The sequence below is a fragment of the Vespula vulgaris genome, chromosome 5 (assembly GCF_905475345.1).
Source record: "Vespula vulgaris chromosome 5, iyVesVulg1.1, whole genome shotgun sequence".
NCBI lineage: Eukaryota > Metazoa > Arthropoda > Insecta > Hymenoptera > Vespidae > Vespula > Vespula vulgaris.
The window spans coordinates 8,104,412-8,248,590 of record NC_066590.1 but is presented as its reverse complement, the minus strand read 5'-3'; the positions used below and the strand labels follow the sequence as shown (position 1 = coordinate 8,248,590).

The 144,179-nt window shown below is 34.5% G+C and overlaps 11 protein-coding genes and 2 long non-coding RNA genes across 33 annotated transcripts in view; 7 read left to right on the top strand and 6 right to left on the bottom strand.

Annotated features, from left to right (window-relative positions):
• Positions 1–2,821, bottom strand: part of LOC127064104 (janus kinase and microtubule-interacting protein 1-like) — a 38,155-nt gene extending 35,334 nt beyond the window's left edge. For 2 of the 4 annotated variants that reach the window (XR_007781592.1, XR_007781593.1), the window contains exon 1: positions 2,637–2,821. Coding sequence is in view for 1 of the 4 variants with exons in the window: in XM_050994668.1 (XP_050850625.1) it covers positions 2,637–2,661 (25 nt within the window). In the remaining 3 variants the exon portion in view is untranslated. The remainder of the gene's footprint in view (positions 1–2,636) is intronic. The other 2 variants (XR_007781594.1, XM_050994668.1) reach the window with 1 other exon arrangement.
• A 950-nt stretch (positions 2,822–3,771) lies between these two features.
• Positions 3,772–11,452, top strand: LOC127064107 (uncharacterized). 7 transcript variants are annotated; one of them, XM_050994680.1, is made up of 5 exons: positions 3,772–4,218; positions 4,307–4,603; positions 7,472–8,284; positions 8,621–9,085; positions 9,455–11,452. In XM_050994680.1, the coding sequence occupies exons 3-5, from the start codon at positions 7,998–8,000 to the stop codon at positions 9,753–9,755; spliced, it is 1,053 nt and encodes a 350-aa protein (XP_050850637.1). In that variant the 5' UTR covers positions 3,772–4,218; positions 4,307–4,603; positions 7,472–7,997; the 3' UTR covers positions 9,756–11,452. The 7 variants fall into 7 exon arrangements, with proteins under 7 accessions (XP_050850637.1, XP_050850636.1, XP_050850640.1 ...); XM_050994679.1 differs by having other exon boundaries at positions 3,772–4,306; positions 4,474–4,603; XM_050994683.1 differs by lacking the exon at positions 4,307–4,603 and having other exon boundaries at positions 3,772–3,995.
• LOC127064103 (putative U5 small nuclear ribonucleoprotein 200 kDa helicase) lies at positions 11,316–19,481 on the bottom strand. Of its 4 annotated transcripts, none has more exons than XM_050994665.1 (7): positions 19,416–19,481; positions 19,247–19,344; positions 18,855–19,018; positions 18,245–18,764; positions 17,919–18,165; positions 17,499–17,826; positions 11,316–16,605 (listed from the first exon to the last, which is right to left on the bottom strand). In XM_050994665.1, exons 2-7 carry the CDS (start codon positions 19,289–19,291, stop codon positions 11,505–11,507), a joined length of 6,405 nt encoding a protein of 2,134 aa, XP_050850622.1. In that variant the 5' UTR covers positions 19,292–19,344; positions 19,416–19,481; the 3' UTR covers positions 11,316–11,504. The 4 variants fall into 4 exon arrangements, with proteins under 4 accessions (XP_050850622.1, XP_050850621.1, XP_050850620.1 ...); XM_050994664.1 differs by having other exon boundaries at positions 11,316–11,419; positions 11,501–16,605; positions 19,247–19,453; XM_050994663.1 differs by having other exon boundaries at positions 19,247–19,453.
• A 250-nt stretch (positions 19,482–19,731) lies between these two features.
• LOC127064109 (uncharacterized) lies at positions 19,732–30,929 on the top strand. Its single transcript, XR_007781596.1, has 3 exons — positions 19,732–20,135; positions 30,552–30,636; positions 30,704–30,929. It is a non-coding gene; the product is annotated as an uncharacterized LOC127064109 (long non-coding RNA).
• LOC127064108 (uncharacterized) lies at positions 25,719–30,705 on the bottom strand. Its single transcript, XR_007781595.1, has 2 exons — positions 26,564–30,705; positions 25,719–26,138 (listed from the first exon to the last, which is right to left on the bottom strand). It is a non-coding gene; the product is annotated as an uncharacterized LOC127064108 (long non-coding RNA).
• A 23,977-nt stretch (positions 30,930–54,906) lies between the features above and the next one.
• On the top strand, positions 54,907–61,184 carry LOC127064289 (zinc finger protein ZIC 1-like). 2 transcript variants are annotated; one of them, XM_050995143.1, is made up of 4 exons: positions 54,907–55,835; positions 55,944–56,480; positions 59,195–59,338; positions 59,412–61,184. In XM_050995143.1, the coding sequence occupies exons 2-4, from the start codon at positions 56,068–56,070 to the stop codon at positions 60,661–60,663; spliced, it is 1,809 nt and encodes a 602-aa protein (XP_050851100.1). In that variant the 5' UTR covers positions 54,907–55,835; positions 55,944–56,067; the 3' UTR covers positions 60,664–61,184. The 2 variants fall into 2 exon arrangements, with proteins under 2 accessions (XP_050851100.1, XP_050851099.1); XM_050995142.1 differs by having other exon boundaries at positions 54,907–56,480.
• On the bottom strand, positions 61,167–65,262 carry LOC127064288 (nuclear pore complex protein Nup54-like). The gene is made up of 4 exons (XM_050995141.1): positions 65,057–65,262; positions 62,197–63,632; positions 61,871–62,098; positions 61,167–61,778 (listed from the first exon to the last, which is right to left on the bottom strand). The coding sequence occupies exons 1-4, from the start codon at positions 65,154–65,156 to the stop codon at positions 61,656–61,658; spliced, it is 1,887 nt and encodes a 628-aa protein (XP_050851098.1). The 5' UTR covers positions 65,157–65,262; the 3' UTR covers positions 61,167–61,655.
• Positions 64,168–65,132, top strand: LOC127064290 (uncharacterized). The gene is made up of 2 exons (XM_050995145.1): positions 64,168–64,307; positions 64,374–65,132. The coding sequence occupies exons 1-2, from the start codon at positions 64,176–64,178 to the stop codon at positions 64,776–64,778; spliced, it is 537 nt and encodes a 178-aa protein (XP_050851102.1). The 5' UTR covers positions 64,168–64,175; the 3' UTR covers positions 64,779–65,132.
• Positions 65,263–66,838: 1,576 nt separating the features above from the next.
• On the bottom strand, positions 66,839–74,619 carry LOC127064168 (gamma-aminobutyric acid type B receptor subunit 1). 3 transcript variants are annotated; one of them, XM_050994806.1, is made up of 12 exons: positions 73,838–74,619; positions 73,466–73,564; positions 73,255–73,389; positions 73,012–73,182; positions 72,399–72,897; positions 72,013–72,140; positions 71,496–71,788; positions 71,155–71,398; positions 70,009–70,252; positions 69,511–69,905; positions 69,283–69,421; positions 66,839–67,589 (listed from the first exon to the last, which is right to left on the bottom strand). In XM_050994806.1, the coding sequence occupies exons 1-12, from the start codon at positions 73,976–73,978 to the stop codon at positions 67,570–67,572; spliced, it is 2,508 nt and encodes an 835-aa protein (XP_050850763.1). In that variant the 5' UTR covers positions 73,979–74,619; the 3' UTR covers positions 66,839–67,569. The 3 variants fall into 3 exon arrangements, with proteins under 3 accessions (XP_050850763.1, XP_050850761.1, XP_050850762.1); XM_050994804.1 differs by having other exon boundaries at positions 66,839–69,421; XM_050994805.1 differs by having other exon boundaries at positions 66,839–69,421; positions 70,009–70,216.
• On the top strand, positions 74,480–75,447 carry LOC127064171 (mediator of RNA polymerase II transcription subunit 22). Its single transcript, XM_050994814.1, has 3 exons — positions 74,480–74,494; positions 74,609–74,838; positions 74,975–75,447. Exons 2-3 carry the CDS (start codon positions 74,736–74,738, stop codon positions 75,292–75,294), a joined length of 423 nt encoding a protein of 140 aa, XP_050850771.1. The 5' UTR covers positions 74,480–74,494; positions 74,609–74,735; the 3' UTR covers positions 75,295–75,447.
• On the bottom strand, positions 75,443–103,495 carry LOC127064167 (uncharacterized). 2 transcript variants are annotated; one of them, XM_050994801.1, is made up of 4 exons: positions 100,315–103,495; positions 87,121–87,294; positions 78,331–78,511; positions 75,443–77,969 (listed from the first exon to the last, which is right to left on the bottom strand). In XM_050994801.1, exons 1-4 carry the CDS (start codon positions 103,219–103,221, stop codon positions 77,716–77,718), a joined length of 3,516 nt encoding a protein of 1,171 aa, XP_050850758.1. In that variant the 5' UTR covers positions 103,222–103,495; the 3' UTR covers positions 75,443–77,715. The 2 variants fall into 2 exon arrangements, with proteins under 2 accessions (XP_050850758.1, XP_050850759.1); XM_050994802.1 differs by lacking the exons at positions 75,443–77,969; positions 78,331–78,511; positions 87,121–87,294 and adding an exon at positions 98,825–99,294.
• A 371-nt stretch (positions 103,496–103,866) lies between these two features.
• LOC127064170 (uncharacterized) lies at positions 103,867–109,830 on the top strand. Of its 3 annotated transcripts, none has more exons than XM_050994811.1 (6): positions 103,872–104,009; positions 105,519–105,672; positions 107,014–107,283; positions 107,608–109,046; positions 109,615–109,688; positions 109,756–109,830. In XM_050994811.1, the coding sequence occupies exons 3-4, from the start codon at positions 107,256–107,258 to the stop codon at positions 108,462–108,464; spliced, it is 885 nt and encodes a 294-aa protein (XP_050850768.1). In that variant the 5' UTR covers positions 103,872–104,009; positions 105,519–105,672; positions 107,014–107,255; the 3' UTR covers positions 108,465–109,046; positions 109,615–109,688; positions 109,756–109,830. The 3 variants fall into 3 exon arrangements, with proteins under 3 accessions (XP_050850769.1, XP_050850768.1, XP_050850767.1); XM_050994810.1 differs by lacking the exon at positions 103,872–104,009 and adding an exon at positions 104,226–104,804; XM_050994812.1 differs by lacking the exon at positions 105,519–105,672 and having other exon boundaries at positions 103,867–104,009.
• A 15-nt stretch (positions 109,831–109,845) lies between these two features.
• On the top strand, positions 109,846–121,370 carry LOC127064169 (radial spoke head protein 3 homolog). 3 transcript variants are annotated; one of them, XM_050994808.1, is made up of 10 exons: positions 109,846–109,986; positions 112,367–113,337; positions 113,688–113,774; positions 114,694–114,775; positions 114,855–115,022; positions 115,431–115,559; positions 115,678–115,881; positions 115,995–116,157; positions 116,230–116,316; positions 116,691–121,370. In XM_050994808.1, exons 2-10 carry the CDS (start codon positions 112,442–112,444, stop codon positions 116,840–116,842), a joined length of 1,968 nt encoding a protein of 655 aa, XP_050850765.1. In that variant the 5' UTR covers positions 109,846–109,986; positions 112,367–112,441; the 3' UTR covers positions 116,843–121,370. The 3 variants fall into 3 exon arrangements, with proteins under 3 accessions (XP_050850765.1, XP_050850764.1, XP_050850766.1); XM_050994807.1 differs by lacking the exon at positions 109,846–109,986 and having other exon boundaries at positions 110,004–113,337; XM_050994809.1 differs by lacking the exons at positions 109,846–109,986; positions 113,688–113,774 and having other exon boundaries at positions 110,005–113,337.
• Positions 121,371–144,179: the final 22,809 nt, after the last annotated feature.

The following is a 144,179-nucleotide window of genomic DNA, read 5'->3' as shown; positions in this document are numbered from 1 at the left end:
CTCGTATTCGGTATCTAGCTATTGTAAATATCTATAAGAGATATCTCGCAATATGTTAAAAATAAAAAATAAAGAAAAAAAGATTGTTACAGATAGATAAATTTATCGATTTATGTATGCCTAGAACAGATTTCCCATTGAACCGTATCGAGAGGAAATATTTTCGATGGTTTAAATAGCTTAGCTCGATTCGTTTTACCACCTAAATCCTAACCTATTTCTTGGCACGCTTAAAATATACAAATCGGTTCGGAGATCTAATGCTAACTGACGAAAGGAAATAAATGGAAAGAATGAAACGAAGGAAAGTGATAATGCTATTAACAATAATAATAATAACAAAAACAATAATAATAACGAGAGTATTTACGTTGGATACGAGCAAGGAAAATAAACAAAAGACGAAAGATAACAAAACGTTATTGACTTTAAAGCGATAGAATCGCAAATAACAGACCGTCGAATAAATCGAAGTTATTGGTAAATTGAAATTTCCGTCTCTTTCTATCACGAATACGGCAAACTTTTGAAATACCACTTTGTTATCGTGGAGCATCATCGATCCAGTGAGAACAGCAACGATTCCCGGTGCCGTGCGTGGAGCGCACCAACCTCGCTCTTTATTGCACGTTCCGTTCACATCGTGCCTTCAAACTGATACTGTATACGTGTATACGTGTGAAAAGAGAGAGAAAGAGAGATAGAGAGAGAGAGAGAGAGAGAGAGAGAGAGAGAGAGAAAGATCTATGAATAGCACAGTGCTTTGGCCCGCATTGGTCGTGCCCCTTCCGTTCCGAGTCGCTACTTTTTTTCGTCTTTTCCATCAAAATCATCAAGGAAAAACTGCCGTGCTCGTATTTTTCTATTTTCCTTTTGTTTTTCTTTCTTTCTTTATTTCATTTTATTTTTTTATTTATACATTCTCTCGTTTGGAGATTATTTCTACTCTACTTCCATTTTCTTTATGAGAAAAAGATAATAAAATAAAAAGAAAAAAAAAAAAGCGGAAGGAGAATCTTTTCTCTTCGTTTTTACAAATTTACTCACAAAAAATATCTGTTATCTCTTCTAAAGTCAATCTTTTATTCCGAATAGATTTTTTAATGACAGAAGAAGAAATAAAATTCTTTTCAATCGTCTCAACATTTTTCTGACGCTGATATAAGAAATGAAATATATTGAATTCGAAGGAGCTAAAAATACATGACGATTTAGCGTATTTCGTTTTATTCGAAATGAGAGAAACGGCGAAGTATCTAAGGGAAGTTAAGCTTTTGCGAGGGGACACCGGCTCGAAAATAGAGAGAATAGATGGTGAGGGTAACGAGTCTTGGAATTGTGTCTCTCTTGTCTTTCATGTGTGTGCGTGTGCGTGTGTGTCGCATATACGTATGTATGAAACGTACACTTTCGATAGAATTCGCATAGGCGCGGTTTTAAACTCGTTTCGCGCGCAGAGAAAGTAACTTGTGCGGGCGGAAAACTTTCGTTACGGATTGTAATAACGAAATCGAAAAGTACAACGAAGGTGGTCTCGAAATTTCCAACTTCGATGTGTGAATTTAGGTCAAACGTTCGTTACTCTCGATACTCTTCGTTATTATCGATAATTATGAAAACCGATAATGAGACGCAATTAACCGGTAATTATTCTTGCTCACTAACACCTTCGTCATTCTATTTGAACAATTTTCATTATTTTGTTATCTTGCACACTACAACAACTGTAATTTTTCTTTGACGCAAAAAACATCAAACTCATGGGATTTGATGAAGTTAACACGAGTTTCGCCTCGGGTCACGCGATGGATATATATTCTATATTAGATCTCGTTATAACGGAATTCATGGGATCGTGTAGAAACGAATTTGTTGTTTTATATTATTTTGTCTATATAATGAATAAAAAGAAATAAATTTGAAAATACAGTCACGTACAGTCTTGTATAATCACGTTCAAAAGTTTTTTTTTTTTTATAGAATGCTATAATACATTTTATCGTCTAGGAAATTATCGAAGATGTATTGTTTTTGAAAATGAACAATGAAATTTAAGATAAAAATAATGAAAGTATAGTGGTAATTTTAAACGCTACTATTCTTTCTATCTATATATTCTATCGTATGTATTCTATAATATGTACGATTGTTAAAATCAAAAAATGTCGTCTTGAAATTAATAAAACAAATTATAAAATCATGAATCATATGGTACAATTTCACAATATCATAATACAAACTATACAAACTTGAAAGTGTTCAACCTTTCTATAGGAATAAACATCGAAAAAAAGCGAAAGAAGCTCCCATACGTAATTCAAAGATGCGTGCATGGAAAAGGTAGACTCGATTAACTCGTTGCGTCATCGACTCGAAACTCGACCGTCCGTCCATTCTCCTTCGAACAATTTAACTTAAGTCGGCTAATTTTCTAATCGTATCGTTGTTAATGCGAATAATAACGCGTATACATCGTATGAAGGAAAAAGCAATCGCATGAGTTTGCGTAAATTAATTAGAAAATTAAATTTGTATTGTTTTCTAAGCAAAAGAAAAAGAAAAAGAAGAAGAAGAAGAAGAAGAAAAAAGAAAAATTCTGTAAAAACGGTATTTCAAAACGATTTACAAGGACTCACCGTTTTTGTAAGGACGATTTTGCATGATCGACAGGTTCGAGATGTTTCGTTAGAAAATTTTGATTTTCCTGGGAGAGGGTCCTCCGCGTGAGAGACACCGTCACTAACTAAAAGCCTAAACTACACTGGCAGCAAGTACCGAGAGAGTTATATGTAACCGAGCACGACGACCGTTCTCGCTCGGTTTCATCCTCGTCTCTTCGCCTCTATTTAGCCTTCTCTCATCTTTTCCAACCACGATCACCTCTCTTTCTATTTCCCTTTCGTTCGTAAAGCTCGACACCCACGCATTCTCAAGTACGCACGTGTGTATACATATCTACATATGTATATATATGTATATACAGGTCGTTACGTCTACAAACACGTAATATCTCGAATATGTGGTCGACGTGTCATAGAAAACGTCGTCTCTATATATGTGTATGTATCTTCGTCTTTCTCTCTCTCTCTTTCTCTCTCTCTCTCTCTCTCTCTCTCTCTCTCTGTCTGTCTGTCTATCTGTATCTTTCTTTCTCTCATTCTCTACCTACGTGTTCGTAATATATCCTATCATGAAATTACCTAGAGCCAAGTATGCGACGTACGTTGAATAGACAAGCTCAAACTCCTTTTCTCCTCCGATCTGACAAATTTCCTTTGTCTCTCCACTTTAGTGGAATTTTACTTTTCCAATTGTCATTGTTTTTTTTTTTTTCAAATCTTCTTTACGTACGAACGCATTTCTTTCTATTTTATTACACAAACGACAAATTTATTCTAATTCATTTTGATGAATACTAAAAATGTTTTAATTATTCTATTCCACTAATAATTGCATCGACTATTCCGATCAATTAGAATTCGAAGAGAAAGAAGGGGTAAAAAAAGATCCAATGCAATCGTATTTTAGAAAGTAAAGAAAGTTTGGAATTAGTTGGTCGATTAGAGAAAAATAGGATTGGAAGGGCTATAATTTCTAACAGTAGTATCAAGTGGAATGAGGTATAGTACTAGAGGAAAGATAAGAAAAAAAAAAACTAAGAAAGTAAAAGAGAAGGAGGAGAAGGAGGAGGAGGAGAAGGAGGAGGAGGAAAAGAAGGAGAAGGAGGAGATGGCAGGTGGTAGGTAAGAAAGAGAAGAAGACAGAGTAGAAAGGCACTACTATCGGGAGCGCCTAGGGGTTACGAGTCACCAGCACGAGTAGCCGGCGAAGGAGAGTCGCGAATCGTGAGGGTGGCTTTCCGCGTCCCTATCGATCGACGCCTGTGCAGTGAGCAACCCCTCGGTGCCGAGCGTCGACCGTGTAAAGCCCAGGGAGACAATCTCCTCTGGTTCGCGCGTCCTGCTGCGTTCTACGTCTCCTTCTACCTAGTTCGAGTTAGCAACATCTTCTACTTCTTTTTCTACGTCTTTGGATTTGGATTTGTCCTTTTTCTCACGTGTTCTCACGCTTATCTCTCTTTCCTTTTTCCCTCTCTTCCTTTGTACTTACCTTTCAACGAAGAAAAAAGTAGAAAGTAGAATTTTCTCATACTTCGATCTCCTTTCCAAAGGAAAGAAAAAAGAAAAAGAAAATTGCCCAGTGAAATGTATATCCGAGGTGAATATTCGTGTGTGTATATAGAGTGTATTTGAATGGTGGTGGTTAGTGTGTCTTTCTTAATCTATTTCGTTTTCTTCGTTCATAGGTATGTATAATAGGTGATTTTGCTGTTCGTTATTGTTGTCGTTGTTGTTGTTGTGATTGCGAAATTAAAGATAAAAAGTTTTATGCTCTTCGAATGAGATATTGTCCGGGCTTGAAACGTTAGTACAATCGGTTAGTCGACAGTGAAATTGTATATCCGATGTTTAGAGAATCAAAATCCACTTTGCACGTACGATAATTGTTTACGTCGTGACTGCACCGAACGTGGACGAGTAAATTGTTATCAACCAAGGACCATATCGCCGAACAGTTAGCTTTACTCGTGATCACTCTATCGGTAAGCTTTTTAGATTTATATAATAGTTTGTATGGGAGTACTGTATACGTGTATCGAAGAAAAGTGGGAGGAGAATAATGGTGGAAATAACGAGCTAATCGATTTCGAAGAAATGCTATTTTACTAGATTTTATGTAACATCAACTTTGAGTTGTTAATAAATCTAAATCTGTTAAATATATTTATTCAATATTATAGAACTTGTAGAAAGTTCAAAGACAGCAAAGTTATTGTCTTCACTCACTTATGGCTCTCTATTAGATCGGATAATGAAATTATATTCTAGAAATAGCCGCTTCAGACGATGCCCGACTACTTATGTTAGAGGTCGTTTCTCTTTAGAACCATCGAACCTAAGACTCTCGAATACCGACTGTCAGACGTCTTTGACTATTTCCACTTTGCCGCTTGAACGAGAACCATCCACGATTCTACTCCATGATGTATACGAAATTGTCGAGTCATAGGTACGATCGAATAGTACAATAAAATAACCACTGGGACGACTTTGTCGTATGACAAAATAACCTCCAGTCGCTACTCCCCCTCCCGCTCTTTATATTCTCGATATACAAAGCTATTCTTCCGTACCATCGGCTGAATCATTCATGCACCAATGACCATGAAAACTAGACTCTTGGTTCGTCGATCCGGATCGAAGTATCGATTCGAAGAAAAGTTCGTGAACCTTGAAACATCTCTTCGAAATTTAACGACTCGGTGAAAAGGAGATCAGAAATGAAAATGTTGATTATATCAAAATCTAGACACCAGTCTGTTTCTTCTAAATCAAAAGTTTCAATCTAGAGAGAGAGAGAGAGAGAGAGAGAGAGAGAGAGAGAGAGAGAGAGAGAGAGAGAGAGAGAGAGAGAGAGAGAGAGAGAGAGAAAGAGAGAGAGAGAGATCTTTTAGCTATTTTTTGTAAAATATATAGTTTAAATATGATGAAATTTAATTTTGATGTTTGATTTTATTGAAAACGATAAAACTTGAAATATTTTCCTATAGAAACTCACTGTTTTCTTCCACTGTCTTTTTCCAAGCGAAATTTATGAAATTGTCAAGTGATTAATCGATTCCTCTTTTTCACGAGCAGATTTCACGTTTTCTTTGCTCGCCAACGATTTCGATACTTTCTCTCCTGTCTCCGCACGCGAGTCGTCAATTTCTTGATACGATAGTAGCGATTCTATCAGTTTTACTCTTCTTTCTATTTCTTTTTCTTCTTCGACAACCAGTTGGTATGATTAGATCACGGAATCGACGCGATTAGATAATGTTTCATTCGTAGTTAAGAACTCAAACTGGACTCGAAGATGTTAAGACTTGATAACAAGCGAAATACATTTTCTTTTTCTTGGGATTACCGATTCAAGAAACTCTTTCTTCTTTATTTCGTTGAAATACGATGATAAGAACCAGGTACGAATAATCTAATATAAGTGTTAGGTATGAAGAATTGAGTTTGTGTAAGGTGTTTATCAACATTGCTTGACAGTAATTTTTCAAAAATCTACTTTGATTACACATTAATTTAATTTTTTGTGCTGTATTTATTTTCTTAATTTCTTTTTTTTTTTTTTACTTTAGTAGTAACAAATCTTATTTGTGTAATATTTTTAGAATAAAACGAAATGATTTACGATCTATATTCGAGATCATCGAATCGGTTACATTAAATTGTTAGAATACGGATGAACCGTGCAAAGGTTAAAACAAGTCACATTACGCGTTTGTGTCGATTAGCTCCGTCTGTAGTTTCCCTGTTTGCTTAATTTAATTCTACTCGTTTAAACGTTTCGCACGAATCCAGCAACAAAAACGAATCAAGTTCGTAAAGTTTCTTTTATCCGAAAAAAATATGAAAGTATTCAGTGTAATTAAAAAAAAAAAAAAGAGAGAAATACTATAAATTTTATCACAAGAATTATATATTGTTTGTTCCAAGTATTTTTTTTATTTCGTCGACAATGACAAAAATAAGAAAAAGCAAAAACTGATAAAGTAACGAACTATTGATATAACAACTGATAAACTTTTGATAATTCGATTATCTTGCTCTTTAAAAAGATTCAAATTCATTTTAACATTTATGTATCTAATAAAAAATAAAAAATGAAAAGAAAAGTAAAAGAATTGGGATGTCACGAAAATAGTAGATTGTTGTAGCCTAGTAGTACATGACTCGTTGTTTTGCGGTTAGATAATATTTCTCTTGTCTCTCGTTGATGCGCAAAGAGGACTGCGAAGAGGAGAGAAGAAATCTATGAAACGGAAGAATAGGAAAGAGAGAGAAAGAGAGAGAGAGAGAGAGAGAGAGAGAGAGAAAACGCGAAGTCGCGCGCGCGCGCGTACAGAAGGAAACGACGAGACCTTTCTTGCATGCGGTGCATTTCAGTTGCCGCGTTGCGTTCTTCTGTCACGTTGCAAACTATTCATCGTTTTTCATCGATCTTTCTTTAATTTTTTGTTTAATCAATCAATCGATCTTTTTTATCAAGCACGTGAAAGTGTCTTCTCGATGATTATCGTGCATCTTTATAAATAATAATAACGCTAAAACGTAAAGTAATATTACGATCGAACGATTTCGATAAAATAAATAAAAAAATCTATATCATTTTATTGTTTTTATAAAAAGTACAAAGTATTATATATAGAATATTAACTTTTAAACGATAATTTTCATATTCAATGTAAACGTTTGTCACGTTCGTGTGTCAAGCAATTTCCTATTTTGTAAATTTTCGCAAAGTAGAAAAGTATTTCATGTATAAAAGATAAAATGATGCATGCTATGAAGCTCGAGTAAGATAATAATTTGGAAAAAGAAAGGAATTATTCGTGTTCTCATTTTTGTTGTTTCAGAGAAAAAATATAGAAGAAATTGGTGACGATAGAAACGAATGAAAAAACGAGAGTATTTTTCTCAAAGGAAAAAATAAAGAAGCAGCGTTTCGTTGCTTCGATTAGATTCGGTGAGGAGACACGCGATAAATTAACACGGCGAAGATAAGTGGAACGATCGGGACGTGAGTGGAGGAGCAAGGTCACGGATAAACGAGGAGCTCGCAAAGTGTTACTCGAGTGGGAAAGAGCTTGTTTTCTTCGCGTCGATGGACGTTAGCAAGCTTCTTTATTACGAAGACCGTTCACCGTTGGTGTTGCGTTATTAATAATAGACGACGTAGTCGAGTGAATCTTAAAAGGACAGTTTATTCGGCTCGACTTGGCCCAGAAACGATGGTCATCGTAGCAAAAGCGTTCAACTTGATAAGATCCTGCATGATTCACGAGCGAAATTCGAACGGTTGAAGGGGAAAGGATAAAGGAGAACAAAAAGAGAGTGAAATAAAGAAAAAAGAAAAGAAGAAAAGAAAAAGGAAAATAAAGGATGTCGGAAAGCGAGACGAAGCCAGCCTCACCGGTGCCAAACGTTTGCACGCAAGGTTGCAACAGTCTTATCACCGTACAATGTCCAACGCTTCAAGTGACATCACGAATGTTACGTTCACCAAGTCACGAAAGTGTCACCACCGATATTTCCCTCTTCAGTGTATCTTCGATAGCAAGTGAATTACGAGGTGCCAACAGGTTGGTCACCTTCAAATCGTACAGCGATGTGCAGCTAGCTGGACGGGGACCCTCGCCGAAACCCGATCGGCAGATTCAGGGTAACAGGTGGGTGAACATCCATTGACCCATTCATGAGATCTGTCATGTGCAGAGCAGAATAAAAATAATAGACTTGCTCTACGTCGACATACTTTATTCGTCGAAAACCATTTAAACGGGAATCATTAGCGATTTTTAATTACTGGTTTGGATGAATTTACATTTGTCAATATGACGTACGTATTGAATAGATCTACTCATATTCATATACGAGTCCATGTAACTGGAACTATTAAATATATTAAGTTTTATGAAAAAGTCCGAAACGTACGTTATATTAACGATAGTCTATCATTTTATCATATTCTATATAGCTAAGAATCATTTTTATCTGACGTTCAGACCAGCGGATATTCCGGAAATTCTCTGGTTCGAGGAAGAGAACGATCTGATCCGCAGTTGCGGTGTTCTTTCCTCGGCACTGGGTCTTCGTAAAAGCTTCAGTACGAGCGATGTTTCGCAATTACCAAGCCCAGACGCATCTATACCAACTGGACTTCGTTCAGCCGTCTCAGCTTTGGCACTCGATACTCAAAGAAACAATCTACTTTTGGAACATGCGAGGCTCGATCATGCCTCGAGATCTTGTAGCACGTGGGTCGCTGTAGGTGAACCCGTCGCGAGTACGTCTCAACTTCCGAGTCCTCACGGTGGTGCAGCGCAAGAACAGCCGCAACAATCCTCGAGCTCTCATTCCTCTGCACCTCAACCACCACCAGCTCCACCACCACCACCGATACCCTTTACTGGTGCCGATCTCATCAGGTCTGTCAATAAGAAGGTTCGACAGAATTATATACGCCGAAGGTATGTTATCCTATACATAAAACTGACGTTACGTTCAGTCTTTTTTAAATCTGAAAAAAATCGAAATTCTTCGTCTTAACGAAAATTTGTGGAATCGTTAAAGGATAGAAAAGATTTAAATATATCAAGATATTTTTTAGATAAACAAAATTTACAAAAAAAGAGAAAAGGCATAAAGTAAAAACATGTTTTAGGATCTAACTATTTAAGAGAAAAGTATTTTCTATAGAATATCAACGTTGAAAGGAATTTTATGAAGAAACTAAGAAACGTCTAGGACATCTGAATTATTCGGAATAAACTAAAATAAGATGTTTACACATAAAAACCATGTATCCTTGAAACATTAACACGATTTATGCTCCTCAGGTTGCTGACAACTTATCGAGCTCTTGAACGACTATCTCAAAGTGAATTCAACTTGGACCAATTGGAGGCAGCAGCAAGTGCAGCACAAAGTACACCAGGTACGACATTGCTCGTACCTGGTACTACTTCAGCACTTTCTGGTACGTCGATAATCGGTCGAAAGGAACGGAATCATGCGTTGACTGTCAGAGACGTCGAAAGGGAACGTGGTAATCAACTGTCCAAGTACGAGAGGAACATGATGATCTTCAACTGGCTTCACACCCTCGATGATACAGCGATCGTCGACAGTGTCGAATAATCCTAATTGATTGATTGATGATAATCGGCTTATCAAGCACCTATGGCGCTTACCGATCACGGACTAATCGGCATTGACGGATTATTTCTATCTTCTTCTTCTTTTTTTTTTCTTTTTAATATTCGCTGTTCCTTTCTTTACCTTTTTTGACTTCTTTTTTTTAACTTTTTGATCTCGATTTAAGATACGCAAATAATATACATAAATAACATACATAAATAAAATCGAGATGCAATTTCGTAAACGGAAGATCTTTCCATAGAGGAATAAAAGTTGTTACAGTGCAAAGATACGGAAACAAGAAAAAGAAAGAAAGAAAGAAACAGATTGAGAGACGTCCGTCCCCTCTCGTCCAAAGATATATCACATTAAATAGATAAAAGAGAAAATAAAACAAAAAAAAGGGAAAGGAAAGAATTCCGGCGAACATATCCGAACAATCGGTCGATCGGAACGATGTGTACGAAGATAACGATTCACTGATTCACCAAGTGCACGCACCTAGAACCATAGAATGTTGAGACTAAAATGCGACATCACGACCTATCATTTTTATTATACTTATACTTATCGTCGATGCAACGACAGAGTATGTGATATATTTACCATTTTTCTTATTCGACGACAAATTTTCTTGCTTTTCCGTCATTGACAAGATGAAACTGAAAAACAAAAAGGAAAAAAAAAAAACAAAAAATACATAATGCAACATTGATTATTGTCGTTGCATCAGTGATATAGTATAGCGAAACTAGTATAGCGAAACTCTTACCTTTTGTTTTCAGTGTTATATTTTATCCGATAAAATAAAAAACAGAACGCTGATAGCGTCGTTGCTCGACTGCTACTGCATTACAAAATTCAAGTATGTAAGGAAAAAGTTTTATTATTTTCTTTCTTAGAAGCGGAGATTTCGATTAATCGCGTCTCGCCAGGTGTTCAGGATAAGTATTAATTAAGTTACAAGAAATCGTAACGCTAAAATTGAAGAGAGATCGCAACGAGCTTTTGAGAGCTTTCTTATCGGACTTCTATAAATTTATTTTGACACATCTAGACGATTTGTCATTTTACTAACGACGAATTTATACATTTTCTACAGTAAAAGAAAAAGACGAGCACACTTTTGTATTCAGTTTGATACAGCAAGATATTTTTCTATCTATTATGCAAATCAATCCATTGACAATTATTTTGACAGAACATACAGAAAGCTCTCTGCGATTTGCCTTCAGTTTCATAATACGTGTTCCTATCAAAGCCTTAACAGTCAAACATAAATAGTGAAACCAAAAAGAAAGGAGAAAGAAAAAATAAATCCCCAAAAAACTGTAACCTTTGAAATTTACTTTTATACTAATTCTCTCACCGTTAAAAACCGACCGATTAATAGACTTCGCTTATACGCAAATAATTATCAGTATTATGCGTCATAATACACAATAAACACCTACACGTACTAAGGAGAAGAGATATATATATATATAATATGTATATGTACGTATACCTATACATTCCTGGGGTTGTAAATGATGAATGTGTGATTGGAATAACGTACGCTTTCCTTCTTATATTATATATTTAACGTTTCTTCCAAATGTTACATTTGTGAGTCTCGCAGTACATCCTTTACCCGGTGATTTCTCATCGGATGGTATGGAATCCTAATAAAATCGCAGAATCTATTATACATAGAAGAGACTTTATTTAACCTATATTAGAAAGATACAATGAAATTTAGCAACCTCTTTATTCGGATTCGGAACCAGAACTTGCATCCGATTCATATTCACCAACGTTGATTGTAAATTTGTACTCTTGATCGCATCCAAGATACGCATCGCTCATGAAATATAAAGTATACGAATGTTGTCCTGGTGCCGGAGCAACAAAGTCTAACTTTACTTTAGCTTTTTGTTGTAAAGTTAGTCTCTTGATGGAGAGTAGAGAATTGGTCTTGGGGTCTCCGATGACAACCCACCAACCTTCTTCGCGTTTTTGTGGGAAGAATGGTGCAACTACTGGACCAGTCACTTCGTCCTCTCTTTCGAGCTGAACGATAACGTTCACAGTACCGCCACTATGCAATTTATCCTTGTCCTGAACCTCGTAAGACATTTCGATGTTGGGATAACGATTGCAGAATTTGGCAACGTCCGCCATTTGTGCATCAGTCAGCTGTAAAAGTCTGTTTCTATCATCGAACTCTAATTCTATCACGTCGAAAACAGTTTCAACGCTTTTCTCTGTGCATCGTTTGATCGTTTCGGAGGTAAAGTGTGGTAATTGTTTGAGATAAGAATCCTTCGACCACATGGCTTGCGTTACCATCTGTGCTAATTCCATAGCTGCGACGGCAGGTGTCAACCAACCTGAAGAACTAAGGACATCGACGCAAGCTTGTATCAATCTGACCGCTTTGCTCAAAACTAATTCCGTGTCTTTTTGTAACTCCGGACCTAATTGTATCCTGGAGAGATGAGCTTGCAAGAGTAATTGAGCTTTCACGTGAGGATCGGCCATTCTTGTTGCTTGAGGTGCATGAGGAAGACGTACTGCTAAACTTCTCAGCAGATTCTCTTCTCGTTGTCTAACTGGAACTGTTTCGTATTCCGCAGCTGCTGATATAATCTCCAACAGACCACGGATCTTCGTTTTATTGTTCAAAGATAAACTAAACAATTCGATGGTAGCATAATTGATATAATAATAAGCAGCGATCATTCCAAGATTCAACGGCAATGTATCCATTTCGTCCTCGACCGCAACACATTTGGCTTGTTCGAGATCGTTTAATGTAGTTTCGACTAATTCGGATAGGTGATCCGACAAATGTCTGTGCGTGACCCCTTGCAATCCGTAATAATTTGGATTTTGAGTAAGTCTTCTGTATAGGAATGTCCATGTTAAATAATCGACTGCGTCTTGCTTGTTTTCTATCGTCTTTGTAACGATTTCGGCATTAAAGTGATCGTGTAATCTGTGATCCAAGTGGCTCTCTACTGGTAGCGGCTCGTTTAAGAATTTTTTGAAGAAATCCTTCTTAGAACTTTGACAAAGGAGCACGCACTTGGCATCGTCGTCCTCGAGGGGTCGATTAGCTCGTGCTACCATTTGTAAGACGTCTGTTATCGGATAATCCTCGTATGCGTGAGTTTTTCCGTTGTAACATTGAGTGTCCATCACTACTACTAAGTGGGAACTAATGGATAAACTCCAGCACAAATCTCTGGTTGCCACTGCTACTTGGATAGCATCACTGTCGAACAATTGCTCGACTAAACGTCGATCATCCGCAGAAAGTCCTTCGTGCAAATAAGCTATACCTTGAGACAAGGTCTCCTTCAACGTTTTATCCGTCATTCTATCCAAGAAGGGTTTGATATCAGCTTCCTCGGCATGGAAGAATCTCGATGGTGCACCCTCTGCTGCTGTAAACGTTAACAGATCGATGGCTGTTAATCTGGCCTGTCGACGAGTTGGTACAAAGACGATAACAGGTTTGTGAGCGGCGTGTCTCAATATCGCGTTGTACACCGGTTTCGCCATAGCAGCTAATCTGGAGGCATTGTGAGTGATATTAATGCCTTGAACGTGTAATTCCAATGGTACAGGTCTCACCGAAGGATGAAAGTTAAAAGTTGCCGCAGCTGGTGCACCCAACCATTGTGCCGCATCCTTAGCATCGGCCAATGACGCTGACAGAGCTACTATCCTAGTTGGTTTATCCAACTGTGAAGAAATATATCTCGCTCGGGAACAAGCAACTTCCAAAACAGGACCTTCCTCTCCACCGATCAATTGCAATTCGTCCACAATAAATAGCTGAATATTCTGTACGTTTTTTCGTTGTTTCCATCTTCGAGAAAGTACGTCCCATTTATCAGCGGTCGTTATGACTATTTGTCCTTTGGCAAGTAATTTCAGATCCGTTCCAGTTTCTCCAGTCAATAAAACCACTTTCCTGTTCAGTTGTTGACCAAACTTTACTAACCAATCAGCATAAACCAGTTCAGCCAAAGCTTCCTTGCTGACCATGTAGACGCATCTACCTTCTGGATTTTGCGTCAGCAAACGAAGTACTGCGAACTCGGCAATAGTAGTCTTTCCAGATCCGGTTGGTGCCCCGACAAATACGTTGTCGTCGGAATTGTATACCGCGTTGAATACTTGTGTTTGTATCGGATTAAATTGCGGAAATTTGTTGGCATATAAATTTTCAAACTTTGCGTTTCGCAATGCGGTGATCGGTAAAGGCTGAAGATCTAGTAATTCCGTTGGTGGTAAATTCTTTTCTGGTAATATAAGATGTCTAAAACTGACAGGTAATTGAGTCTCAGCCCCGATCCATCTGTCTGATACTACACGTAAGAAATATTGTGGTGGTAAAGGTTCGAAAACTGGAACAAAGAATTTGATCAAATGCTCGTCGGTTGCGTATTTCGCTTTCAAAAGGAAATATTCGTGATGGAGTATGACCTCGGAATCGACGTCCTCCACGAGAATCCAAAATGCTTCGGATGCACCGTGTACTTTCTCGTCCCATTGAAAATCAGGTGTGATCGTTAATTCGACGCGCAAGGTAGATCGTGTAATCGGCTGAATATGCGTCGACAATTCCAATTTTGGAAATTGATGGACGTATTTATGAATGGTTTTGCCCAATTTGGGTGAACGTATCATTTCGCCGGTTTCGTTCGGTCCGAGATCGTACCATCTTTCCCACTGCATGTTTTTCTTCTCTATTTTCTTTACTATTTCCTCTGGCATCTTTCGGAATTGTCTTAAGAGCGACATGGATTGCCACATTCTACGATCTATCATCTTACACAAGGATAAACATTTATCCGCTAATTGCGCCCATCCGCGGAACAGTACAATTTCGAATATGGCTCGCATTAATCGCGTTGCCGATTGCGTAACTAACATCATATCAGACATCAGAGCAAACCCCTCTAACTTTAATTGTGAGATATATGCTTGTAACAATACGTTCACTTTAGCACTAGGCTCTTCTATACTCTCTTTAACCGGTATAGGTACTCTCTCCATTAATTTTTGCAATTCCAATTTCTCTTCTTCTCTGACGTTGATATTTTTGAATTCGCTGGATAAAGAGAATACTCGGAACAATTCGATCTCGCTTAACGTTCGCTTGAGAAGTTGATTATATGTCGACATTGTTTCGTGAGTGCAATAATAATGAGAAGCTATTCTACCTAACTCGGTTGCTTGGAAATTTCCCGATTTACGATCGTATTTAATCAACCCACTTCGGTCTAATGCAACTGCGGCAGAATGGATTAAATCAGCTCGATGTAATTCCAACAAAGGATCTTCTCTCAATTTGTCGTGACTTATTCCATAGAGATTAGGACAACGTGGCATTCTTACATATAAATACGTGTAACCGAGCCAGGTGACGGCATCTCTGATGTTTTGAATGGTGCCTAAAACTATCTCTGCGTTTAACATATCCGGTAGCTTGCTGATCAATTGCGATTCGATTGGCAATTGCTGGTTTAGAAGGGACAAATAGTATTGCAGTTCACTGTGGTTGGTAATTAAAATTCCTTCACCTTTAGTGTCATACTGTGGACGACCGGCTCGACCTAACATTTGTAGAACGTCCAAGGCACCTAGTTCGACCCACCTGCCTTTTTCTGGATTATACACTTGTGTACCTTTGATGATGACCGTATGAGCAGGCAAATTAACACCCCAAGCCAAAGTTGCAGTTGAAACAAGGACTTGTATGTGTCTGTCAGCAAAAAGATCTTCAACTAAAGTACGATCTACTCTAGTCATACCAGCATGATGGATAGCAAATCCATACGGCAATAAATCCTTGAGTTCTTGATTCTTTACTTGCTCCGCTTCGCTTCTTAATACTTCCATAGAAGCCGAACCTTCTCGAAGAAATTGGCCTAAAGTATCTTTTTCTAAACACATATCTCTGATCGCACGTGCAGTTTTTCCAGTCTCTTTGCGAGAATGCACGAAGATTAATACCTGATTCCGACCAGCATGTTCCATTGTTTTTTCATAAACTATTTCATTCATAACTTGAAATCGCTTCAACGCTTTTTTTTCGGTCACACCAATATATTGCTGTTCTAAAGCAACGGGCCTGAAACTATTATCAAAATAGAAAAGACCAGTTTCCATTTTTATACGTAGGAACGTGGCAACGTCTTGATAATTTGGCAATGTAGCTGAAAGACCTACAAGCCGAACATCCTCCTGAGTAGTTTCGATATTTCTGATCGTTCTCGCAACCAACGCTTCCAAAACCGGTCCTCTTTCATCGTGCAACAAATGAATTTCATCGATAATAATTAATCTTACTAACGAAGTGAATGTCTTCTCACCACCTTTACGTGTTATAATATCCCATTTTTCCGGTGTGCAAACAATTACTTGAGTTGCAGCTATTTGTTCTCTGGTTAACTGATGATCTCCAGTTAATTCCGAAACAGTTAAATTATAAGTTGCTAATCGTTTTCCGAAGTTACCAACCATTTCTTGTACAAGAGAACGCATTGGTGCTACATAAATTATTTTGAACTCATCTGCGTTTATTGTGCTATCTGCGTTAATGTGTTTACCGATTTCACGCATCATACAGAGGAGAGCAACGTTTGTTTTTCCAGCGCCAGTGGGAGCACACAGTAATAAATTTTCGTCGCTTTCCAACGCAGTCTGATATAAACGACTTTGAATTCTGTTTAATGTCTTAAAACCCTCGAAAGCAGGTTGGACGTACTTTGGTAAATCTTCGATCGGTAGAAGTTTTTCATTCTCTCCAAATGGTTTAGGTTTCAAAGCAGGTACATGAACTTCTTCATACCTAGAAATATATAAAATAAAAAGAAATTGTAAATTATAAATATAAGTACATGTATACGGTCAAGCTTACAAGTTTAAATAATATACAAGGTGGTATATAGGAACTTGACGATTTCTGAAATGCAATTAGGATCTTAAGTTTTGAATTGAATTTTTTTATTAATTATTTCATGTAAATAGAAAGGTACTATAATACCATTTTATTTAAAAAAAAAAACCAATGTGATATCTTTCTCTGTTTTTTAAATATTGTTTAAGTCTGCCCCGAAGATTCTTTATAACTTTTTTGGATCATTCCTTCGGAAATAACAATTCCATCTTTAAACGGTTCATTTAAACTTTCAATATCGATGGGTCATGGGGTACAGTAAACTTCGCTTTTGAGATAATTCCACAAATAGATCGGGTGAACGAACAAAGTAGGGAAATCGCCGTATTGTGAAACCAAATAATCCGGAAACATGTTACGCAATATAACCATTACTGTACGGGAAATAGATCCATCTCGTTGAAACGATACAGTGTTAAGATCAATCCCAAGTTGTCTTAATGGCGATTTCAAGAAATTAAGCAGCATTTTGGGTCTGATGAGCCCATAACAAAGTAACCTGTGTGTTGTCTTCGACAAAGTAAGGACTACACTGTCAAAAATTCGAAATCCGTAACTTTATGGTGTTACGAAAGGGGGCTGAACCATGACGAGGGAATTTCGAAATATATTATTGTGTTTTAATAACTGATTCATTATTTTTAAAAATCGTTTATCTTCAGTTCACCGTTCCATGGAAATGGCATTAAATAACCTCTTTCACACTCCATAATGTCAGCTAAGACAATCAGCCATATAAAACATTTAAAAATCGTCAAGTTCCTAATGTTCCATGTTACACATACCCTTTTCTTTGTTTCCTAAAACTTCCATCAGGTAGTTGGCAACGTTTGTTTGCCATAAAATGACTTCCTTGTGCAAATATTAAATCCTCTAAGTCTATTAAATTTCTAGTCCCTTGAACTTGACCTCCTGGACCACCAGTATCTTCATTTTCTTCTCTTCTCTTACGCTGTGCTCTGGCTTCCATTGTTTCGTCTGCATCATCGTCACCTTTTCCTGTATCCAACTGTTTTAAAATCTTTGCAAGTACTGGATCATCATTCATTTTATTACGTATTTTTTGTCTCTCTGATTCGGACTGCGAAGCTGCCAACATTGTGCAGTAGGCAACTAAAAAAAAAAAAAAAGGCAATTAGAAGATGATATTATTAAAAATATTATATTAGTCAAAAATAATCATATTTCTTTGCATGTTAACGTACTTGTGTGTCTATATTTTTTTAACTGTTTTATAAAATCAAAACAGTCGTAACCCAAAAGTAAAACTAATTGATTTTCACAATCACGATCATCGCTAGCATCCTTCAAAACTGTTAGTACTTCTGCTGCTCTTGCTTGAGAAACCATTGCATCATCATATATTCTACTTAACCTTCTTTGTAACCAATATGCATCTATATCAAGTGGATGCAATGGCTTTTCCTTTTTCATTTCTTCTGCTCCACCTAACTAAAAAAAATAAATATAATCATTCAAATTAATAATTAAATCGTAGATACATTAATTACAGTATTATTTATCTTCTTACATTCTCAGCATGAATAGCTCTATCATCATTAGCTTCTTCTCCTTCATCGCCTTCATCATCATTCTCTCTAACCTCTCCATAAACATCTTCGTCATCTTCTTCGCTGCTCTCTTCAAATTGTACGTTAATTCCATATGTCTCATCAATATTTTCTTCATTTGTAGTACTTTTTTCATCGCTTCCAAAATCTGTTATTTTCTTTCCAAGATTCACCAATAACGCAAATCTTTCTTCAGCTAGCGAACCAAGCAACAATTCTGTTTCCTTCTTCTTTTCTCTTTCTTTTAATCTGTCATTTTTCAATACTGCCAAAACCTCATCCGCAGCACCACATAGAATGTCACGTGGTTGATCACCTAAAGCTTCTTGAATAAAACTGAGCAATACTTCATAAGTTTGACGGGTTTCTTGAGTTTTGGGTCGATAAACGATACCAACCATTTCATCTACTCCTTCAGAAAGCAAAGTGGCACCTCTCATACGTGCAAAATCATATTGTGCTTCATCGCGCTTCTGACGTCTATAAAATATAAAATTATTTATTTTTATTATAATAAAATCTATAGATGTTTAACATTTAATTAACAATTATATTAAAACGTTTTTATACTTTGCTTTTCTTTCTTCAGCTTTTCCTGGTTTGGTTCGTTGAGCTCTATCTCCCATGCGTGTACCATCAAGCTTCCCAACAAGGGACATAACTTCTCCTGTAGCTTCATCTCTGCTACGCCTTTCTATTAGTCGAACGTCTGCTTGTAAAACTAAATTTGAATTCTAGAAATAGACATAAGTTTTATTAGACTTATAACTTTTTAATATTTAATATCACATTACGAATACATCGTAGATATTGCCTATAAGTAAATTTATGTACGAGACTACTTTAAAATAATACGAGACTATTTTAAATAAATTTCATCCAGAATTACGATAAATAATACTATATACTTGTTTATTTCCTATAATCTTTTTATATTTAAAGAAAGGTTAACTGATACCCACTGCTTTATATTCGTACTGCAACTGCCGCGCTGCAGCGTCCGCCATATTTTCTTACAATAAATTGTGAAATAGAAATCTTAATGAGTTAATCCGCTAATCTATAAAAAGACATAAACTGTACTTCCAAATAATTAATATTCACACACTTTACACTTATATTCTCATTTACGGTTTTTGCATTGGACAGCCATGAATAATATAAAACAAGTATACCCATGAACTATTTATTTTTCTTATAGTAAATGTTGTGTTATGTATTAGGGATATCGATTTTAAATCGATCTCTCGAAGATCGATCTCACTTCACTATTCTCGATATTTTTAATCGATTTTAAATACTAGATTAATACAAAAATTGCTTTATGTATATAGATCGATTATTTATTTAAAGAAACAAAAAAGTTAGTATGACTATATGAGCGTAAGAGAAAAATTTAGAATTTTGTATTACGAATTGTAATGTTGGCTAATCTGTCGTGGAAAGTAGTTGTCTAGTTGATATGTTGGCCTTCGTGTGACGCGAAGTTGGTTAGTTTCTTTCTGTCGTGGACGTTTCAATGTATCACATCACTGTGCGTTTTAAATTTAAAAAATAGTATTCGGAAATTTTATGAACAGTTAATAAAAAAAAAAAAGAAAAATACAAAAGAACAAAAAGGAAACTAGAACGATGATGAATCCATTTCGACAAGATTGATTTTCTTATGAATTGATTATTTGTATGACTATCTGAATTGATGGAAAAAATCTCTATTATGAACTCTGCGAGAAGGGGAAATGATCTTGTCTAGACATTTATAACGCAACAAAAAAAAGTTTTATGATAATGCGTATAAAGTTGCATTAATAAACAACACTGTTTTTTGCTGGAATGAATGGTCCGCTGCACGTAAGTATAATTTAAATTTCTTAGAATAGGTGAATTTTCGATTATTCTTGTTGTTGATAGAGCTCCATCTATTATAATCAACTCCTTGTAACTGTTACAATTTTATAATTTAACAGTAATACAATTAACAAATTATTTTTAAGAAAGAGATAATTATTTGTACGATCTTGAAACTTTAACGATTTATTAATTTTCGATAATTAAAATTAATGAATGTTGATAAACAATGTAAAAATAATAATGTCTGTCATAAAGAAAAATGTTTCTTATATTAAAAAAAGACACTTAATATACCTTAGTGTATTAAAACTTATTTATAATAGTCACCATTATTTTGATAACTATTAAATAATTTTATTTTACTTTTTTTCTACGTAATAATCTTAGTTACGTTCTGTCGGTATAGAAGATACCTTTTATTATCACTTTCTTTCGTTCAGTTTGAACGAATTGTATAGCGAATTGCTTTCATAAAGGCGCGTTTGCGAATTACCTAAATTATACAATAATTACACAACATTTAATTACATACTTTTTAATACAAAGATATAACACTTTAATATTTGTCAAATGATAAACCATCGAAATAATTTATCCCGATATAAAAATCCTTAGCGTTGTTTCTATTTTCAAATGAAGTATTTGTTATCTAATCGCTGTTCTACCTCTCATTAGCCTTCATTAATTTTAATAATCGATACCGCTCAATAAAAATCTCCTCCGCATTTCATACTGAAGGAAGTGAGATAATAAATGTAAACGTTCAAGACGGTCAAACTCATCGAGACCATAAATAAAGAAGAAATTATCTAGCAAGTATGGATGTCAGGCGAGTAAACGTATTTATCAACAGGACCTTTGAACTTTGCAAGATATCTTAGAAAAGTCATTCTCCTTTTTTTCTTTCTCTTTCTCCATTTCTCTTTCTATTTTTCTTTTTCTTACGATAAATGCTACTGATCGTTCCGGTTATTCAGATAGCCGTGACGTCAATTACGTACTCCGCGAACAATGATAGCAACATTTACGAATCACGAACACCTGATAAATTCGTTGATTACATCGAACGAAAATTATGAATCTTTTAAATAAGAAAATTTCATCTCGAATCTAGAGTTGAAAATGTTTTTTCTATTTCTTTCTTTCTTTCTCTCTTTCTTTTTTTTTCATTGAAAAATAAAAGTCGCGAAACGATTTCGTCCTTTCTCTCTTATAATCCGTCATTCATCGATTTTTTTCTTCATCTCATTTTTCTTTTAATAATTTCTATCGCTTGATTGCAGTAATTACCAATACAGTATTGAGTGGATAGAAACGGGTAAATAAGACGTTGCCATATATGCCATTAATTTTGCACACAGCTGTGCTTACGAGCACAGTAAAACTATATAGAGTTTGTTTCTTGTCTTTTAAAAGGAGAAAAAGCTTATCGACTCGAAGAATATTATTCTCTTCTTTTTTTTTTTTTTTATTGATTCTGCATACTGGCGCTTCGCTAAAACGGCGGGAATTCGATAAATTCGAATTATTAATATGATTTCTTTTGAAATGGAAAAGGATTCAAAATTCGAAATATATTCGAACAATCATTTTATCAAATCGACGAAGTCTCAAAGACGAACATGGCCAACAAGATCAACTGTGCTTTTACGTAACAAAGTCATTGCTTTTATCTAAAAAATAAAACGAATGCGAGAAAACAAACCGAATCATCACGTTGGTTGACTCGGATGAGTCGAAAGCATGCGAGAGACTATCGTATCTTTTGGTAAAAAAAAGAGAGAGAGAGAGAGAAAGGATTTTATTAAGCGTTTCAAATACTCTTGTTGGAAGTGTAAACGAAGTAACGAGGAAAATAACAAGTGTATTGTAAATAGTTAAACGTGAAGTCGGAATCATACAACATAAGAAAGTATATATTTATTTAATAAATATTAATGATAATAAGAATAATAATAATAATAATTATAATAATTATAATAATTATAATTATAATTATAAAAACAATAATAAAGATAATACGAGAAAAAAAGAATACGAACAATTATATGACAATCATATTATAAAATTGTACATATAATTATGGATAAGTAAATAAATAAGTTGGCAGAGCGATGTTAATAGTTAAAAGAACGAAATATGTGCTAGCTCACAAGAATAAAAAATAAATTTATCACGCAACGACCAAAGAGAAAAAAGAGAGTAATTAAAAGGAGAGATCGCTGTACGAGGTTAATTAGCCAAAATCACGTGGGAGGGCAGATAACCGATATCTTTGTCTTCTACTTCTTATCGTAACTTTCCCTCTCCTTTACTCAATTTAAGATTCAACTTCGTATTCTTCTCGCCCTTGCTTCGGAAAGAAAAGGAAAGAAAGAAGGGAAGGGGGAAAATCGTATCGCCGAGACGAAAGACTTTTCGTCTGCGTGACTGACGAAGGCGGCTTTAATAAAAGATTAATTTATAAGGTGACTCTTGACCTCGCCTCGAGAAATAGTACACTGTATCGCCGATTAAATACTCCCGAGGAGACTGCGTCTTTCGAAGTAGACAAGAGAGAATTCGCAAACGTATTGATAATTATATTTCAAAAGATAGTTTGTTTCCAATGTATTCGCAAAAAAATTAATAGTAACTGGAATAGAACAGCTTCAAATCACTGTTGCATAGATTATAAAAGAAAATAAAGAGTTTGATAATCATGCAACGATGAATGAAAAACTCTTGAAACTTTTACATTTTTTACAAAAAAAGAAAAAGAAAAAATAATAGACATTTCTCAGTGATCGTGAAAACTTGTCTATTTGTTCAGTTTTTTTTCAAAGTTTCAAGAAATAGCTTTCAGACCTTAACTTTATTCGATATTGATTATCGTCATTTTCGTTTACTTCGTAACTGCAACTCACTGTTAAAATTATGTGCACACATAACTACACGCATGCACGCACAAAACCAAAGAAACACACGTATACGATAGACCTTCCTCCCCGTGAGCAGAGAACTCGCCCAAAGTCATTTCACGCACCGCGAAGCGCGGAAACAGGTCGTTTACTCGAGATTTCGTTCATAAATCAGACTACGATCGCATTTCCCTTAACTCTTCCCCTCCCCACCCTTCGTTCTGGTCACCACGATCCTCCTCACCGTGCCCATTATCGTTCACGGGGGGTTGCTACATCACTGACGAACTTAATCGTCCATCATATTCATTGAGATCCATCGCTGGAAAATCATCGAATCCTGCCGGAAACGGAAGGGTTAGAAAGAGAAAGATATAGACAGCTATTTCCGTTTTCTATGACTAATCCTGTGATTTATAGAAAAATTTATTACAAATTTTTCGATCGAGTTACGACGATGAAATGGAACGAATAACGAATTATCCGAATAAAAATTTTCCACATTTTCCTCGCCGGATGTCGATATTTATCCTTTTTTTTCTTAGGAAGCAAAAAAAAAACAACGCGGAAATATGGTGACCGTGATATTATTTTGATTTGAAGGAAATCAACAGGTGAGCATCGACAGACGGGTAGCGAACTCTTCGAAGTTTAGAATCCACTTTGCCCTCTTTCTCTCCCTCTTTTTCTACCTGTTCAGATCATTTTCGATATTATCCAACGACATATGCCCGACATATAGAGAGGGCAGATGGCAAAAAGTACCTATAAAGTGGTCTTCTATCGTGTCTGATAGACAAGTTGGAATCACGTAACGTTACGAAATTTGAGGTATTTAAGTAATGTAATCATTTGCACAGATATATCATGGTCCAATACGATACTTTTTACATTTATTTTTGTAATAGTTCACGTTATATTTTTCATTCTCATTAATCTATTAATTTAGATTGATTATTAAGTATTATATTTTAGAGATATTTAACTTTTTATGTACATATGTATCTCTTTTACATAAAAGAAAAAAAGAAAATTTATCAATAGTAAGTATTCAGTGCCATATTTAAAAACACCATCTATCTTTCTATTATCTCTCTTATATTTATTATTTTATCAGTATACTTCTTCTTCCTGAATTTATTCTTTTTAAATATAAATATCCGATAAATATTCATACAATTTGAATTAAATTCGATTGTTATAGTTGATATTGTAACTCATGTGTAATTTTTATCTTGAGAAATGAAACAAAGACAACGAACGTTGGAGACACAAATAGAAAGAAAGAGAGAGAGAAAGAGAGAAAGAGCAAGGATGATGATGTGCCTTCCACCTGTAGGTTACCTCTACGCGAACGGGATACGTTAATCCCTATACGTTACAGCTGCCGCAATGTCGTGCGAGTGTGTGTCTCCGATGAAGAGAAAGGGACGTACAGGTGCGCCTGAGTTGAGTCAATTCAGTTATGATAAGTAAAAGTGTGCGTGCATTTCATATTGCTTCTTATTTCGATTAACTACCGGTACGTTTAGTCGAAGATAATTCCTAAAGTTATTACGTTTAATGAATCTATAAACGAGGAATTTCTGAGATCGTGAATATTCGCAAAATACATGGAGATTATAAAAACGGAAAAAAGTAAAAAGAAATAAAAAAAAAAAAGAAAAGGAAACAAATATCGTGTCTTTTACGTTTTACTCTTTAACTATTTGTCGTTACTTACATTGTGATTCCTTCTGCAATCGTCGGTATAAAACTTAAACTCAAGAAAAATATAACATGATCGAATGTAACATGAATCTAACATGATTTAGGATATAAGACAAGGAAAAGAAATTAATTCGAATGAAAAATTCATGTACTTACGTTGGCGATTAGCAAGAGCTAACGGAAAGATGGAAGAAAATCGTACGGTTAAGTATAAAAAGAATTCATGTGTGTGTTATGTGTGTGTGTGTTAAAATATTATATATGTATTTACGTGTACACGTGCGCGCATGCGTGTCCGCCTTCACGTGTTCGTGTGAGACGACAGGCAACGTGTCATTAAATCGAAAAAAGCACTTGTACCGTCTACGCACTTGCCGTCCAGGAAGGAAGAAGAAGAAGAAGAAGGAGAAGAAGCACCTGACGTCGTACGCCTCACGCTGGGGTTGCTTTTCAACGGTCAAAAATTTACCGAGCACTACATAGTGATTCTCCAAGTGTAGCCTTCGAGAGAATCAAAAAAGAAAGGAAGAGAAGGTGAGGGAGAAGGAGAAAAAGAGAGAGAAAGAGAGAGAAAGACCAATCGATGAACGATCGATGGCCGATCGATAATGAGCCGCAGGTGTTTCGTTCTCTGTTTTGTATAACGCGCGCTTTTGTTCGACCGCCATCCTTCACCTCTCACCCACGTTATTATATTCATAACTCACATACTCGTTCGTATTCCAAAAGAAAAATTTTTCTAAAAAATAATTCTTTTTTATCTTTGTTCTCATGGTTACATTAAGTTACTATATAATAATTGAAAGAAGAGATAAGTTATAAAAAAAAAAAATGACAGGTGATAATGATCCAATTAATTTAATGAAATTTTAAAAGATACTTGTTTCAATATTAAGTATTTAAATTCATTAATCATAAATACCGATCGCACAATTATTCCATTATTCCGTGCATTAATCATTGGTATTAATCATTAATTTGACTATAATTTATTTAACGATAAATTATACAATTAGACGACGAATCGATTAAATTTCATCATCATTTTATCACCGAGCATCTCCATTACCGTGTAACGTTCGAATTTGTTTGAGTCATACATGCTTCTTCGTGGGGTGGGTCTGTCGAAGGGTGGTGGTGGCGCTCGAAGACGACGGTTGAAAGTTGCTCGGTTTCTCGCGTGGGACCTTCAGGTGGACGTGAAACTTTTTAGCTCTCTACAACACTCTCCAAGGTGCTGGGGTGTGCACCTGCTATACACCTGTTGGCCGTTGCCGAGCTCGTGAACGAACGATGCCGTTCGCAGTACACAACGACGGGAACGTCTTCTAGTCGTTTCCTCGACTTCTTCGTTCTCGTCTGCCAGACGGAAGATACGTTTCTTTTTCTTTCTCTAGTAATGTGGAAAAGAAAAAAAGGAATGTAAAATTTCCGTTCCTCAAACTTTTAAACGTTTCCTTTCTGTCACACATTCACCGTCTTATTAGCAGCAACGAAGTATTTTTATGTCTCTTTATCCTTGGTATAATCGTTTATTTGTGAAAAACGTATTCAAATTAATATCTTAATAGATTATCTTTATAAATACAAAAAAGAAACTTATTAAAATTCTATAAATTATATAATAATATATTCTACGTATGGTATATCAACATTTTTTTTTCATATACTTCCCTTGATTTCACGCTCTTTATCATATCTTTTAAAAATATAATGATTCCATTTATTCGATTACGAAACATTAAAAACTATGCGATCATATAAAATAGTCAAACATCTATATTTGTAATTATCAAAGTATCGAGCTTGCGAACTTACTATTATCAATTTTGAAAATATTAGGATTATTCAAGACAATATGTCCTGATCAGGACTATGCCGATCTCGCACACGTTTTTGTCAGATCGTTTCCATCAAAGGCAAAAGTCGGTTGAGGGGCAATTACCGTGTAGAAGGGCCACCAGGTATTTCGTGGTGGAGGAGTTAGCGATCGAGGGAGTTCGGAAGAAAGAGAGAGAAGAATCCAAGGAGGCAATTCAAGGAGGAAAGAAGATGAGGAGGAGGGCCTGATACACTTTTAATACGGGACCAAAGGAGCCCCCTGCACAGCAGGTGCACCGCAGGTGATTCTCTTCGTCCTTCTCTCTCGCCATGCAGGTTTTCTCTCACGAGTTCTCTCTCTCTCTCTCTCTCTCTCTCTCTCTGTCTCTTTCTTTCTTTCTCTCTCTGCTTCTCCTTCTCTGAAGAGAAGAGTGTACGAGTTGCCTACACTCTGCGTACGTATGCGATCTCCCACAGTCAGTGGTGGACTCGATTCTTTTCCTTTTTCTTCCTTCTTTTTTCTTTCTCCCCAACCTACTCGTCTCTCCTACAATACTACGAACAGACGTGTAGGGATTCTCCCGTAGAAAAGGAGAGATAACCCTGAAACGATCCTTCCGATCAGCAAAGATTCATCAGAAAGTAGAGGACCAAGAGGATTTTTTCGGTCATCCCATGATTCTTACCCTTGGAACTTAATGATTCTTGACAGAAATCGATCGACTCGCCATGCAGTTGACGTTAGAATTCTTTTAATCGAGTAGGACGTCTTTCTTTTTCTTACTTTCTTTTTGGTATGAGGGGAGACTTTCTTGGAAAGGAAGATGCTTGATCTTCTTAAATAAGTCGAGACTGATGCACGACGGAGATATACAAGGTAGCACAGCGAATTTTTACGGGACATGCACCCTGGGGGTCGAACAGAACGAAAGGGTGGGAGAGGGAGAAAGAGAGAAAGAGAGAGAGAGAGAGAGAGAGAGATCTCTTCCTTCGTTGAGAATCGTCCTTCGCCATATGCTCCAATTCTCCGTGGGCTTTAAAGATTTGGCCGGACGTCCAGCCCGATAAATCCAAAACGAGGGTCCAAGCGTGAATGTTCATCCTCTTCCTCCTCCTACTCTTCTTCATCTTCATCCTTATTCTCCAACGATGCTCAGAGAATCGATATTCTCACTGCTGGTCTCTTGTGGGAAAGAAAAACGGCGCCAGACGAAACCCTTTTCGATTCTTTTAGGGTTGGAAACGTAATTGATACGCTTTAGACTCGAATCCTCTTTGAATTTCATTAAGGCTCTCTGGGAATATCGACACCTTCGGATTTTCTTAAAATTAGCAGATCGATTTCTCATATTCTTTTATATAATTTATTACGTTTATATTTTTATTTACTATTTCTTCTTTATTAATTAATTAATTAATTAATTAATTAATTAATTCAAACTTTACTCCGGTGTTCCCAAGGAAAATATTTTCGTAAGTTATTGTCATAAGTTATATCGTTACTTTCTCTATTATTATTAATTATTTATGAAAACTTTAAGGACGTATTAAAAAAAAATATTTTGAAATTAATGTAGCATTAAAAATATATTTATACACACACACACACACACATACGTATATACATATATACATATGTGTTGTCAAGCCGGTGAATTTTGCTGCAAACGACATGTGCGATTAAATACGTGTTATCTAAATTGCAGAATAAGCGCGTGCGTGTGCCAGTTAAAGGTTGCCTTAAAAGTCGATCGTTTTCTGTCTTTCTCTCTTTCACTCCACGTGGAGTTTGGTGCCTTCACCTGCTGCTTCTCTGCTATGCAAAGAAAAAACGACAAATGCGCTGTATATAACAACGCTATTTTGTTACAATACGAAATGAAAGACGGAAATTGCCACGTTCTACGATCATTCGTTGTATCAAGCACAAATTTTAACTGCCAAATATCTTCGATATTTAATATACGAAAAAACTATAATAAAGAACTATAAAATTCATTCAAACGATCTTTCTCTTTTGTTCTTCTGTTAACAAGTTCATATTATATTACCATATGTACATACGTACACATATATACAGTATGCTGGTTTCTTATGAAAGATAGTGACATACATATGTGTGACGACAACGATTTTATATTTTATTCGATGTATATCCTATAAAATGAAGAACGATAATGACACATGTGGGCCTATCATTTTCTCTCTTTTTTTTTCCTGTCTTCTATATTTTCCTCCTCTCTCTCTTCTTTTTTTTTATAAAAATATAATTATATTTTTAATGAGATTTTTAAATAAGACACCTTTAAAGTAATTTGAAAAATTATCTATGCGTTTGATTATTACTTATCGATTAGAATAGGTTAAATGAAAGGAAGAACGGAGAGAACGAATCGAATTGCATTCCTTTAATGATGAATTATCACACGAGTAACTCTCGCGTTTCTTTCTGCAACGCAATTACACGATCAAGAGAAAGAAAAAGACAAGGTCGAGAAAGTAAGATAACTTTGTAGAAGGAAGTAACGACGACGGAGACTGGCAAGCTGCGTTTGGTGCCGGTGCATGGTACATGGTGCATGGTGCAGGATGGCCAGCATCGGGAGACCCCCATAAAAGATCGTTGCAGCTGGATTTTTTTGGAAAAATTCTTGGACGCCTGGGCGTATGCGTGTGCGGGGGCATGTGGTTGCGAGCACTAAGAGAAAGAAGAAGAAGGAAGAAGAAGATCCTGAACGACGACAACGACTACGACAACGACTACGACGACGACGAAGAAGAAGAAGAAGAAGAAGAAGAAGAAGAAGAAGAAAGAGAATGAAGAGAAGAAGAAGAAGGAGGAAGAAGAGGAGGAGGAGGAGGAGGTGAAGGAGGACAGTGGTGGGTAGCAAGGTGCTGCCAAGGTGGCGGTTAGGGCAGCTGATCTTCGAATAGCAGCAGGTGAATGTGGAGAAGAAGGTAGAAGGTGGAAGCGAGAGAGACAGGAAGAGTAGACGTTGCTCGTGCTGGTGGTTCTGCTTGTACTGATGTTGATAGTGATGGTGATGGTGATGGTGGTGGTGGTGGTGGTGGCGGTGGCTCCTACTGAAGGAGGTAGAATCCACGTGTGCATAAAAGGTGTTTCGTTATTGTTACCAGGCGCATGACGGCGGCTTCGTCGTTTTGGATTTATTAATCTTGTTCTCGCTGCTCTTTCGAAAAGCAGACGCACCCTGTCTATTCGTTTATCGTCTGGAATTTTCAAGAGTCTTCTAAACGTTTCTTCTACTATCTCTCTTTTTCTCATTCTCTCTTTTATGCTACTATGGGCAAAAATCATACTGATGATGGGCATTACTCAAGAGTACATTTTCATGACGAGAAAAAAAGTTATCGGGTAACAGATTACAGGCAACCCTCTGCATTCTTTCCCACAGCAACGAGTATGTTTGCGTACGTCGTTGAAGTGTTAAGTAATAAGACGAAGTCATGTATGCTATAATGATGGAAGGGGTGAGTTACAAATATGAGAAACCGTTCGGGAAGAGTATTTTCTATAAAAGCTCTTTTTATCGAAGAACGAAAATCCAGTCATTTTCACCTAAGCTTTCTCTCTCTCTCTCTCTCTTTCTTCCTCTTAACGAAGAAGAAGAAAAAGGCAAAGGGGCGTATGAGGCACCGTACGCAACTTCCTTGCAAACTCTCGTTCCCATGTCCTCTCTTTATGGGTCTTTCCGTTGTCGCCGCTTCCCATGGACTTCCTAAACATTGACTTCCTTAAAGGAGCTCGGAGGAGTTGAGCAGATGGCCTATTAATTCGATGGCCATGAACGAACCGCCGACTTACAACCACCAACGCACGAACCCTACTAAGGAGACTAAGAAAAGAAGAACACCCTCTTCCTACTTTCTTTTTCTACCCTCCTTCGATTTTCCACCCGTTGCACGCACTTGTCACGCTCACTGTCGACCGTTAAATTCGTCATATTCTTTCCTCTCTTTCTAGCTCGTGCAGTCGTTTCACAAACTCGCGCAAACACGGAAGCTAACGGGGTAGAATGTTTGAGAGAGTGAATTTCTCTGGAGAGTAAGTAAGTATACTTATCGTAAGTACGTATATATGTGTATTTGTACGAAGAAACGATTGTCATTTTGTAGATAAGACAAAAGCCGCTGCGTAGGATGTTTCGTATCTACTGGAACAACGTTAAATCGATCATTCAGATAAAAAAAATCGTAAGTGGTTTCACAGATTTTCATCCTTCTTGTTGTTTATGATGATAATACGATCTGTAATCAAATAAATAAAGTAAATGAAGTTTGAGATAAAAAAAAGAGTTATCTTTGTAATCGTTCTTTTTTTTTCTATTATATAAAATGAATGTTGAGATTATTAATGCAACGACAGAATCTATAGTGGAAAAATATAGAAGATATATAGATATAGTTTTTTAATTAATTATTATAAATTAGTTGTAATATTTTAATTTAATAAGATCGATAACTTTTCTATTAACAATCATATTAAATTCATTGTACAAAGAATCTCTATTAAAATATAAAATACGTTAAACAAATAATATTTCTCAAAGATATCGTAAACGTATAGTACACGAATCGTGTAATATAAGTACGCATATACTCGGACTTGCTATTTATAATTACAAACGTCCGTGTTCGCATAAATTACGTGACACAGGCACATTAACCCTCCTGCTTTTATTTCTGGGCATCGCCTCTGACCTCCGTGCAAGCAAGCTCCAATAAAGTAACCATATATAACTGTATGCAGCGCAGCTTGTCTTAACTTTCTCTGTGGGCAATTAATTAGTATAAATACTAGAATAACTGATACCAAGTCGGAAGCTTGAGATTTCAAACGTTGAATAAACCATTCATTTCGATTTAATGCGGTTACATTTAATCGATGAAGATCTTTAACCAATTTCCTAATTATTTATACATCTTTGAAATCCGTTTTTTTTTCACGACATAATATCACGATTATATATAAAATATCAATTTGTAATGTATTAAATACTATAAACAAATAAAAAATATATTGATAGATTATTTATAATCTAAAAAAAGATATCCCACTTATTTACGATATACTGATCAATGATTATATCTTCTATTTATTAATTTTTTATCTTTTTTCTGCCTCTCTCTCTCTCTCTCTCTGTCTTTTTTTTTCAAAAATGTCTTCTAAGTTATGTCGATACTTTTTAAAATTGCATCTCGAAGATTATGAAGACAGAAACACGGCATCGGTAGAATCGTTTTCTATCTAAGTAAATATCTATGTATCTGTCTATCGATCTTAACATCAAAGGACTTAAGGTCTACAGCTTCTGATAGAACTTAACGAGGTATTCGTTGCTTACGTATTACCATCTCGCTATCATCGTAGAAACCTTAAGAAAAAGAGAGAAAGAGAGAAAGGGAGAATGCTTCTGGTGTACCACGACATTCCTGGCGTTTTTGCCGCGATCAGAAAATGACGCATATACGGTAAAACTTATGCGTGTGCATAAATGATAAAGAAAAAAAAAAATAACGTTGAGAAAGTATTGGCAAGGAAACATGGCGATGAATCGACGAACGATCAACAACTTCTTAAGAATTTCTCTTTTCGATCCTTGTTTCGATCTTCCTAAAGGTTAACTGCAGAAAGAATTGCGTTTATTAGATGACTGGTAATTCGATAAATCGATTGGTGAAATCAAGAAATTGATTGAATTAGGAAAAAGAAATCCCTGATGCAACCTATTACATCGTATTGATTATTATGCAATTAACAAAGTTGCATCTGATCAACGAAGTTTTCTCTCTCTCTCTCTCTCTCTTCTTCTTTCTTTTTTCTTTTCTATTTATTTCTATTAACTGACTTCAAACTAACTTTTCTTTTAAAATATTTCTATGATATAAGTAGATGCCAGAATGTGTGGAATAATTTCTTCATTACAAAATATATTTAATAGTTGATTTTCTAATAAGAAAATGAAATAACGTAATAAGGATGTGACTTTAAAGTTACACAATGTCACAAAGATGTATAGAACTATGATAATGTTTATTAGAATAATTATCATCAAATAAACGCCTACATATCTATCTATATGTATTTCTTTCTCTTTGTTTCTTTTTCTCTTTTAATTCTGACACAAAATTGAAACATTTTCTAGCTAACTTTATCTTTAAAACTAATTTATTATTTTATAAAACTATTTTAATATTTAAAAATGATAAATTTAACGGATTTTAAAGATCTATTAGTTATTATAAAATTCGATATCGATAGAAAGTATGGACCTGTCCGAGAGTGACAGGTAAAGATACTCCTGGCGCCAGAATTTTCACGGTGATTGGAAGGATTCTTTATAGAAAGAAAGAGAGAGAGAGAGAGAGAGAGAGAGAGAGAGAGAGAGAGAGAGAGAGAGAGAGAGAGAGAGAGAGAGAGAGAGAGAACGAAAGAACAAGATTTCTCATCCTTTCTGATGATTCGAAAAGCTGCGAGATCGAAGTGGATAGGCAGAATGAAATAATGCCGGTCAGGATGAGAAAAGACACGATCTGAGTAAGAACCAAAGTAAAAGAGAAAGAGAGAGAGAGAGAGAGAAGTAGGGGGCGGGGAGTACACGATAGGATCTACGACTGCTCCCGTTTTCAGCGTGACTGGTAAAGGGTCCAAGGCTTTGGATATGCCCTTTGACGATTGCCGACAAACGAAGAAGACTTGCTCAAAAAGAAGAAGGATAGAAAAACATTTTTGCGAACATTGTTGCATTGTATAATAGTTGTTTTTTCTTTGAAATTATTTCTGTTACGTCTAAGAAAGAAATTTTTTATGAATCTATTAATTACTTATCGAACATTGTTGCAAACAAGTTGTTACGCACGTATAAATCATACTTACATACATAGGTATATTCGAGCTACGTTATCTGTGCACCTATGTACGTACAAAAGATATCTAAAAAGAAAACATTTATTTATTATTATTTCTAACATTATTGTATATATATGATATTGTAATAATGCTTAAACAGAATAGCTTTTTATTAATATTTTTTATTCTTTTCTTTTTTTTACTACTTATAAAATCTACTTAATAAAACTAATTATTGATTCAAAATTGTTTACTATTAGCATATTTATCTATTCTAATAATTTTAACAATATTATTATATAGATAAACAATATTTTTTCTATTTCGAGAACACGTCATTGCCAATATAAAATTATTAGTAAAAAAGGGGAGCAAAGAAAAATAAAACGTACATGAAAGGAAAGAGGAAAGTATATAGATCACAAACTACCTGCCAGGTATTATTCCTTATTTCTAACGGATGCGGAGAACTCGGCAGCTTTTCAGGGACAAGGCTCGCGTGTGCACGCGTTTATATGCGTTTTTCAGGCCGTTGATGGAAAGAGCGTGAAAAAAAGTCTCGCCAAGAGAAAACTGGTTGGCGTCTTGACAATAGAGGGGAGGGATTACGTAGGCGCCCTTGGGATCCCCTATTCAGGATCAACCTACTTGAATAGAAAGGATACGGGAGAGTGGGCTGCTTACTCTTCTCTCTCTCTTTATCTCTCTCTCTCTCTCTCTCTCCCTCTCTCTCTCTCTCCCTCTCTCTCTCTCCCTTTCTCTTTCCTTTCCACGTATTCGTTTCGGTTACGTACTACGCGTATACGTATTGCGTGCATTCACGCCTTCGTGGAAAACATCGTGAAAAATGAAAGAGATAAGAACGCGATAAGACGTTTCCTCTTTGATATGACTGAGCTTTGGACAATGATCTTTACCTATCGTCACATCTTTGTATATCATTTGTAATATAAAGTAAATTAATGAACAAAATTTCAAAGTAATTTCCTTCTTCGTTAACGCTTTAGGCGTTAGAAAAAAAATTCCATAAGATAAATGCATTTATCTATTTTCAAGATACTTTTATTATTAATTAAAGAAGACTTATATTTAATTAAAGAAGAAAAAAAGTCTATTGGGAAATAATTCTAATTACTACTTAATATATATGTGTATGTGTGTATACATATATATATATATATATGCTTTGTTCTTTCAAAAGAATTCTTAAAAACATTATTCCTTAGGGAAAAGTTAGACAGGTACGAGTTGATACAAATATTATCGTATTATCGTTGAAACGAGTATCCACCTGTTGCCTCCCTCTCGATCCCTCTCACCCTTCTGTCTTACGATAGAAAGAGGATGCGTTTCTTCGAGGGCACGGAGTCCTGCTTCGAGCAGAGGACGATGAAAAACAGAGATATAAAGCGCAAGAAAGAGAGAGAGAAAGAGAGAGAGAAAGAAATTGTCTATGGTGGGGGAAGGGAACGGAGGAGTGTGAAGCAGTTGGAGAAAGAGGAGTAGAGAAGAGAAAAAGATAAAGAAAGATAGAGAAGGATGGAGAAGGATCCAAGGCAAAAGGAAGAAGAACAAAGAAAAAAAAAGATAAGTGAGCCGCCCCCAGCAGAGCACGCAGCATCCGTAGCTCGTCCTGTCCCACGCCGGAATACAGTCCACTCGATACAAGTTCCTTCGCTTCTCTTTCTTTCACATATTTAGAGATTATGAAAATGACCTAAATTATATTTATATACAGTTTTCTTCATTCTTCCACATATTATTACAATATGTGGAACAATGTAAGAGAAAATAAGTGATAAATCATTGATGTCTCTGATTTATCATTTTTATGGTACTGATATATTGATTTATATATACTTATATATACTTTATGTACATGCTACGTTCAAATATGTCTATAAATATATCGAAAATATATCTTAAAGATATCGTACGAGTTTATTTTTTTATCGTTCATTAATTCTTTATTCCATATCGCAGTAATATTGTATTGTTGTATCGACAACAGTGTTATCAGCCATTACACGTGACTATCTTTTCTCTAACTCAATTCACGCGCGTACCTTTCTCTCTTTTCTTTTGTAACAATAAAAAAGTATTTAACAAACAAAAAATTATAAAAAGCGATCTGATCGTTGATGATATCAACGATCGAAAGACGTTGATTGAGGGGGATTAGATAAACATTAGTGTGTGCGTTGAGATAAGATGATACGAGTGTTGGAAGGTAAATGGTCGTTTTCTCGAATCTACCAACGAATTGTTCCGTGTTGGTGTGAGTTATTCATGCGTAGGTTTAAGTACGTTGATTGTGACCAAACGTCTTTCATATCTATGTATATATCGATACATTTGTACGTGCGCGCTCGCGTGCATACATACGACATATGTGGATGAATAAGTCTAGTCTTCTCGCCTTGAGGGAATATCAAATACCTCGACTCTCTCCTTTACCTCACCCCGAGAATTGGTAAACCGGATTTTTATCGATGGAAAAAAACCACGGAAGCATGAATTCGATCGAACAGCCATGTGTTTTTCTCGCCAATCGCGATCTTCAATATTAATCGATTGATATGGATTAAGAATATTTCGCAATTATTTCTGCGAAATTCGCAGTGTAAATAAAATATATTCATAATACATTATTAAACGTTTATATCTGTCTAAGTTTATACCTGTGTTAATATTTCATATAATACAAATATATAATATAATCATAATTTTTTAGTTCTATTACTTTGAAAGAGAGAGAGAGAGAGAGAGAGAGAGAGAAAGAGCAAGTTTTTTAAATTATATTAAATATATAACATTAGTATTGTCGACACAACTTACTTTTGATTATCTTCGATAACACACAGCATGACTCGTGGAATGCAAATTCGCGTTAATTTTCAATCGGAAAGTAATATGATTCATTTATTTTTTGAAGTTACAATAGTTAAGCGACAAAAATAATAATTCCGATTAGTAACATGTTTTTATTAGTTTGTATTTATAAAATCGAAATACGTTTTGATAATTTATAATCAATAATTTTTCTTCTAAATATGGAAATTATAAAATAAAGTGAATTTATTAAACTGATAATAGAGAAATTTTTAAGTAAACGAAATAATGAACAGAAAAGAAATAAAAAAAAAAAAAATTATGTTTTAAGCGTCCTAATCATCGTATGTATTTTCTCGTTCGCACGCTAATAACAACTGCTTTCGTCTTCCGTCTTGTGTACACTGTCTGCTCAAAATGCGTTTCATTCTTTTTTCTATCCCTTTATCGGACGAATCGCATCGAGTAGCACGCACAAACATCGACTCATTTTTATCACACTTTATATAAATATCTTCTAAATATCACAAAACTTAAATCAATTATTATTTAACATATTCAAATTATTGTAATTTATGAATATTATTTTTACATAAGTATAAAGAGTCGTCTTTTGTTAGAAACTGTATTTTTCTTTCAAAGATCAATTTTTTCCAAAAGATGTTCGAAAATGTCATAGATCGAGAACTACGATATCACGATTGATCAATCGATTTGTCATAGTCCCAAGAACGATGGTAAATCGAGCCCTTTTTCGACATCTCAAGTAACCTAATTGGGACCACCGTGATCGTGACTGTTCATCGACCAATTGTAACGCGTTTCTGGCCGTGTAATTAACCCGATTTATTACAGTGGTTCTCGTGAAATCGTAGAACGCTATCCGAGTGACATATCTTTCTGCTCCACCCGCTTCGAAGTATTAGATAACTAAAAAAAAACTCATGCAGTTTTTTAAATAAAAATTAAATTAGTCTTGACTGTTTTTAATGATTCCCCAATTTGATGCAAATGTAAAGGCATTGTTTCGTTACTAATTGCAATTATTTGGGAAAGTTCTTGACATATTACTTCCGAATTAATTTCAATAACATTAATTAACAAGTAATTCTTCATTATACGTAATGCAAGGTCATTTTGAATGGGGTGGAGGCGAATCTTCAAATGATTTATCGTCAAAAAAGTATATTTTCTTAAATCGCTTTCACGTGGTACATTTTTCTATCATATCTCTTTTCCAAATGATAATAAAATAATAATAATAATAAAATAATCCAAGTGAATTTAATTTGTCTAGTTTGTTAATCTACTAAAATTATTTTATTCGACGAATACGAAAAAAAAACTGAACTCAACATTCGACAAGTACTTTCAATAATGTCAGCGAATAAATTTCGTGATCTTATAATAACTGACGTTCCAAACTTTACTATTTTAACAAAATAATGAATGTTCAATTATACAAGTATGTATATATTTATATAATTAATAAGAATAAACATAAACAAGTAATATTTAACTTCATTAATCAACTCCAACACACAAATTAATCAACTTTATTGATCTCTTAAACTCATATTTTCACGTTTGAAACATTTACTATAATCGTTTCTCACAACATATTGTATAAGAATAATTCAGATAATAATTCGTTAACAAAAAGCTCTTGATTTATATACAGAAGATCCTTTCGTCCTAAAACCTTTTTTTCACTCTTCCCAACGAAGAAGATTCGTTCCAGGTACGAAATGCACGCGCGAGCGCGAGATCCTTCTGGCGGCGAAATTAAAAGAACTCGATTTAATTTTAACTCGACCAACAAATCTTTCTCTTTTCCCCACTCTCCTTCTCTCTCTCTCTCTCTCTCTCTCTCTCTCTCTCTCTTTTTCTTTCTCTCTCTGAGCTACCTTAAATCTGAAGGAAGCCAAGGCGATCTTACGCGGAGCATATCGTAGTTTCTCGCGCATCCTCTCTTTCTCTCTCTTTACACACACAAGCATACACATACACACCCACACACATTCACAAATATATACGTATATATATGCATGTATGTAGGTGTACACGGGAGGAGAGCTGACGCATACGAGGGTGCACGCATCGCAGTGAAACGCATTCGAAGCAGGGGGCCTCTACCGACAACAGGCCTTCCTACGTCTTCCCGAGTATATTAGGATGATTCTCTCTCTCTTTCTCTTTCTCTCGTTTTTCTTATTCTCTCTTTTTAACACGCCTATGTTCTTCTATAACACATTCATACATCATACACGTATATGTACACATAGAAATATACATACACGTCTATGGATACATGCATACATACATATGTTCAGTATCAAGTCTTTTTCTCTTTTTCTCACATACATAGAATGAAAGTGCATTCGAATGCAGGAAGACGACGATGTACCTTCACGATCGTGTAGGTTGCCCTGTGGGAGTCCCCGAGGCTTTCTTATCCCTTCCTCAAGGCGAGGACCGAATGCGTGAGCGAGCTTCCTATCTCTTGCATACAAATATATTAAACCAGAAAAAGCAAGTAACTAAAAGATAATTCTCTATCTTTCTTTCTTTCTCTCTCTCTCTCTCTCTTTCTTTCTTTCTTTCTTTCTCTTTCTCTCTCTCTTTTCCTTTCTTTTTCTTTTGTTCTTTAAATGCTTATGTTTATGAACAATAGGAACTCATTTCTATTACATCGATCCTTTCGAGAGTAAATCCAATGATCAACGACGATCCTTTACAGAACACATATATACACGCGCGCGCGCACACATTTACGCACTGAATGGATAAGAGCGAGTTCGTCGGTAGCACACTCACGCACGAGCACCTTCCGATCCAAAGTTACGCTCACGTTGGAGTGGGGGTAAGGGTTGAGGGTGTCACGTGGTGTTTCGTCCGGGTTAAGTTAGGTTAGGGGTCCCCACTCCTTCCTCGGAGCGACCGCCTCCAGAGGCCCCGGGGGCCCACGACCGCAAACGCTGCTCTTCTCGGCCCTGAGAGAAAGAGAGACAGAGAAAGAGAAAGATAAAGAGAAAGAGAGAAAGAGAGAAAGAGAGAGAAAAGAGGAGGAGGAGGAAGAGGAAGGACCGAGTGAGAGGGAGCTTCTAAGAGAGCGAGAGAGAAAGAGAAAGAGAGACAGAAAAAAAGGAAAAACGAACCGAAAACCCACACCCGAGGCAGGGACTCGCGAGGGTCCTCTTCGTGCTCTCAGTTCAAACCGAGCTTCCTTGGATACCGGTACTTCCATTTGGAGATATCGACGACATTACAACGTGTCTTTCTCTTTCTTTTCTACTTTTTTTTTATCTTCTTTTTCTTCTTCTTTTTCTCCCTCCTCCTCCTGCTCCTTTTGTCTCTATCCTATTCTATCATCTTCTACTTCCACAAATTTGTTCTTTTCTCATGCCGACTTTTTTACCAGCTCATGTGTACCATTAAACAATATCGGCTTGGTCAAAAAGACTATACGTATATATATATGTATATGTATACATAAAGTTTCATTCGAGGATCAAAGAGCGACCACGTGCTTCGCTACACGGTGAATACTATTACCGATCGTGACCGGTACGAGTTCTCAGTAACGCGATGCTGTAATCGTTTCTTCGTCGCTTTGGTTTGCGAAAACAAGAAAGAAAGACCGAAAAGGAGGAAGGGAGGGAAGAGTTTCGTTTGCTTTTTGTGAAGGTGACAACGAGAGAATCCAACGGATTTTGTCGAAGGATTCGTTATTGCAGAAATAAACAAGAGTGAGAATTCGAAGACTACAAATGGTCGACTATTGGTGAGTCGAATTTTTTCTTCAAATTTTCGTTTTTTTTCTTATGTTAAGAACATGACGAAATAGAAGAAGACTGACGAAACCTTTCTCGCATTTATCGAATATTTATCCTCGTATCGCGAGTGTGTTTACCTTTTCGAGATGAGATATCGATTTACTGTGAGTCCGTCCGTTCGACCGAGTTTGTGTGCGTGTTTCCTGATCTTGACAACGTAACAAAGAAATATATAATAAACGCGTTTTAAAATACGAGGCGAGATATTCGAAGGAACGAATAATTAATGGATAATTTGAGATAGATCGATGAGGATCGAACGACGATTTCGCGTCATCTCTTTTGATCGACCGGCCAAAGGATCTTAAGTTGCTTTCGCTCTCTATATACTTGAAACACACTGTGAAATTGGGCTCCTCGAAGAAACTGTCACTTGTCGACCATCATCGTTAGTGTCCTTTATTTTGTTTTTATCCTTGGTCCGTTAAGCCGAAAACGATCATGGTTTATCGCGATCTAGAATTTTAGCCCAAGCTATCGATCTTGGCTAAGGTTTCGACAGCTATCGAGACCAGTTCTATTTGTTTTCTTTTTTTTTTCTTTTCTTTTCTTTTCTAAACTCATGTTCTTGCGAGAAAGGTTTCCGAGACGTTTCTTCTGATGAGTTCGTTAAAATTTACCAAAGACGTGCAATTTAGGATTCTCGTACATTTCATTCGATCGAAGATTTAAATAGTAATATTTAATGTTTAAATTTTATGATAGAAAATTAATTTCGATGATTAATTCGAAAGTATTCTTCGTCCTTCGGCATGAATCAGATACGAAATCCAAAGAAGGGAATGCCCTTGCCTTAATTAACGAAGATCGACAGCGACCACGACGACCCCCCTTTGCGATAAGCACGAGGAAGGAGAACTGCCATGGTCAAAAGTGACGGTGGTAAAGCCGAAGCAGAGAGTCGCGTTAAGTGGAACCGTATTATTTCTTTCTCCTCTTCTCTTGATAGCTATCCGACTCGTTAAGCACAAAATTAATTAGTCAAATTTTTCTACGTCGGGTTTGGAATCTTTTCGAATAGATTTAGAAATCACAATCCGTACGTTTTTAATCAATTTTCCAAATTTTTAATCAATTTCTATACGATAAAAATATAGAAAATAATATAAAGATATCATACGTTCTAATATATTATGTTTGCAAAGTTGAAAACATTAAAAAAAAAAACTTTCTCTTTAGTTTTTCTAAAAATTTCTATTTAGATTTTAATCCACAATAAAACGAAATTTCGAATCTTTCATAAATCCTGAACTTTTCATCTCACGGTATATATACATATACCTGTGTAAAAGGTTTCGTTCGAGTTTGTACAATCGTTATATACCATGTTTGTTCCGATTCGTTGTTACGTTTCAAAACCAAACGGGAAACGCAACAGCATGGACGATCTAGTATTTCCCCTTGTTGAGAGAAAACTAGGGGGTGAGAAAGTTTCGTTGACACCATCGGATTCGCTATGACGATGAGTAAGGAAAAGATGGATAGAGAAATGAATAGAGAGAGATGTTGTAAGGCCCCATATACACGTATACTAGCATACACATATATATTCTCTATGAGTTATTTTCTAAGTCCATGGGGGGGAGCAACGTTCATGGAGAATAATGCCCTAATGGTCCCAGGATGGGATTATCTCAGGTCAGGTACCCTCAGGAAGGGAAAGAAAGCTCACCGAATCGAGTAGTAGTAGTCCTCAGAATGTTCCATCCCGTCCCACGGTCCGTGATCTAACAACAATGTGACCCGCAGCCTCTACCGAATAGGATTGCGCAAAAATCTATAGCTCTATATAGCTTCAGAATGTGTGGGAGGTTCTTTTTTTCCCTCTTTCTTACCGAAACGATTTCTTCCGTATTTCATCTTAAGAAAAAATGAGACTACCTTTGATATCCAACTTACGTAGACTGCTATATGAGTAATAATATTAATAGGTACGACAGTATTTCCTGTTTTTTCTTATCCAAATATCACGTATACTTCTTTTTTTTTGATAATATTACTAAATGTAAGAAATGTTATTCAAAATTCTACAAATATCATAGAGTAATAATAATGATAAATTAGTTAACTTCATAAGGATTCAACATATTTCGAATTTGTTCGAACGTATTGTATTCGACTCGTTGATTTGTTATATATAATGTTTATGGATAAAGTTGCATTTTTAAGATTGAATTTTCAACAATAGATTGATCTATTGTTCCATAAATCAGTATAAAGGACCATTTTCGAACTGGATTTCTTAACTGCGAGTAAATAGATAAAACTATTAAATTTCAAATAAAAGATTTCTTCTTAAGTTTTCTTAGGTTCATATACGTTTTAAAAATTATTTTTAGCAAAGAGAAACCTCCGATTCAACTCGTAACTTGTAGAATCTACGTAATGCCTGGTGTGTTCTCAAGGTCAAATAGACCTATACTTCTTTTCTTACTGTCTATTCTAGCGATACCTATATATATATATATATATATGTATATTCAACGAATTTTTCAAACGGGATTTTGAAAAGTCCGGTCGAATCAAAGTAAAAGACGAAAATCGGGTAGAAGCTAGTTCTGCTTAGCAACCGTTAGATCAACGTACCCTAAGTCATTCCTCCATGGTCTGAACGTAATATTTTCTAAACAATGGAACTTACCGTTGAGGAAGAAGAGAGTGAGAGAGAATGTTCACAGGACGAAAGGTCCCGAATCAGGATACAGGAGGAACCGGTATTCCGAGGTAGGACCGTTGCTATGAGTCCTGCTTCCTTCTGATGGATACGAGTAGGATAACGGACCAACACGTGGGGGTTGAACGTAAAGTAAAGATGCGAGAAGATGCATATGAATGCTCACGTAGGAACGTATAAGACCCACTCCCTTTTGTAGACGAACGATTGTACCATTGTTGTTAGGTAGTCGAAGAGACAGGTTTCATTTATGGTCACGTATGGTAATGACTCTGTAAGGAAAAGTAGGGAGAGATAAAAAGACAGGAGCAGGCTCCCATGAGTCTCTTGCAAAGCGGGCGAATGGGCAGAATGAGGAATCGTCCCGGGATACGCAATATAAATTTGCATATTTTCGGCCCGCATCCTTCGACGTCCCACGTGGGAATGCAGAGGAGAACACGAGTACAGGTTAATCCCGCTCTCAAGGAAAGTCGTGCTCGGAGTGACGATGCTTTAACGGTTTCTTTTCCATGAACGAGAGCAACGGATTCAATAATGTTGACAAGGATATTCTGAATAAATCCTAACTATGAATGTCTTATTAATATTTGCTATTGATACGACATAAGATACGTTGACAAGAAGAATTTTTAATTTATTGTCTCCTTAGTTTTCTATAAATTGAAAATGAAAGCATACACTTACATTTATTACAATTAGAGTTTACTCTCAATGAATATCAAAAGAAATATTATCGATCATGATACCTTAATGATTGGGTAGTTACACGACCATATCACTGACATTATTCGTTCAACAACTCGAACGAGATCAATAGATTACATATCTTTCTTTTTTTTTTACCATATTTCCTTCGTTTCAATGATCATGACAACGGTAGCCTCGATATGGAATTTCGATTGCACGCGATGCATCCTGCATTTAAATAGTTATTTTTTGCGACTTCATTCGCAATGAACAGGCAGTGAGGAAATGGATTCGACTGTGACCTTCGTTGCATTTGTACGTCGGGTCGCAAGGGCACCCAAAACAGACCATAAACGGAACAATGAAGTGTTTTGGTTGGCTGCCCGACCTTTTTTCTCTCTTTCTTCGGTAAAAACAGATTTCGAGGTATGAGGAGGAGGAAGCTCTTTGTCAACCTCGGTCGAAAAGAGACTCCCGTGAGTCTCGTTGTTGTCTCCATTGCTGGTATCTTTTTCTCTGTCGTCGTCATCGATGGTGGACTGTCCAGTGTCTAGAGAAGGACAATGGACCACCAGGACTGTGTTTCCATCCAAGATACGTACAATTAGCAACAATGCGGGAAACCCCCTGCCAGGCAGAACACAACCACCAAGCGAGAGCTGCTTCAACCCGCATAAATCCTTCACCATCGAGGATCTTTGCCAAATTCTCCTTTTTCTCTTTTAAACTATTTCTCGTCATTCCATACGAGCCGGATCAATTCTTTGTTAACATGAACAACTCTTCTCGACGTTTTTCTGGAATTATAAAAATTACATTATTCGCTATGATCATTTTTGGCAGTTATATAGTATCCCAAAGATTTATAGCATTTCTTTTGAGATTTATTGCAAGTGAAATCGAATTAAAAGAAGTATTGAGATGACAAATATTCGTAAAAATTCATGGAAATTTCACAGAAATTTAATCTAAGATGAGAATATCAAAAATGAAGTATCAATGCCGATCGAAGAAGGATGTAAAGGACGTATTATTATATGAACTATGTAGTGTAACTCGAGCACGCATGACAAGATACATAGGTATCTCGAGATTGATTTCATAAGGAGGGTATCGAGGTTCTCAGAGGATCGCGTTTTTGAGGCTGCTTTTCGAGTATGGTTAATGGCTCGCTCGGTTAAGTGACTTCGCTCGGTTTTCTTTTTATTTTTGTGAAAAAGAAGGAAAGAAGAAGGAGAAGAAGGACCCTACGGACATGTGTTACGAGCGGGAGTCATTTGAAAAAGAGAGAGAGAGAGGGGGGGGGAGAGAGAAAGAGGGAGAAGGGAGGTGATCCTTCGTGTGTGGTCCTACCAGAGTCCTCGGTCAACGTGGAGCGTCGAGGTGTCGCCTTGTGTGTGGTATGCCATGGTGTCTTTACGTCGTACTGTGCCCGTCCCACGTGAAGCAGTATAAGCGTCAAGGAGCTCAATTTCTTTTTCTCTTTTCCTTCCTTCCTTTTTTTTTCTTCTTTCTCTTCCACGTGCAAACACCATGACCTGAACCTTCAGAACAAGAGACTTCGTAAGGGATACCGCTTTCATGGTGGACCCCCCGAGGTCTCCCTAACTTTCCCACTTCCTCTTCGTTTCGCGAAAGATTCAACGATCCTTTTTTCTCACCCTTCTTCGAGGCTAATTTTCAAAGAGCCAACAACTCTCTTGGATATCACAAAGCTGTTTTTAATAGGTTCACGTTATGGAACTCGATGTAAGTTCTTTTAAAGAAAGAGAGAAAGAGAAAGAGAGAAGGTGGAGAAGAAGAGGATGTTACGTAGGTTGTAGAAAATCCTCAGAGAATGCGGTGAAACGATGTGGGAGGTCGAACGTTCCGTTCGAATCATTTGTCAATGCAGCGCAGTTTAGCGATTCGTTTCACCGACACCAAAGTTCAACGGTGCTTCCATGGGTGTTGCCCTCTCTCTTTCTCTCTTTCTTTCTCTTTCTCCTTCGAGTTTCTCTCTTTCCATCTTTCAGCTTCTATTCATCCGAGAATCTCCTCCAACAGGCCTAGAAAGCACCGGAGGAGTTTTTTATGCTCCCGCTCGAACGTTTTCTTTCTTCCATGTGACCAGTCCAAGGTGTGAAATGTGTGATTAATTATCGGTTTTCGTGGGCGGGTTGAGCTGGCTCGAAAGGTCACCCTGCCGTTCGTTCTCCCATATGGACGAATGATTATTCGACCATTTGACCACTCTGAATTCGACGTATACATAATCGAAAGTTTGTTGCATATACGGGCTATTTCTTAAGTAGATATATTTATATAAAAAATATTGTTATAAAAAATCTAAATTTAGCATTTTTAATATGTAGTCCTAACTTTTTCGTAAATCTAATTTTATATAGTGATCGAACAAAAAATTATCTAATTTTATATAACTTCGTACTTTGCAATTATTTATAACTATATCTAACGTTTATAAGAGTAAGCAAATTTCGGAAAATGTTCAGACGAATTTTAACTTTTTTTATTTTTTCATAAAATAACACGAGACGGTATCATCCCCCAAACATACCGCAGGTAGATAGGAAACACCTCGTATAGTAAACTTCGAACATTCCTAAAGGTTGCAAGCCAAGCAAACAACGAGGAAAAGTCCGCAAATATTTTCTTTACCGGTATTGCAAGTCGCATTCGTTTCACGAGAAAAGTAGAAAAGGTGCGTAAGGTGAATAGATTTCTGCTCGGGCTTTTCGAACGATACATAAACCTAACCAATGAATGCCAAATACTTCGTTTGACGGCGAGACAGACGAAAAATATCGGGTTGGTCGTGCATTGATCTTGTTTATTTTTGACCTCACCTATAGTCGGCCGCTCATCATGCTAAAATTCTTTCCAAGGTGAAGGTTCCTCTTTTCTCTTTCTGAGTGACTCAGGATCCAGGATCCGTCTTTGATATATTTCACATGACGAAAACTTCAACGAAACGAGATACCCATGGAGATGAAGTTGTTAAACGTTAAAGCGATCAGTAGATATAACAGAAGCTTGATCAATTCTCCAACGATGTTTGTTGCTCGTCGAAGAGACATCAAGATCAGCACACCATGTTGGAAGAGAGTTCAGTCTCGTAGTTACGGCGCCATGGGCCTATTAAAAATGATGCTTAAAGAACGAATTATGGAAATGAGCCGTCATACGAACGTTGGGTTCCCATATTACCGACGACTTAGTCCGTTCGCGTTGAAATTATAGGTTGCGTGAGCCTATCTCTTCTTCTTTTTCATTTTCTTCTTTTTCTTTCTCCTCTTTCTCCTCCTCCTCCTCCTCTTCTTCTTCTTCTAAGCTAAGAGGACCCCTCGGGGAGGAATACATTACGCTGATTTTCGGAATCAGAGATTAAAACCTCCCGTCTTGGGGCTCTTCTCTTCTTTTTCTTTCTTCGTCCACCCTTTTCTACTCTTCTTCTCTCTTTCTCTTTTCTCCCCATGTTGTTCGAAGTTACACAAGCGCGTTTATAAAAGAATTCTTTGCTACTTTGCATTACAAAATAAGTTTGCGTTAAGGATGCCACAAAATTACAATAATTATATTGGACCATTTTGTTGATTATCTTTAGCAATATTTTTAGTTAATATGGCAATAAGAGTTAATGTGAGCAAGTTAACACCTATCGAAGGAACAAAGCATAAAAAAGTATATAATAAAATCACGGTTTTCTTTTACAATATTCCAATGATCGATCTACAAAAATATCGAAATAATAAATAGCATCGATAATTTTTTACGATCACTTTTGCTTGTAAAACATTTATGAAACATTCATAAAATATTGATACAAAGTCGAAGAGATTTAATAAAAGAAGAATCTGTCCGATGTAAGAATTTATAAAAAGAACAGGTAAACGCAACAAATCTTTTTTTTTTTTTTTTTTACAGAAAATGTACAAATCTATCGGAAGAATTTCCGTAAGATAAAAAAAGAGAAATTAAAATAACTATTAAACTTGTGTAAAAAAAAAAAAAAAAGAAAAGAAAAGAAATAAAAAGGGTTAGAAAAAGGAAGTACGTCCGTCGGGACAAGGCGCGTCGTGAGAGTGATGCGGCATGCGCGGCACGCTGCTTATAAACTGGTCACGTGACCGCAGCGGATCGACGAATCAGCAGACGGTAGCGGAGTACTGTCCGCCGACGCGGGAAAGGTCTTAAGAGAAGGAGGAAAGAAGGATCGGAGATGAGGGAGGATAAGACGAAGGAGGAAAGAAGAAGAAGAAGAAGAAGAAGAGGAAGAAGAGGAAGAAGGAGGAGGAAGAGGAGGAAGAGGAAGAGGAGGAGGAGGAGGAGAAAAGAAACAGAGAGAGAGAGAGAGAGAAAGAGAAGATTAGAGAGACGAAAGTTCACTTCTTTCTCGGTAGCAAGGTTCGAGCGGCACAGAGGTAGAGGACCCCCGCCGTGCTCTCCTGCTGCGACCGGTAGCCATCCTCTGTCCCGTTCTTAATACGCGTCACACATACATACGTACATATACATAGATAGAAATACACGAACATAGAAAGTAGTAACAAGAAAGTAGAAATGTATAATATTTAGGTATATGTACGATGGCGAAGGAGTTACGCCATTATGATATTAATATTCGAGGCTAAATGCAATTAATCAGACTATAGTTTTAGAGAAAATAACGTCTTTGGTAGTTTCATATGAAGTTTAGTACTATTCAAGGTCGTTTCTTAACGAGGACCCATTAAACCCTACGATCGTTCGATACAATTTCAATTGGTTCGTTTCTATGGTTATGGTTTTAAAGATTTCAATCTGATAACACTTGGTTAATACATGTATAAAGATGAATATATAAATAGAGGTAATTATTTATGCATAGGGAAATATATTTACATGACTCATTTACGATCCATGCAAATAAAGTGAAGCTTATTCCTGTAAAATGCATCGATGATATTTGAACGATGAAGTAAGTAAGACGAATCATCGAGTCTCACGAGACGTTGCGTGCATCATCGACAGGCCTAAGGCTGTTGCTGTTGCTGCTGATGCATGTTCTTGAAGATCGGTAGCGAAGAATTAATTTTAACTAGTCAGCACAATCAGTTGTTCCAGATGGAAGTTCATGTCGATGAATCTTAAAACAAAAGCTACGCTTTTTTAAATCTCTGTCCGTCGAAAAGAAAGAACATAAACTTGATGAAGTACGGAAATGTTCACTCTCACGACACTCGAAATTCGAAATCGCAGCTTTCTAGTAGATTCAAAGATCTTGACAGGAGAAGAGAAAGAAAGGGGAAAAAAAGAGCAGACACTCGTCGTTAGACCACCAACGGTGCAACCAAATAAAAAGTACACTGAGGACGGCAGCGAGCGCGGGAATTTCAACCCCCGCTGCGTGTACGAGAACGAGTAGAGAGAAAAGAGTGGAGAGAAAAGAGAAAGAAGGATCTTACGTGTACAACCCTTTTCTCAGGGTATTTTTATAATGAGAACCACATGCTAAGTGCCACGCGATCTATATATTCTTTTTCTCTTGTACGACATCAATGAAAAGAACTTCAACCGTGCGGGTTCGAGATCTCAATTTTCCTTCGACGCGGTATTTGAGAACAGAACAAGCATCTCGATGATTCGTTCGAAATAAAAAAAAAAAAAAAAAAAAGAAATTTTTTTTAGCAATGGCATCGATTAGTATCGATAACTAGAAACAAAATATGCTTATTTATTAATTATCTTTCATTTTGATTAATCTTATTAATGAATATTTCTAGCTATAGTTGTATGATGATACGTTATTGCATCGATCGTACCGATTTTTATGTATAATTATGTATTCTAATTTCAAAACAAATTTAGAATCATTTTTGCGTTGTATTAAATATAATTCAAGCTTCTATTAATTTGTAGGTATTTTCTAGTTGACTTAAAATCATCCAAGTTCATTTTAATCAATGAACGAAATAAAAAATCGAAATTACGTTATTTATCAAAACATCAACGAGAGACGTTCCTAGTAGTTAAAAGTTCTAGTACGATTTTATCAAAAGAAATTTCATTTCTTTTCAAATCCTTCCTCTCGGAGTCAATAGATAACCCATAAAAGGTATAAGAGCTACCGAAACGCCAAGAATCTTCTCTCTCTCTCTCTCTCTCTATCTTTTTTTCTCTCTTTCTCTTTCTCTAATTCTCTCTCTGTTCGGTCAAAAAATTCTCTACAACAAGTTACGAAGGGATATCACAGAATACTGGAATCAAATCTAAATGAACGATCTAAAGATGGTGGAAGAGGAGAGAAGTAAAACTTCTAGAAGAGAGAAAGCAAAAGAATGAGTGAGAGAAAAAAAGAGAGAGAATATGGCGCTATCTCTGTCAGATCTCAATCTAAAAACTCCGAACATATTTTCTCGAGTTTAGAGCTCGAGCAAGCCATCCAATTGGCTGTTGCTTTGTAGGATCTCCTTCTCCCACGCTCTCTATCTTTTTCCACCTTCTACTACTCTTTCTCTCTTTCTCTCTGTTTCTTTGTATCCTTTCCTTGGACTCTCTTCTACCTGTTCGCCGCGATCCTCGAGATCAAAGAACGCCGACAACGGCAGTTCGGTCCGTGGGGTGTCATGCGAGATGAAGGGTGGGAACCGGAGAGAAGAGAGAATCTAAAGAAAAGAACGAGAGAGAGAACGAAAGAGAGAGAGAGAGAGAGAGAGAGAGAGAAGGTAGAAACGGTGTACCATATTCATTAATACGTTCAGGTAAAGACGTTGGGGGTACATTCACTTTTTTTACAGAACCCAGATAAATAATGAACGTCTTTTCGTGCCTGAAATCTTTAATTAGTATTTTTTAATCATCCCTTTATTGCTATGGGCACCAATGTGAGATAAAATCTATCACGGGAATGATTTTACGATCGATTATGAAAAATCGAATTAGTTAGTGAAGGGGTCCATAAGCTTCGCGAAAGAGATTCTTAATCGTTTCTTTTTCTTTCTTTTCCTTTTTTTTTTTTTTTGATCTTTTAAATCGAGATCGTAAAGATACGATCGTTTACGGGAAAGGCAGGGTTACACGCACCGTGTCTCCAGATCATATCCTAAGTTCAGATCTAGAGACAAAGGCGTTCGCGTTCCTCGAGCCATCCTCCATTTATTAACGTCTATCTGTCGTCTGGCATCTGCCGTGTCGTCGTAAAAAAATCTCATCCCTCCTCTCTTCTCTCCTACTCTTGTCTCGTCTTCTTCTTTTTTTCATTCGACATCTAACAACTCATAGATAATTGTGACTCGATTTTCATTCTCCAAATCTAACGAGTGTGCTTTTGCATATAGTTATAATCGTGAATGATATAAAAAAAAGAAGAAGGGAAAAAAAAAGGTTATCCAATTTGTTGCGTAATTCGAATAGTTTTTATAAGCATTCGGAATAACTACGAAGATACAGATGTAGAAATTGTATGATAATTTTGAAGAAAAAGAGAACAGTAAAAAAAAAAAAAAGAAGAAGAACAGACGGAGGTCGTTAAATTTATGTTTACCCAGTTATCTCATTTGGGCTAATGCAAGACGACCCCCCCGATGGTGTTATCGAAGTGTCGTAGCGATAACTTCGTGATATGTCCTCTTCGAAAAATGAATGCGGTACTTTTGTCGAGCATTCTCTCTGCTCGTGCGAAAACATTCATTTTTTTTAAGCGTTTTACAGCCTTGAATTTGCCGCAGCTTCGCAGAGGGCGTTACCGTAATGTTCGCTTATAAATAACAGAACTTTCAAAGACCATTTATAAGAATTAAACAATGTAATTCTATAATGAATTGAATAAAATTTTACTAGAAAACTTGAGAATCACTGAGAATGATAGCAACAGGTGTATCTTGATTACCTGTCGTTCCGCCTTGTTTACCACGTTATGTCGGTAGATCGAACGAACGAAGTCAACGAGATTAGATTGTCGTTTTTACTCGTTAGCACTCCAAGTAAGAAGACATAAAAGTACGATATTTTTCTATATGATATCGCTCGATTTCGTTCGATTAACTCCAACGTATGAAGATTTGATCGATAAATTTCTCTACATGAATGTATGTACTTCTGTATGCATTATAATATATACATACAAAACACACACATATGTATATATATTATATAATATATATAATATATGTACATATATATATATATAAAACTGTATGTACTAGTGTGTATGTGTTTGCGTGCATGTGTATGTAAGATAGCTGCGATTTATGCAAAGTATGTCACAGACGTAAAACAAATACGAACAACATACATATGTACAAAAAAAATATACGTTGTTATCTACGAAAAATATACATATATATATACACATATTGTAAGTTTCTGTGGCTTCCTTCTCTTTCGATCTGCTCGATTTGCTGATCGAGAAATAATCTATCGAGCAAAGTGCATTACGTAGGAAAGATTTTTCACTTTTATTCGTCTTTTCTTCACCATTTTATGAAGGAATTTCACATATTCGTTACCAAAAGATCTTCTCTAAATTTCAATATGATTATTTATTAAAGATTTTACAAATATTACTCTTGAAATTAGAAGAAAGAAAAATTGTTCCATCAGTTGTCGCTGACAATTCAATAAAAATACATACATACATCAAAGTATACATTAAAAAATATATATACGAAATAAACAAGAATATTGATAAAAATTCATTGCAATATTTAATTAAATTTATTATTAACTACTTCGTCGATGAAATAAATAATTGTTTCGGTGTTTGAAAAAGAAAAAATAAATTCATGTCTTACTCTACTATGCTAACTCGTTGAATAAAAAGATTAAGAAAATTATTAGAAAAAGAGAGACAGCCTATTCTATTTTGATCGATAGTTAGTAGACGTCACACATTATTAGAAAAGAATTCTGATGGAGAAGATCGATTAGAGAAAACCGAATAGGAGGTAACTAGAATGGTCGTTGCGCATCGTTGACGTCTTTAAATGTTTTCTAACACACCATCTATCTTTCTATCTCTTTCTCTCTCTCTCTCTCTCTTCCAATTAACATAGCCTTATTCACGATCGAACATAGACGTTCGTACCTAACAGTCGTAACGTTCAAAGAACGAATGGACGACCGATCATTGTTTGTTGACTTTTACGAAGTCGAGAAGCAATGTGTCACGCGACAGCTTCGTGTCTTCGAAGCAAGTGAATAATTTCAAGGACACTGTTTCTGGACCACTCCAGATACAAATAACTTTCATTCTCTTTACTGAGAAGCAAAGTGAATCAATTGATATATACAGTTATTTCATTTTTTCTATCTTTTTTCCTAATTCAAAGAAATTAATATCGATAAACGTCGATCGATATGTTAGGTGTTGATAATATCAATAATAATATCGATACGATCATATTTGAATCGAGACAGATCGACATGTTACGTCGAATGAATGTATTTTCCTTCGCGATAAAACTTAGGATTATGATATTTCTAAATATGACATTTATGGGAACTAAATATAACACAAAAAAAATAGATCCGATGTAGATAAAACGATTCTTCAGTCGTAATATCAATCTCGTTGACAAAATTTCGACAGGTCTAACGCGGCTAATGGTCCGTACATAATACGAATCGTATTACGTAATGATACTCTTTTACGGATTTTTCCTCCAGCAGAGAATAATCGATAATTATAGTCGATAGAATTCACGAGGACACGACATCGTGTGAATTTCCGAAATTCTTTGGGTGACCTTCGCTCTGTTCTCATCCTTTATACATGTATTCTAAAATCGATAGAGTATAGCGGCCAAAATCATATCACTTCAAATATTTACTTCTCTTTAGCTAAGTTAATATTGAGAATTGTAGCTTGACGTAGACTTTTTTTTTTGCAAAAACAAATTAATTCGTTATAAAACTTTTTTTCACGAAACATGATACTTTTTCACGACGCGATACGAAGAATTCAGATAAAAATAAAATAAAACGAATACGTTCGAATTTCCCCAAAGTTTTTCGGTTTTCGTCTCTCGACCTTCTTCAACTTCCTGAATAAAATAACAAAAACGCGAAGCCTCGAAGGTCGACTCTGTCTCAGGGACAAAGCCGTAGGGCAAATTGCGTGCTCCTTTCCAAGATATCGTCGATCTTCGTGAAACATATTCGTTATCGTATGAATACAAAAGTACAACGGAATGATAGCAGACGAGCAACAAACAGAACTTTGTTCCTTCTCTCTCGTTCAGTCATATCATTGGGATGTTAAAGAAAGAGGGATGGATAAAGAAGAAGAATAGGGATGGAAAGAAATTTGTGATGGATCGTGATATCATGTAGGAGGTAGAAAGAAGGGATAAAGAGAGATAAAAGAGAAAGAAAGAAAAATATAAAACAGAACGAAAGAGAAAGAAAAAGAGAGAGAGAATAAACATAACATCTCTTTTTCTGAGAAAAACCTTTATTTATAATTGCTGGGAGCAATCGAGACGTCGATCCTCCCAGGAGCATCGCGAATCCCTACAGACTGATTTATAAATTACCATTATTACTTGCTTCCAGGCAAAAGTCCGTAGAACATAGGACCTCGAGAGCCTCCAAGAGGTCGTAACCTCGATCTACTCTCGTAACGTCTTTCCAAACACACGTCGGACCGATTTATCGCATGGACCCGTCGAACCGGTCCTACTGCTACTTTTACAGACTAATCGTAATGATATCGTTGTTCTGGTCTAAAAATAACAACACGATGAAAATAATGATAAGTTCAATTACATATAGGTCCAAATGTATGTGCTAGTCGTTCTATTCGTTCTTATCCTATCGAAAGACTCGTACTTCTTAATCTAGAATCGGTTTTCTCTTTTTTTCAAGTATCTTTTTGATAGATATAACAGATGGTGATTTTGCAAAAGAGACAAAACGTGTAAACGATCAGCGACGATTATTTTTGGCTTCCCCCCTCCCTTGTCTCGATTGAAGCTATCAGGGTTCCAAGTGTATCGCGGATCAAACGATTAAAGATGTATGACTTCATCGAGAATTTCGATAAGATCGTTTCGGTTGAGCTAAAGAAAAAACAATTTTCGTTGTTGGTAGAATTGTTTCAACGGGAGACGATAAGTTATGATTTTAATCTCGATCCAGCAAAGATTCAATGAGAACGGTCTATCTTTCACTGATTCTCATTCATCAGCAAGTTTCTTAGACGATCGAGTTTGGATCGACCTCTAATGAAAGATCGCTCGATCGCTCATCCATGCGAGGCGGACACTGTCTCGTCTCAGCCGAGACGTCTATGAGTTCACGATACGTAACAGCTGTCTCTTTCTCACTCTCGCTCTCTGTCTGTCTCTCTTTCTTTTCTCAAGTGAGTCTGTTATCGTTCGTCGCCGAGGGAGCGAGGCGGAAAGTGGGGGCGTCAAAGACGATAGCTAGCTAATATATAAAGCTTCTTCGTCCTCCGATGGCATCAGTTTTCAAACATTCTCCGTATGTGCCGCATTAAAATAATTTTCATAAAACGATCACTCCGGTTCTACACACGCTTGATCGAAAAAAAAAATATGTGCGATAAGAGTTGAAAAATATCGATCGATTGTATCTAAACCCATCTGTTGTTTTCTCGGACGAAGAAAGACAAGAGAACGATTGATAAAAATAGTGAAAATAAAAAGATGGAAGTCTCGCTGTTTTAGCACCGATTGGATTCGGTGAACCCAATTAAAAATCTTTTTAATATCATTTGATTCGAGGAGAAACAAGCCAAAAGAGGAATCACGTGTATAGATCGACAAATCAATCGAAAGATCTTACGATTCGCTTATTAACGAGGCGAGAATTTTCGATTGCGAGTGCCACGGCTACGTCTAACCGATCGACCGTCAGACTCCAGCATCGTTATGTTCTCGATCGAATACAGCAAACAATTCCTGAGCTACCGTATACTCAAGTCGAACCGGTTCAAATACATCTGACGATACGGACTCGGACTAAGTGCTAAAAAAAGGGGGGTGCGAAGGGCTGAGGAAGAGTGGCGAGTGCGCGTGTGTATGTATTTTATGCCGGCAACGACTTTGTGTTCCTACGGTCAGCTCAGAAATCAAGGATTCAGGATTCAAGGGTTCTCGATAATCAGCAAGACCTGGAAAGTCTTGTAATCTTCGCGTTCGATGGAAGAATTGACTTCTTTGACGATTAGGCCGTAGGAAAGGAACAAGGTTTCCTTGGTACCTTCGAGAATCGAATAGTAAACTTTTCGAAGGAACGGAGAATAATATCGATCTATTAGATTGTCGAAAGAAGCGGAATGCTTCGTAAGCTATCCTGAAACGAAAAGGGAAAGGATTGCAGGCTGGTACTTTCCGAGTACCATCTCATTTAGGATTATATCTTGTACGTAAGCTAGTTCAGCTTTTTGTCCTTAGAAGGATCGGAATTAAAGTTAGGAGAAAGAGAGAGAGAGAGAGAGAGAGGAATACTAAGTTGCATTTTTTACCGAAGGACAAGCATCCGAAAGAGATCTTCGATCGAAGCAGCAATTAAAACCGAAATCTGCACGTCTTTGGTAGACCCGACGAGGTTCTTCTTTAAAAGGCAGCAAAGGGAAAAAGGGAAAGAAAAAAAAATGATCGTTTACGTTCCGGGCAGAATGCCAAGCCACGTTGGTCCCTACGGTGCCGCTCGTTATCCTGGCACCCTGCTAGGAGCGATCCCGGGTTTTTACAACCCGGTTTCCGGTTACTCCAACTCGAACTACTACGGGGGCTTGGGCCAGCAACACCAGCATCACCAGCATCACCAGCTCCACCAGCAACGCCAGGGATCGCTAGACCTTCCGGTTTGGCCTCGAAGGATGCCGGCCGAGGAGGAACTGGGAAACTCTCCGAGCGTCGCTCTAGTCGGCCTCGGAGTATCCTCTCCTGCTGGACTCGGAAATGGAGGACCGCCGAGTCCTGCCCACAGCGACTCCGATGCCTCCAGTTCCAGTCTCGAGCTAGGTTCTGTTCGGAGGGGTGAAAATGCCCAACTCAAATGCAGGTAAGAATATTATCAATGCTATCTACCAATACACTTGGCGAGTTGTCTATCGAATATTTCTTCATATAGCATAATAAACGTTGTAGATAATAAGATAATGATACGTTATCGATAGAGAGATATATGATACGATTAATAATTAATAGATTAGCCAATAAGTACATCTTTCATACTCGATCAATTCGTTTCCACAAGATTTCTCTAACATTCGATATTATCATTTTTTAAGTTTGGACGTATTAATACTTCGTTCGATACGTTAAATTGTATCGCGAGTCTCTGCCGAATTTATCTTCCTTTATAATATTTTATATTATCTCTCCGATTATTCTATAGCGAGAACAATCTGTTTTTAGCAGCTAGTTCAAATGCTGTGGAATAGAACCGAAGGGATAACATAAGACGCAATTACTAATATAACCCAAAAAATTAGACGTGCTCGAAATGAAAGAAAATATCTGAAGAAAGAGAAAAATTCAATCGGATTCTATAATGACATATTAGCTTTCCGTAATATTTCCTGATACTTGGTGATAGCATTTTATCTAAAGTCGCCCCTCTCATAGTCTCTCTTCGGAACATTATCTAAAGACATTTTTGTTTCTTCACGTCGTTTGAAGTAGCTTAAAGATTATGCATACCCCCTTATCGCGTAAAAACAAATGTTCTAATCTTGGTAGAAGCCTCTTTTTACCTCTTTTATCCTTCTTCTTTCTCTTCTTCCTCTTCTACGCATACACTTTACAATGATAATGGCAGAATGACAAACGTTATATTCTCGCGCCATCTGTGAGTTTGCGTTTTATCTGTAAACATTGAGTTTATTGCACTTTCAAAACAACTGACAAAAAATTTCGCGATCTTGTTTTGATCAATAAAAATAATTTGATTATTTTAATATTACTGATCGAGAATGTATCAACTCGAATATTATTTAAAAATAGGGAGACATTTTAACTTCTTTATCTAGCCGTTGTTTCTGCTTGTTTCTCTCTTTCTTGCTTTTGAAACGACATTTTAATTTATCTCTCTTGTACACTCCTACACACACGCACGTGTGCATGTATAAAATATACATGTGCGACGCGTCATATTCCGGTTGCAACTAGTTTACTGTATCTTAAGAGTTGGATGATATCAAAGATCTCTCGAGTATATTCTAAGCAGATTTGAAAAGATTCTCATTTCTAGTTTGAGTTCGATGACTGTAAAACTCGGAAAGCAAAACTGTTTTGTTTCACGTCGAGACAAGTTTTTTCATGTGTAGACACAAACACAAGGTAAAAGAGTTAAAAGGAAAAGAGAACACGACGATACTTACGAAGTTTCGAGTTTTAATTTTCTTCAAATTTTACGATTACATTCAATATGTCACAAAATACGTCCATGTGTAAAATAATTTCCAGTGAACATTCTAGAAAAACGCGACGAGTATCGAAAGAAAGACTTATATATTCAATATGAATTACTTTTTCGATTATTAGTTCATCATAATTATTATTTTCATTAATCGATTCTTATAAAACTTATAAAAATATCGTGAAACGAATAAATTCTGCGTAAAAAAAACGAACTCTTTCCTGATAGAATTACGAAAATGATTAGCAACATGAGGTTTGATTTACGTAAATATTTTTTTACGATTTAACGTACGAATAAAAGCAAAAAAGTAAAATCCTATGATTAAAAAAAAAAAAAAAAAAAGGAATATTACTTAAAATAATATTTCTGCGTACGTAGATACATTCAACTCTCGTTATAAGACTTCAATGAATTATCATCATCGGTTGTCTTCGATAAAAAATTTTGGAAAAGGACGAACTTACGTAAATTTCTAAAGAAGGAAAATTTTTCCGTCGTACCTGGCACGTGGCGATTACGTGAAAATTTCAAAGCCTTATCGTCGAGAACAAAGACGCTATCGCTCTATTGTAAATTAAAAGATACAGATGGATTTGCGTCAAAGACGATTCGATCAAGTCGCAGGATATCTCATAGTAGATCATTTTAAGAGAGAAGAGGGAAAGGGGAAGAGAGAGAGATAGAGAGCGAAAATGGAATCTTTCCAACTTGTAAAGAATCGTTCAATGAATTCGTTTCTGTACGTTAGTAACACACAAAAATCGAATCTTTTTCTCGATCGTTAACGTAAGAATATATTCCTTAAAGGCACCTTGATCTACGACCCCCTGTTGCACGTATCCGATTAACGGAATACAAAGTCACTGGACTACGAGAGAGAAAGAGATAAAAACTTAGGACGACCAACAAATAAACTAGTGTCAAATGACGCCAATCGCAAAGTGGTCGGAATTGATATCAATTGTTCGTACGATTCGTGGCGGATATTTATGACGCAAATCGTACGACGATAATTTCGATGTATGTACATCCAAGTCTGATCTATGTATATTTATATTACATCCGATCATCCGAATAATCCCGATGTCATCTTTATATATACTTTGTTAAGGCGCAAATGATTTCGATTCTTGCTCCCTCGAAGCCGAATTACAGTCGAGATTGAAACAACTGCGTTTCTATTCTTGCAAAATTGTGTCTTCGAAAGGTCAAGTCGAAGTTGATAAGTCGAGTTCGAGAGAGTAAGATTACTCATCCATTCAGAGAGAATAATCTTAAGATATCGCATAAGAATAGACAGAAGATATAAATCCATGTAAGCAAATAATTCCAAGATGGGATTTTTCTTACAGATGGCAAAATTGTGGCCGATGGTTCACGTCATTGGAACAGCTTGCTGGACATGTTGCGAGACTGCATGCTGCGCCTGGTGCTCGAGGATTGTTTTACTGCGGATGGGAAGGATGTGCGAGAGGTGAACGTGGATTTAATGCCAGGTAAGGAAACTTCTTTTTTCAAAATGTGAATTAATCGGCAATTAAGAAAGATAATTGATATTTTTTTGATCAGGTACAAGATGTTAGTCCACGTCCGTACGCATACGAACGAGAAACCACATCATTGTTTTCAATGCGATAAAAGCTTCAGCAGGGCGGAGAACCTAAAGATTCACGCTAGATCCCATACTGGCGAAAGACCGTATGTCTGTCCTGTCGAAGGTTGTAATAAGGCCTATTCTAATTCTTCGGACAGATTCAAACATACCAGAACTCATGCCGTCGATAAACCGTACTGTTGTAAAGTACCAGGATGTCCAAAAAGGTACACGGATCCTTCGTCCCTGAGAAAGCATGTGAAAACTTACAGGCACTACGTAAACAACAATGATAAAGTGCAGGAGAAGAATTTTGATGAAAATAGTTTACAAGATAAAACGAGATTCGATGCTACCTCACCTGAGAAACAGAGCAGTACCACCCATTCCGAGTCCGATAAGAAAGACTCCAGTATCGAAAGTAGCAACACCTCTTGCTCGAGCCCAAAGGCGAGCAATAGCTTCGAGGAGCAGAAAAATTTTGTCGAATGGAACAATATGTACAATCTACAAGATCAACGGAAGGAACAGGAACTCGTGCAAAATTCATATGCACAGGAAGTAAAAATCTATTCGAAAATCTATGACGACAGTTACATAATACCGGATAGAATTCAAGTGAATCCGATTTATGCAAATACGGCTGGTAATACGATTATAAAGGGATCCGTGATGTCTCCCCGTACCAGTCCAGGACACGTTCCAGATACATTGCCCATAAGAATCGGAATGCAATCGACACCGATAAAAGCCGAAGAACCCATGGAATGTCAAAGCAAAATAAGCACAGTTGATTACAGAAATATCGATTCCATCGTGAATAGCACACCATGCAAGAAGGAGAACAACTCAATCGGTTGCGATACTGTAAGAAACTCTGTGATAAAGCGAGCCGAAGACGTTAAGATGGAAGTGATCGAGCAAAAGCTAACAAAGGAGGAGACCAAAAAAGATATGGTTGAGTGCTGCTGCCGTCACAAATGTTGCGTTCATAACAACGATAATATTTTGGAGAAAACCAAGATACTTTCTGATCTTATTCTCAAGTCGCAAAATCCACTCTTTCGACATCTTCTTGGTTCGGTGGATCTGCAGTATGGTTTACAAAACATGTGGAGTAATATCGTCGACAATACCAATACCTGCGGACAAGACCTTAGAGTCAAAAATGAGAATATCACCGAAATAGAACAAGATCTTCCATTGGACCTGACAGTCAACAAGTAATGGTGTATCTAAAGGAAATTTCCATAAAAATTTATCAAAAGGCTTATCTATAATTTGTGCCTCAATAGGTTTTCAAAATGTAACGTATGTATGTATGTGTATTCCCAAGTGTTAATCATTTGAAATTGACAAATGTCGAAAGACAATTAGTAGACGTAAAATGGACTTTGTCTTAAATTATAATATTAGGAGTTATATAAAAATTAATTAGTATTGACAATTTTCACTGTATAAGCCGGCGCCATTGATTGTGTACACATAATCAATAAGATCTTCTGTACAATTCGAAGTCACAATCAATTATCGATACACTATTACGATGTTTTATATTAAAAAACATATATATGTAATATATGTAAATAGAAAAAATATATATACAAATATTATATATATCTGTACGCACGTTCGTACAAGCGGTCCACCTGAATATTAATAAGTGGGAAATGTGATTTCCCGATTCGAAAAGCGCGTTCGACTACAGAAAAATATTGAATAAAAATATATTATTTATGTAAAAATCATTTATTCTTTTTAAATGTAACAAACCCCCAACACTGTTATTATTCTTTTTTTTCGGCATCGCATAATCTTTCTTTCAACAGTAATGAAATGACATGATGTGTGTAGGCTTTTTGTCATCATGCTGCTTCTTAATAAGCGTGTACAACGACGTAAGCAGCAGATAATGCACATAAATCATATTTAGTAACGAAATTAATATGTATCCATTATAAATGGAAACCCTTTCTTTTGTTTTGTTTTGCTGCATTACTCATTTTTAATGATGATGGACAGACTTATGGAATGATAACACATATGGCACCAGTTGTTAACAAACGTATTGGATAAAGTATTCGGCAATTTCCGTAAACTTCGATCGAATCGCAATAGTTTGTACAACACTGTCGATATGTTATCCGATGCGATCAACATATCACAATCCTTCGAGCGAATGCGTTCGCATAATTTTATACTCTTTGCTATAACGTTCTTCAGGGTATACTGTGACTCAGTAGAAGATCTGACATACCGTCTTTAATAATTTTTAGACTTTCCAAGTCGGCATTTATCGTATCGATAAGTTGAGCCATTCCCTGTTGCTCCATGCTCAAATACTAAAATAGTAATTTAATGAATGAATCGTTAATACGAAGAATCTTGAAGGGGAAAAGAAAAAGTTAATATTGTAGACGAATGTTTCACGTACCGTTTTAATGTCATCTTGTGCTATTGGATCCATTGTATATCTTTCTTGATTTTGGCTATCTATATGTCGTCTCATTCTTAGCTGAGACAACATTTCGCTGATTCTTCCTTTAAATTGTGTAGGTGCACTTATTTGAGAATGCATAGCTTCGAATCTACGGGTCAAAACTTCTTCCTCTGGTTGTAATGACAAACCGACCTTACGCGTAATTTCCTGACGTACCAATACCTGTAAAATAAAAGAATTATTTCGTAAGCTGTAAAAGAAAATTAAACTATATTTCCGACTAATAAATTCATTTATGTTATAATTAATTTTTCTCATACCTGTAATACTCTGTGTTGTAGTTCTAATAATATTCTCCTGTGTTCCTTTAACCTTGCTTGCGTAGCAGTATGTTGTCTTTGTAAACCTTGAATTCTTTCTGCAGCCATATCTAGAAAAGCTCTATGCCTAGCAGTCTCTTCTTTTTGACATTTCAGTCTATACTTCACTTGCTGAAAGCCTATCATCGGTACAGGAATATACATCTCAGGATTTGGATTGTCCAATTGAGCCTGTTTCCACAATCGTGGATCGATTGAACAAGGTGGATTATCTAAATATTCTTTCAATTGAGTAGGATCGAGTTTAACAAATGGAAATAAGTCCTTTACACCATTTTGTACAAGTTGCTGTTTTTGCATAGGCTGAGAAAGATAAGCAACCAATTCATTAGCAGGAATCTTTCTTGAACTTCCAGTTACCCCTTTTTCAGAAATGAAGATAGTCACTTGACTTTTATTTTTTCCTGTAGACTTTATACTATCAATCATCACTGTTAAGTTAGGTTTATTTCCAAGAATGCCGTTTAAAAATGCAATTAATTGTTGTTTGCCTTCTGTTACATTTTTTTCTTTCTTTTTAAAACAAAGTACAACCAATCCATCATTATTATCTGCATCGGGAATACGGCTATAGCCAATGGCCTTAAACCTACATAATGGATTTTCTTGATCTAAATCGATCGGCGGTGCATTTACCGAATAATACGCCTTCCCAGTACCCCATAATGCTTGAATGAGATTCCATCTAGCGATTGTATTATCTCGTTCGTCATTGTAAAGTTGACAATTAAACACAGCATTATAAAGCGCTTCAGAAATACCGCTAGACTGTTGTTGCTGTTGTATTTGTTGCTGCTGTTGCTGCGTTTGTATTCCAGTTCCAAATCCAGTAAAACCAGTGGAACCGAAAATATTACCTGTTGTTTGCGTGCCAAAACCTGTGATGGCAGTTGTTGTTGTAGGTTTCTGGCCAAAACCACCAAAACCACCTATAGACGAAGAAAAACTTGTTGATGGGACCGTATTTGTTGTGCCAAATCCACTAAATAAACTTGGTGCAGAGGTTGTAGTTGTAGTTCCAAATCCGCCGAATCCGCCAAATCCTAATGAGGTTGTAGTTGTCGCTGTACCAAATACACCAAAACCAGTTGAAGAAGCAGGAGTGCTGCCAAACGTTGAAGGAGTCCCAAATCCAGTAGTTGTAGACGCCGAAGTGGTACCAAAAGTTGGTCCTGTACCAAAACCACTGGTAGCCGGAGTACCGAATGCTGGTGTTGTTCCAAAACCAGTACTTGGTATAGTGCCAAAACCTGTAGCTGCTGGTGTTCCAAATCCTGCACCAGTTCCAAATCCAGTAGTTTGTGTCGACGGGGTACCAAAGAGATTAGAAGTTGAAGTCGTTGGCGTACTGAATCCAAAAGCTGGAGCTCCAAATCCTTTTATAACAATTAACTTGAAGTTAAAGAAAACTAATTTCTATGATTCCTGTGATTGAAAATAATAAGTAGTAAAAATATGAATATTCAATGTGAAGTTAACTAATTTTTAGATTTTACTAACTTTTGTTTATATGAATTTAGAGATGTCAATAAAACATATATTAAAAACAAAAGTTTAGATTCATTAATGATAATCCATATTATTCATTTATATTACATTTATATGTATGTATATAAATTATGAAAAATTGCAGAAAATTATAAATGTAAAAATATAATATTTATTAAGAAATATTGGAAAGATAGAACATATATTGTATGTTAAAATACGAATGTGTTTTAAAACAAATTAATTTGTGTATCAAAGTTCTATAAAGATCTTTACTTTAGATCAGAAAAAAATATAAAACAAGACAATGTCATTCATGAGTCAACAAAATCAGTTGCACGTAAGATTTCAAAAATTGTCATAAAGATATTCAATGATTTGAATTTGAACTAAATATTATCTTTACACTGCAGCATCCTAACTTTAAGGATATGGCACTTAATCTTTTAAAAGGTGTGACATCATCAAGCACCAAATTAGTTTTAAGACAAATCAATCCCCCATCTTCAGATTCCTCTACTGAAATGTTAAATGAAATTGGTACTACTGATCAGGCAATTGGAGTATGTATTCTTAATTATAATTCCAATCAGATTTTTTATATTATTGTTTACTATTATTGCTTTTAGGATGTTACAGCAGAGATTATGATAACAACGATAGGAAAAATACCAAGCGAAATGTATTATCTAGAAGATACTGCATCAAACATAGGAACAAGTATAAGTCAAACAAGTGTATCCCGTTCCGTGAACGATGTTATTCATACCACGATAAAAAGCAATATTACTGTGACTGGATATACGGCTCGTTCCGTAGTGTTTCTTATATTAACCATCGCATGTTTGATTCTTTTATTTCTATGTTGCATCACAGCATGTATGATATCAAAAACAAGAAAGAAAAGCTACTTTTTTAGTAGAAACGATATTGATTGTGATCCAGAATGTAATGGATTAAATCGGCCACTTCTTCGAACGGAAAAAGTGTCGGATACAACCAGTAAAACAAGTAGTAGCTATTTGAAAAAATGATAAATTACTGAGAAATATCAAAGCGTAGGAAGTATGTAATGTTCATACTAAAAATGGACGTCTTAGAAATTTCGCGCCAGAAATGCAAACTACTCTAACCTCTAAATTTGCACGCTTTGTATTACTTAAATATCCGTACCGTATTTTATTGGGAAATATTTAATTGACAAAAGCAATCTTTCATAACAAAAACTAGTAAACAAGAGAAATTACAGGGCATTTGTCGGATGAAATACAAATATCATGAGCATGATATAACCTAAAATAACGTGAGTTACCTAGCTTGATCGGTGTGGGAGCTGCAGTTGCTGTCGAACCAAAACTAAAGGAAGAAGCCGGTGCTGATGTGGATGTTCCAAAGCCTGTTCCGAATGACATTTTGTGATAACTGATTCACAAATAAGGAAAAGAAGACACCGTGCGCACGAAATGATACTCAACTACGATAAGCACGCACTGCTATGAAGTGACAACGGCGCTAGCAAACATGGCGGAATGTACTAAAAAAGTGCAAGTTGTAATTTATTCTAAACACTGCAGATGGCGCTGAATTTGAAATACATTTTGCACCAATTTGATTTTAGATTATAAAGAAATCACGAAAATGTATTATTTAAATTACGATTTCTTAATTACGTTTTTAAATTGATAACCTTCTATCCAAATTTATAATGTATGTAGATTTGGTTTAAAACAGTACTGATCTTTTTGCTGTTTTTGTCACATGTACGTCGTACAAAAAACATTTATACTTAATCTTATATAAAATATAGATATATTTTTTAAACTGCCAATTGATTTTTATTTTCGATGAAATATATATTATAGTTTTTATTTTAGATGAAATGCATAAGATATAAAAGTAGAGTATATGCAATACCATAACTAGGATTTGTAAAAATATAAAAATGCTTTGTTAATTTTGAATAATATACATTTTATATATATATATATATTTATCTATTAATATTATTATATAAATTTATTTGTTATATAAGACGAATTAATCATGTTTAAAATGTCTTTTGAAAGAAAGTACAAAAAAGTGATCACAGCAAAGCTTCTATCGACCTACATACATATCTACCCATCCAAAAAGAAGAAAAAATCTTTCTACATTTCGTGCTATTGAAAGTAATAGATTTTTTGTTCTCTCATATATATTGTTCTTATGTCCTAGTCATCTATATGTCCAACGGAGTTGATAATAAATTATTGATAATCAAAAAAAGATATTCAGTCTTTTTGTGCCCTAATCACTGCATACGGAGAATCACTATATACAACAAACAAAAAAATGTTCATCATTTAAGTAACGCATTAACAAAATTAAACAATCCGGACAATTCTAATACATTTGAAAAGAAAAAGACCTAAACTCTTTACATAGAAAATAATTATTGTCTTTTGATTGGGAAAACTTTTTTGTTTAAATGCCGATTTTTAACTATGCCAAATTTCGATTTTATTTTATATTTTTCTCTAACTGTTATAATATGCCGGATTATGAGAAAACAAAAAGTTTTACAAAATTTAAAATAAAATATGATAATTTTCGATATATACTCTTCAACTTATCTTTTCTTTTTTATATTGTATAATCTTCATTTATTTGTATTTCATATCTCCAAAGGTGTCTTAACTCATGTACAATCAAACGATTTAAAAAGTCCATTTTCTCAAATACCCTAGCAGGTATGTAAAAATTTTAATTAATGAATCTTTTTCAAATTAAAATGAATTCATTGCACTTTAATAAAATAATTAATTTATTGATGCTTTTGAATTTATTGAAACAGTCAAAAATATTGAAATGAAGTATAAAAAAATATAATACTATAATCTGTGATATATTCTTTTAATCTAATAATAGTTTCTATGAAATTTTGATAACAGCAAGAAGAATTGAAGAAAGAATATTTAACCAATTTGATTAAATCGAAAAATGTAATCACGGTATACGCACGATATTATAGGAGTTATGCAGTATAATTTGATTGAAATTAACGAAAATATTTATAAGATTTGATTAATATAGGATGGAATAATAAGATCACATAGAGTTTTTAACGAAGTTTATAATTGAAAAACTTAAAAATAAATATCTTCACATATACCAACGTACATATAAGATACTTTCTTCAACATTTTGATAATGCTATCATAAATATACAATTTGAGCATGTTGTTTACTTGACCCTAAATAAATGAGATACAATAAAAAATATTGTGGATATGCTCACGATATAACGAAATTAATTATTTTTTTAATGAAATTTCTAAAGAAAGCGCAGATCAATCGATAAAACACGCACGTTTCAACTTTTGTATTTATAGTTTACGTTTTAATCTACGTTGTACGTACACGATAATAATGATGATGATAATGATAATGATGTTGATAACGATGATGATAGTAATGATGATGATAATGACGACGACGACAACGACGACGATGACGACGACGACGACGATGAGGATAATAACAATAATTTGCAAATTGCAGTTAAATCGCGTTATCACGTTTTAGAGATGCGAAACAGTTCTTCTTTTTTTAGTAAATTATACAATTATGAGAGTGGACAGTTCTTACCATATTAACTAATAAAATTGTATTTCGGAATTATGGATAACATTTGTTCCTGCCCAATACAAAAAAAAAAAGCTTTTAAAATCGAGTAAAGATTGCACAGATATGCTTAATACTAAATTTTAGAAGATAGCTTTGTCGTAAACTTTTAGCCCGTTCGTGCATATTGCTTTGACATTGTAGCTGATGATATTCTTGTAATCAGCCGATGTTGTCCGTATCTAGAAACAAGAAGTCAGAAACCATATCCTTGAAATATAGCGAGAAAATCCTAAAGAAGTATAGCCATTCATAAATAATAATGCAAGTATCAAATGTATAATGTGAATTTCTTTATAAAATAAGAAATATTTATATCGTGGACGATAAAATTACAATAACATACCTCATCAAGACTCCCAAATTATTTATGAATGGTCGGACTAGCGTTTAAATCTCGTTAGCATTTTTTTTTGTCAATATTTGTTTTACTTGCAAATAATTAGCAATATCAATTGTTAGCGCGAAAGCATTAAATTTAAACGTTACAAAATTTGGGAGCAGACTTCATGAGGTTTACATCGGTTAGCAAATAAAGAATAACGAGTATTGTCTAACGAGATTTAACTGCAATTGTTTCACATAATTTATCTGTTCAGTAATAAACGATATTTGATGTCACAGAGATAGAAATTCGTTTTGGTGACAAAGAAACCTACCACATCTCTTTATCCTATTTGTATAGATTCAACTTTCGATTATGCAAGAATAAATAAATAAATATTTTGTATCTTCTGTCGAATTCTATCGTCAAGAAACGATCGGATATAAGTTATTTGTTTGGACCCGGGGAATTTTTGACCTGGTCAGTAATTTGAATAATTACAAATTTACATTTTATGTAGGATTTGCAAAAAAAAGTTGGACCCTTGGGTAATTTGATAGGTGATTCGAACCCAGATCTTTCGATTTTCTAACCATTAAATTATCCAAACCCTCAGGTCAACCTTCTCACGAATGCCTACTTATTAGAAATGGAGGTGCTTGCTCCTACATTTATAAATGAAAAATCGTCCAAAATAATATATAGGTGTATATCAGATATCGAAAATCAATATTTCGATCAAGGAATATATTTAACATGTATGGTTGGTCCTTAAGATTGAATTCCATAAGGTAATATCAAATGAGAAATTGTGCTATGGTCTGTATGTTTCTTTTTTTTGTTTGATACTTTGTATTATTTTGTATATTGCGTATGCATCATTTTCGAGCATCGATTCAAATATTTCATATCGTATCGAATATTTTATCTTTCATCTCCAACCGTATAATAACTTGGAAAAAGAATACTGTAGTCGTTATAGAGAAAGAGAAAGGGCGAGAGAACGGCTTGAAATGGTCTAGGCCGAGATTTGATCCATTCATCATCAAATTAGAATTTCAAATGACGTTTAATCGAGTTTTCTACTTACACGAAGTTACGAATTCGACCACGTATTTACGCGCATGGGCGATATCGGATACTTCAGACGGTTCAACATTTACACATTTACACGAATATAGAAATCTAGAATACGTTTTCGTAGAAGTAGCATTCGTACGAATCTAGGCAAGTAGACGTCGAGCATCGCATGCTTACTAATTTTAACACAAAATTCGACTTTTTCCTTTACTATTATTTTCTTTCTCTTACCTTTTTCTTGAGAGGTAACAGTATCTTTTATTTGTGGTACATACGTGGAATACCGCCGACAATGACTATTGCATGATACCATAGTTTTGGTCAAAAAAAATACACAAAACTTTGGTCTACTCGAAACGTCTCCGAATGAAATGAGGTTGAATTGATTGGGGTTTATAAATACGATTCCGACAACTCAAAATCGGAAGCGGAAGCTCGCGAGGATCTTGTATTAACAGAAATACCCCCACCGATTGCACTGTCCGAAGTTCCCTCGCCGGTTACAAAATCGGCTACGATCAAGGAATCCTTTCCAATATTTCCACCCCCTCCTTTCAATGCATCACGTTCGGCAAGCTTCTGTTTCAAAAGCTTTATTTTCTCTTCCTTCTGCTCCGACGAGGAGATAAACAAAAATATACAAATGATTGTTCGATGTTCATAGTACTTAGATCGATATAAATAATCAACATTTTTACCTCGGCAATGAGTTTTTGTAGTTCATCATTCTCACTCAATAATTTTTGATATTTTTCTTCGTCCTCCTTTGACAATCCTACGTCAGGATTATATTTTGATTCTGCCTTGTCCCTAGGATGTCTAATCACTTCTATTACCTTCGGTACAAAGATCAACGCCATGCTGAGAAAGCAACAAAATATAATTGCTAATGCTACGAAAGCAAAACTGGCATCTTGTTGACTGGCTATAACCATTGTAACAGGGGCAGTTATCAGGCATAATACAACTACGTTATAAATTGACATGCCTACGTATCTAGAATCATTGATTTGTTTCACTTTGATACTCCTCGTTTCGTATGCTAAGAATAATCCAAAGACCAGTATAACACCTTTGTAACCATAGATCATCCCTAGAACAATCATTTTCACGTTTGATCGATATAAACTTTAAAATCGAATTTGAAATCTTTTGTATCTTCTCTTATATAAAATAAAAAGAAAATATATACTAACCCAGCCATATGCTATTATGTTCGCTCTCGCAATGCTCTAATTCTGGTCTTATTCTCGCATCGTCGTCTCCGGTTGGAGGTGATTCCAATGGGAAAACCTCGATTTGTCTTTGCAAAGGATGGAACCCTTGCCATGTGCTAAGCAGTACGATGTCGATTGCCAATAATCCGCTTACCATCGTATACAGCTTCCACGGTTGAATCTTCTTCTGTATAGACGAAACTTTTTGTTTAGCCATGAATAACTAAAAAGAATGGAGAACGGGTTAAAGATGCAGGACGTACGAGTGAAATCCATAAAACTATATCCTAACTGGATGTTGTAAAGCGACAAAATCGTTGTCGTCCAATTGACTGACCAATACGATATTTAAAAAAAAACAGCACATTCTATGATCGCGTTCAAATCGACAACAAATACGATACGGCAATGTCGTATTTGTCGAATGCAATGTTTGAAGTTCAAACTAATTTGTTTTTTGTCACATAGTAAGGCTTGATAAACTAAATATTACAACACTTCCTAATGTTTTGTACTAATTTTTAGTCTGCGTATAATACGTACGTTGACTAAAATATATACGTTTATTGATTTTCGTTAAAATATTTATATATTTATTTATAAATTTACAATAAACCAATTGATGAATAAGCCAGAAATAAATTAGGTCTAATAATATTTTACTTATTGAATATCTTTGACGGCGACTAACATGTTTATAAATATTTCGTTTCTTTTTTTTTTAGAATCGCATTTTAAATTCTATCACGTCTATAACAACAATGTATAATTCCGCGGAGTTATTGATTTTTTAAGTGCAAAAAAGGCTTATTCTACGGTCGCGAATAATACTCGACAGCCAGTAGTATATGGACAATATTGCATCGGTTAATTGAAGGACAATAATTTTGTTGCTGTGCGACATTTAATTAGGACATAGGGTAACTCGTGCTGGGTGTTCACTATGTACATACATAAACTTCTATTAGGGGAAAACATTAGATATGAGCATTAGAAGCGTAAAAAAATATGGTAAAATTACTAAATAACCACTATTCGAAAAGGAAGTAAACGCTATTTCTGAAAATTATGCACTATGCAAACTAACTATAATAGACTATCAATCGAATGATCGTTTCTACTTACCTTCGCCTGATCGGCTTTCGTTTTAGTAGTGAGTCTGTGAACTCGCCATACTTTACTGAACATAGCACCGAACGCAAGAGTAAAACCGGTGGATAACATCCAGGCTCTCGCCTGACAAACTCCTGGATATTCACCTGGTGAAACGAATCTGCCATCGATTCCAAGAAGAAATACAGATATGAAACAGGCTATCACACCCGCCAGCATGATCGTGTTACATACCGGATGAGAAGACATAATCACCCTACAAAATCAACAGCAACAAGTGAATAAAGTAAATCAATGAAAGAGTACATAAGTTGGATATAGAATGTTGCTTATCAAACGAAATGCTTCCACACCTTCGATGCCTATTCCAGACGTTAAAAATAATCAATACAATAGCTATAACAATCCCGACAGACGATATAGTTCCCATACATATGAATAAAGGCAGTGATACCGTTCTTAGCACCGTCCTTACTATCGTTCTATCTTGAGGTACTTTTCCACCTATCCAACGCTCCATGTTTCGCCATGTAAGATTGTCGCTTTGCGTATCATAATATCCTAACTTAACGTACTTTCCATCGATTACTTGCTCGATTTGTGTCAATGCAATCCTGTCACCTTGCGAACTAAAAGCTACGTATCCCTGTAGAAAGGTTCGAAGACATTATTGAAGATAGACGTAATTAAATATACAAAGTGTTTCATAAAATGTGGCCAACCACAACTTCAAGGACGAATTCTTGATCGTTAAGAAAATCTGACCTTGAAAACTTTCATCAAAATGAATCACGAATTGAAGAAACATCTGGTAAAGTAGCGGACACATCATTTTTATGCACCCTATACATTTGAACATTTTTTACATACGGAAACTCCTAGAAATTGCGTCGAGTTGATAGCCGAATAAATCTCATCGGCGATTTCCTTGTCGGTGTAGGTAAAGTTCTTCAAGCTCTTGCCGAGTTTACTTAACTTCTCCATAGTTTTGTTAAAGGCTAATATATAGAAAAGCGTTTTTAGCGAGCAGCAAGATTCTGATCTTTTATAGAACGGATACTTCAAATTTCCAGCTTTCCGTTCATTTTCAGATTATTGTGCTCTAACAAAAGTCCCTTTCGAGGATATACATTTATATATGTTACACCCTCGTTGGAATCTTCGTCCCATTGTATTCGTACAACAGAAAATCGATAAAACTGAAAATGTGTCAAGTATCCGAATACTTTTTATATTTATACCAATGACACGCTTACCTAATGCTACAGACCAAACAGCGTCGTACGCGAGTGGAGCTTCCTGATAACCTTCGGGATACCGATTGTTATCGATCTCATATCCATCGTCCTTCAACATTTTGTTCAATCTTTGTCTGAAATCTTCCGACGTCATACCGCTGATAGTCGTATCGTTATTTTGATTCCACATGAGAGCCTCGGTCGTTAAATGACCTTCAGCAGCTTGTCTCATTTGTTCCTTAGTACAAACGATATTCTCCTTATCGAGATTCACCTCGAACCAATTGTCCTCATACCATCCGATGAAAAACCAAACGTAACTCTTCCCATAAAGATTGTGACGATACAATTCACAGAGTACTCTTCTCGCAGCTACTACATAAAAGAGACCGACAATTATTCTAGCATCTTGTCTACGTAGATTCCTCACAGCGTCCGAAGGATCAGAGAGGAAGCTCTGACGTGTGACTATTTCTATTCCTGCTTCTTTACAGCGTGCTTCTAGATCTTCTACTGTCTGTATCGTGAGAAAAGACATACAAAATATTAGACAATGATCAAGCAATATTATCTAGGAATACGTATATACTATTATTTAAGAATAATCCAGAAACAATATAAATGGACTGACAGAAATGAACACTTCCTCGGCTTGCTGCAATATGGCAACACGCGACCAGCCGAATTTTTGTAGGAGTTTGATTCTCGTGGGGTTATGCACGGTGGCGGATGGATGTGTCCTGAATAAAGTCGGGAATCGATTCCTGTCTGATAAAGCTGGCGACGAGGCACCATAACATAGCTGAAAAAATAGTTCGTTCGATCGTCCTTTTTTATTATTTAATTTCGAAGAAGAAAGACAGTGATTACTTACGACAACCAAGTTCCACATTTTTGCTGCTTCAGCAACAGTGGTACAAACCGTGCTACATCCGGCCAAGAGCATCAGTTTATGCGGCTTGTAGTAGAGCAAATTGTACATTACCGAGGCACCAAGGCCAGGTTCGCACTGAAAAGGGGAATATAATGAATTAGTGTATGACATATTACTTACAAACTATATCTAGCCGATTAACGACTCTTACCTCGCTGTCATTTGAGTGTAATTTCAGAATGAAACCAGGCAACAAATTCTTTTCACGATTAACGTCATCTAATGCCAAATTCACGGCTGGCATACATGCCTAATTACAAATACATTATATATCTTTATATAATACTTTATTTTAATATACTCTATATATACGATATGAAAGAAAACCAATCCGAATTAATGACGGTATTTAAATAACGGAAATAAAATGTTTTCTCGTAAGTTAGAAATGAAATAGGGAAAAAAAAATTGACAGGATGATTCATTGAGTAAAACCCCAAGGTAGTTGAGGTCATTGAGTCAACCCCGTGATAATTCACGTAACAATCACTTATAAAGTGTAAAACATGTTCCTTTCACTAACCTGACCACCCTGCCAGCCACCCTCTCCATTTATCGGGAAAATACCACCGATATGAAGGACATTGTCGTTCTCATCAGAAGGTGGTAACGAAGCGATGATCGTACGAGCTACTGTTAAAATGGTGATCATTAGGATCAACATTCTGTTGCTAAATCTTTCTCTCTTTATTTCTTTCTTCTATTTCTCTTTTCGTATCTTTAAAATTATCCCTATGACACACCCAATGAACGCGATCTTGAGAAGCGCACTTTTTTCGTACCCTTCATTCTCTCTTTACACCAGCCCTATTTTGAACTCGATTAAAGGGACGTTATTTTCACCCCTTCCGAAAAATTCTCCTTTAACTTTCTTTCCCGCGTGAGAGTGCGTTCACTCGAAACGATCAATCCTTCAAATAAATCGACGAACTACTTGGTGCGAACACTCGATCATTATTATAGGCAAAGGAAGTCTATCGAACTCACGACCAATCTTATTGTCCGTGTTAAAGTGCTTTTCATCGAAGACGGAAGCTTCGCGGGAGCTTTCATATTGATTCCATCCCGGGACTCGAGCGAGGATAGTAGTGGGGATAAAGGAGGTGGCTCTCAAGAACGCTCGTACATATCCCCTGCTACACTATACAGATCGATAAGAAAATTATAGCAAACGTGCATTGTACGACAATTCTTTTTTTACAAATTTTATAGCGTAATCTGACTTGATATAACATATATATCTTATATTAATTGTAAGAAAACATTTGATAGATTTTAAATTACTTCTTCGTAGTGTACCCTTGCTTGGTCGGTAAGTTAGAACTCAACAATACCATGATCAGTGAGGAACGCTCATGAGTTTGTTGTGAATCAAAGAAATTATTCTTTTCAAAGACAAAAGTGTGTTATTATTAGATCAAATGGCAGCACAACGTGCATTACCACAGAGCAAAGAAGCCTTGTTGAAATCGTATACAACGCGATTGAAGGATGATGTTAAATCGATGTTAGAAAATTTCGAAGGTGCGTCCTAACCTCAAACTTTCTTTCTTGTACTTTTAACATTAATTTCGAACGTTCTTTATTATTATCTTTCCTTTTTTATTTCTAAAACTATTTTTGAAAGAATTCTCTTTATATTCAATTGCTTTATCTTCAGAAATCGTCAAGCTTGCCAAAGGTGAAAATGACTCGCAACTATCACGGATGGCACAATGCGAGCAGGACACGTTTGAAATGCATGTCAGAGCAGCTAATATCGTTAGAGCTGGTGAATCTCTGATGAAGTTGGTTTCAGATATAAAACAGTATCTGATCCTTAATGATTTTCCATCTGTTAATGACGCTATAGCTCATAATAGTAAATTATTCAGAACGAAGCAAGCCGAATGTGATCAGAAACTAGCATCTTTAAGAGACGATATGGCAGCTGATTTGTATGACCTAGAAGAAGAATATTATACTTCGATATATAAATAACATCTGTTAAATCTTAGGAAATTTCTAATTCTTTAAGTTCGTGATATCATAAACTTTAAATATTTATTTAAATAAATAGGATTAATTTTTATAAGATGACTCTCTTATTTGTTTTCATTGATTATGGCAATACACATAGAATATGAAGTAAGACATACTTGTTTCCTTTTATTACTTCAATATTTTGACACACATACGATACATCACACGATATTTCTAATTAATAAGCATATTCGATAATGTAGTATTGTGAATTCAAGCGTCAAATGTTAAGGATGATCATAAATGCTACTTGCATAATAATATGGACTCCGATGATCGTACTTGCTCATATTGTACAAATATAATTTACAGAAATATTACGGAGTTCCCCCAATTGCAGTAAGGAGATTAAAATCTACTTTACAAAAGAGATACAAATCAATACTTTGTCAATAAATTTGGAATCCTACGCGTACAATCTCCCTAAATCCGCGCAGTTATCGATAGCATGCAGATATAACCCTAGTCTTCCGACTGTTCTTGTTTCCGAGCATTTCCTTGAGAGTTACTATCGAGTACTAGAAGAATAACAAGAGTATCACAGTGTAAGCACAACGCTGTGACATTGATCCACTAATTGATGGATCTTGTATATATAGGCAATTAAATAAAAGTATTACATCACAAAATACTTGGAGAACCGTTACAGTACCTAATTAATAGCTATTTCAGACGCAACAAAACGTGAGAACGATTCAATACAAACGATAAATGCACCTTTCAATAAATTATTATCTTTATATTGTATTTATTTTTACTTGAATCAGTCCGCGATAACGCAAATCAAGTAAAGATTATCTATACCAAGTAATGCTTCGATAATACATTAAATACTTACACGATTCAAAAATGAACGTTCAGAATACATGTGGTACACTAATATCTTGAACATAAATCAGACAATTAGAAGAAATAAAAATACATAGAATATCGGTCTTAATCTAGCTTAATTTTTTCCCTCCCTAAATTTCGAGAGTGGATATCACGAACCTAAATGCTCATAAGACCAATAATAATTTAGTATATACATAATTCTTTTCACTTAAAATTAATGATTAATCTTAATGAACCAATAAATCTTTTTATCTCCTATTCCATTATTTTTGGTCCTCGTCCGCATATGACAAACAAAAAGCTGGCTGAAATTCGAAATGAAATCACATATGTACTTTTATTGAAGTACGATTTAAGTTACGTACGAGGCGCGTTCCCAATACGCTTCGAAATGATCGTTTGACGTGAAATAGTGAATTCCTTTTTTTTTCCTTTTCGACTTACAATTCTTACAAATTCAGTAAATCGACAGTGGCTTATTGTACATATATGATAAGTATATTCTAAGTAGACTTACGTTCTACTTTGGCAAAAAACTTTTACAAATCTAAACCTCAGTATATTTCTTGGTGTATTGTTCTTTTTGTTTTTATTACATATATACCCCTCCCCCCACCCCCCTATCCCCGATCATACACCTCTACGATATTCAATTTTTATCATAATTTTGTTTTAATTTTTCTTTTTCTTTTTCTTTCCTAAAAACGTTTGCATAAAATTCTGATCCTCGATTGGCAGCTTAAATACTTCGCAGCTTAGCGGTAAAATAATCTCAAAAAGGTTACAAAACTTTCAGTTCTCCCTATCGACCTTACTATGCATATATGTATATATATATATACCTATAAAATACGCCAAAAAGGTGATATGCTTTCATTTTCTTTTTGCATATATATCTGACACGACGACTACGTCGATCTCTCGATGAATAGGCATCGTCGTCGATTGGCTCGTAGTTTTTTAAGGCGCCATATTTAGAACAAATACTAACATATCTTGGCAGTAATCGATGATTCGTTCTCTTTAGGAAAGTTATCCGTTCGCTTCGCGATATATCGTAAGAATAAGAGGTAAATGCATAAACTTGGAATGATACTGTTTCTTTTGTAAATTTGACTAAACGTCTAACCGTATTCAACACGCGTTTCCTGCTGCGCCGTGCATTCGAGATTGAGGATTTCATTATCGTACTTGTTTTTATTTACTTTTGTCTCCACTCTTTCTATCTTTCTTCGGACTCGTGGAAAAAAAGAAAAGAAACAAACGAACAGAATTCATTTGCTCGAAAGTCATTATTATCTCTTCGATCGATTTTTACAAACCTACGACGCTAATCGTTCTTCTTTTCCTTTTTCTTTCTTTCTTTTTTTCTTACGTTATCCTCGATCTCTGGAATATGATATATTTCAAGGTAGAAAGGCAGAAAATATTTCAACGTGATTCCCTTTTTTCTTTCTTTTTGGGCTCTCGCAGTTTTGTCTTTCTTTCTCTCCTCTTTTCTCGCTCCTACGTTTATTTCTTCTTCTTCACCGGTTCATCGGCTATTCAATAAAGAAGATCACCGGTCGTCTCGGAACCCCATGCATTACCATCTTGAGCAGGTTTCAAGTAGTCGACCTCGCTCGTGTTTTGCCCTTGCTGCTGTTGCTGCTGCTGCTGCTGTTGTTGATCGTTGCCATTCGTGTTGTTCGTAGTTAAGCCTGTACCCGTTGTTAACGTAGCCCTGGTGACACCTAATTCGAAGCCCTCAGATGCCAAATCCACTTTGCTTGGTGTATAGCTCGCTAAACCACCACCTCCTAAAAAAATAGGTAAACGTGTGAAAAGATCGAAATAAACGTAAGTGTATTTCGAACAAACGATCATTTTTATAATACATAATAATTTTACAATTTATTCAATTGATTCTAATAGCAAATGTCTATGTATATATATAGATATAAATCTAATTTTTTACAGAGATTTACAACATCACGTTTTACCATAAAAAAAAAGTACGAGAACTATCGAGACGATTAAATAACAAACTGTGATTGTTAATATCTACATGAAATACACATAAATATCTATATATACACCTACATATATATGTAGACATGTTTCAATAAAGCAAGATGAGGAATAGTTAGGTAAGTCATTGTTGTTAACTATGAAAATTACCGAGAAGCGACGGGATGCTCGTCGTCGAACCGGTCGCGGACGTTTTATTACTGATCTGCGTAGATTGCTCTCCGGAAGCAGAGGTTTCACCATCCACGATGCTGCCCTCGCCCTCCAGCATAGAGGCCTCGCTTGGATATTCGAAGGTACGCGTCGCCATATCATCAAATTGTATTCGATGCTGAAACGAACACGGATATATTAGTATAAAACGATCTTATAGTAATTTGAATGACGTTTAATTAAATCAACCAAAAAACAATTTCGATTAATTTCCAATTGATCATTTAACACGTTGAATACCGCAGAAACCACTTATCGCTCATATTCAGTCTTTCTATTCAGGTTATTTTATTTATTTTAATTTGTGGAACATGATCATGAAATGCTTCATAATATTCATCGGTTAATGCACAATTTTCATGTATAATGCAATTATCATAACGTGAGTCATCGATGGATCATGTGGCATTTCCGGCTCACAAGAGAGCTCATATCTACTATTATCTTCAAGTTATCAATCGTCTTTTTATTTTCAATTATTGTTTCTTGTTGCTATACGACGCCAGTCTCATAATTCTTTCACATAAGATATAAATAACAAATAAGGAGAGCAAAAATGATATCAATCAGTTATCTGGTTTCAACATATACAATAAAAGTTTATATAAATTGTGCTTTTTCAATAAACAATATGAAATTACAAGAAAAAAAATTTTCAAGCGATATATATATATGACGAATAATTTTGAAATCTAACGTTTAAGAAACATTGCGAATACATATTCCGAGAAAAATCAATTTTAAGTAATAGCTATAAATATAACTACTGGTTTACGTAATCAATGAGGAAGAAATTGGTGTATTGTAAAAATACTAACGTTTTGTGAAGATTGTCCAGATAAATCTCATTTTTGCTTATCTTGTTCTAATACTAAACATCATTTTATATCATTTATATTTTAGTTTTATAACTGTAAAATAATATTAATCAAATTAAAATAAATTAATTAAAAAGTAAATAATAAAATTAATCAAATTAATAATACGTTTCATGCTGGTCTATTTTACATAGCTTTATGAATATCATAACTATGTTTTTTAATCGTTCGCGATGAATGCAATAATGTGAACCCATAAAATGCTCACGCGACTTCGATAGAAAATCACCGTGAAAATAGATCGGCATTCAACATATTGATTCTAGGACTGATTAAATTATTAATTAAATCTGCAAATGTGTTCTTTCTTTTCTTTTTTTTTTTAATTTATTTAGATCGTGTTTTTCGTAAAAATCCTCGAAAAAGCAATGTCTAATATTTCATATTGATCCATCGAAATTTGTTAACAATATTTTTTAACGTACTGACGTTAAGAAAAAGACTCAACTTGCTTCGTATGGATTATAAAAAAGAATGAAAAGTAATTACAAAACAAACAAAAGCAACGGCATTAACACAGACTGGCGTGGAATAACAGTAACCGGTCACACTCGTTGATTTTTCGAGCGCAGAAGCGAGAAGACATTGGTGTTCTGAGAATTTTTTTTCGATAAGGTCGTACAAAAGATCAGAAAGAACATTTCGGATTTGTTTTCTTATTAACAAATCAAAAGTGATAAGTAAGAACACCTTTTTATCTCGATAAATTCGATCACAATCTAAAATGATCTATCTTCATTTATTATCACGAGTACAAACCGGGTTTTGTTATATAGATATGGCAATAACAGTACCTATCTACAATTATTTCAACTACGACTTGACTGCTTGCTTTAGTTAATTATATCTACGCCTTGAACGTTCTCTTTTCTTATAATATTTTGCGAATAATTGATGTTAAAAATTATGATGAATCAATTAACGTTCACGTATCCGGGATTCAAAATGTATAATTTATTTTTAGGTATAGTCTATACCTAAAATATAGAGATATATAATATTATACTTGAAATATGAAACACTTGAAGGTGAACAATTGAATTTATCACGTAGCTTATGCGTATGTATTATTGATATGATAACTATGATCTGTTGTTTGTAATTTCTCAAAAATTGGAACTTTTGAAAATCGATGAATGTATAATTGTTCTTTATGATTCGATGGAAAGTTTAGGCTATTTAACTCGTGGAAATATTAGCTATAAAAAAGGCTATAAGACTTTAAACGAGTGAAAGAGAATTAGAAAGAGAAAGAGAAAGAGAAAGAGAAAGAGAAAGAGAAAGAGAGAGAGAGAAAAGAGGAAATTGTGAAGTTGGTCACACTAGAGATGCACATAGATGACACGACGTTAGCATGCTTTCTACAAATCCAGCGGCCTGAGTTTGGAACTCGGCCGCAGAAAAAAAATTTTATTTCGTAAATTCCAGCTGTCCTCGGTCTTCTATCGCTTGGATTGTATCTTAAGGACATTCTTGAACTTTCCCAAATGATCGACGATACAATATTTTAATCTTAGCCGTTCGTTATGTTTACTGAGAGAATATAATAATTAAAATATGAAATCATTTAAAAAAAATATATCTAATTAAGATTAATTTTGTAATGAGTTATTCGTATACGAAAAATAATATTTAAAACAATTAGAACGTTAAGTAATTTTCGAGATACATAGACGTATACTTAATTTGAATTAAGCCTGTCTAAATATTAATCCTGTCATAATATATGTTTCTAGAAACTCTTATGAAAGTAGAAATAGTTATGAATTATGTTCATAAACATTTGTAAAATTGTAGTGAAAACGATTCTAAAAAAAAAAAAAAGAGAGAGAGAGAGAAGAGGGGTAAGTGATGGCTAATCGTAAGTTACTACCTACTTTCTTTTTGCTAAAACGTGAAAATGGCATTGTCAATAAGTTAGATGAGGCTATTGGTCATTGACAAACATTAATATGGAAAGTTCCCATTCTCTGATGCTCCTTTTACATCATGTTTCGTACGATGGATGACAAATCGTTTCTCTAACGAAAGTGCGCATAATATAAATGTTTGGCTTGTGAATTGTTTAACTTCGTTCGCAAGACGCATACAGGAGATATAACGAGTATGTATAACACATACTCTTTGCAACGTGACGAATGTGTTACGTGACTTCGTCGCATCGTTCGACATAAGAACAACTTAATACGAATTAAAGTTAGGTACTTCGTAAGAATTCTTATGAGTATTCACGATTATCTAATATCTAACTTTGATGTAGAAAAAAAGAATCACGATAAAAAATTATTGATTTTGTTTTTCTAATATTTTATATTCTGTCTCTCCAAATTATTCCAACGACATCTGATAATAAAAGTTACACATATATTTTATAAATATTTAAGTACTTGATTTCTGATCCACTTTAATATTTAATTATTAGATTGTTAGATTATTTAGATCGTTTGATAGATAAGAATTTTGTAGAATTTATCTTTCTCGGAATTATCGAAAAGTCATTAAAAAATACATCCGCCTTTTATATAAGGGAAAAGTCCAACAGTTGTTATTCAGCAAAGAAACGAGTAGAACGAGTTAGTGGAGACAAATTCGCAGTCGAAACGACTGAATCGCAAAGCTTAAGCCGGAGATACTTCGAGCGTCTGCTTTTATTAGGACATAACGGATGCGTCTACATCCAGTTTTTATCATAGCAGCCGACCTTTACGTACTCGCGTATAACACCGTAATAGTAAAATGAGATACGTACTACTGTTATGGCAGTCACGGCTTGTTACCAAAAACGATCGATGCAAGGATTTCTTTTTTTTTTTTTCTAACAAATCTTTACTCTTTCTTTCTCATTCTTATTCATCATTTATCTTAATCGAATTATCGATGATAAGGATCATTTATTTCTGAAGTATTTTATTTTTAAAAACAATCGATGTTGAAACTTATTTATTTAAAAAATTTCCAATTATTTAAAACGTTACTGTAATAAATATAAATATCGGTTGTTGATTACACTACAGTACGTAAAAGTTTAAAGTGAAGTTAAGAATTAGGTGTTATTATTAAATGTATACAAAAAAAAAGGTTATAATAGATAGATCTGATCAGGAATGTAATATTATGTAAATGCACATGGAAGAAAAAGACAATAAATCTTCTTATGTCAAACTTTGTTCTTCCGAGATCACGATCTTACGATTACAAACATGTAATATCTTATCTGTGCAACGTTAATAAGTGTACACATTCGGTTTCTTCTTTCCATTGTCCATGAAAACAGAGTGGAGAGCAAAGTGAGAGAAAGAGAGCGAGGAAGATAACAATTTCCTTTCTCGCAGAGATAAAGTTTTGCGTCGCTGAATTCAGGCAAAGCTTTTGCCAACGTTAATTGTCATTATTCTTTATTTTTTTTTTCTTTATATATATGTATATATATATATATATATATATATATATATATATGAAGAAAAAAAAATCTAACAAAAAGTGCAAATTTTCAACAGACAGTTCCGTCTTGTCCTTTTGCAACGTGTGAGAATTCTCGCGAAATGACAAACCGGGTTAGGGAGACAACAAACGGTTATTTGTTTAAATACCGTGAATAAGGCCGACGGTGAGTGCTTATCGATGTAACGACCGGCTAGAATCACAAAACCACAATTACCACTCCGGTTACCGCGAACGAAAGTTGAAACTTTTCTTTCAAGAATCGAGCACTTACTCGTTACACAAAAATTGACCACCCGTCTCATTATTTATTTTTTCTTTTTCCTATTTTCAACGATTATATATCTTAACGTATGATGCACGAATTTTACAACATACCAATAACCGATGTTACTACCATCTTACTAGTGACGTTACGTCCTACTTTTTATGTGGAAAGTTGATTCGAGCGATGATCAAACGTAAAATTTCGGTAATTCTCGCTGTATTGGTTATAGTAAATTAATTTTTAGAAAGTGGATTTAAGTTAATAACAAAAACAAATAGTTAGACTATTCCTCGAATAATTATTAAATCTATAGAAAGTATTCAAACAGATCGATATTCAAGAAAGATTCATTCGTCTATTGATTGCAATATTGTATCGAACGGATAAATTTTATAGACCTGTCGGATATTTAATAATCGTTTTGACTCGTTAGAAACGCGTTGTCACGATCGAATAAGACTATTAGTACCGTTATTACGTGAATCCTATACACTTCATACATATGTATGTACTTACACGCATGCTACGCGTCTCTACGCATTTCTCTGATTTGCATACACGTGAGACGACCTAGCCGTAAGCAATGCATAACAGTAATGACTAGAAAAAAGAGAAAATAGACATGATAAAGAGAAGGAATAAAGATGCGAGAGAGAAGCGATTACATCTTGATACGCATGTACATATGTACGTACAGGTGCATAACCGACTGCTATGCACCAGTGCATTCTCTCGTACATTGTCGAAACACGTTACTCACGAAGAGAATTATTTTTAGATCATTTTGTAGAATTTATTGCAATCACGTTCTTTGTCTTCTCAATTTCATGTGTAACTTTTGCAACGTTCTTCTTACTGTACAAAAAAAAAAAAAAAACGGAGAGAAAACAGAAAAAGAAAAAAAAAAAACAAGAAAAAAATGATCGTTTGCTCATTCGAATATTTGCTTATTACGGGAAACAAAAGTAGGTCGATGAAATTGTAGAACAACTGATCACAGTAATAAAAATTTAGGAACACGCAATCGTTCTCATTTATAAACGAAGGAGGTAAAAATAAATACTTTTTTGATTATCCATGATGGTGTATTTTGTAATGGAGAAAAAAAAAGAAGAAAAAGATATTCATTATAATTTTGATTTTTGAAGCGTTAAAAAATAATAATATACGAGTAATTTCTAATAGTCAATGTAGATCCTAAATCGTCATAGTAACACGCGTAATGTTAATGTACGTTGAATTCAACGGGAAAAATTGTACTTTGTTTCAAATTCCGACGATTATCAAGCCTAGTGGTAACGATAATGATGCGTTAGAAACACGAAGAGAACAATACTATCTTTTGTCAACGGGAAACGGCGATTATGCAATGTTCATTCGCCATTGCCATAATTATTTCGTTATACTCTTCTAGCACGAACCTTTGTCTCCCATTCGTTCTAATTTTTTCTAATTTTATCACGATGTCTTTCTCAAAACGAGTTAAATGTTACAAAAAGAAAAAAAAAAAGACAAGAAAAACAAAAAGAACTTGTCACAAAAAAGAAACTCTAATATGTTATACAAGTCGCGAATAACAGCTTGTAAGATAAGTCTACAATGACAAGCAACGTAAATACGATTCGAGTCGTGACAATGTTATTAGTTAATATTTTACGAGTCATATACAATGCGAGATATGAAAATAATTTTGCACAATTTCAATAAATATTAAAATAATTTGCGCAATAATAGAACATGAACGACGATAAGAAGATAGAAAGTAAAAAGGATTTTAATGTAAGATCGAACGAAAATAAAAAAAAGATACAAACAAGCTCAAAAAATGTCAGTCGGTCGAGTATTCGATGTCACTCGGTGTTGAATTCAGAAACCACAGCCTTGAGAAGTTCGACATGTACATATATGTAAACATATCAGTGAAGGTGTATCAATAAATGACGCGTTTCATGATCCTTCACGTGTACACATTATCGGGGGATTATATACGTAATAACATTTGTATATAAGGTATTGGTAAAAGTGTTATACTGAATATAATTGTAAATGATAAAAGAACAGAGAAAGTATTTAACATTCGTGTGAATAATAATAGACATAATACGGCTTATAAATCAAATTCAATTCATAAGCTAACATTCCGTCAAATTAATCTAATCTGATCATATGTTTCACCAAATGTTTATCAAAAAAAAAATTTGTTTGAATAGACGGTATTTTATCAATAAACCGTGAAATGTGAACTTTTACTTTTTTGAAACTCCCCGTATGATCATTCTCGAGTACGTCTTGTTACGTTACGTTGGCAAACAGAACGTTGACACTTTTTTTTCCAATCGTCACGACAGGAATTGCTAATTATGTGCTCGCGATGTCGTTACGCTAATGACGAATAATATATCGTACGAATTATCGTTGTTCGCCAACGAATGACCTTGACAAATATATTACGAGAGTTTGCGATTCGTCTTATTACGAAATATCGTGAGCGATTCGAGGTAAACGCACGCTCACTTTTCGTTACGAAGCATTACATGCTTCGTTATACGCTCTCGCCGATGTTTATGGTTTTTTTTTTTTTCTATTGTAGCAAACGTCAGTTATTCTGATATGAGCCGGTGATTACGAAAGTAGCTACATGTGTGGCTTAAATCACCCACGCACGCATACACGCGCACATTTTTTTTTATTATTTAATATAAATCGACGTAACACAAAATAAATGGTTAGTTAATATTTATAAATTTATTTTTTAATATTTATAAATTTTTAATTTAAATCGCTTTCATGATCATTGGTACATATGTAATTTTGCAATCACTTTCCTGGTTTCTAGCGAACCTTTTCACTCTATCCTATAGAACTAGATCTAGTCGAGATAGGCGGAGGTTTATTGTCCGATGTCTTAGCTTCGAGCTACGCATATCACCGATAAAACGATTGTTCCCGAGGTGAAACTTACCTATGATAATATAAGACGCACGATGCTAATGCGCAAAGTGGATCGTAAAACACGAATTATCTACTATACGTTGGCGTATAGACCACTCTCTTTATTTCTCGGGGAAAAAAGAAGAAAAAGAAGAAAAAGAAAAAAGGGGAACCCACTCTATGCAGCTACTTGTTCCAACATGTGCAATTTTGTATCGTTAAAACGTAATAATATCTTCTCTGACAAGAAGCATTACGTTCGTGCACTTATAATGGTCACTGTAAATAAATTGAGAAAAAGAGAGAGGGAAAAGAGAAAAAGAGAAAGAGAAACGATCGTTTTCGATGTTTTATTAGAAAATCGTTTGATTTTACGTTCAATAAATCTATCTTTTCTCTTTCTTTTCTTTTCTACGATGTTACCAGCAAATGTTATTAGAAAATTATGTACGAGCAAGCATAACCCGTTTTTATCTTTCTCTTAGGCGCAACGCGAGCTTCCTTAAACGTCGAGAACGTAAAATTGACGCCATTTTCTTCGATGTATCAAGCCAACTTTCTAATCCTTTCAGAAAAATACAAATTTTTATATATGTACGTACAGCTTTCGTGTACGACAATGATAAAGCGAGTTCTTGTTATCTTTAAATTGGACAATATGGTAAAAGAGAAAAAATAATCAGAGACAGAGACAGAGACAGAGAGAGAAAGATAGAGATAGAGATAAAGAGAGAGAGATACCATGACGAACAAGTTATCGATACGTTCCCATCAATTTTATACATAGGCTATCGTGATCGGTGAAGGAAATCGAGCGAAAATACGATCCTTCAAGGAACCATTGATCCAGCAAATATAGATTCAAAAGTAACAAAAGAAAGAGAAACACGGAACTATGGATAGAATGAGAACAAAGGATTACTATCATCGACGTTTGTACAACGAAGAAAACCGATCGCAGATCGTTTTGTATCTATGTTTTATAATAAAAGATATCTTCTTACCATATTCTTTCTGCTTTTTCTCTTTTATTATCTGTCTTTAACGTGTATCTTATATTATTGATTTGTTATCGACTATGAAAAAAAAAAAGAAGAAAAAGAAAGAAAAGAAAGAAAAAGAAAGAACGAATATTTTTTATACAAGTGACAAAATCTAAATTTTCCTGCGAACTAGAGAATAGATTTTTTTGGATTAATTAAAGCTCACCTTGTGATTTCTTGGTGTTCTCGATAGATTGCTCCGACCATTGATTAGAATATTGTCATTGAGAAAGGATACATCGCAAGGTGACGGTGGTCCACCCGAAAGTTCCCATTCGGAATCGTCGGTCGTTGAAGCATCCAAAGTTGCGTCGAGCACTATGATGCCACCGTCTCCAACCTGAAAAAAAGGAAGAAAGGAAATCAGAACGAGAGACGCTTGGAATCCGGTGAGGCGACTCTCGAGTCAACTCAGAGGTTTTGTATTACGATATAATATATATATATATATATATATATATATATATATATATATATATATATATATAAAGAGAGTTCCGTCATCAGTTTCATGGTTGGTTTTTATGGAAAGTTCTTATTGTTAATTAAATACAACTGATTGATTTTTCTTTTATTAAATAATAAATGATAGTTTTTTTTTTGTATGCAGTTCTAAGATGTAATTAAATATGCTGAATGAAAAAGCGTAGATCGGTTCATTTTATCAAGTGGAAGAAAATTAATTTCTCCTTTTTCTTTACATATGTATTATATATACGTGTATGTGTATTTATTTTTTATACTATTCGCTAAATATATTTAATTAATATTAACATATTACTGTTAACAAGATCATCGATTAAACAATATACATAATATATATGTATATAGAAAAATTCAGCATATATATAATTTATAATCGAGCATGAAAGTAAAGGAGAATATATAATAATTGCGTGACCGTTCACATTAATAGCATTATTGCGGAACTTGAATTGAATTTTATTATCGATAACTTACATTATCAAATGATTATCTAATTTTTTCCGTAAATGGATTAAATATACTCTACCAGTGTTCTAATCGCACGACTTCGCGTGTTACTTTTATCCACCTTGCAAACATTGACACGTATCGCTGACGATAATGAAAAGTTTAATCTCGAGTATGATTTCTTATAACTTTCTCTCTAAAAAAAAAGAAAAAAAAAAGAAAAAAAAGAAGAAAAAAATTCAATGATTTCATTGGAGTGAAAGAAAGAGAGAGAGATTCAGCGATTTCGATTTTTCGATGAATGGAACATCCTGTCGAGTCAAAAAAAGAACGATCTTCGAAAGGCTGCACGCAAACGAAGGCTTAAACGTTCTTTCAAAGGTTCTTTTCTTCCATTGAAAAGAAGAAACCGAAAAAAAATATTCGCGTAATTTCACTAATAGATGCCGTGAGAGTCCTACGAGCTCGTGTAGCATCGCGTCGGCCATGATACTCTCGATTTTATACTTTCCTTTCTTCGGAACGGAAACGGTTATGATGTTTTACGTGATGACTCGCTTGATTCTTTGCTCGTCAAAAATTTCTTTCGAATGACATTAAATTTCGTTCATACAAAGTATACCCTTTATTCGACCTTTTTTCTAATTTTATCCCCAACTGAAAATTAAATTTTATATGATATAAATTAATACGAAATGTTTAATTTTGCAATTATTAAAAAAAAATTAATTTTTTAACTATTTTTAATCAATTCTGAATTCGTTTTTGACGTTTCAATACGGTCACAAGTTTTTCTTTTCTTTTTTTTCTGTACATAAATACTCCATACTCGGTTTTCTTTATAATAAAGCAAAGCAGGAAGAGTTTCTCTTCGATTCGAAAGTGTCGGCAGAAAAGCATGGATCTTAACGGCGCTTATGTGAAATCGATCGAATCACCGAGGCGCATACCGTCATGACGAGGACGTTATCGATTTCCGGTCCACTTCCGGAGTCGTTCGAATCAGAAATCGCACGAGAATTTCGTTTCGAAAGCGATCCTTCCGTTCCGTTTCGCCTATAATTCAACGTAAATTCTTCAATTATTCCAGAGAATATTTGGTTTTGTTGATACAGTATCGTTTCGGAAAGAGTACAAAAAATGGTTCCTCGTCACGCGTCGTAACACTGAGAACTACGTTAACGGACGAGCAACGATGGAGGTCGTATTCGAGCTAGCAACGTAACATCTGCGCTGAAACTCAGTTCAAGGATGCAAATACAATATGTGTGGTACCAAAAATAAGTAAACATATGTTTCTGACGAGAGAATATTTTTTTTTCTAGAACTTGAAATAAGCTATTATACCAACGATAATAGCCAATGTCAGGGCAAAGACTCTCTATTGTTTTTCATGTATTGTTCGCAAATTTGTCTTATTTATTAACTTAACATTATTACACCGAATTTATTAGAACACGATTTAAGAGTTACAAAAATAAATAAACATTTTTAATCTTAACTTACATTCTGTTGAAATGTATTTTATATCAAATGTATTTTAAAGCATATTTTTTAATTTGTTAATACCTGCTTAACATTCGCGTATTATTTTTAAAATTAATACGATAAAATGTCTAAAAAATATTTAACGAATGAAGAGAGAGGAAAAATAATTAAAATAAAAAATGAAGGATATATCTACCGAAAAATTACTTCTTTAATAAAACGCCGCTAGCCATTTTTAAAATAATTGATACTGATAAAACTGATGAAAGAATTTCAACTGTACCAAATCATGGGTTGTTCAAAAGTTACTAACGTTGATAAAATAATAATTAATATTTCTTCATCAAATTTATTTCTATCTATACCCAAAATTCATTCAAAATTGTTAAGTGAAGGTTCAAATATACGATCTATCCAAACGGTTTGTTGTCCATTGCACGTTTAGAGAAATATAGTTGTAAGAAAACTATATAAATAAAAAATATTTTGAAAAATGAATGGAATTTTACCGCATCCATTTTGAAAAGATATCATCTGAACCGATGAATCTATGATTAGATTAAAAAATATTGCTATGAACGAGTGTATATCTGAAGAAAACAAAATAAACATTCATTTCAACGATGTGCTAAACCAATATAAAGCAAAAATTGTTAGCAAATATTTACGACAGAGTGTAATAAAAATTTTAGAATGAGAACTTTACAAATCCTCAATCTTTCACCAATAGAAAACATATGGGCTATTGTAATGCGGGTATATGTGGGTGTTTTCTAATGCGAATATACTTTTAAACATATTAAGATTAAAAAATTTGACATCACATATATACACACACAAAAAGTTCTTTGATACAAACTGAAGTTGAACCTCTTTACATTCGTTTTTACATCAATATCGAATTGTATTAAATTTGTCGATAATTTCAAAAAAATTCTATTGATCTTAAACAATGTTATTAAGTATTTTTTAAAGAACGTAAGAATACTTTGAAGAGTAATCGTATGAATAGTTGTAATATGAAGAAAAAACAAAAAATATTGAGGTATCAAGTGAAAAACATAAATGAAAAACATAAGTGTGAAGGTAATGTAACGATATAGGAAAAGAGTTCTCGAAGGAGAGATAGTTAAAGGAGCGGCAATGAACCTGAGTATAGGGTCCCTGACTTCATGAGAAATTCCCAGGATGTTTCTTTCCATTATTCCGAGCGTAAGGAGGTATCACTCTGTTGTAGGTAGACCTTGAACCCTCGGAGAGTCCAACAACGAAGACATTTGCTTAACGATCGCATGTGAATATATATCTGAACAAATACATGTCCCCTTACACATTTTTCTGTTCCTTTCTATCTTTTACGTTTATATAAACACATACGTTAGCATAACTAAACGTAGGAATATAAAAAAAAATTGCTACTACGAATTTACATACTCGTGCATCATACAACGTGGATATTATGTAAATATAAAAGATTTTTAAATAATTATTCAGTCCATTCTCTTTTTTCCTTTCCTCCACTTCTTCACCCCTTTTTCTTGAATGATACTTATTTTCGAGTTGTGAGGTAAACCATTCAAACAAGCAAACGATCTTACTTTTGAATTGATTGATCACTAATCTTTTAAACTACCTTACAATCTCCTTTTCTTTTCTATTTCTTGCACAAAGTAATCAGTAGAACGATTAACGTTCAGAATTGAGTTTCTTAGCCATATTATTATGAAATTAAGAAATGATGTTTCACGAAGAACATATATACTTTTATGACGAACAAATAAACGAAATGTTATTTTTTGATTGAAAATGACGATTACACAGATTAGATAATTGTATAGATTATTAACATACTTATGGTTACTTTATATATCCTCGTAACTTAGGAGAAAGGTAACTAATAAAAATAATCTTTTTCTCGATTCTCATTAATGTGATTGAACAAAAAATTATTGAATACTCGGTTGAGTATCGAAGAAGATGGATAGGTTTTTATGTTTCTAGAAATACATCTGTATCTATAATCCATCAAATTAATAGCTTTCACAAACATCTTTAATTGATGTATAATAGATAATCATCGATTGGCTTCATACAAAATAGAAAAGTTCAAATCTCCAAAGAGACAGAGAGAGAGAGAGAAAGAGAGAGAGAGAGAGATCGTTGACTGCTCGAAGCTCTTCCTGGATCGCGACCGGTTCCACGTATGCAGGAAACGTCTATTTGTGTCATCTCGAGCGTCGAAGCGACGCGAATGCGAAATACTCGGAGGGAAGCCTACCGTATCGAGATCGCTCTTCCCCTCGTTCAAAAATATAATCGCAATCCCCGGTAAACTTCTACGATTCAAGGATTTCAAAGATTATCGTTATCGAAAATATATAACGTTCGATAATATTTTTTTTTTCTTTTTAAATTTAACATTTATTTTCAGACGTGAGATAGTTTCAAGTACTTACTTGATAAGAATCGATTGATACACGCAACACGTGTCTCTGAATTGTATCGCGATACAAAGTATTTCTTACAGAAATCTGTCATGTTAACAATTTATTGATCGGCCATTATATACGAAAAATAATGGCTTTCGCATCGAATATATTCGTAATTGAATTGAAATTGTTATTAAAAGAAATATTACAATTAATTTACTTCAGAAATCAATGGTAAATCAAATTGATGAATTTAATTGGATCATGTAGAAAAATTAATGATATAAAAATTAAGCAAACGCTCAACACCGTAATAAATAATATTATAATACTGATTTACACAATTTTATACATATAATAATTACATACTCGTGCATAGATATACAAACACGAGTATACTTATGACGATCAACAGTATGTTAATGTAATAATAACACAGATTCGAAAAAAATAAATTTCAAATAAAAAAGTTAAATTCATTAATTATAAATTTTACAATTAACACGATATTTGCAATTTCTTGGGAAATCTTTGGCGAAGGTTACGAGGAAGAAAAATAAGGGGAAAAAAGAAAGAAAAAGAATAAAAAATTTCTGTCGTCTGCCCCACATACCAAAAATTGCAAGCAGCTGATAGGCTTGTGAAAGGATCGTTGGAACGTAATATTCCTTAGAAGGCCGAGTTAAGGAGCGAGGCTGAAAGGCGCTAACGGATCTCCATCGGCTTATCTCTTTCTCTCTCTCACTCTCTCTTCACTTGGTTTAGCCGTTGCTCTAGGACAACCATATACGTGGATTCCGCGTAATATTCGCTGGAATGTCACCGACGAGGGCACACTACTTACTCTTTCGTAGCTTTTTCCATGTTTCATATCACCATTCCTGTAATCTTTATTGGTTTTAATCCTAACTATTTTTTCGTTATTTATTTTACGTCGTCATCAATGATTTGTCCTAACTTTTTTTCGTCGTTTAATTTCATTCTTTTATTCAGTGATGTGCAAACTATTTATACTATTTATATGATCCAACTTCTTGAACAAAAATTCTACGTATGACAATTTTTCTTTTTTTTTTTTTTTTTTACTAATATAACTGAATAAATTGTAAAGATAGTGATGTGAATCGAGCCCATTGCGAATATAGTAAGTTCGGAAATGTGTACCGTGATTATAATTTTTTGTTACTATATATGAATATATGTCGAAAGCATAAACTAAAAATTCACCGAACGTATGTACAAGAGTTTCAACTCTATCGATTGCTTTCGCAAATATAATATAATATATAAATAATATATACATAAAATAACATATACATGTGTGTGTGTGTGTGTGTTAGTTGTTTGTAAAAAGATTAAAAGTAAATACAAATTTTTGTTATGCGTAAAATTGATGAAACTTTCGCTAACCATAATACGCGCGACAATGATTCAATTTATCATTTTCATCGTTATTATAATATTAGTATCGATATAAAAAAATGTATAAACAAATTTAAAAGTAAGGATTTAATGAATATATAATTGAAATATAGTTTATACTACTACATAAGTACAAAATGTTATTTAAAAGACAACGAAATAAATAAGCAACGAATTGAGAACAATCTTTTATGGTTCCTGCCTCGCTCTCTCGCTCCAATGATTTTGTAAGCCAGTGCTCATTCGTAGATCCAACGAAAAATGGAACCAACCTCTTTACCTTCGTCGGTCATTATTCGCGGTCACCACACGATAACGTTTTTATGATCGTTAGATTTCGAGGGAGATATTTTGAACGAAAATTAATACGACTTTATTTTAGTACAAAGAAAACCCGAAAAAAGTGAAAGATATTGATAAAGATAGAAAAATCGATAACGAATCTAAATAAGATTTTTATCCGAAACTAACACAAATTGAATAAGCCACGATTAAAATGTTTAATTATTTTTATAAAAATATAAAACACGAATGAATTTTCATTTACACGATAAATAAATGATAACAAATACTATCTGATAAATAAATGATAACAAATATTATCTGAGTATCGTCAAAGATTGATCGAGGTAACAATCAAGCGAATCGATAAAATTACATTAAGTCGAATGAAATAAAAAGAAAGAAAGAACACGAGTTTAAAGACAAGAGTTCAGATCCTTTCATGTTTCATGCAGAAACGTTGTATCGCATTCCAGCTTGGATCGAAACGACGATCTCGATCGCCAAGAAATACTTAGCAATAGTGGAATACCGTAACGGTTATCGAGAGAAATTGGGTCAAGGATTTCTTCTCTGCGCGTAAATTCAATTACCATAGCCAGAACCACGAGGGAGTCCACCGTAGATCTCTTCGAAATACGTGAAACTCCCCCATGTGTGTATTATAAAGATTAAGACCGAGATTCTATCGAAAGTTCTCTATAGACATATGTATCGCATACATATGTAGATGCATATATATATTATCTTATTCGCTTATGAATTATACAGAAGAAAATATTTTTTACTTCATTTACGAATATCTCCGAATTTGTCAATAACTAAAAAAAGAGAGAGGGAGAGAGAAATGATTTTTTAATTAAACATTTAAATTTAGAACAATTACGAGATCGAAGAATAGGAGAAAAAAATTGTTCGTAATTGACGCATATGGTACGATACCATATATCGGAGTACGTTCTTTCTTTCCATTGCCAGTTCTTAATTTTCAATCGATAACGCACCAGCAGGTGACTCATCGCTAGACGATGATGCACACGACACGCGACGCCACAAGAGGCGTTTCATTTGAGACACATCCTTTTTTTTTTTTTTTTTAATTTGAAAGAGTTGTATATGCATTTATAATATATAAATAAAGTAACATTATTATCTATGAATATATATATTAAATATCTATAATTAATTCTTTCTTTATTAAAGGTGGCCGTAGTCACCCTAACAAATTCTACTTGAATTAATAATTCTAAGTGAACGTAATATATCTTGATATCTTTGCGATAATCAACGCTCTTCTCTGAGGTATATATATTTATTTAATTCGTTCTATATAAAATTATAATTTGAATAAGAAATAAATAATTTGCATAATGCGAGTTATCAGATGTTACTCTCTGCGGTAGTGTTTCAACTTTGCACTTCGTCGTAACGTACGAATAAAAATGAAATTTAATTTTCAATTCTACTTATAAAAACAAGAAAAAAATTGTGTCTATATATGTGTGAGATGTTTTTATAATATGATATAATATATATATTTTGTCAAGGATAAACTTGGTAATTGTAATGATAATAGAGTTGGAAAAAGAAAGAAGTACAACCGATGATAATGCGACAGTCGTGGAAAGACTTTCGTAATTTCCTGCAGTTTTCACAACAACAAACCTGCTGCGTAATAATAATAACACGTTCGGTAGAATAAAATCGAAATCGAGTTTCGTTCCTAACAGAAGAAAAAGTGTGGCTCGCGAACGTACTCTCGATATTCTCGCGCTTCCTTTCCTTTTTCTGTTTAAGATATATTTCTACTTAAACTTAATATGTCAACTTTTAAAAACGATTAACACGCCACGAAACTTCAATTAGAACATCGATAAAAAAAAATACATCACTTATTTTTATTACAAATGTATCACTTGTTTTACTTTTGTAAAAATTCACAAATAAGACTTTTAAATAAAAATGCCAGAAACACTTTTTTTTCTTTAAAGAATATCAAAGAATACAAAATACATTCGTTGTCGTTTGTATAAAATTTAGATCATTCGTAAGATTCATCCGAAACGAAGTAACATAATTTTGACGAAAAATTATATATATATTTAAACGAATCTTTCGAGCAAGTAAAAAACAAGCATATGTATGTGCAGTGCTATCCTTTCGAAGTTCCTTCTCCTACCAAACTCCACCTTCCCTACTATTGTAAGAAGGAAGAAACTACGTCTAATGGTCTACTTTCACTGACGGCGCTTAAAAACTGTTATGAAGGCGTCCGTTTACGAACTCGATGTCGGGGAAAAAAATAATGGAAAAAGGAAAAGATGGGTTAGAAGGGAGAGGAAAAGAGGATATGAGCTCTTATCGAGCGACGCCATCGAAACAGGACGCGACGGTAATATTAGCAACAATAATACAACGACGACGAGTCAAATCCAGATAAAGTTAGCTGACAGTGAACGTCAGTGGGTTCCAATCATCGGTGTCATCGCTTCCATTTAACTCCTTTCGACTTCCTAATTAAGTTTTTTTTTTTTATTTCTTTTTATCGTACCCGGCCAACTTGATAAATTATTATAGTACATCCTTCTGAAGATATAGCCGAGGGAAAAAATTGCAAAAGAAAAGAGATTTTACAGATTAGTACATAACACATGCGCGCGCGTAAATACTATCATAATTAAATTTTTTTTCTATTTTCAACTTTGCAAGTTAATTTGTATATATAATTGCAAGTAAAAAAATATACGGATAGGTTTATCACAAGAAGCATTCGTTTTAATTTCAACACGATAGAAAGATACATAAACGAAACGATAAACGTCGACTACTTTCACTTTTGGATTGTCTGTTATTAATTAAGGGTAAAATATTCTCAACGAATATACTGTCTCTCTCTTTCTTTATTTCTATTTCTTTCTCTCTCTCTCTCTTTCTCAACGTATCGTGACAGCACGAGATTTTGATGAGAGACACGACCAATTCTATACCTACGCACGAGAGTTTAATGCACGCGATTGCATAATTATTATGGAGTTGAGAAGGTTAATTAACGCGCTGCTCGCCGGGATAAATAAGATGTAATCTTGCGTTGTTTAAGTAAAAACATGCTAATACACGTCTTTTTACCAAAGCAAAAAACTCGATTTGTCTCTTGACGATAACAGCCAATCACATTGAACGTCGAATAATAGTCATGCGGTTTCCGCACTTCCATCTATGTTTCTATCGAACGATAATATAACGACTTATTTTCGTTGACTACGTTTAAATTCGTTTTAATTGTTATGTATAATAATTTTAAAATGAACCGATTTTTTTTAACTTATTTTTTTTCATATCTTGATATATTGATACTTGATTACTACGTTTTGTTTTTCATCTATTTCGTGAAATTTTTAATGTAATATTCATTCTTCATCGTAATATTTAAAAAAGAAAAAAGAAAAGGAGAAATACATTAATTTCGTTGTGAAAAAACTTTATAAAGAGAAGAAACTAAAAAGAGAAATAAATTTTCATCGAGTCTGTATTCCCTTGAAATTACAACTCTCTAATTCACAACGAGTTGTCGAGAGAAAAGAAACAACCAAGAAGTGAACCCACAAGTGTTCACATGGCACATAACGGAAGGACGTATACCAATGATAAATAACGACGTAAACTTCTCCCTTCACAATTTTTACATTAAACTTGTCAACGAAAATGTTAAAAATCGAAAGCACTTCTTCCAATCTCAAAAACGCATAGCTATGATATATCGAAAAATTCCGTTTACAAATCTTAAAAATAATCAGGTTCATATATCAAGAAAAATTATTGTACTTACGATTAAAAAAATTAATAAAAAATAAAACAAAAATATGATTAAAAATGAACATTTCTTTTCTTTTTATCTTTGTTTATATTTGAAAAAAAAAAAAAGTAATTACGTGTGAGATAAAAGATCTATCTATAAAAAATAATTCTAGAAGTATCATAAAGATTTCATTTGTCGTTATTATCATCGTATATACTATTAATATCTCTCCTACTCTTTCTTTGCCTCGCTTGAGTTTACACTTACATCAAATATCGCAAATAACTATATCGAAAATTTATCAACATGTAATTTTCATTTTTTTTTGGCCCGCATAATTCATATCGTGTGATACAAACGATTGATTAAAAAAAAAAAAAAAAAAAAACGATTGCCATGAAGAATCTGTACGAAGTTTAAATAAAGCTTGTCTCATGCAACGATAACTAAAAATATCAAGTTATAATCCTATGCATTGAAAGAAACGTTCTATTCGAGTTCCAGCTATAAAAGATCAGAATTTCCTCACTCACTGAGCACGCTTGAAAGAACTTTACCTGCCTGTCTATCTGCCTGCTTGACCTTGCAAAGATACAAAGGATTTCAAAACGACGTAGGTATATATGTGAGCTCGACAAAATCCTTTTTGTTATAAGATATATATATATATATATATATATATATATATATATATATATATATGAGGTATAACGTACGGAGCAGCTGTTAGGGTAAGTTACGTTTCGGTAATTTTTCTGAATCAACGTCAACCGACAAAGCTATTTATATCTACCGATAAAACCATCAAATTCTACATGCGCCATTGACGACAAATTTGCTTTTTTTATCAGCAGATGCAGTATTGTTGATTGACGTCGATTCGACAAAATTATTATTATATATATATATATGAAAGCAAAAATCATTTTCACGAGTTTTCACTTACTATGTAAAATATCGTTCAGTTTCATTTCTCTGAACTTAGTTATTTTACTTAGTTTATTGTGTTTTTGCCGAATTTGATTGTATATGCCGATTATTTTTTCATTTTTATTTAAATATATTTTTAACGACCAGATTGCCATTTTCGTTATACTTTACCTTTTTTTTTTAACGATTCAATAAATGTTAAAAAAAAAAAAAAAACATTTTATCATTATAGAACTGGCGTTGTAAATTAAAAACAATGTGAATCGTTCTGGTCTCGATGCGTGTTCTAGTTTTTGGTTCGTTAAACGGTCGTGTCTTGGTCGGCCGATGGGTTTTCTTCCGGAATTTGATTCGATCAGAGGAAGACCCGTTAGGTCGATTAGATAAGGCAGAATTTCGATAATAAATGTCGATGGAGAAAAGGAGTTATATCGTATGAAATTGTTGGAAAAGTTCGTAGCGATTTTTAGTACAAAATCGAAGGTAAAATGTATAGATAATTTTGTTTTTTTCCTAATATTATTTAATATTTCATATACGCCAAATTTGCTAATTCGATTTAAATCTTAAGAATATTAATATAAAAAATTATTGAAAATCGCTAAGAAACCTTCATACTCTTGATTTTTAATTAAAAAAAAAATCACTTAATATAAATCGCCTCGCAACAGATTATTTAATACGAGTAAGTGAGATTATCTTCATCGATTAATCAACTAACGTATATTTTTAGAAAAAAAAAGAAAAAAAAATCTTCGTTTAAGAATAACAATACTCTTGAACTTTGCATCGTTTCATTCAACTTTCAATGTAACTTAAGTATAAGGAAGAAGGAAAGTGTTTTGATTATATGTGATACTCGTGTATGAATGTATATACTGTCAATAATGTCAATTTATGTTGCTATAATACAATTATTTTTGATTTTTAAAAAGATTTTTACGTAACTATTGTTTCTAGAAGTAAAAATAAATATAAAATAAATATAAAATAAACGTAAACACAAAATATACATAATAATTTGGTACAATTTATTAATTAGAAAACGTTCCTTTGAAACCTAAAAGGAAAAAAAATTAATTAAAAAAATAATTAAAAAATAGTAATAATAAAAAATGTGTTATCACGCGATAAGTAGAAATTAATCATAAAATTGATCGACTTTTATCTAATCGCAAAACAAACGAATCGTACATTCGATCCTCTTTGAATGCATTTGTTTATTTTTATGCCTCGATTGAAAGAAGAAAAGACATTGAACGTTCGATGCAACATATAAACACGATGCACGTTGTATTATGACTTGAATTTATCTAGAGAGGTATTTGCTCTTTCCGGAAAGAACATTTACAAGTATTTAAAACGTAGTCTGATCACATTGGAAATGGAGAATGCACGACATGACAAGTCGTGCCTTGAATCTTGATTCGATTCGTTTCAAATTCTTCGTGCATTAGTCACAACGAATTAAAGCGAGTCGTTCATGATCTACGATCGAAGAAGAAAGTGAAAATATCCTGTGGTCTTATTATAATTATTAATTCATATAACGATCGTCGAAACATTGTGACATCAAAACTTCGACTTAAATGAGTCTCATAATTAAAAAGTTTATACAATACTATCTAAATATTCGTACGAATATAATAAATATTTCCTGTCAAAAATCGGATAATTAAAAAAGATCTTGTACATCTAATATTCAAAATCTATTGCTTCCAAAAAAGTTAAATAATTAAAATTACAATATAGAAGAGAAAAAAAAATACGATATAGAAGAGAATTAGAATATCGAAAATTAAACAATTCATGATAATACAGTCATATTTCCGATTATAGAAATATTTCTTTTGTTTTTAAAGATAAGAAAATTTTTTTGATACAATATTGTAATTTATAAATTAAAATACTGAACGTAATAAATAACATATTATGCAAGTTTGTCCTTAAAAGTTATCTATCATTTGACAAATATTTAAAGTTCAAACGTTGAATGATTCAAATTTAAAACTTATTTGCTTTCTATCAACTTATTTGACATTCTAAATGTACAAAGATAAAGAAAAAGAATTATACAAACCTTTGGCTTCTCGCGTTTCCTTTTGATAATAAGGCCATCGTTCTCTATATAATCAGGAACGTCCTTCCTGTTGCTAAAATTGAAGACCATTGTGTTGTTCTGTTGATTCCAGGGTTTGGCATCCCAAAGACCACCACCACCACCACCACCAGCACCAGCACCAGCACCAGTACCAGCACCAGCACCACCGGTGGAAGTCGACTTCTTAGTTGGCTGTATCTCATCAGCACTCTTCAAACTAACTACAACCTTTGTAGGTTGTTCTATACTTTTAACGCGATTTATAAGATTCTTCTCTAATTCTCGATTGCTTAAATTCTGTTGAGGAAGTTGGGTTTTGGTAGACACAAGTGGTCTTATAATACCAATTTGTTTTTGAGGTGGAGACGATTCACTTTTTGGACATCTTATCGTTTTAGATTCGTTACCCTGAGAATAGGACGTTGTGGTAGAACTGATTAAGCTAGCAGACTTAGGAGGTTTGTTATCAGCCTTCTTCTCTTCAATCTCACCATTGTCCCCATTCTTCTTCTTGTCATCTTTATCTAAAGCCAATCTCTCGCGAAGAAGTTTCGAAGCTATTTCCTGATCCCGAAGAATTCCAACAAAGGATTCATTACTTTTTATATCACAGCTACTAGCCTTTGATATACTTGTTGCTCTTTCCTCGACTTTTCGCCCATTTTGTTTCACACCTGGTAAATAATTCTTCTCCCTGCTGTTGGACTCATCGTTGAACCTGAAACACATTGTTGTACCGGCTTTACCAATATTATCTAAAGCCGAGGAAGAAATTGTTTTCGGCCCGTCCTGTATATCTTTGTTCTTCTCTTCTTCTTCTTCTTCTTCCTCCTCTTCTTCTTCATCTCGATCCACTACTTCTTCTACTACTTCCGGTTCTAGTCTAAGCTCATCGATAGAAAGATCCTTCGAAATGGACGACTCGACGCTTTCATTTTTTTTAGGACTTGGCAACCTCTGTCTCATAGACAAGATCATTTCTTTTTCCACCTGCCTGGTATGTGTTTGCACGAGCTTACCAGTTTCTGTGATCTCTTTAGCCTGGCTGGGTTTACGAATTGGACTGGAACTCTGAAGTAACGGAATATTGACATCCTTGATAGGCGAAGAGGGACTCTGAGCAGCTGGAGAAGAGATCCTAGGTGACAGTAGCGGAGTCAAAGGTGGAGACTTAATACCTATCTCAAGAGTACCAACTTTAGACCTATTTTGAGGTTCTGGACTTGGTGCTGGAGAAAACCTGAGCTTATTAAAGGTAGGCTCTGGCGAAGGTGACGGCGAATGAGACTTTTCGATCTGCTGAAACTTGCTCACTACAGAAGAAACTGATTGTACTATAGGATCGGTAATAACACCATCGAAATGAAACTCCTCATCTTTTTCTATGAGTTCGGCCGTTGGTTTTTGAGGTAAGACGATCTTCTTCGGTGACGAGGAACCAGTGGTACTTGTCCTAGCATTACCATTGACAAAGGGTTTAGGCTGTAGCGGTGGTTTAGGTAGTACCTTCTTTTGATTCTGCGCTTTGAAAGTATCGTTGATCGTCTTGAAGGTCGCTACCTTAGCAGCGACCTCTCCTTTAGGCTTCAACTTTTTCGCCGATCCTTCGAATATGCGCATCGTCGTCTTGACTAGATCGGGTGGAGGCCGTTCGGTTTCTGCCAAAACTGGCTTGATTCTTTTCGGCTTGTTTGCCGCCTTGGGCCGGTCTATCTCGCTCAGTCGACTCTCTATCTTAACGGTGCTCCTGTCGACGAGAACGATGTGATCGTTAATCGGATCCTGTCTCGACGTGATCCTCATGTTAGGATTCGTCTTAGCGAGACCGGAATCATCGATCGAGGACGAACTGGCATTGTACCTGACGAGAGTTTCGACGCTTCTAGCTCTCTTCATCGTTTCGTTACCACGATTAGCATTGCGATACCTATCGCCGCCGGTCTTGCTCGTTTGCCCGGCCACGTTTCTCTTAGCGTACTTCCTACCGGAAACGGTAGTCGCATTCTTTTCGTTCGTCGGTTCGTCCTCTCGATCGAGTAGATCTTCCAGACTAGCAGCGCGTCGAAAACGTTGAACGGTCGCCCGGCTCTTGTTCGTTTCCCTAAGAGCGAGATTGAGATATTTGCTTTTAAGTTTATTCACGATACCAGGACCGTATTGTAGTTCCTCGGAACTGTCGCTCTCGGCGTCGGCTTCGTTCGTCCTCATGCCGACGGTGTTGACGCCGCTCGTCGTGTTACCACTAAGTTCTTCGAATACGTTGTCGCGCGTTCTCCTCGTCCCGAGAACGTTATCTTCGATCTCGTAATCATCTCCACCGTGCTCCATCTTTCGTTCCATGTCCGTGGATCTGATCGAAGCACCACTAGCACCACTACCGTTTACATCCTCCGAATCGGAGCAAAGTGAGAGATCCGCCTCGAGACGCATGTTGCGCGCCACTGAGCCAATTTCGCAGCTATTACCGCCGTGGAGAAGGGTGGCGCCACTAGCGAGCCCCCTGCCGACAAGCGCGGCCATTATAGTAGGGGTAGGGAGGCCGCCCATGCCGCCCCCAGTACCACTAACACTACCACCACTAGCAGCGGCATCAGCGAACACGATAGCAGCAGATTCGTTACTGCCACTACCGAACTTTTCTTCCTCGCACGTTGTCGTTACTGTCGTCGTTTTCGTCGATGATGCGTCTCGTTGTTCCTGACGACAAACTATCGCAACGTCCTCGCGACTCTCCGTCGACGAGAGTTTTGCGCTCGCTCCGTTGCTCGATAGAACTTTATTTTGTTGTCTCCGTCGTTGTATCAGATCCCTTTTCCATTGAGGCACGTTATTATTACCGGCACCATTCGACTCGCCGCCGGCCGACGCGTTGCCGGCGGTAGCCATCTTGAACGACACGCGTTCTCGAACGCGCTCGCGACAGACCTCTCCCTCCCCCCCTCCCTCTCTCTCTCTCTCTCTCTCTCTCTCAAAGTTTACAAACTCACTTTCGCACCGCGACAACGATGGGATTACAAATCTAGAAACACGAGCCGATTCTTCTCCCTCTCGTCTCTCCGCCGCTGTTAAAACTGCTGCTGATGCCGATGCTGCTGCTATTGCTGTTGCGAGCCAATTGCGCGACCGGATTCACCGCTCCCCGAGACAACGCCCGCGAATCGGAGCCTCGCGATCACTGGATAATCGATCGCTTTCGTGGAAAGGCTCCACTTTCGCCGGAAAAAAGGAGGGGAAGACCACCCCACTCCTTTTCGTTACTTGTGGATGAGATCGATCGAAATCGAGAAGCGGCTACTTCCTTTTCTTTCTTTCCTTCCTTCTTTCCTTCTTTCCTTCTATCCTTTCTTACCCTTTCTTTTTTCTTTCACGATAAACAGCTATCGCCATACTCGTAGTAATTCGGCTACGTCGAAGATATGTTCGTAGAACTGTCACCGCGTTCGTTCGTCGTTCGACGACGACAGTACACGATCAGACCCGATCGGTGAAAATCGAAGTTGGCACGCGCGTACACGCGACGTACACGCGAACGTCTTGCCCGATGCATCGAGAAAGCCGTTTTATCTGTCGTTGCTACGGAGACAACGACAATGATGGCAGCTACGAAGGCAACAACAGTGAGACGCACTGCTTGCACACACGCAACCCTGATGCAGTACGCACGCACGCAGCAAGTAATGAAAGGCAAACGAGCCTATTCCTGTTCTTCTTTCTCTTTCTCTCTTTCTTTCTCCTCTCTCTCTCTCTCTCTCTCTTTCTTTCTCTTTCTCTCTCTCTCTCTCTCTTGTATCCGTCGAACGATCGCCTCTCACTCGCGGCACACACGAATCGCTCTTGCGAGAACCCTTTTGCTCCTCCTCCTCCTCCTCTTCCTCTCTCCTCAATATCTTTCCCCCGTTCCACCACCCTTTTACGCCCTCTCCTCTCTACGCCCTCACTTCCTCCCCACCGAACGACCGTCGAGAACTTTAAGATCGATTCACATTGTTTACAAAGATCTTTATCGTGAAATTTATTCAAAATACTTTTTACGTATCTAAAAAATAATTAAGTAATATACGTAATATATATATGTATGTGTGTGTAATAAGATAATACATAAGTAACGCGTATCTCATTCGATAAGACAAATTTCAAATTATGCGCCTTTTCCATACTCTCGTCTGATTGGTCACTCAGTTCGCGGTCATTTCGAGATACGGGAATTCAAACGTAAATATCGTAATAATAAGAACAGATATTTTTCGATCGTTTATGGAATACTTTGATGATAGATAGAATTTATATGTCAAATAAGAAAGCGCGAGTGAAAATTTCTTAAGTATTTTAAGAAACTAGGGAGGATCGCTGACGCGTCATTTCAAAATGGGGTGTTTCCCCTCTTCGAGAGGTCGTTACCTTCCTTAACACGTTCCTTGTCGAGCCGTTTTTGAATAAGTGTCGTCTTCAAGTTATATATAACGAGAACGGTACGCGCACACACACGCGTACACTGATTTTTTTTTTACATATTTGACATTTTTACATTATATAAAAATTATCTATTTTTTTGAGAATTTATTTATCGTTAGAATAAATATTGAAGTTATAATAAACAATATATACTTGGATACAAAACAAATAAATTTATATATTTCATATTGAAAATGTACAAGAATAATAAAAAAGTTAATATTTTTAATATCTTTCCGATTTAATCGTTTTGGGATGACATCTTCATCAAGTCCGCGACGATACGAAGAAACTGTTCTCACTAAAAATTTTTCTTATAATTCATCTTTCTATCAAATTTACGTTCGTGTAACATTTGTCAATATATTATATATTGCGTAGTAATCTTTTCGTAATAAATCTTTTTATAATTCCTATTAATCTTCTTCTTGTTTCTGATTTTTTTTTTTACGATAATGAAAATATCTAACCAGCCAATTGCAAAGTAAATCCATACAACTAAAGAAAACTGCATCCCGCAACTCATCACTACATCGCGTGTACCGTTATCAGCGTACGGCTTAAAAAGTGTTCTAAACATCATTCTAGAACATATGATAGTGACTAACAATTGTTTTCTTGCACTTTATCTGTTAATGACATACTTGACTTAAAAAAATGAGATCTATTAACAACGGCAAACGTATCAATAGTAACGTGTTAATAACATAGAATGGATATGGTTCTTTTAGTGTAAAAAAAAATCGAATTATACGATTATCAACATATCGTCACAACGGATGTTTAATCGCAACCAAAATACCTACTGGAATTACGTTTCTTTCGCGATAAATGATAAAAGAGAGGAAACAGCACAGATTCAACCATTGGAACGTATATATATACGTAAGTACGATGACCCAAAAGCATGAATGACCAAATGGAAGCATGATTTCCTCGTTGCAAAACTGGAGATTCGTCTTAGAGTGTAGGTGGTGCGTGATTTAATGCTGCTTGTTAAGTATGTAGCGTTATTATTAATACAAGTTTGTGCTTACATACACACACAGACACACATTACATATATATGTACATATTCTTCGCGAAATAATCTATTTTTGTCATCATCGTCGTCATCGTCACCGTCATCGTTGTCATCATCGTTATTATCATCGGTGTACTACCGGAGCTTGTGAAAATTTATAATTCTTTTGATCCTAATAGTGAATATTAAAGAGAATTCTGTTTCGTTATTTTGTCGCAATGTGAAATAAAAGTTTGTTTACAGACATTATACAGTTCTATGTATACTATAAAGTAGATCTATTCAAATTAAAACATTCGAAAGTATTTTCTTTGGAAAATAAGTTTATGTATCCATAAGTAACAAAAATGTTTGAACGTTTTCATGTAAATGTTCTAAACTATATAAGGGTATGAATGCAATTAACCTGTAAAGACATTTTGAAAGGGAGTCAAAGTTCACACGATCGCCAAACAGATTCCTTGATATAATCTTACTCTGCGAGCTTTCGAAAGATAGTTCGAGAGATGCAATCGTTCGATGTTAAGAACTGGTAATTATCGGTAAAAGCGGTGAAAGGTTCAACTAGTCGGTCTTCGACCGAGACGGATCGCTTGCAACAAATGCATTCGTTACGATTACCTCATTGCGTTCTCTCGTGACGCTTTGTCCTGACCACGCACACGTTAAACACGCTTTAAAGCATTTCTAAACTATGTGTTACTGCGACTTAGGCGAGCGTCAACTTTCGCGTAACCGACGAGTTTGCAAAACTGTCTTATCTGAAAGTACGGAGCACGACATTTTTTCAGTGAAAAAAAGAAAAACAAAAAAAAACGATGTAGGTCAGTATTTTTTTTACAATGCTGAAGTGTATAAATATCTAATTATACCTTGGGAAGACAAGTGGGCTCAGTTAACTTTGAATAAAATAACATGTTTTAAAATGATGTGAAACTTGGGAACGATCGATGACAATTTTCGTACATTTTTTTCCGTACGATCGTTTCATAAAACACGTTAGAAACAAGTTTCAATGTTTGAGAGTCATTATGACGGAAGTTATCAAACGTTCCATTCGACAAAACCGGTACTCTTCGTATAATCGCATGTTTTTTATTACTATTCCGTTTCGCTTCGTCGTAACTTTTTTTTTTTTAGTTTTATGATTTCTTTAAGCGTCGAAATACGCGAGAAAGGTTTATTAAGTACTTATATTCTAGATGGTCCGTCGAAGAGGGACAAACGCGAAAACAAAATGGTCGCCGCTTCAGGCCCCGTTTATCGACACGTACGGAACCAATTCCATGAGTGAAACCGGTTTGGAACTAGTTTTCTTCGGTTTTTCGGCCCTCCCCCCGCAAGATCCTGTCGCATACGACTCGAGCACGAGTCGCATTCGTGTACGGAATCTCTCTCGGACGTGTGCAAAGTTTCGCGGAGGTCACACGGTCTAACCTTAGAAATGGCAGACGACGAGAAAGAACAGAGAGGTAAGTAAATCGCGTTTAAAAAGCGAAAACGTGATGATTCATTTCGTCTCGTCGATACCTCGCGTTAAATGTTTCGGACAAATCTTGCTTACATTTTTTCTGTCCTTTCGAAATTTCTAATACTGATGTAAGATCTTTTTATTAACTTCCCCTACTTTCTCGTTTCCCCTCTTCCATCCGCTCTCCATCCACCATAGTAGGCACGGATACACGAATAAGTTATGCTCGTTGAACGGATAAAAGGAAACCTTTTTTTTTTTTTTTCTTTTTGATAGATCGTTAGCACGATATAATATATGTTACATTAATTATTTTATTATTAAGGTCCGAACGTCGATGGAAATCAAATGGAAATCAAAATAGAGCCAACATTGCAATGTTACGTCGAGGAGGAACATGAAAATAGTTTCTCAAGTTTCGAAGGTAACGGCGCGATACCCTCTACCGCGGACGTTGGTGCTTTGAATCTATGGACTAGCAAGGCTACCACCTGTCTCATCAGTCAATATAAAAAATATCGGTCGATGGTAGGACAATCGACGCAGATCAGAAGTTTACGGGAAATGTTTGAGATGATATCTCTCGAGATGCAAAATTACGGCTTTTATTTTAGCCCTCAAAAGTGTGAGAACAAGTGGCGTGTCTTAGAACGTAAGTACAAAAATTTGGTCTTCCGGGAACGATTGAAAAAACCTGGAAGGATGAGACACTATGGTCATTGGGAACATAAGAGAGCCCTCGATGAAATATTCAATGAGAAAGAGAGGCATGTGTATTTCGAAGAAAACGATTTTCCATCGCCGACAGGATCAGTTAAATATTCGATGATTCTACCAAAAACAACTACGGAACAAGCCACGAGCTCCTCCAATTCTAATAACAATCAAAATAATGATCCATTGGCTACGTTAATGTCTAACGCAATACCGGAAAAACAAAGGGAAGAATCAGACTACAAGATTACTTTGACGACACTATTTGAAAGGTTTTTGGACGAAATGGGAAAGAACTTTGCACTGGCTGAACGAAACAAGGAGAAACGGCATAAGGAGGAAATGGCAATGCGCCAAAACGAGTTGGAAGTAAAAAGAAGATTGTTGAAATTGAAAGAACAAAAGATAGAATTACAAAAGTGTCAAATGATCGCTGCTGCTCAACATTTTCATTTTAACAAGCAGTAATCTAGTATATTGAATTTTTTCTTCTATTGTCGTTTTCTTTGTTAATTTTTTTAAAGAATTGCCTCGAAAGTCATTTTTTATATTTTTCATAAAAACATCGGATACAAACTTTGATATTTGCTTATTACAAATGTTAATAGAATGAAGTGATCGAAGAGAGCGAGCAAAAGATCTTAATATATGGCGATTATATTTATGATAAAATGAATACATAATAAAATATTTGTTACTACGAAGACAATCGGTCCAATTCCTACGAGGAAGTTAATAAGACACGAATACAGATGCATTATTAAAGTTATAAGCGTGTGGAAAGAGATAACGTAAAGTCGTCAAGGTAACATTGAAAAACAACTGATAAAAAGATGAGGTAAAACGATTGAATTTCAGTATAGATAAAGTCAAAAGAGTAATGTAAATTGTAGGATTCATAAATTTCAATATTGCATTCTGCTCTAGAAAGATATAGTCTATTAATCTTCAGACGAATTAATCTATAAACTAAATCTTGATGCTTATGATTACCATTCAGAGATAATGAAGATAAGAATGAAGTTTGAGAAGAATAGAGAACTTTCCAAGGTAAATAATATTTTAAATATACATAAATAAATGTTCAACAATTGAAAATAGTTCGATATAGACTCTTTCATCGTTAGATGGTGCTCGGGAAGATTTAAAATTATATTCAGTCGATAATGAACGACGATTCAAGTAGCTTTCTATTCCAAGAGATGGCGTAGATAATAATGACGGTAAAGAAATTTGTAAAAACATTTTTTTTTCTAAATAATATAAATAACAAATAAAAATAAAACTATAATTTCAATTAATTTAAATTTTAAATTCTGTAATTAAATGTAGGACATTTACATAATCTCTCGAATAACTGATTTGCTACTTTTTATATTTATAATTAAAATTATGTTTATATAAAAATTTACAATATTAAAATATAATTAATACTTCTTGATTTTATGAATTAAATAGAAAAATCCGATCGAAGTTATATAATTATATTGTATAAATCATATCGTACTTTTTTTTTTATAATTCGCAACATCGCACACACTGTCTTGCAAAGTTAGTTCGTAGACATTATACGAATGTCAATATCCAGTTAAGATTAATTTATTCTAATTTTTATTAGACAAAGTATTGACAGAAGATAAATCTAATCTGTTACGTTACCCTGGCAACGCACAGTTAATTCAGTCAGTCGAGGTGAGTTTATGTATATCTTTCGTACGTGCTTCGCAACGAAGTTTGACAAGATCGTCTTTGCTCGTAGATCAAGATCTGTTCAAAATCTAATCAACTCTATATCTTTTCGAAGAAAGTGTATAAAAAGAAAAGCGTAAAATATGGCAATGAGAAGAATGGAAGAGTGTCGAGTTTGCAATCAAGGATTACCGGCATATAACATTCCAACTGGGCCACCGGACAAGAAACCAACGTACACTTTTGTCAGGAGTCCCAGAGCGATGTTGCACATGCAAAAAAAGTACAGACATCCACCGATGTAAGTACAGCATCTTTTTATATTCTTTCGTTTCACGAATAACGCACATATATCGTTCATATATCGTTCATATTCATTTTAAACACCGTTCCCATCGATCCACAGCAGACGTATATCGATCGAGAAACGTTCGATTAATGAACGATAATTTATCTGAGAAATAATAGATAGAAACTACGAAGAACATTTATGTTATACCGTCGAATGATCGACGGATAGAAGTTAATCTATGACAGAAAATAAAATGAATTAGAACTTTAAATTATAAATGTAATCCCACATATCGATCGATATCATTAGTTTGCATATTTTTTAAACATCCTTGACTCGAATATACCATTTCCATTCATCTTTTTTTTTCTCAATTTATATTTAAAAGTATATAACAATCAAAAAAAGAAAAACTACTCTGTTTATCCTCGACGATCATGCATCGATTTTTCAGTAAAGAACAAACTTAAGAAATGATACTATCTTTGTAATACGTTCGTCGAGAAACGAACGAAACAACTTAAGATTTTTTAACCACGTAAACTTTGACTTCGTGGGATAGCACCGAGCGCGAAATATCGATTGTCAAGTTTATTACAACAGATATGGCGAGCGAGACGTTTTGTTACAAGTCATGCGAAACCATTTTTTTTCTCATATTCGTATCTCATAAAACGATCCGCCGCGTATGTTATTGGGCTTTAATAACTATGGAGAATACAAAAAAAAGAATAAAAAAAGGGAAAAGGCGCCATCGATAACTGGAAAAGTACGGAACATCGATAATGCAACGACCGTACCTGTGGTCCTAGATCGTGAAGCGAGTTATACACATACATATATATATGTATATATGTATGTATGTATATATGTAGAGTTTCTGGGCTTATAGACGACACAGGAGGGAATGACCGCGCTCCATGATTTTATCGGCCGTTCTTTCTCTCTCTCTCTCTCTCTCTTTCTTGTTCACGATCGTACATCGAGGCTATGAACTACAACTTAGTTGTTACTTTAATTAACGATTCATGATAATTAACATTGATCGATATCTCTTATGTAAGTACTCGCAAACATTGTTTATTCAGTGAAATGAATATTTATTTGAATTTTTCCAAGTGAAGCTCGAGACACAATCGGAATTTCGTTCTAGGAAATTGATAATTTAGAAGATCGATTTTTCTTTTTTATTCAACGCAAAATTAACGAAGTGTGGTCTGTCAATAGCGTCACGTCATATTGAAATATTTACGATTCGTTCGACTTCTCCGAATAATATCACTGAAAAAAATTAAATCATCGACCAATAGTTAAACTACAATTTTTCTTGCGAAGCGAGTAAAAAAGCACCCTCGTAATCGCAAAACTTTATCATCGTGATCGCTCTTTTCATTTCACGCGACACGCAATTCGTATTTTTTTCTTCAAGGGCAGAAAAACTTAGATATTCTGATAGAAGGAAAAAAAAATTTAAGTATTTCTTTTAAATAATTTTTTTTCTTTTAGTTTCAACGAGGAATGTACAAATAAATAGAATGAATTTATTCGAGTCTTTACGAACGTTACTTCCAAAATTTTTCATTATCTTCAGATTTTATTTTAACGATTATATTTTAATTGAATTAAGATAGAACACGCTTCACCTTGAAATGTCGTGAAAGCCGAGGAACAGATCTAGAGATCGCGTTTAGGTCAGTCGCGAAGAAAACGTATGAGAACTCACACGAATTAATCCTTAGCTTTTACGCGTATTTACGCATATACACATATACATATATGTATACATACATACATACATTCATCCCTCTCAGGCATGCGCAACGTTAACGGCTGGTCAGCGTTATTGAGTGGCCGCCGAGCGTTAAAAGCATACATAGCAATACATATAGTATATATGTATATGAACCCCCCACTATTCGCAATCTATATCGTTCGATTCTAAGGACATTGTCCAGTCTCTGAACTCTCACGAACGATTTCAAGCCGGTCAGTACCGGCGCGAACCTTGACTGAGATACTTTTATTCTTTTCCTCTCGGTGAATATTTGTGTCTTCTTGTTCTTCAAAAAATATTAGAGATTTTTTCATGGAAAAGAAAAGAAAACTAACGAAACTAGAGAAAGTACTATCGTAGCCGATATATTTGAATTATAGACGAGGTTGATACAGCGTAGGAAGTCGAGCTTATACGATAGACTTCTATATTGAGTCTTCTTTCGTTTGAGACCTTTGCTTTTCTTGTAGAAAGAAAGAGAGAGAGAGAGAGAGAGAGAGAGAGGAAGAGAATATAAAGATAAACCAATGAGTAATAAAAATAAAGATCATTTCGAAGATCGTGGAATTCCTGCAAAGTCTCGAAGGGAGAGAACATCGATTTTCTAATTTAAAGGCCACCGAAAGGACAATGCGTCCTTCACACGTCAAGACACGAAGATGAAGAACACGAATTAATGATCTCTTCGCCATGCCAACTGGAATTTCATCGATGTTGGCGCCAACCGCGAACGTTGGATCGTTTGATCATGAGGGAAAAAATTCGGGAGCTTTCACGATCCTTCAGAGAGACGGTTTAGACTCGAGCTTACCTCTTTTACATGTCAACGACGACGAAGAGACGTATTCAGCTTCGAAGCTGACTAGAGTGAAGAACGCAAAGAACGATCTGTATGCTCGCAGACGACTCTGTAAGTCAAACGAGCATTTGCTTCTGGCGAGTCTCCAATGTAATCAGATTAATCCGTTACGGAAGAAACAGTATACGAAGAGTCAGAACGATCTTGAGGACGAAGAGAAACGAAGGAAGAGGGAGAACGAAGTGGAGAATGTAGAGAACGAAGAAAAGAAAGGACAAAGAACTAGTATTCCTCTTTCAACGGAAGATTTCAACGAGGTACTCAACGCGAAATTGAGGAAGATCCAAGAGGACGAGGAATCTATGCAAAAGTGTCGAGACTCGAGAAGGAACGAGTCGATTTCTCAGCAACGAAGAAAACCGTTCATCACGACGGTCAAGTGCGGAGAGTTTCTAATGCCACCACCGGAAGTAGCAGCCCTTCTTGGCATTGGTCCGATCACGAACACTCAGGATACTGTAGGAAGAACAATAGGAGGTATTCCTCAGGGTGAGGTAACTGATAATTGGCAAGGTCCTTCCCGTTCCAAACTGAGACCTCTGGTGTCATTCGGCAAGAAACCAGAAGTACGTCACAGCAAACATAAGGCGAGATGTCAAGCGGCAGCCCTCAAGGCCACCGTAGATTTCGCACTTGACAAGACCAACGCGACTACCCTAGCCTCTTATTCTTGCTCTGAGGAACATACTAGGAGAAACAGGAGGTCTCCGATCAGAGTGGACGGGCTGTAAGTTCGACGAGTGGTCCCTGATTGCTTCATGTTTCTTTCTTTCTTTATTATCTCTCCCTTTTTTCTATTTTTTGCTTACGCGTTTTCCCCCCACTTCTTTCTCTCTTTTTATTTCTTTTATTTTCTTGCATTAGCGATATAATTTACTTTGATTTATGACTTCGTTATTTGTCTTTTTCTTTCGTTTTGTTTATTCTTGTTTCGTCTGTTATTTTCTCTTTCTTCTTCTCTCTCTCTCTCTTTTTAATTCCTTTTTCATGAGCTCAAGCAAAGCTTTACTTTCCTAAGGGCGCATCGAGATAATGACAGTCCATAAGGCCGCGATTTCTTTTTTTTCTTTCTCGCAGATTACCAACGACGCCGCGAGGTTTACCGAAAAAGTTGGAACCGATCAAGGGCGCGATGCTGAATAAGCTGCCTGGCCTTCGCGGCTGGTAACCGATCTTTCTCTTTCTCTTTTTCTCTCTTCCTCTTACTTAGACACTATTTTTCATCTTTTCTTTCTCAATTTCCTTTCTTTTTTCTTTTTTTCCCTCTTTCTTTCTCTCTGTTTTATTTATTTTATTTTTCTTTTTTTTTTTATTACCGATCATCGATATTTAAACATGGATATACCTCATGAATGAAAACGAGATATAATTTTATAATTATCGTTCCTCGGATGCATTCTTTGTTTCTTCGAAACTGTTTCTTATATAAAAATCTTCCAGAATCTTCCAGTTCTCAACATATTTTTTTTTTCTTTCTATCGATTCTTATCAATCGTATAAACGATCGCATGCGAGTAGGTTGTAGACACGCTCGTGTCATTATGCGGCACGACGTAGTCCGAACACAAATTCTACATTGGTATATGGAGTAGTTGTAGGAAAAATAAAGAAATATAAAAAAAAGGGAAAAAGAAAGAAAGAAACTCGCTTCTTCGAAAATTGTCTTACACTTCAAAGAATACAGGAAAACATTTGCAGAATGGAGAAGGAACGATGATGCAAGAGCAGTTAGTTTGTCGATTTACGTTTTATTCCAACGAATTCAAGTTCTTCGCGCCCGGATATATGATCATTCCCGATACGTTTTCCTATGTTATATCACTATATATCGAATTTCATTTTATTTTTTAATTACTTGGAGAAAAATATGATTCTGACAATTATCACAAACGATTGCAACCCTTTATTGAATCGTAAAATGTAACACATTGTTAAACTTTTAAGTGCAACAAAAAGCGATTAATCTGTAAATAATTGAGTAATTAAAAGGAAGTTTGAATTTCTTACAAAGTGTGAAATATTAATAAACGTTTTAATAATTACTCGGTGACAACTTGTGTGACTCGCGTATTATACTTTCCAGTGATCATACGATTCCTTTTGGGAATATTATGTACGATCGTCGAGTAATTCGTGGAAGCACCTTTGCAGCCCCTCCTGCCCTCGTAAGTATTTTATATCTCATTGTCAAGAAAGAAGTTTTCGGGTCGTTTTCTTTTTTCTTTTATGTCGTAAACATTATAGATCGATGGAGAACAATCGATAGCGGCAAGGCAAGCGGAAGCAAGAAGGAGGCATCTAGCAAGAAAAAAGGCGCAAGCTCAAATTTGCAGAGCTATAAGATCGGGATCGCCACCACCAGTCGCTGGTCGCAAACACGAACCGGTCCAAACTGAATTTTATCTCGAAGAAGTAAGCTCAAAAAAGATTTTATAAAACGATATCAAACTAACGTACATAGTTACTCACGCGAGAAAGAATATATTAATTCTTTATAATCGAGCATTATCATGATAGAACTATTCATCATAAGACCTATATTTTCTATACAGTGTTTTAATCCATTAAGTTATAAGAACTTTCCATGAATTATTTTCTTTCGTAGCCTTTGATAAATTAATAAAATAAGGAATAATATTTTTTCGAACTATCGATTTCTTTCATAATCGTATTCTGCGATCTATATTTTCTATACGAATTTGTCAAAGTCTATCGTGAATTATTTTCGTTTTATACTCTGTTAATAAAACAAATAAAAGCTTTTTCGTATATCGATGCAAAAATAATCAATTTTTCAGCTATTTCGTTTTCAATTTCTAGTTGTTTGAAAAACCGGACGAATTCGAGGTCAGCACACAAACCGATTACTTTTTGGACAGACCAGCTACGCCCAAGTACTGCCCTGCAAAAACCGGCGAGGATGTCTCTACACAAATCGAACCAGGAGACGTAAGTCGAACATTGCCCTGAACAGTTTTCAAATTTTCAGCGGAAACTTATATCTACGAAAAGACATTCCGTCTTTCGTATGTCTACGAAGATTCTCGGCAGAACGATTTTTTTATAGCTCTTCGACTTCGATCTCGAAGTACAACCTATTCTTGAAGTAATCGTTGGTAAGACTATTGAACAAGCTTTGATCGAGGTCTTAGAGGAGGAAGAAATTGCGGCTCTGCGAGAACAACAAAGAAGATTCCGAGAATTGCGAGCAGCTGAAAGAGCCGAAGCAAAGAGATTGAAAGAACAAGAGAGAAGACTTCGAGAAGAGAAAGTAATGAAATGTTCATTTAAATATTCTTTCGTTAACTTTAAATACTCGTTCTAGTTTCAATTTATTTGCGAAAATTGGTAAAGGTTTATAAATGTTTCTCTTTCTGTCCTTAGGATTTCTGCTTGAGGCAGCACGAACAAGCAGTGAAGATTCAACAAGAAACAGAAGATCGTGTCGCCGTTGCTGTCCTACTTACGGGATATATAGCCGAACTTTTGCCAGCTGTTCTAGAAGGTTTGAAGATGTCTGGATTCCTTCTGGACGAGATCAAAGCAGGTACATGAATGTCAAACTATATTCGAAAATAATCTGTCGAAAAATTAATAAAAATAATTGATATATTTATAGATGTCGAAGAAGGTTTCATGCCATGGTTGATGAAAGAAGTTAAAAAGGAGATGGGTAACATGATCGAAAGCAGAGAGTTGCTAATGGGTAAATTAAATTTTTGTTTTTCTATATCTTGAAAGTTACATCGATAGTTACGAATGGGCTATACTAATCATATTAGTTCAGTTTTACTGTCGTATAAAAAGAAGAGGAAAACAGTTCCTGTACTTTTATGGTCATTAATGAGTTTCTAGAACTTTTAGAACTCAACATTAATTATACATAATGAAAAAGTTGAACGAGGAATGTAGAGACAAGCTTGTGACAACAAAGCACGAACACTGTATCGTTTTTCCTCGTTCTTTTCTCATTTCGTTCGCTTCGATTGCGAGAAATATAAAATTAATGAATTTCTGAGAATATTTATTATCAGTCAATTATTGATCAAATTGATTATTGTTTCTTTTCATTCCCTACAGATATCATCAAAGAAATATTGGAGAACAGAGCTGAAACGTACAGAAAATTAGGTGAGGAGTACGACGCTTCCAGAAGACGAATACCCGATGATCATATAGAAGATGGTGGTCGAGATATAGATTTTCTTAATTACGAACCGCCTTTCTTGTAGAAGAACGATCATATTTAACGCGATAAATCGTCGATTGTTACCGCGTTGTTTTTATTGAATTATAATCAAAACCAACGAAGCATATAATTATATGAACAAAAATGAAGATCTGTTCTTTATTGATCAAAACTATCGAAGATTATAGTTAAAGTATATGAATGATACAGATAGAATTTCTATTGTGAAATGAGTTGTGTGCTCTGATTAAATACTCAAAAGGGTTTGGTCTTGATATACTTATTTCACTCAATTGTACACTTCGTTCGAGGTATCTTAATTTTGGATTTAGAAACACTCAGTAGTACTGAGTCTATCTCTTGCCCTTCATATAAGAATATAGCTTCTTTCATTAAGCAGTGTATATAGCTTTACGACAAATCCATCTCCGTTTCCATTTTCTGATAGGATATCATCAAAAAATAGAAAACAATGACAGCCACTAATACGAAAAACTAGATCGTTTTTTCAAAAATTAACTATTTATTCTTCTTCTCTTTTGTCTCATCGATCATTTGTTAAAGATATTGTATCTATATACGAACAAATTATTGATTATAACAATGGCTATAGTATAAAAGGGTTGTAAACATGTTAATTGTTTGGATAAGCTCCATGTTGAGATATGAAAATAACGATATTGTAGGCAAAAAACGAGTAACCATGATTTAACAACCATAATTTGGCATATTTCGTTATTCACTTATATCTTTAACAGAAGTCGAATTATTTATACCTATTTAAAATGGTTTTGTTAATTCTACATATCTTAACAATTTGGTATAAATTCAAATGGAGATTATCGATTTGTATATAATTTATCGCAATAATTATAAAACCGCATTTAATGAAGTTTCTAGGAAAAGTAGCATTGAAGTAGAAAATGTTGAAGGAAACATATCATTGGTTGCTTACAACAGGATCGATGACTCCAGTGACAATAAATTCGTCTACTCGACGATATGCGTAGGCTGTAGATATTCGCTTAATCAGTACAAGGTCAGCGTGTTGAATTTACTAAAATCGTCCACAAAATGAAATACTGTTAACTATTTTTAGATAAGAGTAATACTTCCTGTGGATAATTCATATCTCCAATCGATTAGTAAATCACTGTCACCGATCTCGAATTGTTCTCGATCAAAGAGGAAACAAAAATTTATTAAATTGATTATAATAAGATAAGGTTTTACGATAAATCGATATCAGCATGGTTTTAATAAACCATCATTCAAAATATTGCATGGATCCTTCAGCAGTTTTTCGATCTTTCGGAAAGTGAATATTATTATATCGTTATCTGCATTCTACTCTTTCTTTTTTTCTTTTCGATAATCAAATGTAATTTTCAAGAAAATTTTCTCGCTCAAAGCGTTTTGCATCTTATTATCATTCATTTTCAGTCTTGCTTTACTTGAAGAGACAAGACTGTTTCAAGAGACAGTCTCTAAGAATTATTTTCAAAACGAAAAGTGATGTATGTGTCCATGGTTATTCTCTTTTATAAATTAACTTTACAAATTATAGCTCATTAATAATTAAGTCATCAATAGCTCTTCATAATTAAGTAATATTTCACGAGAGTGGAATTTCGAATCGTGTGTCTCTCTTGTTATGTTATGTGATACTCGTTTTTGCGAAATAATGGCCATATGTAAACACGAAGTAAAACTTTATTTTTTAATTACGAAAGAATTAAATTAAATAATTTAAAAATAGCTTAACGCTTAACTAACAAAATATTTTCAAAAAATATTTCATAAAAACGTATTTTAAAATTTCTGCCAAGTGTAGGTACATATGTCATATGTGGTGGAAATTAAATCATTTAACATATTATATTACAACTAATCTATTTTTGTTTGTTATTCATAAAAGAAATTGGCTTGTACAAACTTCGGAGATCAAGAAAATAGGATTAATTAAGAAACAATCGACGTATCTTGTGAACGAATGATTAAAAAATTCATTATTAACGAGAGAAGTCATATATAGGTATGTATATATGTATATATGTATGTATACAGGATAACTTTCTGAAATTGAGACAACACATTTTTTAAAAGAAACTTTTAAAACAAAAGTTCGTATTTGGAGGGTAAATGTATAAAAATTATTTTTTTTATTCGTTAAATGTTTCCAAAGTAATTTTAACATCAATCTTATCTTTCAACATTATTCGAAAAATACATGCTTGTGATTTTAGCGATAGTTACAGAAAAGTTAAACTAAAAGTATACGTAAATCTACGCACTAATAGCATTATATGACAATGAAAAGGATGGATCACCGTTTTTATGCAATTTATCTTTCTTTGTCTTTTTGTTTTGTCGATCTCCGATAGTCTCCAACTGCATTCTCGCTCTTCTTAATTACTTAGGAGCCTATTAGCCTTTTTTTCAAACAAACAATATTTGCATGCACACATACAATTTTATTAAATATATCAATAAAAGTATATATGGCATATGTATATATGTATTATGTATTTAATTTCAAAATAGATATAATAATATATTTGTTAAATAATAAATTAATCTATCTATATTTCTATCAAGATATAAGAAATTAATAATATGAAAAAACAGTTAAAATCATCATAGAGCACTATAAATTTTGATTAAATTTAAATGCAGCCATTAGCCCGACAGTACTTGCGTTATTTACATTCATAATATATCGCAAGTAATATCGATTTCCAGGTCTCACCACTTGGAGGTTGCTGCATACGGAGACCCGCGGGCTATGACTCTACTACTAATGCCAAATATCTAAAAATCAATTATATAGAATATTTTAAAATCAATTATATAGGATTATATATTGCATAACAATTATTATAATTTGGAAAAAACAAAATCAATCGCGAAACGAATCTAAATTTTTATCTAATCAATTAAGATTAGACAAAAATTTATGAATTCGTTTGATATCGACCTACCTACCCGATAAACGCGAGGAAATATGATGAAACTAAAAATAAAACACATTAGTGATTACTATGCACATAGCCTATAGACATTATATAAAGATTATTTAAGTATTTTATTATTTGATAATAAGAATACATAATACTATTATACAATAAATCAGTCTCCTGTAAACAATAAACATAAAACATTAAAATGTTTTGACAATTAAACAAGAAGTTCTAAAAATAATACGTGAGATTTATGTAATAAATCAGCAGTCACCTATAAACATAAAACATTAAATAATTTAAAACATTTCATAATTAGAGAAGAGGCAATCGAAATAATGTGCGAACTCCATATAATAAATCAGCAGTCATCTGTGAACATAAAGTTCATAACCAATTTTATAAACAGACGAAAGTAATCCAAATATGCGAACTCCATATAATAAATCAGCAGTCATCTGTGAACATAAAGTTCATAACCAATTTTATAAACAGACGAAAGTAATCCAAATAATATGCAAACTTCATATGATGAATCAGCAGTCATCTGTGAACATAAAACGTCAAAAACATTTCATAATTAGAAAAAAAACAGATATAAGAACTTTATAATTTTATTACTATCTGAAAATAAAACATATATTGCAATGAGAATTATTTTACATGCACACACACACACACACATGGAAAAAACAAGCAACAGAAACAGAATAAACCAACGAAGAGTCGAATCCAATCTTGTTAATTTAGATGATATTCTCTGAAACAGAAATCAAATCGATTAAAAAATTTTTGACTATTTCAAATGAATAAAAAAAAAATAATTGCAAACAATTCATTCTCCATTGTTTTTGGCTTTTCATAATCCCAATTCTTCATTCTAGTTTTCAATAATTAATCCACATTATTAATTTGCTAGGAGTTTTTCTTGATTAGAGGATCTGAGAAACCTGAAACACAAATCTATTTTATATAATCTATTCATAATCAATTCATTTTTATGTCATATACTATGATTATATGACAAATCTTGAAATTTCAATGGTGTTGTTAATGCCCACTGATATATAAAGGAATATTTTGCAAGATTTAATCTTGAAAGGTGAAAATGACACTTCTCTGTAACAGAAAAATATATAAAAGAGCATGTGTGGAAAGACAAAATTATATCTACAATCTATGGGCAAATATTTTCATAATTTTGATAATTTAATAAATAAAAAATTTTATACATATATATTTCGCCATAGATTGTAATGCTGAAATAAAAAAAAAAAAAGTATTAAAATGGCCATAAAATTGGCACTGAATATATCGAATTCTCGATGCATTAGAAAACCTGTTTTACATTTAAATAAAAATATGAAGTAGATTTTATGTACAAATATAAATAAATATATATATATATATAATACATAGAAATATGTGAAGATTATAAAAAGTAACAATTGCATAATAAATTATCAATTGTTTAATACAATTACAAAAATATGTTGTAAAGTATTCAAGATACGTTATAAAAAAAAGGAAAACAAATTGTGAATATTTCACAATATTTAAGAATTAAGCCACGTTAAAAAAAAAGAAAAAAAAAAAGAGAAAAAAGAAAAAGAGCAAACTGCACCTTGCGTCGTATTACAGAATGCATACACAATTTTGTATACCGCCATAAGCATATCTATAACGAGATCAGATCTATATTTAATCGATAGATTACATATATCTTATATTATTACGGTTATGCTAACGCGAAGTATGCAGTTACCTCGAGTCAGATGCACATATTACATCATTTATATATGACACTTTCTGATCTATTAAATTATAAGAAATATAATACAATTTCACAATTTATAAATCATGTATTTTGTATATGTATATAAAATAGTAATGAAATATAAAATTTGAAAGAGAAAAATAAGATTAGATACAAGATAATTCTAATGTATTCCTGTATATTATTCTTACAAAATTATTTTATGAATTTATTTTATGGCCACTGCTTGCTTTAATAAATCCTAACATTCCTAGCTACCTCAAATCTTATAGATTTTTAATCAAAATAATTAGAATCTATATAAAATGATGATTATATTCATACAAGATATGTAAAATGACTCTTACAATAACTGAGCCGTTCTAACATCTTGTGAAAAGAACTATGTTGGCATTGCATAAAATATATATATAAATATATAATCATCAAAAGTGAATATATATAAAAAAATTCAAAAAGAATTAGTGATTTACTAATAATCATATAAAAAAATTTGGAATTATTCTGAAATAAAAATCTACATGCTTGAGTATCCAAGTGCATTCCTGAATGCAAACCTGTCCCTGAACTATTTTCGCCCACACTCCTGAGTGTGGGACAGCCTTTTCATTCGTTTCATTTATATACCAAGTCTTATGCACTTTTATTCCAAAAAATAATCATATTTCTTTAACTTATGTACAAACATTTATTAAAATATTATCATTCACTATTCCTTCTTCGTATTTCTTATAAGATTTTCATATATATGTTTATATAAAACAAAAATATTCTTTCTTTATATCCGTCAACTATTTCATTTGATAATCATGTTTAAATCAAATAATTTGGAATAAAGGTGTATAACCTTGACATATTTTGTGCACTCCTGAGTGCAAGGCTGTTATTTTTATATCATATCGCTCGCTTAGCAAGATTCATACATTTCTAATTAGAATGATTCAAATTTTCTTTTCATTCACTTGCACTCTATTTAAATATAAATACCTTATTATATTAGGAGGAGTATGATATAATCTTCATTTACTATTAAATAAATATTATTTCTTTAAAAAATAAAATAAGACTGGAATATTTATTTATTGAATAATATTTATTATTTATATACTTTCATAAGTGCACTTTCATTTTAATCATTTAAAACGAGAAATGTATACCCTTACTATAATATGTTCATCTGCATTCCTGAATGCAGGCATGTACTTACTGTCACCTATCATATGCACTCCTGAGTGCAGGCAAGCCATTTCAATCGTTTCATTTATATACCAAGACTTATGCATTTTTATTCCAAAAAATAATCATATTTCTCCCACAGACATATATATAAATATTTCTTAATAATCATCATAACATTCATTATATCCCCTTAACATTTCTTATGAAACTTTCATAGACATATTTATATGTATAATAAAAATACTCTCTCTCTCTCTCTTTCTCTCTCCACCATATATACTTAGTAATTCTTTCATTTAATATTCATTTGTTGATAACTTTGGAATAAAGATGTATACCCTTGACATATTTTAATATGCACTCCTGAGTGCTGGCTGCCATTTATGTAACTTTATTCATCTAGCAAGACTCATATATTTCTTATTAGAATGATTCAAATTTTCTTTTAATTCATTTGCACTATTGAATTATCATTCAGTTATTCTATACGGAATAATATAAAATATTTCTTTATTGTTATATAAGTTTGATATGTTGAAAAAAAATATTACCAGAAATGACGTATTTATATATTTTTTCGTTAAATATTCTTATTAGTGCATTCATTCGTTTATCTTTGATCATTCCAAATGTGAAATATATATCCTTACTATAATATGTTCCTTTGCATTCCTGAATGCAATCATGTACTTACTGTAAACCTTTCATATGCACTCCTGAGTGCAGGCAAGCCATATCAATCCTTTCATATATATACCAAGACTTATGCATTTTTATTCCAAAAAAATAATTATATTTCTTTCACATATGTGTAAATATTTCTTAATAATCCTTATATCATTTTTATATCATTCATTGTATTTTCTTATGAAACTTTCAGATATATATATATATATATATATATATATATATATATAAAATATAATATATATATATATAAAATAAAAAATTCTATCTGTCTCCCTCTCTCTTCCTCTCTTTCTCACTCTCTCATATATATTCATTAAGTCTTTCATCTTATATTTATTTGTTGATAATTTTGGAATAAGAATGTACATTCTTGATATATTTTAATATGCACTCCTGAGTGCAGGCTGCCATTTTATATATTCATCTGCATTCCTGAATGCAGGCATAACCTTTCTCGATGTAAACATCAAGTCTTGTAGATTTTTAATCAGAATAACCAAAATAAATAGAATAATCAAAAACATCAGATAAATCAGATTAATCAGATTAATCAGATTAATTAGAATAATCAGAAACATATTACAAAAAGATAATGAGGGTGAAGATGGGGATGATAACGATAATGAATACCACATAAGAGTCATTTTGCAACTCGTGGTAAAGCTGTGTTGATATTGAAATATGCATATATCTCGTATATATACATACGCATTATAAAATTATGAACATGAAAGAGAATTATAATATGATTAAAATATGATTATTCTGAATTAAAAATGAACATGCTTGGGTATCCAAGTGCACTTCTGAATGCAATGATGCTGCAGGCCACGGACGTCCACACGATAATTAACGAGCGTGATTCTATTTTTGTAACTAAAAATCTATCTCAAGAAAAGACTCTACTTTACTTTAAAACTTTAAAATGAAAGGACTCGACTTTAATTTAAAAAGAAAAATGCAATGACTCGACTTTAATTTAAAATGGAAAGAGGGAAGGCTTGATTTTAATTAGAATAAACAAAAAAATAAAAATAAAAATAGAAAATGCAAAGGGCTTGATTCTACTCTGAAATGAAAAACTGACTCTACTTTTAAAAAATACAATGACCCGACTTTACTTTAAGAAAAAGCTGCATTGACTCTATTAATTAATAACTAACTGCAAAAGCTTAACTCTAATAAAAAAAAAAAAAAAAAAGATCAAATTTTCACGAACGCGAGTGCGGAACACCGTAGCAAGGAGATGGAATGGTCCATCATCTCCATCCAGGAACAAACTACTACGAGCATAAGTGTCAACGTGGTAAAGGGTAAAAGGGATTTTGATAAGACCACAAGCCATTAACGAAGGGTTCGACATACCGATCACCTTTGAAAAATGACTTGTAGTCGATAGTTGCCCTCTTGAGCCACAATACGTGGGGGCCTCTTCAGCCATAGCCTCTTCTTGCTTCGTGCCCTAACCACTGCATTGGAGCATTCCTTACGTGCGACGCAAGCTAAGTTTACGCATCAAAAAACGCCCTACCGTTCGAAGCAACGCACCCACAAAGATTGACACACTACAGTGGTTGCTACTACAAGAATGAAATCGTCCCTAAGCTAGACCGACCTAATTCCGACCTGATCTCACTTTACGCAACAAGACTCAAACCACTCGTGTAAACGCACGCATCAAACGAGACGCAATAGTCGCAAGCTAAGGGGTTGGGAAGTGAAAAACACATTTTCGCACGCAAGTTTGTTCTGTTTTTTTCTTTTTCTTTTTTTTCTTAACCTAACGAGCGGTAAGCGCTTGCAACGTAAAGTATCGATTTCTTCTAAATAGTATAACCACTGCAGTACGGCAAAATTCGCGAATGAATCACCCCAAACGGCACTGACGAGTCCCAACGCGTATTCTCAACTGCGTTTTCTACTCTGCCTAGGTGCGTCTCGATTTTCTAACGATCTCTCTTTATTTATTTATTTATTTCTTCAATAAAAAAAAATAAAAATAACAGATTCATATAGAAATATTTCAACTAACCCGTAAAGCTATCCTAGCCTGTGGACGATCAATGGACTCAAAGAATCCAACAACCGTACACAATAACACAGGCACATTTAATCGAATGCTCCAGCAGATATAATATTCACTCTATTCGATGAACCTATTACATACTAACATTAACTCGTTGCACTTAGAAGATGGATATAGTTTCGGTAAAATGTCAAGATCACAAGAATTGTAATACTTCCATTTTACATATGTAGGTATATTCTATTTCTAAATAAGAAATATATAGATAATAAATATCTTAAGAATCGCGAAGTGCAAGAATTAATTTAAAACTAAGTAACAAACAAATTTAAAATCCTTTGCTAAGTTCAAAAGATATGGGATGTATCTGATGTTCTCATTGGGTGCAAAGTTTTTCGAACTGTTTGATACTGATTCATTGCGCATGCAAAGTGTCAGCAAAAGATGTAAGAAAAAAAAAATTTTAAAAAAAAAGATGAAAAGACAAAGTTCAGCTATGCTGAAAGATCGTAAAATTTGCTGAAACTTCACAAATCCCCGGAGAAAGGACTTCCCACTCCTGAGTGGGAATCGCATCCTTACCCGGTCCCTACCTACTTAAAATTAATTGACACATTCACTCAGAAAAATATGCTACCTGCCTGCCTATAACCTATATTTAAAAAGTGCAAACATTCACACCAACACATACACTCCACGGTTCTCTCACACTCCACCAGGGTGCAAAAGCCTACACTAGAGAGCATGCCCCGGGGCACCTCCGACACCCTAGTTCAACCGCGTATTTTTTCTAATATATTATATGGGAGTACGTACCAGTTGCTGAAATCGACTGCCAAGGCTAATGATTATTGCATATATCACTAAAGCAAAAATACTAGTACATACTAGTATATATATAAATACTAGTAATATATACGAGTATTTAAAATTTTCCACAAAAATGTGGTAACTATTATGCAAACCGATATTCATATAATTATATGTTAGATATATAATATATCTATTTAAAAGATATCGCGAAACGATGTACAATGCACTTCCTAAGACGCACATACAAGTGCAAGCTACACCGTGCAATCACCAGCACAATGACAGCCGCTAAAGAGGAAACCTTAAAACTAAATCCACACTGACTGTTTCTCACCCACACGAGTAACACCTGGGTTAAACGCATAAATGAGAACGCAGAAAGCATGGGGGGAGAAACGGGTATTAGTATATTAGTGCTGAAAATCCTGAGCTAAAAAATGATTAATTTATAATATATATAAAAAAATATATAAAAAAAATATATAAAAATATATATATAAAAAATTTAAGCGGACTGTGACTCTAGAGTCTCTTTGCACGTCTTATTAGCAAGAGCTCAAGCAAGGATGGATGATGGTAGGCGGTCACCACATATGAGTGTGCCCACCACATATGGGTTTTACCACTAAGAGTGGTAAAAAAATAATAAGTGGCAAAAATAGTTTTGCAACCCCACCTGTATGCACCGCTTAAGGGCCTTTGAGCGACCCGCGGTAGGCAGTCGTTGACATGGAGGGATGAAATATGCACATAGCTCGTATATATGCATACGCATTATGCAGTTATGAAATTTCATTATTAAAAAATATATAATTCTAATAAAAAACCTCGGACGACTCCTTTCATTAAATGGCTGTTCTAATGAAAGAACGGGATTATAATCCACCATTTAACTTCCAGAATCTATCCGTCGCGGAAGGGGTTTGCCTTCTTGCTCATTTATTGATAAATCGATATTTCGAAATATCGAAGTAAATCGCGATTAAATGGATTAAGTACGAAGCAATGCATGTAACGTAAACGACGTTATATGCTTTATACCGTAATCGGGTAAATGAATGCCCGATTTCATTACTAATATCGCGAGCAAAAACGAAAAGAGAAAAAAGTGCTAATAAACAGCACTGTGAATTAAACGACTTTGAAACAAGAAGACCCTGGCCTGATCTATATATATATAATAATAATAATAATAATAAAATATGCACAAGAAAATATCTAACTAAACATATAGGGACCACTCGTGAATAAAATCAAAGATCTTAATCACGGACACTTTTGCTCGTTTCGGACATGGGACGTCTGCGAATACAACCAGTAACCCGTGCCGATAAGGACCTTTCATCCTCGGCATGATGGGCACCGGAGGAACTTTAAATTTTTTCACTTACTACTTAAGAAGTTCTGCGATGGCTCCAAAACACTCGTCCCCCTCGTAGGAGGTCGAATGATGTCGTGAAGTTGATTGAAATTATCGTTGAATCGTTGAATCGTTGAATCGTTGATTGATCTGTAATTAATAAGGTACAAAAATGATTAATTATATATTTCATATTAAAAGGAATATCTTCAATGAATGGAAACAGTAAAAGAAAAAACTATGAACTTATAGATGAATGAGAAGTAATGATTAAAATAAAGAGAGATACTTACGTGTAATTTTATCCAGACGAAGCTTTACGATCGTCGGTAAAGATGAAGAGGATGAATTTTTTTTAAGTTCACACTTTCGACCATTACAATATTTATCGCAACGCAATCCTCTTCTCCCGAATAGGCCGAAAGTGTGTTAATGATTCTAACAACGCGGCGAACATATGATTTTAACAAGAATATGACATAAATTCTTGTTTTTTGATTTACTAACGCGACCGAGAAATTCTAAACGGCGAACAACACTGACTCTAATTCGCGATTTTACTTTATTGTATTTTCAAAGCAACCTATTCGGCTGCGAAACAATCAAACTACTTCGTACAAGCACTGACTCTAAGATCGCATTGCGCGCGATCTACAACTGAAGACCTGTTGAATAAAAATGGTTAAAGCAAGCTGTGGCGTTTACTTCTACAATTGATATCATATTAAATGAATATGAAACATTATATATTAAATATTCAATATTAAATATCATATATCACATTATTCAAATTACATGTTTTTAAATCATAAATTTATATTACATCCTTTGTATGCTATAATAATAAAAAAAAGTACTATTCAAAAGATGTAACTGCAAAGCTTATAAGCTATATTAAAATAAATGAGTATGTAAAAGCAAACGATCAAAATCGCGTTGTATCTATCGTTTAAAAATAGATATAATCGCGATAGGGATATGTTCACAGAAGTATACTAATTGCGTAGATACCTATAAATCAAAATAGATATAGCATTAATGTAAAACTAGACAAGAAGCAGTAAAATTGAAATTATAATATATATAATATTAATTAAACGATTAAACGCATCTTGAAATTTTATTCTATTTTAATTTAACTTTTATCATACTTTAATTACATTTTCATTATTCTCTGTGCTTCTTAATATTCTTTAAATTCAATGTAAAATACGTTTCAACAAATTTTTAATAAATTAATATTTAATCAAAATTATTTCCTAATGCACCGAACGTCAGCCTTTGGCCCGGTAGTGCGTACGTTGTATAATATAAAATATACGAACGTTCGCAATACCGATTTCCGGATCCCACCACAAGGAGGTAGCTGCGTATGGAGATCCATATATAAATTTCTTCAAAAAAAATATAAAATATTATATAATAAAAGTTCTGGATATAATAGAGCATAGAAACTTATAACAGGACTACTATACAAGACACGAAGTCGTATAGTACAGTAGATAGTTCATTAGAATTAATATCGAATTTTTTATATTAATAGAAATGAAATAAAAATATCTAAATCATAAAGTTACTGCGTATACTTATATATGAAGGACAGGAGGAAGTATATGAGACTACTATCAAAAGTGTAGACGTCCAGACAAATTGATGAATATTATATTGGCCAATATGATGAATAATAACCTAAAAATATTCAAACTATTATTAATATAGAATAAAATTGTATATGTATATGTATAAACATATGAGTATATGTATAGATTACATATAATTTATATATACATATACGTGACGCGTCTTAAATTTTCTTAAAAATTACTTCTATATATTGTACATATAGAAGAAAGAGTAATAGAAATTACATGATAATTGTTATCGATTATTTTCAAGATTAATCAAATACGACAAAATTCAAAAAGATTATTAATATAGAAAACGATTAAGTCAATTTATATACATAAATCTATCCATATATGTGAAAATGTGAGTCGGATATTCAACATATAGTGTATATTGAATTCTAATATGATATAAAATAAGATTAATGAATCGTAAATGATTAAATCAAACTTATAGAATATTATATATAATGAAAATGAGAAATTAAACGAACCGATATTAACAAAGCAGAAGCAAGTCTGAACACGTCTAGACGGCTGCTGAGACAATCAAGAACTGAGTACAGATGAACTAGGAAGGTCGTCCTGTTAGTTGTCCTTCCATTGTTTACGTGTGTATTGTCGATACTTCCCAAGTATTCCGTACAATATAGCGTATACAAATATACATATATATAGATATACCTATAATAGAATATGATCACGTGCGATTGCTTGTTCTTTTGTTGCTTACCGGAGACTCATTTCCACGAATTATTTGGCAAATGGTGGGGAACTCAACGCTATTATTTGTATGCTATCTCTCTCTCTTCGTTATGGAACTTAGTATATCTATATAAAAACAGATTTTTAATTTTAAAATATGCGCATATGATGGTATATTTTAAATACGTAGAATAGAAAAATATTTAACTTGAAAATACCTCTGTGCGAGTGTGTATGTGTGAGTGATATGATCATACATGAAGATCGAATTTAATACAAAATATCAATCGATCACGACTATTAATGCAAAATTATTGATCAGAGCATCATTAAAAAGTGAGAGAAGTATAAATATTGTGAAAATAAAACAGGAAAATTGAAAAAAAAGTGCGACGCGAAAGGCTGATTTTATTTTCGCGAATATCTTTTTAACGCGATGATGCCCAGACTTGCGAACGCGGCCTCATAAAAAACGCGCGTTTGGCTATCGATTGATATATAAGAAAAGGGTGTACGATAGAAAAAAATTACTAATTACCTGTAATTCTGCGGAGCGACGAAGCACCGTGTACACTTGTCACTACGTCCAAGACGACTACGAGACAACTAGCAAGGAAAGAAAGTAGACCCTATAATTTGATTACGTCATCACAGGTACTAGTCAAATCAAATATTATTTTTTTCATCTAAAAATAATAAAAAATATAATATAAGTACGTAAATGATACGATATGGATGACAAATGTAATTAATTCGAATTTTAAACGTAGACAATAATTTTCTAATGAAACAATTATATTTCTTAAAGATATAGAAACGTTAAATAGACGCGCATTTGTACCACTAGGTACCTAGATTATCCCTATGCTTTACATATTACGCGCGAAATAATGACCAATTGTTAAATCAAAATAATTCAATGATTTACGTATTTCACACACACACACACACACACACACACACACACACATTGTATATATTTGAAAAAAATAATACTTCTTCGAATTGTTATTTCGAAGAACAAGTATCGAATAATTACGTCATTTATGATCGAAATAATGTATTATGAATCGATAATAATTGTATATAATCGAGAATGCTCGACTCGATCGAAAAGAAAGGAACGAAGAAGAAACGATAAATACGTAAATAAGTATACAAAAAAATAGTACATTGAATCGTATATAGGTGACGAGAATTAAAAAACGACCACAAAAATTACGCATTATATTTGGACAGAATAACCTATATAATTCCACAAACTGATCTGTCTTACTAACCTATATTATTTGATAGAAAGTACCTATATTCGAAGCGAAAGCAGACAAAAAAAAACTCGGATACTTTTGTACACAGACAGTGCACACATGCAAAGAAACGTCGAACTCGGCGCACGCACAGGCACATCGTAATAATCGTATCTCTACATATGCACGTATATTCGTATATTATATATACATAAATCCTTCGAAACTTCTCAACGAGTAATCGATCGCATTATATAGAATCACGAATTGTTTTTCATCCTTCACAATTACTCAGAAAACTTATACAGAAGAAGTTGACTTATCGATAGTAGTCGATGATTCTTCAAACCACGAACATCCTCTTGATTCTAGGTTATGAAGAACGATGCACTAACACTTCACTTGATTCTAATTCAATATCACAAAATATCTATCGATAATAATTATAATCGCAGAATTATTGAACACAGCATTGGTAAAAAACGAGAGAAGTATCCATATTATGAAAATTAAACAGGAAAATTCATAAGAAAGTAGATACAATACTTTCCCCAGGACCAACGCGGCCGATTTTATTTTCGCGAATATCTTTTAAACGACATACATTCCCGATTTATTAAGAAGCCGAACGCGGCTTCTTAAAAATCGCGTGTTTAACTATCGATTGGTATATAGTAATCAGAAAAAATCTGCTAATTACCAGTAATTATTGAAAGCGATGTGAAGACGTATTTTGTTGGTACGCACTGAAATAGTGACAGCGACATCTACACATAATTAAACGATTCACGCGCGTATAGCAAACTAGAAATCTAGTCACCTTAGAAATATTACTCACCAATAAATTTATCAATTTTTCTTAACATTTCATTGAAAAATAGTACAGAATATAATATTTAATTGCAAATGGTCATTGAAAATCGTTATTAATTGTCTATTATTATTTTCTATTAAGGTATCTAAAATTCCCGTCACTGACATGTAGTGTATTTCTCGCGTAAATTCCCGGATAAATTATTTCGTAGGTTTCTTCTTTCTTCTACTTGGTAATCAAAACGTAATTAATTATTAAATCAGATAATGAAAGAATTTATCTTTTTCTCTGTTTTTATCAGTTCCTGCTGTGTGTTCGAAAATGATAATATTTTATTATACTTACCTGTGATTGTTCTATAAATATTAATTAGTAAATAATTTATATTCGAAAGTATTTATTATGTACTTTGGAAGCAGAAGAAGAATAAGGTAAGAAAAAAAGATTTAGTCTAGATTTTCGAAAATTACTGATTTATGTAAATTCTAAAAAGCATTAGCACATCGACCGATATCATCTTTTGCAAATATATTTGTATTTCATCGTAAAATATGCGGACGAAAATATTCACTCTCCTTTGCTGTCATACAAATACTGGACACATTCACGCAAATAGATGGAACAGAGTATAAATACATAGTTTTCAAATTGTGAATCTACAAACCCGTATAAATCGATACGTTGCATACATAATTTTTTAGAAAAATTTGTATTTTTAATGCGAAGGTAAGCACAAACCAATACTTTTTCATTTGCTTGTACACATTTACTATGTGACTACATAATAATTTCGAATTAATTTTCTTTTGTATTCCGATGAGTGAATATCGAAGATCTATCTGTCCATAAGCGAAAGCTCAGAAATTAATGTTTTCGATAATTTTACAATTATTTAAACAGTTTTTAATGTACATGCAATACAAAAAACTAATATTTAAACAATAATACATTCGTTTAACAATACAAAGACCATATCATGCGAGAAACAAAATAATTTCAATTAAATATGTTAATACTTTGAAATTTTCGTCTCGGCATCATTGGTTTCGTGTACCAAACATATACGACTTTTATTTACTTTGATGATTATTTTGTTAGTTTCCCTTTGTACACCGATGAATGAGTATCACAGCTCTTTCATTTCGAAAGTGAAATCTTGAAATTTAATACTTTTGCTAATTTTACATTTATTTAAACATTTTTTAATATTCGCTATATACAAAAGATTAATATTTAAACAATAGTACATTTGTTTAACATTACAAAGATGGCAACGCGAGAGAAACAAAATAATTTTAGTTTATAATTTTAATACTTAAAAATTTTCGTTTCGCGATCATTGGCCTTGTGTAATACAAACATATACGACTTTTATTTATTTTGACTATTATTTTATTAGTTTCCTTTTATACACCGACGAGTGCACATCGCAGTTCTCATAGGATGCGTTCCTCACAAGTAATAATGAAGAGTCAACGTAAGTACATAATTATTTTTGTTTTAGAATTAAATGGAGAAGTGGGAATAATCTCCCACCCGTGATGACAACAAATCGGACGTTCGACCGACTTTGACAGTCAGTGGTACACTTGTGCTTTGAGCTTCGACGTGTACACATCGCAGTTCCCGCAGTACGCATTCTCCGCAAGTAATACAGAAGAGTTAATGTAAGTTCGTTATTCGATCACTCATTCTTTCAATAATCTATACGATTTATTTTATCTTAGACTTAAATGGAGAAGGGGGAATAATCTCCCACCCGTGATGACAACAAATCGGATATTCGATCGACTTTGACAGTCAGCGGTACACTTGTGCTTTGAGCTTCGACGTATACACATCACAGTTCCCGCAATACGCATTCTCCGCAAGTAATACAGAAGAGTTAATGTAAGAATATTATTACATCGCTCATGCTTTCAATAATCTATACGATTTATTTTATCTTAGACTTAAATGGAGAAGGGGGAATAATCTCCCACCCGTGATGACAACAAATCGGACATTCGATCGACTTTGACAGTCAGCGGTACACTTGTGCTTTGAGCTTCGACGTGTACACATCGCAGTTCCCGCAGTACGCATTCTCCGCAAGTAATACAGAAGAGTTAATGTAAGTTCGTTATTCGATCACTCATTCTTTCATTATTTCACACGAATTATTTTATTTTAGAATAAAATCGGGAGGTGGGGATATTCTCCAACCTGTGACGACAACAAAATCGGGTCTTGGACCGACCTTTACAGTTACTAGTTCAGTTGTGCTTTGGACTTCGACAAGAGAACTTAGAAAATTTCGCGGATGCCATCCATGCAAGTATTAACGAACAGTTAATTCAAATATACAACAGTTTTTTTGATTTTAGATTTAAATGCGAAGTGGGGATAATCAGTTTCGAGAGACGACAACAAAATCGGGTCTGTCGAGGACTTTGACAATCTATCTCCAGGAATGGACTTAGAAATTTTCGCACTCTCGGGAACTTTAACAATCTATCTCCAGGAATGGACTTAGAAATTTTCGCACTCTCGGGAACTTTAACAATCTATCTCCAGGAGTGAACTTTGAAATTTTCGCATTCTCGGGGACTTTGACAATCTATCTCCAGGAGTGGACTTAGAAATTTTCCCACTGTCGGGGGACTTTGAAAATCTATCTCCGCGAGTGGACTTAGAAATTTTCGCACTCTCGGGAACTTTGACAATCTATCTCCAGGAATGGACTTAGAAATTTTCGCATTCTCGGGGGACTTTGAAAATCTATTTCCGCGAGTGGACTTAAAAATTTTCGTACTGTCGAAGACTTTGACAATCTCTCTCCAGGAGTGGACTTAGAAATTTTTGCTGGATGCCATTCGTGCGAGTATTAACGAAGATTTAAAGTAAGTATATTTCTCTATCACATATTTGTTGAATGATTTATACAGTCTTTTATTATAACAGTGATACCGATTATTTTATTTCTATTTTTATATTTCAGAACCTCGTTGCAGTCGCGCGCGTAGCAATGAAGAAATCGAGGATTTGTATCGCTCAAATAAAAATAGAAGCAGTGTTTGTTCGTTCGCGTTTCGCGATTTAAACGATAAGTGCTTTTACATGGACTGCGCGCAATGCAGTCAATAGAGTCAGTGTTTGTTCGCGTAGTTTTTTGATTTTTTAACAGTCGCACAGACTGTACTTGTAAAATATAGTAGAGTTGCGTTAAGTAAATTCAATGACCGTTCGTTAATACGTAACTACCGCGAATTAGAGTCAGTGCATCACGGAAGAGGATCTCGACCAACTTCGATGTCGACCTACCTCATGTTCAACCAACTACAAATCGTCTACCCTCAATTTCGACTTAAGTCGCGGTCCAGTGTTTTGGAGCCGTCGCAGAACTTCTTAAGTAGTAAGTAAATTTTTGAGTTCCTCCGATCACTCAATCATGTCGAGGACGAAAGGTCCGAATCGGCACGGGTGATTGGTTGTAATTAATTAGTAGAAGAGCAATGAGTGACCACGAGTAAATTTCTTCGGAGATTTACTCGTGAATGGTTCGTTATTTTTTGATTTATTTATTAGATCAGGATAGAGTCTTCTTTCTTAAACGCGTTAATTATAATTATTTCAAATTTTGAATATTTAAATGCATTTTTAAATAATTTTCTCTCGCGAAAATAGTAAAGTATCGCGATATTCGCGGATTTTAATAATGAATAAGCAAGAAGACATTCGCGATGGATTGTCTCTCGATTACAAGCGAAATTGTATAATTTATTTTCTAATAATTGGAATAAATGCTTGCAAGAAGGAGCGTCCAATGATTTTTCAGTACATTTTTATATAAAGATTAATCAATTTTATTAATAAAAAAAAAGTCTCAATAGAGTCATTGCTTTTGAAAGAATAAAGTAGAGTAGAGTCGTTGATAAAAGATAAAGAGACTTGTAGAATCACTACGCATAGAACATAGAATAAGTTAATCAATATTTAATTTAGGATTTTCAGCAATTAATATATTAATTCTCGTTTCTCTTCCGATGCTTTCTCGATTTTTCGTTTCAGATTTGGTTTAGAGTTACGTTAGATTTATTAGTTTTCTTCTACATCTTAGAATAAGGTCAGTTTTAGTTCTTTGACATTGACGATAGTTATCGAATATGTTCTATAGTTTTGATTAGGGCATGAAGCAATGAAGAGGCTATATGCCGAAGAGGCCCCCACAAATTGTGGCTCAAGAGGGCAACTATTAGACTATTGAGTTATTTTCGAAGGTTCTACAGAACTTTTCGAAAATGGCTTTTATTCATATTTTAATTTTACCATGTCGTCACTCAAAATGCTCTTATATAGTAGTATATAGTAGTAATGTAGATTTGAGAAGCTGAGACTATGTAATATTCCGTCTCCCATCCTACACGCGCACGCGAATAAAATTTTGCATATATTATGCATTTTTATTATTAAAGTCGAGTAATCGCGTTTTTCTTTTTGAAATTTAAATAAAAATCATAATTTTATTTTAATAAAATCTTCATTAAAGTCGAATCATAAATTTTTCACTTTTAATTTTTTTTTAAATTCAATTAAACTCAATTTTATTTATATAAAATCAAATTTTATTTGCTTGAAATATAAATTAGATTACGTCGGGTATGCGTATTTTAGAGTAGAGTTACCGTCATTCGAACACTCACGTGAGTGATTAAAAGTCCCACCGTGGACTTCGTTTCATTGAAAGGCAATTATTTGATCATGCCAATTTCGCGAATTTTAGAGTAGAGTCACCGTTAGCTCATGGGTTCCCAAATGCAGCAACCTCCATGCGGTGGGACCTGGGTCGGTAGTACATGCAATATATTGAAATTGTATCTAAATTATATCAGAAGTTTATAACTAAATTATATATAGAAATTTAAATAATTATATAGCGCAAGTACTACCGGGCGAATGGCTGCATATTATAGTTAACACAATTATATTTAATTTTTGGTTAAATTGTTGATTAAGTACTCTATCTTCTATCGGGTGGGACCCTTGGGAGGGGCCCTCGGGTGTGGGCCTTAGGCGGGTTTGGTTCTTTCACTAAGGAAAAATCGAACTCAATAATGGTACTCTGATCTTCCTCGAGCGAAATGATTTTCGAGATGCAAAATAATCGTTCGGAATTCTATTTTTCTCACGTTTACTTACGCAAATACTCCACGTTTCTTTTTCTATTTTTCTCTACATCGTTTCTTTTCCTTTCTTCTTTTTCTTTTCTTTCCACTTTTTTTTTTTTTTTACTCTTTTTCTGTTTCAGGTTAGATTATCGAGGGAGCGATCATCGAGAAAGCGATAGTCAAGGGAGCGATCATCGAGCGATTGATCATCGTGTAATTAAATTTTTACAGGAAAGTTTTTGAATATAAATGTCTTCTTGCATATAATATTGCATATAATTTTTGCTCTTATATTTAATTTCTGTTATCTTTTTAATTTTTGCTTTTATATTTAATTCTTATTATCTTTTTAATTTTTGCCTTTATATTTAATTTGTGTTATCTTTTTAACTTTTACTTTTATATTTCATTTTTGTTATTTTTTTAATTTTTGCTCATATTTATTCATTCTTTTGTCATTTTTCTGTTTCAAGTTAGGTGATAGCTGGACCTATCGTCGTGGGATTTTTACACGGAAGTTAAAGGAACCTCTCTGTATATAATCTTTATTATATGCAGGAAGGGTATGTCTCCTTGCTTCTGTACGCGAATGATAGGGAAAACACTCACGCGCGTGACGGCCGGCACGCGCGTGGGTGTTCGCGGACGCGAGATTAAGTCCTGCCGAGGACTACGTTTTGATTTTGAAATCGAAATATAGACACGACCGGTCGTGTCTCGAGATGTCTGAAGCCGACGGTGTGGACGGTGGAGCGATCTGTAAGCGGGGTTTTATACATCTCCAGTTTGCTGAGAAGCTCGAAGCTCCCGAAGCGGAAAAGCATCTCGGTTCGTGGATTTTAGAATAGAATCCTCGTTAGTCCGTTTATTTCCAGGTGCAGCAATCGTTGCGTCACCCAAGGACTATCGAGGGACTTAGATTTTTACACGGGTGTTTAAAAAATCTTTCAACCTCAGGCGTAGAAAGATTTCTTTTCTCCCGTTCGGGCAAGATAGAAGGACACTCGCTTATGTCGGCTGGCATAGGTGTTGGTGTTCTCGGGCGCGATTAAGTCCAAAATTGGCTCTAACGTATTCAACATACTCGCGTAAGTATCTGTGAGTGCGAGAGGATTCAATTTTGGGTTCCGGCGTTTGTCGCGAAAGCACGATCGGTCGTGCTCAAGTGGTGATCGAAGCTTCCGATGTGCGGAGACGCATGGGGCTGCAATTTTAGCGTTTGGTGGCTTGAATTCGTCGGGAGTGGAGGTCGCCCCGTTGCTTTGCTTTCTTAATAGTGGTAGAAGTAGTAAAGAGTAGAGCCACTGTTAGTCCGTGGGTCTCCAGAAGCAGCAACCTTCACGCGGTGGGACCTGGGTCAGCAGTACTTGTGATGTATCGATATCTTATAGCCTGCAAGTATTTCCGAGCGAATAACTGCGTTCTATAAGCCTTTTTTAAAATCTTCTATGTATTTCCAAATTAAACATCGAAATTTGTACATTTTACATTCTTTCTTAGATCTTTCGTTTATTCGGAAATAACTACTCAAGATTAATTATTCTAGTTTCTTTCGGGTGGGACCCATGAGTGGGGCTCGTGGGTGTGGGCCTTAGGCGGGTTTGGTTCTTTCACTGAGGAAAAGTAGAATTCAATAATTGTACTCTGATCTTCCTCGAGCGAAATGATTTTCGAGATGCAAAATAATCGTTCGGAATTCTATTTTTCTCACGTTTACTTACGCAAATATTCCACGTTTCTTTTTCTATTTTTCTCTACATCGTTTCTTTTCCTTTCTTCTTTTTCTTTTCTTTCCACTTTTTTTTTTTTACTTTTTTTCTGTTTCAGGTTAGATCATCGAGGGAGCGATCATCGAGGAAGCGATAGTCGAGGGATTGATCATCACCTAATTAAATTTTTACAGGGAAGTTTTTTTGAATATAAATGTCTTTTTACATATAATATTGCATTTAATTTTTGCTTTAATATTTAATTATCTTTTTAATTTTTGCTTTAATATTTAATTATCTTTTTAATTTTTGCTTTTATATTTAATTTGTGTTATGTTTTTAATTTTTACTCATATTTTACTATATATATATAATATATTCTTTTAAATATATATAATATATTCTTTTGTCCTTTTTCTGTTTCAAGTTAGGTGATCGCTGGACCTATCGTCGTGGGATTCTTACACGGGAGTTAAAGGAACCTCTCTGCATATAATCTTTATTATATGCAGGAAGGGTATGTTTCCTTGCTTCCGTACGCGAATGATAGGAAAAACACTCACGCGCGTGACGGCCGGCACGCGCATGGGTGTTCGCGACCGCGAGACTTAGTCCTACCGAGGATTTCGTTTTACTCTTAGAAATATCGAACGATAGACACGACCGGTCGTGTCTCGAGATGTTTGAAGCCGACGGTGTGGACAGTGGAGCAATCTGTAAGCGGGGTTTTACACATCTCCAGTTTGCTGAGAAGCCTGAAGCTCCCGAAGCGGAAAGCCATCTCGGATCGTGGATTTTAGAGTAGAATCCCCGTTAGTCTGTCTACGGGCTGGAAGAATTTCATCGCTCAAGGAACATCGAGGGACTTAGATTTTTATACGGGTGTTTAAAGAATCTTTCTACCTCAGGCATAAAAAGATTTCTTTTCTCCCGTTCGGGCAAGATAGACGGACACTCGCTTATGTCGGCTGGCATAGGTGTTGGTGTTCTCGGGCGCGATTAAGTCCAAAATTGGCTCCAACGTATTCAACATACTCGCGTGGGTGTTTCCGGAATACTCGCGTAAGTATCTGTGAGTGCGGGAGGATTCAATTTTGGGTTCCGGCGATTGATCGGTCGTGCTCAAGTGGTGATCGAAGCTTCCGATATTGGATAGTTGAACTACGCGTAAGTCGGCTCCCAATAGCGGAGACGCATAGGGCTGTAATTTTAGCGTTTGGAGGCTTGAATTCGTCAGGAGTGGAGGTCGTCCCGTTGCTTTGCTTTCTTGATAGTAGTAGAAGTAGTAAAGCGTAGAGCTACCGTTAGTCCGTGGGTCTCCAGAAGCAGCAACCTTCACGCGGTCGGATCTGGGTCGGCAGTACTTGTGATGCATCGATATCTTATAGCCTGCAAGTATTTCCGAGTTAATAGCTGCGTTCTTCAAACCTTTTTTAAAATCTTCTATGTATTTCCAAATTAAACATCGAAGTTCGTACATTTTACATTCTTTCTTACATCTTTCGTTTATTCGGAAATAACTACTCAAGATTAATTATTCTATCTTTTTTCGGATGGGACCCATGAGCGGGACTCGTGGGTATCGGCTTCTGTGCGGGTTTCCTTCTTTCAGTATCGAAGAGTCGAGCTCGACTTTCGTACTCTGGTTTTGGTCAAGTGTAGCTACACTCTATGTCCATCTTTTCTTTTCCATTTCATCGTTCTCGCACGTGCATGTGTTACTTTCTGAAGATACTTTCTTTTTTTTTTCTTCCGAATTCTATCCTCTTCACGTGCACACATGTCCCGGCTTTCTTTTCTTCTCTTTCTCTTCTGCTTCTCCTCCACTTCATGGACTTCGATATATCGGCGAGTGTTCCATATATCGTCGAAAGGTTCGTTTCATAATCGATTGCCAGACGCGAATGCGGGTAGGATAGGAAGAACATTCGCGCCTGTGTCGGCGGGCAGAGACGTGGTGTTCTCGGGCGCGAATAAAAGTCCTACGATAATGGACTTCGTTTGATTGCTAATACGAAATGACCGGTCGTGTGTCGGTTTTTTGTGCTGCCCAGTAACATGGTTTGCTATCCGTAAGCGTGGACTGACCCTCCTCCAGTTAGCCGCCTGAATTCTTGGGTAGTACATGGAACGTCGCAAACGCGAATTAGAGTCATCGTTATACTAACACTCACGGGAGTGTTCGGGCGCGATTACAAGTCCTAGCGGGGACTTCGTTTTATAGAACGCCGATTATTTGATCACGCCGGTCACGCGAATTTTAGAGTAGAGTCCCCGTTAGACCGTGGGTCCTCAGATGCAGCAACCTCCAAGCGGTGGGACCTGGGTCGGTAGTACTTGCGAAATATCGAAATATATATCTTAATTATATTTAAAATCTGTAACTAAATTATACATTTAATTATAAAACGCAAGTATTACCGGGCGAATGGCTGCATATTTCTATATTTTTACGATATTTCTCATCTGTCAAACGTTAAATTGATTACATTTTAAATTGTTAGTTATATTTCCAAAGGGAAATAAATTTGAATAGAACAAAATTTTTTATTAATTTCCTAACAGAACGCATAGAAAGCTTTTCCGTCGCACTTATGTTAGCTATCATTCGTATTTATCCTTATTCACTTTTACTACTTATATATCTTTTTAATTGTACACTTTTGATAATTACATTAATTATCTACTTTTATTTACTATATGAATCACTTTTATTAACTTTACTAACAATTAGTTTCGTTATTTCACTGAGGAAAACTCGAATTCAATTGTGGTATTCTGAGTTTCGTGGAGTGAATCGATTTTCGAGATGCACACCCATCGTTCGAAATTCCATTTTTCTCACGTTCAATTACGCAACTACTCTTGTGATTTTGTTTTTCCTTTATCTCTTTTTTTCTTTTCCTCTTTTCTTTCTATCTTTTTCTTATCTCTTTTTACTCCTTTTTGTTTCAGGTTAGATGATCGAGAGAGCGATCATTGTAAAATTAAAATCTTACAGGGAAATCTTTGATTAATATAATTATAAATAATAAAATAAATGTCCTTTTGCATATAATTTTGTATGTAATTTGTCTCTTATATTTAATTTTTATCTTTTTAATTTTTGCTTTTATACTTAATTTTTATTATCTTATTAATTCTTGCTCCTATATTTTTCTCTTCTTTTTTTTTCTTTTTCATCGTGGCATTTTTACACGGAAGTTAACGGAATTTCCTCTATAATCCCTCATATAATTTTTATTATATGCATTAAGGGTATGTCTCCTTGCTTTCGTATGCGAATGATAGAGAAAACACTCACGCGTGTGACGGCCGGCACGCCTATTCTAAATTAATAAAATTTAATTTTCTATGTATGCAAAAGTCGAAAATACATGATATTAGCGAATTTAACGATGACCATCTGAAACAAACAGAAAATATATAATACTATGATACAATAGAACGTAATATAATACGCCCTTTTGACGTACCAGTATATAGATGCACTTTTTATATCTATTATCAATCTATTTCTATAAATCATTTAAACGCGTGATTCTACATTTTGATATATGATGCAATCGAGAAATTGAACCATTGAAGAATCTTGATTATATACTATCAATAAAAATATAAAATATGAAATGCTTTTTATAAAATACATTATTTAAACAAAAATTATAGATAACATTAGATAAACGATAAAAATTGTAAATGCAAGATAAAAGATAATTACTAAGATGTTAATATTCATGATAATTAAGTTTCAAATTTTAATTAAGAATTTGTGCATTTTCTGATAAAAAATAAAACATATGATAAGACCACAATCCATTCTCGAAAGATATAGCAGCGAATGGCTCCTTTTAATTACTTGAAAACCTAGACGTAATGTTTTATTCAAACAAACAATAATTTACACACACAATTTTGTTATCTGTATTGCTATATTTTGTATATATACATATATACATACATATATATATATATATATATATATATATATATATATCAATAAAGATATATGTTGCATATGTATATATGTATATATGTATTTAATTTTATGTATTGAATATGTATATATATACTATAATAATGAGTTCGTTAAATAAGAAATCAATCTATTTATATCTCTATTGAGATACGAGAAATAAACAAAGTGGGAAAATAGTTAAAATCATCATAGAACACAATAAATTTTGATTGAATTTAAATGCAGCCATTAGCTCGACAGTACTTACGTTATTTATATTTATTATATATCGTAAGTAATATCGATTTCCAGGTCCCACCGCATGGAGGTTGCTGCATATGGAGACCCACGGGCTAAAGACTCTATTTTTAATATAAATTACTTTAGAAGCTATTATATAAAATCATTATTATGACATATCCAATAATAATTATTATAATTTTATAGAATTATAATTATAATTAGAAAAAGAAACAAAATCAATCGCGAAACGAATCAAAAATTTTTTTCTAATCGATCATGACTAGACGAAAATTTATAAATTCGTTTAATATCGACCTACCTACCCGGTTAAGAATAGAGCCCTTTATGGAATTCTATTCCCATTAAACTAATGTGAAACCTTGCTGCACACGATGCTGAAATCCTGTGAACATAAAAAATCAAAACCATATACTTAAACAAGAAGCAATCGAAGTAATATACGAATTTCGTATAATGAAGTAGCGATCATCTGTGAACATAAAATGTCAAAAACATTTGATGATTAAACAGGTAGCAATCAAAATAATATGCGAATTTCATATTTCCTATAATAAATCATCATTTATAGTCCACCTGTGAATATAAAACATCAAAAATATTTTATAATTAAACAAGTAGCAATCGAAACAATGTGCTAATTTTATTTAAATTAGCATTGTGCTGTTTACAGTCACCTGTGAACATAAAACATTAAAAACATTTTATAATTAAACAAGAAGTAATCGAAATAATGTGCGAATTTTATATAATAAATTCGCATTCTGCTGTTCACAGTCACCTGTGAATATAAAGTACTAAAAACATTTTATATAATCAACAAATAACCTGTGGACATAAGAAATTTATAATTTTATTACCTTCTAAAAATAAAACATATTAAACTAAGAATTATTTAATGCACACATATATATCTCACAAACGAAAAGAACAACCCACGAAGAGTGGAATCGAATCTTGCCAATTTGGATGATATTTCCTGAAACAGAAATTAACTATGTTTAATTCGAATTTATTGAATATTTCAATTTTTTATTTTTTATAATTTCAATTCTTCATTCGTCATCAATACCTAATTAGAATATCTTCTCACATTATTATTTTTAGAT

Bases quoted from the DNA above. Each gene is read 5' to 3' on its own strand.
- LOC127064170 (XM_050994812.1), top strand. From the start codon at position 107,256: ATGGCAGACGACGAGAAAGAACAGAGAG. The intron at 107,284-107,607 runs GTAAGTAAATCG...TTTATTATTAAG, and splicing joins CGACGAGAAAGAACAGAGAG to GTCCGAACGTCGATGGAAAT.
- LOC127064167 (XM_050994801.1), bottom strand. From the start codon at position 103,221: ATGGCTACCGCCGGCAACGCGTCGGCCGGCGGCGAGTCGAATGGTGCC. The intron at 78,512-87,120 runs GTGAGCTTTAAT...TGTTCGTTTCAG, and splicing joins GAACACCAAGAAATCACAAG to CATCGAATACAATTTGATGA. The intron at 77,970-78,330 runs GTAATTTTCATA...CTATTTTTTTAG, and splicing joins GAGCATCCCGTCGCTTCTCG to GAGGTGGTGGTTTAGCGAGC.
- LOC127064169 (XM_050994808.1), top strand. From the start codon at position 112,442: ATGCCAACTGGAATTTCATCGATGTTGGCGCCAACCGCGAACGTTGGA. The intron at 113,775-114,693 runs GTAACCGATCTT...TATACTTTCCAG, and splicing joins CTGCCTGGCCTTCGCGGCTG to TGATCATACGATTCCTTTTG. The intron at 114,776-114,854 runs GTAAGTATTTTA...TAAACATTATAG, and splicing joins TTGCAGCCCCTCCTGCCCTC to ATCGATGGAGAACAATCGAT.
- LOC127064107 (XM_050994683.1), top strand. From the start codon at position 7,998: ATGTCGGAAAGCGAGACGAAGCCAGCCTCACCGGTGCCAAACGTTTGC. The intron at 8,285-8,620 runs GTGGGTGAACAT...TCTGACGTTCAG, and splicing joins CGGCAGATTCAGGGTAACAG to ACCAGCGGATATTCCGGAAA. The intron at 9,086-9,454 runs GTATGTTATCCT...TATGCTCCTCAG, and splicing joins CAGAATTATATACGCCGAAG to GTTGCTGACAACTTATCGAG.
- LOC127064290 (XM_050995145.1), top strand. From the start codon at position 64,176: ATGGCACTTAATCTTTTAAAAGGTGTGACATCATCAAGCACCAAATTA. The intron at 64,308-64,373 runs GTATGTATTCTT...TATTGCTTTTAG, and splicing joins CTACTGATCAGGCAATTGGA to GATGTTACAGCAGAGATTAT.
- LOC127064168 (XM_050994804.1), bottom strand. From the start codon at position 73,978: ATGTTGATCCTAATGATCACCATTTTAACAGTAGCTCGTACGATCATC. The intron at 73,565-73,837 runs GTTAGTGAAAGG...ATTTGTAATTAG, and splicing joins GTGGCTGGCAGGGTGGTCAG to GCATGTATGCCAGCCGTGAA. The intron at 71,399-71,495 runs GTGTGGAAGCAT...TTGATTTTGTAG, and splicing joins GTCTGGAATAGGCATCGAAG to GGTGATTATGTCTTCTCATC.
- LOC127064103 (XM_050994665.1), bottom strand. From the start codon at position 19,291: ATGGCGGACGCTGCAGCGCGGCAGTTGCAGTACGAATATAAAGCA. The intron at 18,765-18,854 runs GTATAAAAACGT...TATATTTTATAG, and splicing joins GCTGAAGAAAGAAAAGCAAA to ACGTCAGAAGCGCGATGAAG. The intron at 18,166-18,244 runs GTAAGAAGATAA...TATTTTTTTTAG, and splicing joins GAGCTATTCATGCTGAGAAT to TTAGGTGGAGCAGAAGAAAT.
- LOC127064289 (XM_050995143.1), top strand. From the start codon at position 56,068: ATGATCGTTTACGTTCCGGGCAGAATGCCAAGCCACGTTGGTCCCTAC. The intron at 56,481-59,194 runs GTAAGAATATTA...TTTTTCTTACAG, and splicing joins AATGCCCAACTCAAATGCAG to ATGGCAAAATTGTGGCCGAT. The intron at 59,339-59,411 runs GTAAGGAAACTT...TTTTTTGATCAG, and splicing joins GAACGTGGATTTAATGCCAG to GTACAAGATGTTAGTCCACG.
- LOC127064171 (XM_050994814.1), top strand. From the start codon at position 74,736: ATGGCAGCACAACGTGCATTACCACAGAGCAAAGAAGCCTTGTTGAAA. The intron at 74,839-74,974 runs GTGCGTCCTAAC...CTTTATCTTCAG, and splicing joins GATGTTAGAAAATTTCGAAG to AAATCGTCAAGCTTGCCAAA.
- LOC127064288 (XM_050995141.1), bottom strand. From the start codon at position 65,156: ATGTCATTCGGAACAGGCTTTGGAACATCCACATCAGCACCGGCTTCT. The intron at 63,633-65,056 runs GTAACTCACGTT...TTGTTATAAAAG, and splicing joins TCCCACACCGATCAAGCTAG to GATTTGGAGCTCCAGCTTTT. The intron at 61,779-61,870 runs GTACGTGAAACA...TTACTATTTTAG, and splicing joins CACAAGATGACATTAAAACG to TATTTGAGCATGGAGCAACA.